Source organism: Marmota flaviventris, chromosome 2 (assembly GCF_047511675.1).
Source record: "Marmota flaviventris isolate mMarFla1 chromosome 2, mMarFla1.hap1, whole genome shotgun sequence".
Lineage (NCBI taxonomy): Eukaryota > Metazoa > Chordata > Mammalia > Rodentia > Sciuridae > Marmota > Marmota flaviventris.
The window spans coordinates 1,958,170-2,093,473 of NC_092499.1; the positions used below are offsets into that span (position 1 = coordinate 1,958,170).

Below are 135,304 nucleotides of genomic sequence, written 5' to 3' on the forward strand. Positions count from 1 at the left end.
GGAGAGTCTGACTGATTTAAGAGTTGACAGTTTAGGAACACGGAGACATTTTGCCAGCTTTTCCACAAAGAAAGGAAGGTCTGAGCTCTCGGCCCCCCTACTCCTGATCAGAAGTTGCTGGGTGGTGCTGGCTGCACCCGGCCAGAGCTGTCTGGGGGTGCAGGAGAAGCCAGGCCACGTTTCCTGGGAGCACACTTTCTTCTCCACCTAAGAGTCCATCTTCAGATGGACTCAGGAGGCAGCGCCTGAGAACCTGGTTCTCCTCGACCCCTGAATAGGCCATATTGAGGGAAGGGTCGGGGCTAGCTTCAAATACACCAGAGAGGCGTGTTTGAAACAGCAGCAGTGTGCTTCCGTATGAAGCTCTGTATGACTGGGGGTTGGTGAAGCCAGCCTGGGTAGGGAGCCCCGTCCAGAGCAAGGAGACGCTGGAGGAGCTCAGGTACCACTGACACATGGCCCCGCTGGGGTGCCAGAGGCAAGCCAGACCCTGCCACTCAGCAGGGGCCCTGAGGCCAGCGCCTGCACACAGCCACAGAGGCCAGGGAGAACCGGCCCCACCACTAGTCAGGATGGCTCTGGACGCCCATCTGCTTTTAGCAGGGGACTGTGGGTTTCCCTGTTTCACTGCTTAGGTGACTTGCCTAAAAAGCAAAGATTCTATCATCTGTCTTAAAATATCTTGTTTTATCACCTTGCTCTTATTTCATAATGATCCTATTTAGCTAAATGTTTTAGAGCTTTGAGATATGTAGAATATACATATATATTTTCCCCCACAATGGTGGTCAAACCCAGGGCCTTGCACACACTAGGCAAGTGCTCTACCACTGAGCCACACCCCCAGTCCTTTGATATGCTTGATAAACTCTAAAATGAAGTCTTTTTGGTCTAGACTCAATTTTGAGATTTCAAATTCAAAAGACGTGTGTTAGATCTATATTTACATAAGCACATTATTAATATATGTTCCACAGTTGAAGTCCTTAGATATTCGTTGTTTCACATGCTACCAGCCCTAATTCTGACATTTCATTACTGTCTGCTACAAAGATCCCAGCTCCTTGGGAGCTGAGAACAGCCCTCAGGGCTTTGACTTGGTTACTTTACATCTCCTGCCACCCACAGGTGTCTTTTTTTACCCTCTCTCTCTTAAGACAGTTTTCTGATAAAACTATACTCATTTTGCAAACAAATGGGCCTCTCTTTAAAGCTCTTTGGTAAAAATTGATAATAAAGTTTAGAAACTGTTTCTTGGTTCAAATCTACTTTGCCAACCCAGCTTGCTTCATTCTTGTTGGCTGTTGTAAAACTGTAACTGCTTCCTGTCGAAACTCTGCAGAAGTACAGCTCCAGACAGAATGGTCTGGCTTGGTGTTCTGAGACACTGTCATCTACAGAGCCACTTAACAGTGGCTCCAGGTAAGTGTGGCCGGAGACCCCCTCCCCCCGACTCTTTGCTGCTGTGGCAAAAAGCATTCTCACATTGACTTCAAGTGAGTGTCACTTCCCCTTTGGTGCAGGATCCAATCAGACCAGCAACCAGGACCAGCCCACCCCAACCCACCCATGGGATGGATGTGGGATACTCAAGGACAAGGAGGGAAATTGTCCAAATCCAAGGGAGTCACTTGTGTCAGCCCTACCAGAAGGTTAATCAAGGGCTGGGGATATGGCTCAAGCGGTAGCACGCTCGCCTGACATGCATGCGGCCCGGGTTCGATCCTCAGCACCACATACAAACAAAGATGTTGTGTCTGCCGAAAACTAAACAATAAATATTAAAAAAAAAGAAGGTTAATCAAGCTAGGAGGTTGCCAGGAAAGGGTTCTTATGCACAATCGCCTGGTACTAGGAGCAGAAGCCCTTCCATCTGGAGCCTCTGCACAGAAAGTGGAACTCATAGCTCTGACAAGGGCCCCTTCTCCCCAAACTCCTGCCCCACTCAGTCCCACAACCCTTAGTTCCCTAGACCCCCAACCCCAGGGCCCCAGGCCCTGGTAGAAAGAGCTGGGAGGGAACTTCCTTACTCCCGATACCAAGGGTGAGTAGGTGCAAAGGCCCTGGGGCTGGGCATGTTCTGGGTCTTTGAGAGGGATGGCTTAGGCAAGCTCCTGAGCCAGGAGATGAGGACAGAGGGTATGCAGGGACTGGATCCCATGGGAAGGAGGAGACTGGACATCCTTCACCCAACGAGGAGCCACTGGGTCGGGGGCTCAGCAAGAACCTTGGTGTCGTCCAGGTGCTCAGCCAGAAGCCGAGCACACTTGTGGCTTCACTTGCAGGAAACCAGCTGGGGGGAGCATCCAGACTTCCCGTCGTGCTCCTGTGAGACCAGGAGCCGCTGCAGGTGTGGCTGGATTCCTGACTGGGTTCAGAGGAGAGCCGCTTCCCTTCAGATCAGGGGAGCTGGTTCTAGAGTCACTAAGAACCCAGCAAGAAAGGAGCCAAGAAAACGGAGAAAGCAGGGCCAGCCGCCAGCCGCCAGCCGCCAGCCGCCAGCCCCGCCCAGCTCCGCGCCCAGCCAGGCCTGGCTGCAGGAGTGCATGGAGGGCGTGGAGGGACTGGCTCTGGTCAGCCGGTAGAGATGCACGTTCCATCAGGTGACGTGCTCATCCAAGTGACACCACCTCAGAGCCACACTGGACCCTCTGCCGCTGTTGACCAAAGGATCAAAGATGAGCATGTCAAATAAGGAAAACCACAAAGTGTCACAGAAGTCGGTGGATCTGTAAAGTCGGAGAGGAAAACCCAGCAGGAGAATGGGCAGAGGGCCCTGCGGAGTCACTGAGGAGAAGATATCGAGTCTCAGCATCAGAGAAGTGTCAATCGAAATGACACTCAGCTACTGTTTCTTGCCTAACGGGTTTTGAAAAAACTGTAAGTTTGGTAACATTGGCAAGTTGCAGGGGAGCAGGTGCCGGGGGAGTGGAGAGAGGGGGACCTGCCCTCCGGGGAATTAGAAGTGCCCTGTGGTCTGGCAGTCCTGCTCCGGGAGTCGCCCCACGCAGTGCACCTGCAGGGCCGCTCTCCACAGCTGCGCACAGTACGGTGGCAGTGGGGTGTCCGTCACCATGTGACCTGGAAGCACACATGGCACCCCTCACCCTGAAGCACGCCGTGCAGGGGTACAGAGAGGGAGGGCTGAGGAGGGCCTGCGGGCTGGGGGCGCAGCTGCTCTGAGGGAGACCGGCGAGGTTTGGAGACGCGTCAGCACACTACCTTTTAGGGGTGGCGATGGGGGATGATATTTGCTTTTATTCGCGAAAAGAAACATCAAAGTCTCCACAGAAAACCAATCACAGTGCCCCCCTGAAGGCAGGGGCGCAGAGAGGGTGGAGGTGGCGCCAGGGCCAGGAGACAAAGGGTTGGGCTGCGGCTCAGTGGTGGAGCACCTGCCTAGCAAGGGTGAGGCTCGAGGTCACATCCCCCGCCTAGAAACAACTTCTGGTCCCTTTCCAATGTGGCTGAGCCACCTGGAGACCCCCAGAGCAGGGGGCGCCCCAGCTCTATACTGCGCTGTTCCCTGCTGTCATCTTCCCCCCCGTCCCGGGGGCTGCATGCAGTGGTCGCTCCTTGGGGTCCTAATTTGCATTTCCTGGTGACCAGCCACCTGTACATTCCTCCGGGAGGTGTCTGTGGGACCCGAGCCACACACCTGCACCCCACTGGCCCTGCTCCCGTGGCAGGGCAGAGCCCTCTCCTGCCTGGCTCTTGCTGGGAGCTGGAGCTGGCCTTCTGTGGCCGACCTCGCCCTGCTGTGTTTGGAGGTGGGACCTGGAGAGGTGATCAAGGTAAAATGGGCTGCACTGATCCAATGTCATGGGGGTCCTTGTCAGAACAGGAGGCCAGGATGCCAAGGAACAAGCCTGGCAAGCCGGGCAAGGCCTCGGTGGGAGCCCTCCTGCCAACACTTGGACGGACTCCAGCCTCCAGGACCATGGGGCTGTCCAGGTCACCCTGCCTGTGGCCCCTTGTCAGGTGAGAAGTGGGCACATATTTCCCTCGCTCTAGGGTCTAGTTCAGAAAGGCAAGTCCTGGATGCCTAGGTCCACAGAGTCTCTCGGGGGTCACTTGGGGCCTGGGCCAGAGCTGGGTGCGTGGGCCTGCCTTGATGCCCCGTCACCATGACCTGGGGTCGCAGGTGGCCCTGGGCCCCTGGACCACCTCTTCTCACCCCAGCCAGCAGCCCCCGGCAGCTCCACAGGAGTGTGTTCTGCCACTGCCAGCCTGGAGCCTGGGACGGCCTCAGCTGCCCAGCCGGCTGCTGCCGCAGGCCACCCCCCATTGCCACAGCTGCAGGAGAGAGGGCGTGGGAGACATGAGCGAGCGGACTCCCTAAGGGGTGGGTCTATCCAGGCAGGCCAGCAGCAACAGCCCTCCAACAGCAGCCTCCACAAGCCCTGCAGAGCAGACCCGGGAGACCACCGCCCTGGGAGGGTCTTGCTGCTCATCTCCTCAGCCTGGGCCCCGCTCTGACCTGTGAGGGCCTGCAGGGCACTGGGCAGGGGCCATCCTTCATGCCCTGTGAGCTCACAGGCATTCCCCCTCCACTTGACCCCGCTTATAGGTGAGGACACTGAGGCGGGAAACAGGAAGTAGCATGGTGGCTGGACACACAGGTGGCCCTGCATGCCACGGGAGCTGCCACGATCAGCAGGCCCCTGCCAGGTGTGTGCCAGGAGGTGACAGTGGCCATCCACGAGGGGAGGCACAGGCCTGCTTCACGGGGCTGAGGACCTCCTTTGCTCAGTACGGGGTGGTGGGGTGCGAGGGACAGGTGCAGAGCTGCTGAACAGACTCCTGGAACTTGAAGGCAGAGGGAGTGCAAATCCTGTGGCCCCACAAGGTGAGGAGGGTGGAGGTCACTCCTCTCTTCAGCCGCTCCCCAGTTTGAAGATACACAAAACAACTTCCTTAGCTTGCAGGCTGGCCCAGAGTTGGGGACTCATCCACAGAGCTGGGGGCTATGGCCTGAGGTGGAGGTAGTGGTGGTGATAACGTTGGTCGTGGTGGTGATGATGGCAGTGGTGGTAATGATGGGTGGTGGTGGCAGCCATGGTGGTGGTGGTGATGGAGGTACGGTGATGAAGAGGTGGGTGGTGCTGGGGGTGGAGATGACGGCAGATGTACTGGCAGTGATGGAAGTAGTAATGGAGCTGGCAGAGGTGATGGAAGTGGTGGAGGTGGTGGTAGTGATGGTGATCGGGGTGGAGGTGATGGTGGTATTGATGGTGGAGGTGATGGAGGAAGAAGAAGTGATGGTGGTGAAAGTTATGGAAGTGAAGGTTGAGGTGGTGGTGGTGGTGGAGGTGTTGGAAGTAGTGGTGGAGATGGTGGTGGTAGAAATGTGAGTGAAGGTAGTGATGGTGGTGGTAGTGAAGATGATGGAGGTTGAGGTTGAGGTTGGGGTTGTGGAGGTGGAGGTGATGGAGGTATTGGTAGTGATGGAGATGATGGTGGTAGTGGTAAAGGCGATGGAGGTGGAGGTTGAAGTGGAGAAGGTGGAAGTGATGGTGGTGGTAGTGAAGATGGAAGTGAAGGTAGAGGTGGTGGTGGTGGTTACGGAGGTGAAGGTATGCATGATGGAGGTGATGGGGGTGGAGGTGATAGGATGGAGGTGGTGGTGGTGGTGATGGATGTGATGAAGGTATTGATGATGCTGGCGGAGCTGATGGTGGCAGGGGTAGAGGACATGGAAGTGGAGGTGATGGTCATACTGGTGACGAGAAGGTGGGACTGAGTGGGGAGGAGAGATGCTATGGAAGACCAGGGCAGAAGTCCAGAGGGCTTGGTGTCCACTGCACAGTGCTTCCGAGGGTCAGGTGTGGAACCATATCTGCACCCTGTGTATTTGCTCTAGGCTCCTTGGGTGTCTGTGGAACCACCCTGTGCCAGGGAAGGATTTGGTGCCGTTTATGAGTTGGAAAAGGCAGAGACCAGATGTACTTGGAGCACCCTTTAGCTCCATCCCAGGGCCGGGGGCTGAGGAAGCGGAGAAGGAAGGGTTGGCCCCCAGAGCTCCCTGCTTCACACCTGCCAGGCTTCCCAGGGCTGCAGCCATTGCTGTGCCATGTGCCACCCTGGTTCGCCCCAAAGCTGCGTCTGTTCAGTGACTCCTTACTCTGATGCACCTTGGCTCTGGTCCGGCCCCAGCCTGGTGCCTGTCTCTATGTGATCCCCACAGAGGCTCCTGACAGGCCACCTCTGCATTCCTCTGGCCTTGTTCCTGCTGCCCTGCAGAGCCAGTGTCTCAGTGGAGGCCCCAGGTCTTTGACAGCTTTGTGTCCCTGTACCCCCCACAAATGGCTCAGGATTCTGACATTTCTGGAAGAAAGGGAAGTCCTGAATTTGCCACCAGGTCACTGCTAGGCCCTTTCATTGCCTCAGTTTACATCCAGCCAACGGGTCAGGCTGCATGGCCTCCAGGGAGGGGCTAGGAGGCCCGCACTGCCCTGAAGTGGACAGCAGCTATGGAGGAGGCTCCAGTGGTGAGCTGGGTGTGAGCTCAGCTTAGCAGAGCTGAGCAGGCCAGAGGGGCCCTAGGAAGCCCCCACCCCAGGGGACAGAGGCTGCCTCCTCCCTGCCCAGTTTCATGGCAAATGCCTCCTCCACCCCCACTGGGAAGGCCTGGGCTGAGTCACGGCCCAACTGGGAACACGAGGGCCTCCCTGCAGGACAGTGGCTTGGGTCCAGACTGGGGGGTGTCGGGGGGTGCAGAGAGCAGGGCAGGCCACCTCCCAGGAGCAAGATTTGCATCTGGGGTCAGAACTGGGAACGCCATGAGAGTGGGCCCAAGAGCTGGTGGGCCCTTCTCGTGCCAGCTCAGCTGGCCCTCTGGGGATCCTTTAACAAGCCATGACCCCCACCCCGCCCAGAGCTTGGGCTCCATTCTGGCTTTTCCCAAACAGAGTGGGCTGCTCTGCAGAGCCAGTGTCTGGCCAGGCCACAGCTAGTACATATGGAGGCCGCCCTGCTCCACCTCCCCCTGGGCTTAGTAAGGGAGGCAAAGCCCATGGGGAAGACTCAGGGACTCTTGTAGGCAGCTTAACGCCTGGGGGGGTGGGAGGTGCTGGGACTGCCTATCGGGGTCACCAGCCCAGAGCCAGCCTGGCTCGAGGCTCCACATAGCTTGGTGCCTCCCAAGGGGCCAAGCAGCCCAGCCACCCCTGGGGGCCTGTCCTCTGAGGCAGTCCCACCCTGAGGAGGTGCAAATGAGTCAGGAGGCGGGAGGCAGGAGAGCAAAGGCTGGTTGGGGAAAGAGGGGGTCAGGGAGTTGGGAGAAGGACCTGGAGCCCAGAAGCAGGAGGTCTCAGATCCAAGGCTGAGGCCTGTCTGTAGCCACCTGCCAGCGTTTGCAGGTTTCCTCGGGGGGGCCTGGCTTCCCATCTGATGCCACCATCCCGGTCCCTCCCTGCCCAGCTCCGCCTTCCGTCCTCAGTCGGGAGCAAACCTGGGGAAAGACAGCAGGACACATGTCCCACCAGATAGGAGCACACGGTGGCATCTGGGACAGAGCCCCCAGAGTGCCCACCACCCATTGGCACCCAGCCCAGCTCACCAGTGCCCATCCCTCCTGCCCTTCTCATCCCCAGAAATGATCATGGCCATGTTCACCTGCATTGGGTTTTATTCCACTGTCACTGTGACACCATGATGTCATGAAAACAGCACTCATCTCCACGACAGGCACACGCTGGCCACAGCAGGGACCTGGAAACAAAACCTCCCAGCCAAGCGCCCAGCAGGAAGAGCCGTCCTGCAGGGGTGCCCTCCCATCCCTCTGGGGCAGAGCAGCAGGGAGCCCATGGCAGGTGGCTGGGCTGGCCCCGGGCCCCTCACCCAGTGCTCCATGTGCCTGGTCCACACTGTAGCACATGAGTAGGGTTCAGATGTGGGTATGCACACGTGCACATCACCTGACTGCCGGCTGCAGATCGAACCCACCCCTTCTCTTTACACCAGCTTCACAGTAACTGCACAGAGGACAAGGGCCCCAGTGTTGGTGACTCAGGGCAGCCTTCCCTGCCCCAGGAGAGCTCTCAGGGAAACCAGCAGGGCAGCCTTCCCTGCGCTGGTGGAGGAGCGGCTGGTTATCGGCAGGGCTGCTGGCTAGACCTAGCCCTGCCAGGTCCTGGACTTACCAAATGCACACACATGCCCATGCACACACATGCCCATGCACACGGCAACTCCAGGTCATGGGCACAGCACAGCACAAAGTCCCCCAGCCCTTCTAGAGGTTGGTGGTGGGAGCCAAGATCATCAGAAGCTGGTTCCTCGTCCCCCAGTTCTCTCCAGACTGCAGCCAGCCCACAGTGTGGAGTCTATGGCATGACTGAGAGGCACTGGCCTCCAGGCCAGCAGCGGACACACCAGGAGAGGCCAGACCCTGCAGGGAGGTGATCTATGATCTGTCCACCCTCTGAGAAGGCCAGCTGTCATTTCACTGTAGAGCAGGCAGACGAATAAATACAACATCAAGTGTTATCAGGAGAAGAAACAATAACTTAGACTCAGCTAGACTCCGTGCCACTTCCAATCCCAGCAGAAGCAGCCCAGTGGTCTGGGGAAAGCCAGATGTCCGGCAGCTCTGCCACCTGCTGGCCTGAGGCCAGAGTCACTGTGGCACTGCCCCACCCACTTGTTGCAACCCTTGAGGTTCTGGCAACAAGATTCGCTTGGTGAGTAGGTGGGTGACGCAGCTCGACCCTGAACACCTGCAAATGCAGGGGTAGGGCAGGGAGTAGGGCAGGGGTGGCCCTTCACATTCAAGGCCAGCAGCCTTGGGGGTGCCACGGCTCCAGCCCACAAGATGCCTGCCTCCCCTTCCATGTGTCGGCCGTTCCTGCCATGCCCCACGGGGAAAGGGGGCTCTGCAAACACTGTCCCTGCTGAAGCCGGGCAGCCGTCGACCATGTGCCCAGTGACCACAGCTCCGGGGAGACCCTTCCCTCGGAGGAAAGCGACCCTCGCAGTCCGGCCAGCCTTATCCCAGCAGCGCCTCCAACACAGAGCTTGGCTCCTGTAGTGACTGCCACTGTCAGCTCCCTCGTCACCCTAGGGCTGCAAGGAGGCACCCTGTGTGGTTCTCAGGCCTCCTTCCCTCTGGCAGACATCTGGTAGCCGTAGGAGGCTCTTTCTGGATCCAAAGAGGATCCATTTCAAAATTCCTACTTTCTCTGTCCAAAGTTACGGTGTGGTCAGCGCCACACGCTCTGAAATTCACTCTGTGACAATAACTGACAATAACACTCAGCTTTAGTAGGCTCTCTGGCTGCCCCAGGGTCCCTGTGGGGCTCACCACCTGGGTTACCAGCTCTACCCAGGCAGTCCCTGCTGGCACTCCCCAGGAGTGACCTGTCCTCTGAACGCCCTGCTGTGGACCCACTGACCTTTCTGATACACAAGTTATTCCCCTACCATGGCACCAGGCTCACGAGGACACCCCTGAGCATGCCACAGGGATGTCTCAAAGTACTAAGACACAGGACCCCTGAGCCGCCTCACACCAAGGAGCCCAGGCCCAAGCATGTGCCAGTCGACACCTCTGGGACGTGGCTGGAGGGGTCTGGTGGGGGCACAACTGCAGGGAACAACCACAGGGGCAGGGGAGTGGAGGCGGTGGGCGCCTGGAAGGAGGAAGGCTATGAGCCATCCGCCTGATCCAGAGCCGGCAGCCTTGGGCCTCATCTGTCCAGACTCTGACTCCATCCCCGTCCCACCTGGAAGGGCCCTGCCCCTTTTCTCCCACTGACCTCAGGGCCCCAGGGGATGCATCACACCAGCAGGGACTTGACAAGGCCACAGTGGAACTTGCGGACGTGGCGGTATAGGTCCCCAGACTGCGTGAAACGGCGCTCACACCAGCGGCAGGCGTGTGGCTTCTCGCGGGTGTGGACCACGGCATGCCGGCTCAGGTTGTGGGAGTACTGGAAGCTCTTGCCGCACTGCACACACGTGTAGGGCTTCTCCCCGGAGTGTGTCCGCTCATGCCTCTTCAGGGTGTACGTGCATGAGAAGGTCTTGCTGCAGAGCGTGCACGTGGGCACTGCGCTGTCGGGTGAGAACCGGGCCCGGGCACTATCCCGCTCACGGAAGTGAGCACTGAGATGCAGCTGGAGTGCATGGGCACTGGGGAACAGCTTGCAGCACAGTGGGCAGATGCAGAGATGCCCCCCAGGGCCCAGCTCCTCCATGCCCACCACCCGCTCAGCATCCTGCTGGAGCTCCTGGCTGCCTGCCCCAAGGATGGGCAGCGGCTCCAAGTCCACCGCCAGATCCCGGGCTGCAGGAACGCTGGCTGGCTGTGGCGGGATGCGGGGGTTCTGAAGGACACTTCTATCTTCCTGTTCAGGCAGTGAATTCTGCTCCTCCTTCACCAGTGGTTGGGCCCCTTGCTGCATCCGGCTGCGGAGGGGTGTCTGTAGGATGCAGGGTGGATGGACTGGCTCCTGTCTTGGGCCAGGCTTCAAGGACAGGTCCAGGGCCCCCTCTGACTGTCCTAGGGCCTGCCAAGGAGGAGGCCCAGTTGCAGCTTTGATCCCTACTCTAGGAAGCTTGGCCTTCTGGGCAGCTGGACAGACATCAGGGGTCCATGCAGACAGGGGACATGGTGGCCTGCCCGGAAGCTCTGCCCCAGGCGCAGGGGTCTGCAGGTCCAGTTCCCGGTCCTTGTCCTTGAGCCTGCCCTTGCAGACCTTTACAATGTCATACATGTGCAGGTAGCTGGCTGCGGCCAGCACGTCTTCCACAGGCAGGCTGCACAGGTCTAGGCGGCCTTCGTACATGAAGTCCAGCAGACGGCCAAAGGCGGGCGCCGTCACGATGTCGCCGTTGAGCCGCACCGTGTCGCGGCTGCCTGCCGGCAGGTCCCTGTAGAAAAGATGGAAGTAGACGCTGCAAGCTGCCAGCACCGCGCGGTGGGCAGGGAAGCGCGCGTCGCCCACCAGCACGGTGCAGTCGCACAGGAAGCCCAGTTCGCGCTGCTGCCTCAGGCGGCCCAGCAGCCGGCCGCCGTGCTCTGGGAACTCCATGCTGCAGCCGTCATCACCTGGGCACAAACGGGACGCCTGTCAGCGCGCCTGGCGACACCGCAGCCACCGGTCGCTCCCGGGCAGCCCGTCAAGATCTTCTTTCCCGGTGCAAGCGGCGCGGAAAGAGCCGCGCGGGAGTGACGCGCGCAACCGCCAGCCCGGAGCGTCTCTGGGCACCTGCCTCGAGCAGGAAAAACTCGATCGAAAGTAAATAGAAGCCACACCGCCGCGGGGGCGGGGCCCAGGGCGCGCTCTGAGGGGCCCCGGCGCGAACCGGCGTTAGTCCCCGGCCCTGAACTTCACTCTGGGGCGCCCGCCCGTCCGCCGGGTCCCTCGACGCCGGAGTCGCCGGGCCGCCCCCTCCGTCCCGCGCCTCCGCGCAGCTTCCAGCTGCCGCCCAGTCCTCCAGCTGCTGCCACCGCCGCCGGCCCCATTTATGGCAGCGCGGCAGGGCAGGCGGAGCCGGGAGCCCGTCCCCGAGCTCACCTCCACCGCCCGCGCAGCTCTCCGGTCGCCGCCCGCGCTGCGCGCCCTCCCGGTGCGGCCCGACGCGCAAGGAGCTACGGACAGCGTGCCTCGGCGGGGAGGGCGCGGGGACCGGGAGGGCGCCGGGCGGGGCGCTCTCCAACTTGGCCGGCCCGGCACCGCCCGCCGCTCGCCCCGCCCCGAGAGCGAAACTCTGGGCGGGGGCTGGAGGGGGCGGGCCGAGGCGACTTCCCGGAGCGGAGGAACCGCTGAGGTCACCTCGCCACCCTTCCCTGTCGGCCCCACCGGGCGGGTCCCGCGCGCAGCCAGCTAGGGCGCTGCGGTGGGAGGGGGTGCGGGACACCGCGGGGCGTGTGGGAGGGAGAATGGGGGGCTCTCTCGCGATACTTGCAGCCTTGGTCTCCGCGTTCCCCCTGGGGTCCCCCACTGCACCACTCTGCAAAGGGACCCTTTCGGGGTGCCCACTTTTTCTCTTGGCCCGCGCTTGGGCACTGAGGGCACAGCCGGGACCCGGGCCTCAGGCCACCTAGAGGAGGCACTGGCTTTGGAGCGGGCGAGGGGTGCAGGAGGAAGATCATAAATCCTGAAAAGATGACATCCCCTTCTTCCTTGGAAGCTTCCCTTTAAGTTAATTTCCCCCACTTCCAGGCGCTGAGCGGGATCTCGATCCCACTGGAACCCAGCTCAGGGGATTCCTTGCCCTTACCCTAGACTGGAGGCCGGGCGAGCCCAGCTATGTGTTGGATGCATAGAACCGGGTACCTCTGGGGAGACAGGGTGGGACACACAGGCCACAACGACAAGCAGAGCCAGGGTAGGCAGGAAAGTGCTCAAAGAGGAGAGACTTGGAGAGGGTGTTCTAGGGAAAGCAGGGTTGGAGGGTGAGAGGAGGCACCTGGTTCTTGTTGGAGAAGGTACAGCCGGCAGCAATGGAGTTGTGTGTGTGTGTGTGGGGGGGGGGCTTGAGTCCCTCTCCTGCAGAGGGCTGTACTTCTGGCTGGTCAATTTCTCTCAGGGACATGGTCTAAAGGGACTCTGGGCAGTGCCTAGTTCAGCTTCAGGGCCCCATTAATCAGATGCTCTTATTTGTCCTTCTTTTAGGTGAGGGAGGGCAGGAGCTGTGCCTAGGGACACACAGCAGGTGCTGCCGCTGAACCAGAGTCCAATCCAAGCAGACTCATTTGGAATTCCCAGCCTGTAATGCCCAGGCAGCCCAGGGGTGGAGGGCATGGAGCAAAGTGGGCACAGCCAGGGCTGGTGGAGGGTAGATGTGGAAGGGTGCCTTCAGTGGGGATGAGGTGGCACTGGGAGAGGGCCTGGAGTACAAAGATCAGGGTCTCCGCCAGTTATCCAAGCAGGATGGACAGAGGCTATCTGTGGGATAGGGGAAGTGGGGTGCCCCCAACTTTTCTCCTCAGGCATGGGGGGAGGGCATAGTGATGGAGTGTGAGATGGGAGAACTCCTGGCCGGCGGGGGTGGGCGGGAGCCCCAGAGTCTTGTTCAAATCTGGAAGATTGGGGGCTTGAGGGGATGCCACAGGCGCTGGAGTCCACTGAAGCCAGGATCTAGAGCATAAGAGAAGGAAAGTCCTACTGTTATACTAGAAAATTATTCCTTGTTTATTTGAACTTCAAATTTGACCAGATGTCCTGCATTTTTATTTCCTAAATCTGCAACTGCAGCTTGGAACCCTGGTATCACACTGCACCAAGCCACCAAGACCAGTTTAGGGGCAAGAGAGCCCTGCCCTCTCAGAAGACCCCTTCCTGAAGACAGCCACTCTCTCCCTCCATTTGCTTGAGTATTTCTACCACCACCCTGCCCAGCAGGAGCAGCTGAGCTTGGGGTGAGCCCAGGTCTGACCTTCTGCAGGACCACCTAAGTCAAAGCTCCCCCAGCCTGGCACAGGCCTTAACTGCATGACACTGAAGATCCTCATCTGCAAAGCAGGAAACAGAACACATGCAGGGGACTTCGCGAAAGCTAACTGCAGATCCTGGCCACAGCAAGGTCTCGGAGCCTCTGCAGTGCTGGTCACTCAGGTTCTGGAATGTTCTCCCCCAAAGAGCCCTTTACTGGCTCCTCTTCATTCCTGTCTCTGCTCAGAGATCACCTCCTTAGCGTGGTCTTCCCTGACCCTCCCGACTCTGAGGCCACTTTCCACTCCTGCTTGGCCTTCTCCAGTGTGCTCCCTGGGCAGTGTGGTCAGGTGCATCCCTTCCCGTGTCAGAGCCCAGGTTGCTGTGTCCACTGCCAGGTGCATGGATGGGCACAGAGGGGTGTTCAGTGTCAAGTAGCCATGCCCAGCTCCTCCATGGCAGCTATCTAGCAGTATCTCCTCAGACTGGACACTGCTCTGCTCTGCCTCCAGGACCAAGAGATAGCAATGCAGAGATGGTCAAAAGGAGGCTTGCAATACCAGGATGGCCTGCCCAACTAGGGATAGGCCAGAGAAGAGGAGGGGACAGTGGCAAGAAGGCCCTGCACCTCTTAGGTCAGAAGATCTAACTTCAAGTTCCCCCTGCTCGCCCTGTGCTGAAAGACAGGCTGGTCTAGGCAGCACTGAGTTGGTGCTGGGGACCATGCTGGGTCTCAGGTACAGAGATGACAGGATGCCACCACAGAGCCCTAGTTGGGGTGACAGTGGTGTGGGCAGTACCTCTCCAGACTCAGGCCAACCATCTGGTCTGGGAGCTGCCTCAGGGCCCCGCCCTGCAGCTGCTGCGGAGACCTTGCAGCCTGTGTCCTGCCCAATGGCCAGCCCAGCCTGCAGCTGCAGAAGGTGACAGGACTGGAGGTCCGTGCTCCAGGAGTGGCAGGTGGCTGCGCTCTCCAGGGGCCAGTGGCACAGTTTTTGTTGGAAACAGCTGGCTGTAGTGCACTTCAGTCAGAGCAGCAGCCAGGCTGAGCCATGGGGCTGGGTCCTCTCCTCAGCATTTGTGTTGATGGAGGAGAGAGGGATATTCCAAAGAGAGGGCTTTGCTTTCTTTCTGGGAGGTCAGAGAAGAAGGGTGGCCCTGCCACCGGGAGATCCAGGATTGGGAGGAGGGTGGACTCAGAGACAGAGGTAGGATTGGTTGCTGCATGGGTGCACAGCTCACAGCAGGCATGGGCTAACTGCCCACGCCAGACCAAGGGGCTAGAGAAGACAGGGAGGCCTTCTGGAGACCAGCCCCAGAGAGCAGAGGGAATCACAGGCTTCCACAAGAGGGCGCCCTGATGGCTCCTAGTGGCCATTTGGAGGTCAGCCTAGACAATCAGCCCTGGGGGACCTTGTGGCCAGGGTCAACATATATTGAGTAATGGACCGATATCTAAGGCCCAGGTTCTGGGGGCATCCAGTCTGAGCAGCAGACTGGGCCTCTCACTAGGCTCCCTCCAGGCAAGTCCACGTCTGGGGTTAGGCAGTCACTGGGTCAGCTGCGTTGGAGAGGGAGCAGAACAGCCTCAGGGAGGAGCCACTCCCTGGTGTGCAGGGGGAGTCCTTCCCTGGGGAGGGTCCTCTTGTGCAGCCCTAGGAGGCAGGGACAGCACCCACGAGTGTTAGTGGCAAAGTGGGCTGAATCTGCCTCCTCCAGCTGAATTCTGACCTTTGAATGAAAAGTGAAAATGACATCTCCCCAAAGACACCACTCAAGGACTAGCTCATTGGGTCCTCTGCCAAGGGTCATTATCTCCTTGGGCCTCAGGCAGGAGCAGGGTGGTGGACCCCCTGGCCAGGAGTAGGTTCTGTAACTCCCTCAGGAAACCGGATGGAACCCTTCTGCTGACTGGGTGCTGGGCCCTTCTGAGAAAGATCCTGGGCTGTCTCTGGCCCCACAACCCGGCAGCACACAGCTCCTCACCCAGGCATCTGAATCCAGCTTGCTTGGGACCCAGGCCAGGTGGACCCCCTTCTCCCTCTGTCACCTGCAAAGTCCTCCATCTGCTTTAGTGGCTGTCAGCGCAGAGAGAAATGACTGAGTCGCCCCTTCCTCCCTTTAGGACACTAGTGGCCACTCCCTCCCTGCCCCCAGTATAGGGACGTGCACACTTGGGGCACATTGTGAAAGTCAAATTAACCTCCCCCACCCCACCCAGGTCTGGATAGGGGCGCGTGGGAGCTGGACCGAGGAGAGCCGGGCTACTTTATAAACGAGGAAACGGAGGCCCAAAAGGATGTGGCCCCGGGACAGGCCGACGGTGGCCGGCCCACTCCCGCGGCGGGCCTCGGTTACTGCCCAGCTTTGGCCGCAGGCCACCCGAGGGCCGCGCCCGTCCGCCCGCCGCGCTCGCCGGGCGCGCTCCGCCCTGGCCGACGGCCGCGCGCTGGGGGCGCCCGGGGCGGCGGAGGCGGATGTGGGCGGCGGCTCGGGCGCGGGGCGGGCGCGGGGCGGGGAGAGGGCGGGCCGGCGGCGGCGGCGGCGGTGGCTCAGGACCTAGGCGGCGGGCGGCCGGCCCAGCGCAGCCAGCGCGCCCGGAGAACGGGAGCAGGCGGCCGCGAGCGAGCAGCGCGCACCGGCGGCACCGCGGCGCCTCGCGAGGCCCGGCCAGCAGCGCCCGCCCCGCCGCGGCCCCAGCCGGCCCCGCCCAGCGCCGGCCCGCGGGATGCGGAGCGGCGGGCGCCGGAGGCCGCGGCCCGGCTAGGCCCCGCTCGCCCGCACGCGGCGGCCCGGTGAGTGCCCGCGCCGCTCCCGATCTGCCCCGCGGCGGGGCCGCTTTGTTCCCGGCAGGGCCGCGGCGCGGGCGGGCCGCGGCGGCCGAGCAGGAAGTGGCCGAGCGGCGGCCTGGGCGTGGGGCGCGAGGCGCGGGGCGCAGGCCGGCCGCGCTGGAGGCCTGCGCGGGGCGCGGGGTGCCGTCCGCCCGCCAGGCCGCCCCTTGACCTTGGCAGCCGCGCCGCCGCGAGGGGCCCGCGCCGGGAGAGGAGCGCTTCGGGGCGCGGGGGCCCAGGAGGCGGCGGCAGAAAGGGTGGTTGGGGGCCGGGAGAAGGCTCGCCCGGGCGGCCTGCAAGCCTGGGGAGGACCTGGGAGGGAGACCTCGTTCCCCGTGGACAAAAAGTTGTCTGTGGGGGCAGGGTGCCCAGGTTAGCCCACAAAGGACTGCTGGCCCTCTGGGCCCGGAACTGCTTCCTGCCCTGGGTGGGTTCTGGAGGCCTGGAGCCACTGGGGCTTGCCCCGGGGATTTGGGCTCCTGGGCCAGCTGGTGGACTTGTCCCCTGGGACTGATTCCTGATTTGGGCCATGGTAAGCTGGGTGGACTAAGGCCTGTGCTCTGTGGCCAGATCCCCACGCCCTGTCCATTCCTGGGCCCCCATGGCCTGGTTGCAGAGGGCCAGTCTTGCCTGCAGAGCCCCTCACCCAAGTGAAGGGCGGGGCATGTTGATGGGGCCCCAGCCTAACATGCCACTCACAGACCTGTCCTGGGAGGGAGCTCTTCAGAGCCTTGTGTTTCTATAAATGCTGTGACTTCAGTAATAATAGCAACAATAGGCCCTCATGGTGAGGCGCGTGCCACAGAGCCCAGAGGCAGGGTCCCTGCGGAGGCCGTGCCTCTGATTTGGTGTGGACACTGCTGTGTGCATGGATATATTTTTACATACATCTCTGGACAGCTGTCTGACTGTCAGTAGCAGGCCTCAGGCCTGGCGCGTGGGGTGGGGGACATCGGAGTTTTCCAGTCCAGCTCTGCCTGCAGGCCACGCCCAGAGATCCCCCTGTGGGCCCTTGCTGGGCCTAGCCCTCTAGTCCTGCTTCCTGACACTCCCGCAGGACCTGCTGAGCACCTGGAGTTCCTCAGAGTTCCTCAGGGCCAGGCGTGGTCTTCCCTGTTGGGACATTTGACACAGGCAGCAGGGCCTTCCTGCTGTGTCAAGTTAGTTTAAGACAATTAAGGCAAAGTGACTCTCAGGGGGTGCCTATCCTGTACCTCAGGAGGCCAGAGAGGTGGCCTGTGGCAGTGTCTGGGCTGCTGTGTTGGGATCCATCGCACAGTGGTCCTCAGGGGCCTCTCCTGAGCCTGTCTTTAGAGTGCCCTCCTGGAAGGCTGCTGGCAGGCAGAGTGTCCGAGCACTCTTTTCCAGGATGCGCAGAGTTGGCGACGTGGGAACTGGGCTTTGAGGGATGCCTAGGAGTTCTTCCAGCTTGGGAGCTGTGGAGAGGGCCCTGTGGGATCAATGGGCAAAGTGTACTTTGGTGATGGCTGGCTGGTAGGCCACTGCAGGGCAGGGGCTTGTTCAATGTCCCTCCTCCCGGTCCCTGGCCTCCTGAATGCTGTAATTATGGGTCTGAAACCACCCTGCTCTGGGTGCTCCTTACTAACAGGACCATCTGAACATCTCTTTGTCCCCAAGCCCCAGTGCGGGGCCTGGCAAAACCAGAGATGCCTGGTACATGTTGGCTGAATGAATGAACCAGATTCAGAGTGGCAGGGGCTCTGTGGTTTAGGAGGGGCCTGGGGAGGTTTTCAGTCTCACCCTGGAGGGCTCAGCCTCTGCTCTCCTGGCCCTGCCTTCTTGTTTGAATTTCTGCTTTCCCAGTGGTGGGAGCAGGAGGGAGGAGCCCCGGGGCCCTGCCCTGGGGATCTCAACCTGTGACTGGAAATGACCTGGACAGGGAGAGCAGAGAGGGTCACCCTTTCATCAGGGTTGGTGAAAGGGCAGAGGGCTGCCTGGAGGAGGTGTTCTCTCAGCTGGTGCAGCAGGTAGAGGAGGCTGGGATACCCCAGAGGGCTTTCTGGGGTGGAAGTGGTTTGCACCTAGACCTGGGAGGTGAGCGTGGCAGCTGCTCTGAGCACATGGGTTTGGGGAGCAGTGTCCAGTGGCGTGGGCTTCTGCCTGGCCTGGTGTTGTGGGGTTTAGGCAGGCTGGCAGAGGAGGGTGGGTGAGGATGGGGGCTGGGAGCCGGGAGGGGCCACAGGGAAGGCAGACCCTGGCTGAGATGGCGAGGAGCGTGGCCACGGGGCTCTCTGAGAGCTTGGGGGGCGCCCCCAGCAGACGGCCCTCACACACTCTCTGTTGGCTTCTTCCAGAGGCTGCAGCTAGGCCGCCAGAGCCCAGAGGGAGCCTGCTGGAGGAGCGTGTCTGCACCCTTGGGCCGCCCCGGCCAGCGGGGGCCACGGACACCATGAACGACGTGGCCATCGTGAAAGAGGGGTGGCTACACAAACGAGGTCAGTGCCTGCCCTCAGGCTGGCCCTGGGGGGCAGGGCCAGGGAGTGAGCCCTGGTCCACCTGGGGTCCTGGAGCCAGTGGGGCCGCCGGCCTGTGGGCTTCCTTCAGGTGTGGGTGCTTGTGCCAGGCCAGCTGGGAGGAGGGGCCGCTTTCCTGAGGCTCCTGGGCCCAGCACCCCTCCACAGTGTGGAGGTCACAGCCTTGTGGGCCTCCTGAGTGGGGGGGGAGGCCCTGTGCAGGGCCTGCTGTTCGGGCCCCTGCCTGGCAGGGCCTGGTGGGCGGGGCACGCCAGGCCGCTGCAGCCTTCCTCCTGGCTTTCCTGGAAGGCAGCGAGGACCCAGCAGTTCCAGGCCTGGCACGCTGGCAGCCTGAGGCACTGCCCAAGGGCTCCTGAGGGCAGGGCAGGGCAGGCTGCTGGGCTTGGCCTGTTGCCCACCTGAGGCCTGGACTCCGGGGAGGGGGTTCTGCTCCACCCAGGGCCCTGGCCGACTGGGGCCTGTTTGTGTTGGAGCTGCAGAGCTGGCCGCCCCCCGCCTTCCCACTCCTGCGGCCCTGCAGCCCAGGGGAAGGGCGCTGCCCAAGGGGCCCAGCAAGGAGCAGGGGAACAGGACCTGAGTGCAGCCCTCGCCTTCCCGCTGTTCTCCCCTCTGTCCTGCTGGGGGTGGGCTTCACATCCAGGGGTCCTGGGCAAGCCACTCCCTATTGTACCAGGGCGGGCATTAGCCTGCCCCCTTCTGACTTCCTCTTCCTGCAAACCTGCTCCCCGGGAAGTTCTGGCGATCCGTGCCAGCAGCTCACCACTCCTCACACTCCACCTCCAGCAGATGAACCCCGTGTCTTGAGGGGAGGAGGCAGCCCCAGGCCCCCCAGACAGGGAGTCGTGGTGGAAGTGGGCATCGTGAGGCAGGGTTCTGGGGGACGTAGGGGAGCTCCCCAGCAGGGCAGGTCTGGGAGCTACTGGAGGAGGCTGCAGGGTGGCTGGGAGGTGCCAGGGCCCAGGGCTTGAGGTGGGGATTGAGGGTGTGGTCAGCTGTGTGCTGGAGCTCGGTTGGTCAGTGTTGCTGGGCCTGGGTCCATGGAGCCATTGCCTACTCTCCCAGGCCCTTCAGCCACATCTCACCCTTTGTCTCATCTCATAGCCCTGACCCCTGACCCTTTTCTGTGCCCCAAACAGTCTGCTTCCTTGGTGAATGCTTGTTGAGTGACTGTTAGATTTAGGGCCAACCCAGGAGGTGCCTGGCCCCAGTCACACAGGGCCTGTGGCAGCCAGCCAGACTTGGGTAGGAGCACTTCTGAGGCCTGGGCTCCTGGTGACCAGGTTACCACTCTGGTTGTACCTTCGGAAGGGGCCTGGGGGGGGGGCAAGCGGGCCTCAGGGGGCATCTGAGAGACCCCATGGGGCTGCTCTGTGCACTTCCAGCACCTCGGGCCTTGGCTTCCCCATTTACACAGTGGGAATGGGTGGGGTAGAGACCTGGTGCAGGGGGCTCGTGGTCTGTGGGGGTCCCCCTGCTTGTGACGCCCTGCCCTGGTGGGATGGAGGGGGGACCTTTTAAGTGGGGGTTGCCGTCCAGGCAGTCTCAGCAGCCTCCAGGCCCTGCTGCCTGGTGCCAGCCACACCAGGGGAGAGGGTCCTGTCCCCAGCCCCACTCGTCTTCCTCTAGCCCCAGCCCAGGGGCATGGGCTCTAGCAGGGTGGCCGGGCATGGGAGGTGGACTGCACACCTTCCTGCATGGTCCCTCTGAGTTCTGCTCTGGCCCAGGGCCCTTGCTTGGACTGCCCTGCAATGCCCTGGACCTCCCAGTGGGAGGGGGGGGCGACACAGATGTCCTCCAGGCCCTCCAGCCTCTGATGCCCTGGCCACTTGTCTTTGTACCTGGGAGTGACCTGTCCAGGGTGGGCCTGGGCCTGCCTCTCTGCTGGCCTCCCCTGCATCGGGGACCTGGAATACACTGGTTCTCAGCCCAAGTCCCAAGGCACAGCCCACCATGGCCACCTGGGCTGGCCCCATGTAGGGTGACCGTGCCTGCTGGGGCTGTGTAGGTGTGGGGATGAGAGTGGATGCGTGTCCTACCACAAATGAGGGGCCAGACGGCCATGTCTGCAGACCAGGCCCAGGCTCTTTCTCTTGCCACTGGGGTGGTGGGCACCTCTCTCTGTGGAGTGGCCCCAGGCGGCTTTCAGAACATGCCTGCCGGAATCACCCACACCAGAGCCAGAGCTGCTGACAGACTTGCAGCTGTCCAGGCACCCCTGGGCCTCCACGTCCCCATGTGTCTAACAGGGAGCCATCCCGGGATCATGGACGCAAGCTGCTGAGGGCCAGAGCTCGTGGGGAGGTGGCCCAACCAGGCAGCCCCAGGTGGGTTGTGGAGGAGGCTGGGGTGGCCAGGCCGATCAGTGCTGCCCGCTTCCCGTTTCCAGAGGTCTGCCTCAGGTGAGCTCCTGGGAGCAGGCATTTAGGAGCCACCCTGGGGCAGGTTGCAGGTGGCTGGGCTTGGCCCAGGGCACCCAGTTTTCAGCCTCCAAGTGGAGAGCTCTGTGCTGTGCAACAGGCCGGCTGCGCCACTGCTTTTGGAGTGTGGTCCCCTCAAAGCCTGGGCCACCTTGGTCCCCTTGCCCCAGTGCTGACAGGTCCCACTCCACCCTGCCCTGTGGACAGCCGCTCTGGTCAAGCCTCCAGCCAAAGACCCCACTGTCGTCCTCCTGGCCATGCTTGTCTTCAGTGTCCCTGACTCACGGCAGGTGGCCGGATGAGGAGAGGGAGGGGAGGGTGGCCAGGAGGCTGGGTCAGGATGAACTCTAGAAGTAGAAGTGTGTGCTGACCGGTGGGCACCTCCCAGTCTCCCAGGGGCCAGCAGGGCCCAGCAGAGGAAGCAGCCTGAGGCCATGGAGTAGAGGTGGAGGGAACCAGCCTGTCCCCTCTCCCAGACGTGGTCGCCTGAGTGGGTCTTCAAGGTGTGTGTGCCTGGGTGTGTGCAGGAGGCCTGCTGCGACCTCATTTGGACTTTCTGGGTTTCCCTCTTGTGTGTGTGGTCCTGAGCCTGCGCCCAGCAGTGCTTTACCTACCGCTAAGCTACATTCGCGACCCTTTTTTTTTTTTTTTGAGAGAGAGAGAGAGAATTTTTTTTCAATATTTATTTTTTAGTTTTCGGCGGACACAACATCTTTGTTTGTATGTGGTGCTGAGGATCGAACCCGGGCCGCACGCCTGCCAGCCGAGCGCGCTACCGCTTGAGCCACATCCCCAGCCCCTCGCAACCCTTTTTAATTTTTATTTTGAGACAGGGTCTTGCTGCTAAGTTGCCCAGGCTGGCCTGGGACTTGCCATCCTCCTGCCTCAGCCTCCTGCGTAGCTGGACTGCAGGCATGTACCTGGCCTCCGTTTAACTTAACACCTGGAAGCTGGGCCTCTGCCTGGGGCCAGGCTGCCCCATCCTGGAATGGACCTTCCCCCTGACCCAGACCCCTTCAGGCATAGTGGGGATACTGAGGCCTGGCTCTGGCCCTGAGGGCCTCCTGGGTATTGTCTCCCTCCTACCCACTCTGGTTCAGTCTTGAGGTCCTGGCACAGGCTGTCCCTGTGGGGGGCTCTGGGGTGCAGAGTGGTCCACTTCAGTGACACAGACCCCCGTGCATACCCAGCTGTGGCCCCGGCCATGCTGTCAGCTAGTTCCAGGGTCCTTGTGTGGGCAGGGGTCTGCACCCTGAGGATACAGCCCAGCTCCCTTTCTCCTGGGAGGCCGCAGCTTTGCTGAGCGGACATGAGTGGAAGGTAGCCTGTGGGGCCAGTTGACCCGTGTCAGCGTGCACAGCAAGGGTTGCAGGTCAACTGCTTGGTGCAGAGGTGGGGGTTGCTCTGCAGAACCACTGAGGGGAGCCCCCCAGAGGCCCCTGAACCTGGGAGCAGTGCTGCCAGCTTCCCTGGGGTCAGGTGTGGGTTGGCCATAGGTGCTCCCTGGGGGCCCTGCTAGGCCCTTGGCCTGACCAGTGAGCACCAAGTGTCCCCCTTAAGGAGGACATGTGCTGGCCATGGGGACAGCCTGGGAGAGATGTGTAGGTGTGCAGGGAGAGGGCGGGCCACGTGTGCCAGCCCTTGAGCCCAGGGGACGGGCCTGGTGACCTGGTGCTTGGCCGATGGCGGTAGCCTTGGCTTGGCTGGTGGGGGGCCGTTTCCTGCTTGGTGAATGTGTTGCGCTCACCCTTCAACACAAACAACAAAAGAGGAAGCTGGGCAGCCTCACGCTGGGGGCGTGGGGTCACTCACCAATGGCCCAGCCTGGCCCTGGGGCCGATGAGCCTGGTGGCTCTGAGTGGGGAGTGCTCTTGCTTCTGCTGCCCGGTTGCCTGTCCTCTTTGGGCAGGGGTGTCCTGTAGGGGGCCACACTCTATGGTGGGGGTCACAGGGAAGGATGGTGTGAGTAGGAGCAGGGCCCTGGGGCCACCTCCTGACCTGCTCTGCTGTCCACCCTGTAGGGCGGCATGGAGAGCACTGGCAGGAGGGACACTAGGCCTGCACAGGGGCAGAAGTGTGGTGGGACAGCCCCCAGGTGACTGGCCACCCCCTCTCATCAAGGCCTCAGTGGGGGCTCTTAGAAACGCCGCAGGGAGGGGCTTGGCAGGGCACTCACCCCTCCCCGGAACACCAGGCGAGGCCCAGGGCCAGTGCCCAGCTTTGGGCCCTCCTGCAACAGGAGTGGGACTGCTGCCCGCTGCCCAGGACTGCCCCACAGCCATAAGGCCACTGCTGTGCCCACTTGGCACACCCCACCCAGAGGCTCCCCCAGCCCAGAGCTGGCCCCAGGCCCCGGCCAGGATGACCCTGCCTACTGGAGCACTTGTCCCCACTCAGGCTTGTGTGGCCCCTCTGTCTCCCTGCCTTGGGGAACTTTAACCCTGGGAAGTAATAATAAGTCTGTGTCTTAGAGACATTGTCATTGAGGGGGGTGGGGCTTGGGGGTGACCTGCTGGTGAAGAGCTCTAGGGTCACGTCCCCTCCCCTTGCCTCCCCTGCAGGCCCAGCCCCTGCTCAGGCCTCCCATAGCTTTGTCAGGGTTGGGAGGAGGTGGCTCCCAGGCTTCCTCTCCACTCCTCCTCCTGAGCTCCCTGTCCCCCACAGGGTGGCTCTGCTTGCTCACCCCATCCTGGCTCCTTGTCCTCTGTCCTACTGGGAACCTCATTACCTCTCTTGCTTGGGCCCATCTGGGCTACGTGCGGGGCCTGCAGGCCCTGGACCGGAGCCCCTGGGCCTGGTGCTGTGTGGGGGTCCAGGCCGGGACTGGCTGGGGCAGGAGCCCCCTCCTGGAGCAGGACAGGAGCAGTCCCCTGTCCTCCCCGCCCCTCCAGAGCATATTCCTTCACGGGCCCCTTCGCGTGGGCTGAGTGAACTGCCCCTGCTGTGCCACCCTTAGGTGGGGAGGCAGGTAGAATGGGTGGCAGGAGGCCCCAGTGTGTGGGTTCTGACACAGACTGCAGGCAGGGATGGCTTGGCCAGAGCAGAGTGGGTGGCACCTGGTCAGTGGGCTGCAGCTGAGTAAGTAGGGTAGCCAGAGACAGGCAGGTGTTGGGCTGCCAGGTGGGGGTGACCTGAAGCCAGGTGGTGGGCATGGGGCAGGGCTGCCTGCTGAGTGCAGAGGCCGTGGACACTGCTGAGTGGGATGATCTGGGGGACAAGAACCAGCTGTGTCCTATAGGGGTCCAATATGGCCCCTTTCTGCCAAGGGGTGGGTGTTGTGCAGTGTCCTGGAGGATGTGGGGTCTGTGGGAGAAGGGCTGGGTGGGTGGGACCTGGTGTGCATTCTGCTGCAGCTCAGCCGGAGGTTTGGGGGCCGCAGTTTGGGGGATAGGGCCTGGAGGACAGGCCCCGCAGTGCTGCCCTGGAGTGGCCAGAGGAGCTGAGAGGCCCCGTGCTTCAGCCATACCTTGGCAAGAGTGGGTGATGGTGCCAGACCCGCCCTCCCCTCTCCCACCTGTGTGTGCATTGTTGCCAGCCTGCGTGAAGACCAGAGACCTGTGAGGAGCTCAGGGTGTGTCCCAGCAGGACCTGGGGCTTTGGTCATATCTGCCTTTTTTTTTTTTTTGGTACTAGGGATTGAACCCAGAGGCACTTAACCACTGAGCCCCATCCCCAGCTCTTGTTTTATATTTTATTTGGAGACGGGGACTCCCTGAGTTGCTTGGGGCCTTGCTAAGCTGCTGGCACTGGCTTTGAACACGTGATCTTCCTGCCCCATCCTCCTGAGCTGCTGGGATTGCAGGCGTGCACCACTGCACCTGGCTCATGTCTGTGACATTGAGGGTCCCTCTGAGTCTTGGTTTCTGTAGAGAGCTAGTGGACACAATGACCCCTGCCACCCAGCTGGGCTTTCTGGGAGAGTGGGGCAGGATCTCCGGCTGGAGAAAGGTGCAGCCAGGATCTGTGTAGCATCAGCCTCTGCTGGGCAGGGGCTGGACACCTCTTTGACCAAGGATGCTTGTGCCCCATCCCTATTCAGACCCCAAGTGCCGTCTTTAGAAGGGCTCATCCAGGGAGCAGCTCGTGTGCCCTTGGCTGGGCTGTACCAGGCCGAGTCTGTGGCCTTGATCACGTGGCCTCTTCCCTTCCTTCTCTGGCTCGTGGTCACAGGGTCCACCTGCCTGTGGACCCTGCTGGGATAAGGAGCAGTGGGACTCTGACCCAGGCAGGGGCCTGGTACATTGGGCCTTGGAGATGACCCGTGCTGCCCACTGCCCACCCAGCAGGCAGCGAGGGCTGGACACATAGCCCGTGGGCTGCTGTCGGCAGGGCCGTCTGCTCAGTGTGCTGGAGAAGGTAAATGGGCGCCTGGCAGCTGTCGGTGGGCGATGGATGTGTCTGCGGCAGGGGACCGTGCGGTCCCGCTGTCAGCTGGCGCCTGCTCCCCAGGCCTGCTGGGGCTCACTTTGCTGTGGAGAAACAGCTCGGTGCCGCCTGGCCCCCTGCCAGCTGCCGCCTGTCACCGCCGCTGTGGCAAAGTGTTTATCCAGCAGTTTCCCGAGAACTGGGGACTTTCAGAGGATGTTCATGGAGCTCAGGACCTGGCGGCCTGGTGGCGTGGCTTGGAGGGTCAAGAGTCACAGCAACTCAGGAGGGCCCAGGTGGGGCCTGGGCTGTGGGTGCCCCAGGACCCGTGGCCCAGCGTGGAGAGGGCAGGCCTTGGCCTGTCTTCTCCCCAAGCACTGGCCTTGTGGCCCTGATGGTAGCACTTGGGTTGTGGGAGGTTGGGTGAGGAGACTTCCTGGAGAGGCTGGCCTGCCAGAACCTCAGCCTTCAGCATAGAAGGGGCTGACCCTTAGGGATACTGAGGGACCTAGGGGCTGCAAGAGGATGGGGGACACTGCCTGCCCTGTATCCAACTCCTTGTGCCTGGATCCCCAAGTTGTACACGGGCCATGGCGGGTATGGACTTCTGCTGGCTATGTGTATTCTTTCTCTGGGCCTGACAGGACCCGGTCTTGGGGGTGGGCACAGCAGGGGTCCCCTCCCCTCCTTGGCTCTTCTGCCTCCAGGGAAGGCTCTAGGGAATCCTGGAGGCTGGTTGAGGTCTTGCCTCTGCCCTGCCCAGGAGTCCTAGCATTGGAGTGGGGATGGGCATGGGCCACCATGTCCTCACAGCAGGCATAGGGTCCTGACTGACTGCCCACGGGAAGTGGAACTGCTGCAGTGCTGGGCTGAGGCCCAGGCTGGGCTGCACCCGGCATGGACTGTGGGTCCCAGCTGAGCTCCGGGGTGTTGTTGGGGGTGCCCCGGGGCCTGGGGGTTTGCTGTGATTTGCCGTCCACCATGTGGAGAGCAGGAGAAGGCCCTGGTTGTGCAGAGCAGTAGGGACCCTGTCTAGGGGTGACAGCCTGAGGGGCAGTCTTGGCCTTGCAGCTTATCACTCCCTTACATCTGTCTGGAACATGGGCTCGCTGGGGGACCTTGTCCTTCTGCTGCCCTGTGGGCTGTTCAGGGAGAGGAGGACACTGGCTGGCACAGTCCCTCCAGGCTGGACTCCCACCCAAGTGCAAGACATTCAGCAGCTGTGATGGGGTCTGGAGCCTGGCAGCCAGGGTGAGTGCCCGTACCTCTGGTGACACTAAAGAAGAAGGGTGGCCCCTTTGAGTCAGTCTCTTCCTGTTGGTGTGTGGAGCTTGGTGAGACTGGTGGAGAGAGGCCTGGATCTGGCACTAGAGACCCAGGGGTGGGCAAGTGCTGCCCCACAGGCATCCTGTGACCACAGGGGACAGGGCAGCCATGTCCTCCACCTGTCCATCTTGTGCCACTCAGCCCTGGAGTGAGTGCTGTTGTCTGAGCCGGCTGCTGGCCTAGCCTTCTGTCTGGGCTGAACACATTAACATGCAGGCCGTGGCCCATGCTGCAGCTGGCTTGGTGGACACCCTGAGTGACGGCCCGGCTGGACATGAGGTGGGGTGAAGAAAGAGCTGTGTGTGTCCTGGAGCCTTGGCCCCAGGGCCCTGCTCCCCTCCGGAGGGTTTTCCTGCGTGCCAGGCTGCTGCAGGCAAAGGCCTGCTTAGGTCCTGTCCTTGTCCCTCTGCTCACCTGGGTCTCCTGGGCCCAGGGCCTTGAAAGCTGGGAAGGGGAGGATACCGAGTCCCTCCTGAGATCTCCCTAGGTCTGGCTCCTAGAACCTCCCGTCCTAGGGTGCTCAGGGGCCATGGGGGCTGGGACTGTAGAGCACGAACTGGGAGGAGACAGATCTGGGTCAGGGCTGGGAGCCAGGCGGGCGCACTGAGTGCCGGGTGGTGCTGGGGGCCGTGCGGGGCACACAGGGGGGCCGTGGTGGTGGGATCAAGATGGATTTCCGGGGCGAGCGGGTGCGGTGCTCATCAGCCTCTCTGCTCAGTTAGCGTCCTGGGGAGCGGCAGCTGGCGAGATGGAAGGCACTCCATCAGGGGCCGACAGCTCCAGACTGGCGCTGGCGGGTGGGCACACGTGGGGGGTGAGGGGGCAGGATGGGGTGGGCATGCAGCCCCCCAGCCAGCTCTGTCTGATCTCTGGAGTCTCTGCTGGCTGCTGCACCTCCCAGGCCCTGAGGCCACAGGGACGGTCTCCTGGAGGAGCTGCAGGTGGGGTGCGCTGACCTAGGCAGAGCTGGCCCGGGGTTTGTGCTGGGGGAGGCCAGTTGCTGGGGTTTCAGACCCCATTCTCCAGCGTTGGCATTGGCTATTAGGCAAGGCCCCAAGTGGCCATGGGATCCAGGGCCAGGGGTGTTGGAGCTGGGTTGGCAGTTGCCCTGCGGCCACGTGAGCTGTAGGCCAGCAAAAAGCGGGTGACATCTTTCCTTCCCTTGGAGGTACCTTCCCACACGTGAGCTCTGCACAGCATCTCGGAGAGCTCCTCCCTGCCCCTTCCTAAGTGCTGAGGACAGGTTCCTTGGGCTGGGGGTGTGGCCTGAGAGTGGGCTCTGGCCACTCTGGGGCTGGCGAGGGGCCACTCCCATGACAGGCACTCCCACTTCAGGCCATGCAGAATGAGGCCAGGCCTCTGCATTGCTTGTGGAGCGTCTGGCTGCAGTGTCTGCGTAGTGGGAGCCAGAGGGAGGGGGAGCCCAGGGGGTGCACTGTACCCAGAGTTCCTTCAGCCTGCACCTGGCAGGTGGGTGGCCTCAAGGGGGTACAGGCTTCTATGCAGGAAGGAAGTGGCTCTCAGAGGGTCCCAACCTACAGCACCAGGAGGACAGTGCTCCCACCTGGAACACCAGGATGCAGTGTGCCTTGGATAGAGAAGGCAGGCTGGCCAGGACCCTCAGGGATGTGGGGAGAGGGGCAGCACCTTTGCCTGGCCCTCTGTGACCCATACACCCCAGGAGATGATCTCCATGGGCTGGAGCCTGGTCCCCTGGGTGCCTGGCCATAGCAACTATGCCGTGCATTGGGGGCCTAAGCACCTAGGCCTCACCCTGCTGGACCCAGTGGTAGATGGCCTGGTGACAGAGCCATTGCTTGTCCCCCACGTCCCTCCAGGTGCCCTCGTCCAGAGCTCTGTGTGGCAGGAGGACCCTGCCCCACGGGCCGGCTCCTCTGCCCTCTGCCCAGTGTCCCTGCAGATGAAGAAGTCGCCTCATTAGTGAGCTCCCCGTTGCTCTTCAGACTCCTTGCTCGGCAAAATGTAAATGAAACATTTTTTCCGGGTGTCAGTATGAAAAATGACAGTCACTGTGAGCTCACAGAGGACATCTGCTCTGGTTCCTACGTGTGAACGCCTGCTTACGGCTGATGTTGCAAAACTTGAGGTGGATGTTCCTGTGCACCTGGTTGACCCAGGGCAGTCCCAGCCTGGGTCCTGATGCCCACGGTGTCCAGCTCTGGGTGCCTCCTGGGTCTGGTTCAATGGACGGTGCCGAGGTGCACTCCATGCCCCCAGTCGGCAGCTCTGTCCCTCTGGCTGACTCTGGCAGAGAGATCAACTTCTGCCAGGAGCGTGGTGCTCGTCCTCTCCCCTCCAGACACCAGGTTCTGGCTGTGGTAGGCAGCCACACATGCCATTGTCACCTGTGGCTGCCATCTGCCAGACCCTGCGTGCCCTCTGGCCCCTCCCCATTTCCCCATCAGTGCTACTCCCCGAGTCTGGGTGCCCTGGCCCTGAAACGCCAGCAAGCCTGCCTCCCCATGGACCCAGCACTGTCACCAGCAGCCCACCCCAGCCTGCTGCCCATGCACATGTCCTGTGGGGTGGGGCCAGGAGGGGGTTGACATAGCCCCTCACAGCCCTGTCCCACAGGGGAGTACATCAAGACTTGGCGGCCACGATACTTCCTCCTCAAGAATGACGGAACCTTCATCGGCTACAAGGAGCGGCCCCAGGATGTTGACCAGAGGGAGTCCCCCCTCAATAACTTCTCTGTGGCACGTAAGTGTCCCCCTGGCCACCTTGGGTTGGAATGAGGTGGCTGAGCAGGGCTAGAGCTTTCTGTGCCCACCAAACTCTCTGCCAAGGCCCTCTTTTGGCCTCTGTGTCGTCCCTGGGAAGAGGCCTAGCAGAGCTGGCTCCTGTCACCTCTGTAGGACTGCTGAGCGGCCAATGCTGACTGGGCCCGGGCCATCCAAACTACTTCCCAGCCCTGGTGCTCTTGCTTGGAAGGACGAGGGGTCTCACCTGTGGACAGAGCCTGGCCTCTGGGGAGACTGGGCCTTCCTCTGGTTGGGGCTTAACAGAGCAGCCAGGGGCACCCAGTGGGATACCCCCTGGTGGGGAGGGCACAGAGAGAGAGCACCACCTCCCTTACCCCCTGAGCCCTGGCCTGTGGGGCCTGTTGTGCCTTCCTAGCTTGTGTCCCACCCTCCTGATGGGTGAAGGTGGCAAGGCTGTTCCAGGCTGTCTGCTGGAGGCATCTGCAGGTTCCAGCCCACACGAGCCAGAGTGATTGAGATGCTGGGGCAGGTGTACCTCCAGGTCTGGTCTGCTTCCCATGGGGCCACCCTGTGGCCCAGTCTTCCCAGGGGCTGGCCCAGGGTGCTGGCCAGGCATGCAGGTGTGACTGTGTGGGTGGTGAGGGATCAGCTGTGGGACATCTGGAGCAGTGGGCTCAAGGCAGGCCTCTGGGATCCGTCTCGCGCTGCATCTGGATGTGCAGTGCGATGCCCCAGAGCTGGGTTCTACCCCTGGTCCCTTGCTCATGTCACCCTTCACACCAGGTGGCTCCGCTCACCCTCCTGGGATCCTGGGTCCTCTAACCCCTCCACCCTGCTTGTCCCCGGGGTTCTGGGGCCTTGGAGGAGGAGATGTACAGGTTGCCATCCCCAGGCTGGATGGGGAAGGACCCCCACCTGCTCCTCACCAGCCCCTCCTTGTGCCTGGCGCTGGGCTGAGGGGAGGACGTCAGCAGCCCTGCCATCAGATGAGGCTCCTCATCAGGGAGCAGAGGCCTTGCCCTGTGGGGCTCCTGGTCGAGGGGCCTCCTGTGGGGGCCTTTTCAGGATCAGATTTCTCTGAGCCCTGATTTCCTTTTTCCTGGTTCCTCAAGCTGCTGGCCCTGCAGTGGTGGGGGACATCCATACGGGAAGAGACCCAGGAAGCAGACCCCCCATCCCCTAGTAGGGTCCCCGCAAGCTCTCCCTGGTTCCCCTCTGTGGGGTGGGGAGGAGGCCATATTCCCTGGGTTCCCAAAGCACCCAAAGCAGGGCCTTGCTGTCGGGAGGCAGCCCTGGCTGAGGGCAGGGAAGAGGAGAGGGGCTCTGGAGGTGGCACACAGAGGACGGTGCCAGCCTCTGGGGCCTGCGAAGCAGCAGAGCATGGAGTGGGCGGCTGTGCTGTAGCCCCCGTCCAGGAGCTTCTCTGAGGATGGGATCTGGTGTGATGGGGCGAGACCCCAGCTCTGGGCACTGCCTCCCACTGACAGGCTTTCTGGGAATGAGCGGGAGACCATGTGCCCAGATGACAGGGCCCAGGCAGGTTTCCCACCGGGCTGATCAGGTCCTTCCCCAAGGCTGGGCCCCAAGCCCCTTCCCAGCCCCCAGGCCTGGCAGGCGGCCCCTTGCTCACTCAGTGGAGCCAGCCAGCCCCTTGCGTTGCCAGGGCCCAGACGATGGAATGCGGGAGGCCCCTGGGCTGGCCCCTCAGCCCCTCCTGCCCGCAGAGTCCTGCTGAGACACCCTCTCTGCTCATAGCACTCATACCCCTCAGGGCCTGGTGTGTCCCCCACAATCCAGCCATGGCAGGTGTGCATGCTCCAGGTGTGTGCGCACCAGGTGTGAACTGCTCCAGGTGTGTGTGCTGCAGATGAGCATATTCTGCAGGTGCTCTAGCTGTGGCTGGGAAAACAGCAAGAGATCCCTGCACCGGGTAGGAAGGGCGGCTGTGGCCCCCATCTCCATGCACCTCCATTGCCCTCCTCAGGGCTCTGGCACTAGTTGGGGCTCAGAGACCACAGGAAGCACTGGGGAGGGGCGATGGTGTGGGGCTGACTTCATAGCCCCGGACACCCTCTCAGGGTGCCTTGCAGCTCCAGAGTAGAGTGTCCCAGCTGGAATAGGGCCCTAGTCCCTGTGGCAGCACTGTAGGGAGGTCAAGTGCAGACAGATGCTCCCTGCCCACCCAGAATGCCAGTTGATGAAGACAGAGCGGCCCAGGCCCAACACCTTCATCATCCGCTGCCTGCAGTGGACTACGGTCATCGAACGCACCTTCCATGTGGAGACGCCTGAGGAGCGGTATGTAGGGTGCGGGCAAGGGCCTGGCTGCAGAAGGTGGCCTCCAGGGTTGGAGATGGATGCCTGGGTTGGCCCTCCTCAGAGGCCATTTTGCAAACTAGCCCAGGCCTGTAGGGTATGGGTGGGGAAACTGAGGCTGGAAATGAACACAGGGTGGGAGGGGATGCTATCCTGCTGGGGTTGGACCTCAGTGTCCTGGAATGTGTGCAGTCTAGGCCAGGTAGCCCCTCAGGGCTCTGCCTGGGGTCAGACAGCCGCCTGAACTGGAACTGCCAGCTGGCTGTGGGTGATGCATGGTGGAGTCCCTGCTGGTGCCCAGAGCCTCACTTGAGCCCCTGCAGGGAGGAGTGGACAACAGCCATCCAGACCGTGGCTGATGGACTCAAGAGGCAAGAGGAAGAGATGATGGACTTCCGTTCGGGCTCACCCAGTGATAACTCGGGAGCAGAGGAGATGGAGGTGTCCCTGGTCAAGCCCAAGCACCGCGTGGTGAGGCCCAGCTCCTGCCTCTGCTGACAGGAGGCCTTGCTCCCTCCCTGGACATCCCCTTGTGTTGGAAGTGAAGTCAGGACAGTGGCCAGAGGGCCTGGGGTGTTGCCCAGTTCTGCTGTGAGCACTGGCCTTCCACTTGTCCCACAGGCCCACAGGCCCACAGGTGTGAGGGTGGGGCCCCAATCCACACCTAGCCTGCCAGAGGTGATACAGACCCCACCACCTTGTACACTGTCCAGCAGATGGTTCTGCCCCCGGGGCTGGTGGTGCTGAGCAGGGTGCTGAGCAGGCTCTGCCCACTGCCACAGACCATGAATGAGTTTGAGTACCTGAAGCTACTGGGCAAGGGCACCTTTGGGAAGGTGATCCTGGTGAAGGAGAAGGCCACAGGCCGCTACTACGCTATGAAGATCCTGAAGAAGGAGGTCATCGTGGCCAAGGTATGGGGTGGGCAGCATATGGGGCAGGGACAGGGGACAGGGTGGCCTGGGTGCTCACCTGGCCTTGCCTTTCAGGACGAGGTGGCCCACACACTCACTGAGAACCGCGTCCTGCAGAACTCCAGGCACCCCTTCCTCACAGTGAGTGGGCGCCGTCCTGCCTAGGCAGGGAGGGGCAGGGCAGGAAGACACTAGCACGGGGCTGCTGTCCTGTCTTCCAGGCACACCCAAGGGCTTCACATGTGGCCAGCGGAAGGTTGGGTGAGAGGGCACCTGGTATGGGCCTGGGCAGTGCTTGCTGGCTCAGTGTCCACGGAAGGCAAAGCAGGTGACCTTGGTCTTCCACCCTGCTAAGGCCCTGGGCCCCAAGCACCCCACACCCTGCCTCTCTGCAGACCTCTGTTGAGGTGCAGGCTGGGTGTACCCCTGCCCTGGGGAGCTGGCCCAGGAGTGGCACATGACCAGGGGCCTGTAATATTTCTGAGGGAGGCTCAGCATTGGTCATTAGTGGGCCTTCCCTTTGGACGAGGCTGCTGTGGGCACAGATGGGAAGGTAGCCCTGGCAGCTGGGAGCCTAGGGCCAGAAGCCCCAAGCCAACGCTCAGCTTCTTACCTGATTCTGATGGCCCCAGAGCCTGGTGCACTATCCACTTGAGACCCTAATTTTCCCTTGGACTTGAACCCAGACCCCATATTGCTCGTCTTTAAAACAGGCCCTGTGCCTCTTGGCTGCCTGGGGCCAGCCTGGTGGCCTGTGTCAGGCCCTGGCTCCAGCTGTGCTCCATTGCAGGCCTTGAAGTATTCCTTCCAGACCCACGACCGCCTCTGCTTCGTCATGGAGTACGCCAATGGGGGAGAGGTAGGGCTGGGTGAAGTGCTGGGCAACGGGTGGGTGGACGGATGGCTTTGCTGCCTGAGGTGCCCAGCTTCACAGTGGGACAGCTTCGTGGGTGGCGCTTGTCCCTCTGGGGGCCTCAGCCGTCCTGCTCCAGCGCTGTGGTGTTTGGGGGTAGTAGCTGCCTGCTGAGGTGACCCCTCCCCTGCCGGGGTGGGGCGGAGCCTCCTGCCGCCCCTTAGGCTCCCCTCCCGCAGCTCTTCTTCCACCTGTCCCGCGAGCGTGTGTTCTCCGAGGACCGGGCTCGTTTCTACGGCGCAGAGATCGTGTCGGCCCTGGACTACCTGCACTCCGAGAAGAACGTCGTGTACCGCGACCTCAAGGTGCGCCGCGGGCTGGCGGGAGCCAGGGGTGGGGCTTGGCGTCAATGACCAGGGCCTCCCTGCACAGCTGGAGAACCTCATGCTGGACAAGGACGGGCACATCAAGATCACAGACTTCGGGCTGTGCAAGGAGGGCATTAAGGACGGCGCCACCATGAAGACCTTCTGTGGGACACCCGAGTACCTGGCCCCTGAGGTGGGTGTCCCCACACGTCATGTGTGTACCATGGCACTGAGCACCCCACCCTCTTGCCCCTCCTCTCCGGTGTCCCGGCACGCTGTGACACTGAGCCCCTGTTCAGGTGCTGGAGGACAATGACTATGGCCGGGCCGTGGACTGGTGGGGGCTGGGCGTGGTCATGTACGAGATGCTGTGCGGCCGCCTGCCCTTCTACAACCAGGACCACGAGAAGTTGTTTGAGCTCATACTGATGGAGGAGATCCGCTTCCCTCGCACGCTGGGCCCGGAGGCCAAGTCCCTGCTCTCCGGACTGCTGAAGAAGGACCCCAAGCAGAGGTGAGGGCGCCAGCCTGGCTACAGCTTTGCTTCTGGCCCCGCCCCAGGTGTGCCTAGAGCTGTGCCCAACAGTGTGGGACAGTGCTCATCTGTGGCCTGCGCTCAGCGTCCTCAGGGGGGGCAGGCCCGGGCAGAGGGGCGGGGCAGGCCCGGGCTGGGGGGCGGTCCTCAACCTGCTGCAGCTCTAACTGCGGGGCTTCCTACAGATGTTCAGAGGGGTCCCACCACAGAGGTGCTGCCCAGCTGAGCGTGGCCTGAGCCTCTTGCTTGTCTCCCTGCAGGCTCGGCGGGGGCTCCGAGGATGCCAAGGAGATCATGCAGCACCGCTTCTTTGCCAGCATCGTGTGGCAGGATGTGTATGAGAAGAAGGTGCCAAGCTCCCCATGCACCCAGTCACGACTGGCTCCTCCGCTGCGAGCATGCTCACTTCTGCACATGCGCACAGCCGCCTGGGCGCACACCCTTCCCTCACGCACAGGGTAGTGCGTGGCTGATTGGCACACTCGCCACTGGGCCTGCCGAGGCCCGGCGACCAGGAGCTTTGTCCATGCCCCTCTGTGGCCTGCACTCAGAGGGTCTGATACAGCAGCCGTCCTCCTGGAAGCTGGTCCAGCCCTTCCTCCTCCCCCAGAGGAGCTGCACACATCCTGTGCCTCGCCTGCACTGCGTCTGGTGCCAGTACCAGGACCCCTCCCCAGCACTGCACGGGTGGGGGCTGGCTGAGGTGGCACCCCCTGCTCGCTACCGGTTCCTCCAGGGTTCGACCTCAGGCCCTGCTGCTGCTAGGAGAGCTATGCCCCCTTGAGTGTGGGGAACAGCACCGGCTCTACCAGCAGTGTGGAGTCCACCAGCAGGCAGAAGGGCTGTACTACATGGGTCCTGTCACTGAGCACACCCTTGTTGAATGCCCATCACAGTTCACATGTGGCTGATGGGTTGGGCCCATGCCTCAGTCCTCCCTGCAACACAGGGTCCCTTGCTCTTGCCCAGCTTCCTGACACCTTCTGCCCAGCCCTGACCCAAAACCACACGAGTCCTCTAGGGGTAGTCCTGTCGTAAGGTGACTAAGGACAGTGCCTGCCTGTGACCCTGGGGCCACTGGAGGTCCTCTCCCAGCTGTGTTCTTGCCCAGCTGAATGCTGTGTGCTCCCTGGGCAGAAAGAGGCAGGCAGGCTCACCCGGTGCCCTGGCCCAGTCTGCTTTAGACCCTTTCCGTCCCCATTCTTAAGAAAACCTGAGTAAATGACAGCCAGGGAGGGAACAGGAGTGTCCCTCCCCTTACTGTTGGGGTTCCCGGAAGCACCCCTCCCAGAGCTGTGCCCTTCTCAGGATGGCAGTGCTGCCTGGGGGAGCTCAGGCGCTGGGAGGGTCCAGCTCCTCCTGAGGTGGGGTTTGCTGGGGAATGGAGGGAGGCCTCTAACCTGTCTTTCCTGTCCCCCACTGCAGCTCAGCCCACCCTTCAAGCCCCAGGTCACATCAGAGACGGATACCAGGTATTTTGATGAGGAGTTCACGGCGCAGATGATCACCATCACACCGCCTGACCAAGGTGAGGGAGAGCCGCTCTCTCCAGGGCAGACTGGGCACTGCCTCTGCCTGGGGCAGCAGTGTCTGGCTTTATTGGCTTCAGATGCTTTAAGATCCAGTTCCTCTTGAAGGCTGGTAGTGACCAGGGCAGGGAATTGGCATTCTGAGGGCCAGGCTCATGGCTTGTGGGTGGGGGCCCTGCTGCATGATGGGTAGCATTGGATCTGAGCCATCTTTGTGGCCCCGCAGATGACAACATGGAGTGCGTGGACAGCGAGCGCAGGCCACACTTCCCCCAGTTCTCCTACTCGGCCAGTGGCACAGCCTGAGGGCCGCCAGGAGGGCCTTGGCAGCCCTGTGCTGCGAGATGTCCTGGACCCAGGAGCCTCATGTGGACGATCTGTATCTGATGGTCTCATTTTCAGACGCATTGGGGAGGAGCTATGCCAGCCTCCACGGGTGGGAGGATATTCCTGCTGTGGATGGCATCCTGCCTCCCCGCCAGGTCAAAAGGAAAACTCTTCTGCAGTTTTTCTTAATTTATTTCATCCGATTTGTTCTCCAGATATGGCCTTGGCCCTCAGAACATTAAATTCCCTAGGAGAACGTTAAGGACTTCTGCAGCCCCCTGCAATGTGGGCCTGTGGGTCTGGCCACTGCCCTGTCTGCCGCCATCCCTCTCGGCTATCACCTGCCTTTAAGGACCAGGCCCCTGCCCCGGTCTGGGGGCACCGGGAGCACCTTCATTCCCTCAGGAAGGCACATGGCAGCCCCTAGCCCAAGGACTGTGCCTCTGAGGAGGTCCTTGGAGCTGGCCCCACACGGGGCTGGGGGGTGGGCCTGACAGGGCAGGGGAGCGAGTTTCAATTGTTGCTGTCTATTCTGCTGTGTGGAGGCACTCGGGGGTTCATCTTAGTGACAGGAAAGCCCCCTCCCCTCGGGTCATGGCCTCCACTCAGATGGTCTCTTAGCACTTGTCCTTCCAGATGCTTTACTCCAGGCCGTGTCCTGGCCCTCCTGCCCCTGGCCAGACGGCGCCCGCTGCTGTACCACGCCGTTTTTTACAACAGTCAACTTTAGCATTTTTACTATTATGATACTTTCCCTCCAAACTCTTCAATAAAAATTGCTTTTCAAGTTTGTGGCTGGCTCTGCTGGGGCTGGGTGGGGCTCGTGGCCTAGGGAAGCTGGCACTCCAGGCTCAGCAGGAGCCCTTTCCTCACAGCCCAGTGAGTTCAGGGGTGCAAGGACTTGGCTAGAGGCCCAGCGACTGTCCTGAGACTCCAAGGGAAGATGCTGCTGGGCACCAGCACTGTTCCTGCTCCCCTGTACCCAACCCTCTCCCCCAAAGGCTGTCCAGGCTGCCTGCCAGCTCCTGCTGCTGTTTGTCAGGCAGAGCAGCTAGAAAGAGCAGGACTCCCAGAGAGGATGGAGCAGGTTGCAGTGATGACCTGGGCCACAGTGCAAGAAGGCTCCAGGAAGCCCCTAAGAGCAGCCTGATAGAGGACAGAGCCAGGAAAGGCTGCAGGGGGAGGGGCACAGCTAGAGCACCAAGAACCAATGGAGTCCAAGCAGCTGGACCGATATGCTGTTGGTGCCACCTGCTGGACACCTGGCAGAACTGCACCCTCAACAAGGCCAGGAGTGGCTCTTAGGGACAGGCAGGGGCCCACAGGGCCCTGCAGCCTCAGCTTTTTCATGGCTAATGGCCTGGACTCCCTGCAGATGCGCACAAGCAGAGCCCAAGGCTGGTGGGTGTGCAGGGATGGCAGCTGGCCCCTCTCTGAGAAGGGCTGGCTGTTCCACCTTCACTGGGGGTGGGATGGGGGTGACAGTGTGGACCTCTGGTAGCCAAACAGAGCCATGTCTGGAGCAGCCCAAGTTCTCTGGGTGGTCCAGGGTCTGGTTCCACCAGGCTGAGTTTCAAGCCACACCAGTAAGAACTCAGCTACTCTGCGGGAGGACACTGCATCTGGAGGGCCGGGTTGCACATCTGCACATGAGCAGCAACGAAACCAAAGTACAGCAGCCACGTGCCACCCTCACACTGTGCAAAACCCAACCACCATGGCTCATGTGGTATGGAAAGGGGGCAGCTGCAGCCAGGGCTGCTCCTTCCACAAGAGCCCCTGGGGACACTGCTACTCAGAGTAGGCCTGTTTTGTGTCCCTGTCACAGGCAGGCAAAGCCCTAAAGGAACAAAGGCAGGGATTGAGCCCACCTGACCTTCCTTGCCGTCTGTGGCAGAGGAATGGGGGAAGCAGTGTGGGGGGGTTGCAAGGAGCTGAACGTTTTGGGAAATTCCTAGAAGGCACAGGTGGCCTCACAAGGGGCAGCGCAGACCTAGAGTGCAAGGCAGATGAGAGGGGCAGGGTTATGTGGCCCCACAGGAGGCTGCTGCACAGCAGGGTCCAGCCAGGGAGACTCAGATTCTGCCAGGAGGAAGCAGCTGTCCTCGCTGGGTTCCCTGTGCCCAGCACAAGGCAGGCTCAGAGGGACGGGAAGATAACAGGAGAGGTCTTAGCACCTGGGACTTCCATGTGTCAGCAGGTGTGGCTACCGGCTGGGCCCGCCCTGGTGACAGGATGTGCTGGGCGTGCTAAGGGCTGGGCGTGCACTTCCCTGGGATGCCACCACCATGAAATCTGCCCAACGGCAGATGCTCATCCCACCCTCTGGCTTCTAACTTGGTTCTTTGACACTCAAGCGGTTTTCTTCTAGACCATCAAGACAGCTCTGTGGGTTGAGCCCAGGCCTCACACAGGCGGGGAGAGCACTCCACCCCCTGTCTACATCCCCAGCCCTTTTAGTTTTGAGATAGGGTTTTGTTAAAAGACCCAGGCTGGCCTCAACCATGGTCCTCCTCCCTCAGCCTCTTGAGTATTTGGGATTACAGGTGTGTGCCACTGCTCCCAGCTTAGGTTTTTCTTTTTTGTTAAAAAACAACACAACAAAAAACAGGCCCAATGGCCTCTGCCCTGTATAGCTGAGGTTCTCATTTGGACTTTCACATTTAACGTGGGTGATGGTGAGCTCAAACATGCCACCCTGCTACTCCTGCACCATCTGTTCTCGGTCCCTTCTCTCCTTTTCTGCCTTTGGGATGACTTCCTTATCACCCCATTTTCTGGTCTTTACCGGCCTACTTCTCTGGGCTTTCTCAGCAACAGCATCTCACTCCAGGACACCGTGCTGCCGTAGAACACGGGTCTGCCCAACACCAAGAAAGCGCAGCTGCAGGCTGTGGGCGAGGCCGGGCCTGCTGTTCAAGGTGTCTGCCTGTGCCTGGGCCCTCACGCACAGCCCCTGGGAACCTCCAACAGGGCACTCCCACTTCTTTCTTGGCCTTAGTGCCTTAGTATTGTCATCATAAATGTTGTTTGCATTTATCATAAAATCCCAAATACATTTTTGTTTGAACAAATGCTTTTTGAAAAATTATTTTTGTTGTGCTAAAGATACAAATTTTACATTATAACCTGCAGTTAATGGCATCAAGTACAGGAAGCTGTTGAGCAGAAACTGCTGTCTCTTCTGGAAGCTTCTGTCTCCACCAATCGACACTGGGCCCTCAAGCAGCACCTCCCACTGCCCTGTCCCCGGCGTCTGCTTTCTGCTGCTGCTAGTCCCACTGCTCAGGGCCTCAAGGCGGGTCGTGCAGTTTCTGTCTGGCTGGCTTTACTAGACGCAGCAGAATTTTTCAGGTTCATGTGTGGCAGCGATATCAGAACTCCCTCATCAGGGCACGGGCTCCTCACTGGATGAAGGCCATACTGAAGGTGTGCAGTACAGGTGTGGCATTTCCTGGGGTCAGTAGGGCTGGACCCTCTGCTGACAGCCACTGGTGACTCTTCTACAGAGAAGGGTCTACTCAACTCCTTTGCCCATGTTCTCGTGTGGCCTTTGCGCTGGGTCTTTGGCATTCTCACCACATGGCTGGTTGTCCTTCCCAGAGATCTTAAAACAGCCTGGAAGCCTACCGTGTCCACCACCCTGACCGCCAGGCTCTTCACATAGGCCTGCTTTCCCCCTGGTACAATTTCCTCCTGTCTGAAAGCTTCTTTGACATTCCTGTCATTCTTCTACAGCCCCTGCCTGTCTGAAAAGCATTTCTCTTTCATTTTTGTCAAAAATTTTCAATGAGTTTGTCCATTTGTTGCTAGGGACAAAACCACAGTATGGGTAAGTCACAAAAGAAAGAGGTTCACTGGGCTGGTGGTTCTGGTCCTCGTCAGGCAGCTCTGTGGGGTGGCACAGGGAAGCCTGGGACCCACCCAAGGTGTCTTCAGTGCAGACTGGCTCTCCAGGTCCCCATGGTCTGCTCCTGGGGCACAGCACAGGGGACTTGAGGCTGCCTGAAGCGCGGTCACGGTGCTATCCTACTGTGTTGTCCCACTGTGCCTGCTTGGTCTCCAGCGATCCTCTGCTGCTGTTCTCATCTTTATCCTCCCAGCATAGAGTGTCTTTTTTCTCTGGCTGCTGAAGAGTTTCCTTTTCTGTTGGTTTCAGGGAATTGGCTCATGACGTGTGTAGCATTTTCCTCGGGGCCATGTCAGGCTTCTTGCATCAGTGGGTTTATGATTCTGTCAAATGGGGACATTTTATAGCCACTTTTTCTTCTAGCAGCTGTCCACTCCCACCCCAATTCCAGCCCCCAGGCTGACCCAGGACTCCACTCAGCCAAACCCTGCTCTTCTGAGGCTCTGCAGCACCCTGCAGGCTCGCAGTCTCTTCCGCGGTGTCCACCCTGTTCCCCACCTGTCGCCTAGTGAGGCACCTGGGCTGCGCTGCCCTCACCCGCCTCCGCGAGCCCCAGCTTCCTCTGCTTTCTGAATAGGAGGGCGCAATGAGCCGCCAGCACCCTTGTCTGGGGTGGAGTCCAGTGTCCCCCTGGCTGGCGATGGACCTATGGGTACTGCTGTCCTGCTTCTGGGCATGTTTTCTTCCATGGACACCAGGTACTAGACTTCATTCCACTGGAAGTTGGACTGAAACAAAGCCTCTTCACTCTGGAGTTCTGTTCTGGACGCAGTGGAGTATCACCCAGGTCTGGCCTGGTGAGATGGGTTCCACAGGGCAGTTGCTCCAGGTGAACATGGCCTTCCAACCTTGAGTTGGTGCCCCACGAGGATGAGGCTTCTCTCTCTTCCTGACTCTCTCATGTATGAAAAGGGCCTTGAGAGGATGCTCCAGGTGATCTCCACTTAAGTGTGCAAACTCCAGAGGCCCTGGCCGACCCTCAGCTGTCTCGATTCAGGCCGCTGAGTTCTCCATGTGCCATCCCAGGTGGCGGCCAGCTCTGTACATTTGTTCCCTGCTCTTTGGGGTCACTCTCCTGTGCTGGCTGCTGTGCCACATCTGGCATTTTGTCTTCTCTGTGAGTTGTCTGAAGGCCAATCCCTGTGGCTCCACCATAGCTGGACACCAGACAGACACTCACTACCAAGCTGCCAGGTGCCATTTCATGCAGGTCCTACCCCTTGCAGCAGGAAGAGTTGATAGGTATACACATGTCATGTCCAGCGGGGATAGCTGGGGGGCTGAGGGCATGATGGAAGGGAGCTGTGAACTAGACACTGGAGGCTTCTCTGAGCCCAAACCTGAGAGAAATGAGAGCAAGCCTTACAGGTGCCCACAGGAAGAGCCCCAGCAGAGGAAGTGAGGGTTCCAAGGGGGAACATTCGAGGCCCACTCCAGGGGCTGGGCGGAGGAGAGATGGGCCAGCTGCAGTCCTGGGACGGCCTGCAGTGGCGGGGCTGTGCAGCCATCCTGAGGGGAGATGGAGGCAGAATGGCTGCCATGGCATTCCTTGGGGCCCGGGTAGACAGGCTGGAGGATGCAGAAGGGAGAACCAACAAGGCCTGCAGAGGGCTGGGCCGTGGGGCGAGGCAGCAACAGAAGCCATGGCAGCAAGGCCCTGGGCCTCTGTGGCAGGAGGTCACCCTCAACAAGGACAGCCAGCACCTGGCTAACAGCCTCAGCGTGTTCCATGTCCAGGGAGAGGCTGCCAACCCTCTGTGGGCCCCTCTGCCACCTGGCACTGCCACAGCAGCCCGCTTGCTGCTCCAGCCCCAAGTCCCATTCCAGGCTCTAGCTGTCACCTGCTCACCACCAGCCTTCCTCAGTGTCACTTGCCCCTGAACCCTGGCCAGCACATCCCAGTGCCCATAGAAGTGAAGGGTCTCCCAGCACACAGTCCCACCCTGCCTCAGCCCAGCCCAGGGCTTCACAGTGTCACTGTGATCCACCTTACCAACTCAGGTCCTTGGATTCACAAGGACCAGCACCCATGGCCTTCCTGTACGACTCTAGCCCTGCTCCATCCTCCATGCCCAGCCCCACCTGGCCCTGTGCAACTATGCCTGCTCAAAACGGGGCAAGGACTGCCACCCCCAGCACTGCTAGGGATGCCTCCTCTGCTGGAGAGAGCTCCTGGAGGGCAGGGCCTGTCACACCGCCTGGGGCCCTGGCCATGCATGTGACAAGGTATTTCAGGGGGCAGTTTGGGAGGGACACCAGCATGAGGTGACACTGTACACTGGAAACCACTCAATCAGACTCTGGGCTCTGGGTCCCTGCGCCAGGTTGGTGATGAGTAGGAGCTTCTGATGCAAGGCTGTAGGAGGCAGCTGCTGCCCACCTGTCATGCCCCCAGCCTGGGCAGACCCCATGCTTCACCCTCAGATGGCTATGACAGGAGTCCTCACATGCAAATATAAAGGGGTTTATTTGATTCTGTCATCAGGGTACAAAATGCAACACACAAGCCACTCCTGCCCTCTTCAGCACGGATGTGTGTGCCGTCCACAGGAGCCTCAGGCTTCAAACATGGCGCAGCTGGTGCACAGGGCCTTCTCCCAGACGCCACTGCAGCTGCACCGCCACCGGGGCGGGGGGTAGGGGAGAGAGAAGAGCTGTGTTAGGGCCTGGGCTATGCCTCCCTGTCCCCCGCCGTCCTAACCCAGGACAGAAGCATAAGACCTTTGGAACAGGCTCATGTGGCAGTGACATTGCAGCGCCTGTTTGGGACACCCCCCACCCAGGGGTGGCCCAGCATGCAGGCACACTGTCTTCAGGAACTGGCTCACATCCTTCCCCTGTTCCCAGCTGCAGAGCAGATGCAATCAGTCAAAATGAGGTCCCCCCATAGGAGAGCAATGGGGGCCTTCAGAGAATGTAACACAAGGAGAAAGACACAGAAGAGGAGGACATCAAGGCACATGGAGATAGGCATCCATAAGGAAAGCCCAGTGCGGCCACGGCCACGGCCACCAGATGCCCCAAGGGGCCTGCAATGGATTCTCCCGACAGCCTCGGAAGGAGCCCACCTTGCAGGCACCCTGATCTTGGACTTCCAGCCTCTAGAATATGAGGGTAAGTCTGCCTAAGCCACAACCCAGCGCCAGCTGGAGTGACACAGGCTGAGAAGCCCAGCTGGGTTTCACACAGGACACGCTCTCCCCAGAACTCTGCCGACATCCTGTCAGAATTCACAAAACACAACGGCTCCCATCAGAAGCACATGGAACAGCGCTCTCTCCTAATGAACGAGACTTTTAAGGGGAGCCAGTCAGTCATAGGAGACACTGATTGGGAGGGACACGCAAAGGACACACAGGAACAATGTGCTAACCAAGATGCAAGTAAGGACATGCCGTCTAAAACGCGTCAGCAAAGCCAGCGCTGACGGCTACCTGGTGCTCAGACCATCTGCCAGTGGCGCCAGAGGCCAGCAGTCAACACAGCGCCAGCAGCCAGCCTGTAAGCCTGAGGCAACGGAGCAGGTAGGGGCCAAGCGGGGCCACCGGGTAGGTGGGTGACGGCCAGCTGAGCTGCATTTCAGTTACATCAGAACCACATTAGAGAAGCCCTTGTTTTCTGCCACTCTTGCAGCTGCTTGTCCTGAATGGGAATCCAGGGCCATGTTTGGCAGAAGCAGCAAGGGGTGGGGTAGGCCTGGCATCCAAGCCTGGGGACATGACTTCCAGGTAGTGACCTGGGGCGGGTCATTCACTGGTAACAGGGTGGAGAGCCCACCTCCTGCGGACCCGCAGGGAAGGGCTACGAAGACACTGCCCTTTTAGTTTACTGTCAGTAGCAAAAAGACCCAAATCAGGCTGGGAAACCACAGGAGGAGCACCCGCTTCAGGACTAGCCTAACACTAGTTCCCAAACTGAATGCTGCATGTCACTGGACTCCCACCTGGCCATGGGGCCTGGGACTTCTCCCTAGAGCACCCCTCCAGGGCCGTCCAGGTCTCCCCAACTGAAGAGCACCTCAAAGGAAAGATGCCCTCTGACATGTGGTTTTCAGTTTTACACAGCCTTAAACCGCTGGACCTGAGCTTGTTTGGATCTTCAGAGCCACTTGCATGTCTGGGGGAACTTGTCTTTTGAAGGGGCAGGACAAGTGGATAGGCATAGCTGCTGGGGTGGGAACAGCCTCCTGGCACCTTGTGGATACCAGAGCCAGCCAGCTGCAGCAGCATGCACTCACACACAGCGGACTAAGCCAACTTCCCATTTCCTGCTTAAAGAGCTAATAACCTGGCAAACACACATGCATCATGCACCTGCTGCCATGCATCAGGTGTTCCTCAAACATCAGCACACAACGCAGGAAGCAAATCTATGAGGAAGTGTGGAGCCGAGAAGACCAAGACACAAAGCTGTTGAAGAAAGGAGGCCACAGAGAGAACTGACCACTGGTGAATCTGGATTTCCTTGAGAAAGAACTACTAAGTGTTCAGAAAAAAAAAAATAAAGCTATACAAGGCATTTATTGTCATCATGTCCTGTCCTGCGAGGTGATGGTAGATGGCACCTACAGAGGACCTGTCCACTACCCTGTGGGCACACCCTGAGCATGGTGACCATGGTTCTAGCAGCACCATGGACCAAAGCACTTACTCCACAAGGCCACACAGGGCACAGGCCACTGCACCACAGCCCCAGCAAGTGCGCACACACTGCCCACACAGGGCCCGCTCGCACTGGCTGCAGACCACCTTCCCATCAGCAGCTCGCACACATGAGGAACAGGCGATGGCTGTGGCCCCCGACAGGTCTGTGAGGAAAAGAAACAGCATGCTGTCAGCCTGGAAGGGGAGTGGAAGAGCGCAGGGGCTGTGGGCTCACCTCTCTTCCCTGCAACTGACCCAGTCTGCCCCACTCTGGCACTGGATCCCTTAGAAACCCTCCAGCTGAGCACAGTGCCCAGATCCCATTCTACTAAAGATCCACAGTGCTCCCTGCACGAGACTGCAGGTCCGCCTACTGCTGCATCACCTGCTACTGAGCACAGGACTTCTTGCTGACTGCTTTATCAGAACCTGGTGTGTTCCTGTGTTGCAAGGTGTGGCCCGCTACTTAACCAAGGGTCCTGGACCCCTCTCTGACCCCCTGAACAGACTCCAGGTGGGCCTGGGACTCTGTCTGAGCACTGCACCCCGGACATTCCCACCTCCACAGAACAGAGAAGGGCACTGCCAAGCAGGCAGGAGGCCAGGTGACTCCTACTCCTTTCCTGGCCTGATAATCAGATCTCCCAGCAGAATCCTTCCGAACTTCTGCCACTTGCCCTGTGTATCAGACTCTGGGTCGGACTCCTGCTTGTGAGGCAGGAAAAACATCTGAGCTGACTATCTTGCACTGCCGACCTGCAGCACCACAGACAGGAAGTGCCACTGGCAGCCACTCACCAGCCTCAGGGGCCTGGGCTCGGCTCCTGATCAGTCGGCCATCTGGTCCAATCAGCATCTGCCCCCTTACAGCTCGAGGTGCACCTGTAGGGCCGGGCTTTGGGGACTCTGGCAGGTGGACGATGGCACAGCCTTCACCCCACACATAGTTCCTGCAGGCCTGGGCCCCGTGGAAAAGGAGTTGCTTGGTCTTCTCTGGGGAAGACAGACCATTCCTCAAATTTACACTGTGCAGCCATGAAGCCCTCAACAGCCATCTTATGACCTATCAGGATGGCACAGGGAGTTCTTTGTGCCTGTCCCCTGTTACCCTGGCTCACGCTGCTCCCTGGAAAGGCAAGGCCTCCTCTGTCTCAGCAGCCAGCATCACTACAGTTCCACCTGTGTCCCACACAGGTCCTCCTCCTATTGGTCTGCTCATTCTCAGCAACCACAGCTGGCCTCCTTCATGGGGCTTGTGTCCCTTTCCTCTCTCCTCCCCTGTACTCCCATCCTCAAGGTGGCCTGTTTCATGCAGAAGTTCTGCACCCTTGAACACTACTCTTCAAAAAGGTGCCCCCAAGGAGGTAAGGGGAAACCAGAGGCTCAGCTGAGCCTGCAAGCCTGGGCACATCCCCATCACCTCCAGAGAGGCCAGCAAAACAGGGCAGCATGGGCTGGGGTTGTGGCTCAGTGGTGGAGTGCTTGTCTCCCATGTCAAGGCCATGGGTTTGATCCGCAGCACTACATAAAAATAAATAAATAAAAATAAAGCTATATATCCATCTACAACTAAAAAAGACAGGACAGCAGACAACTCCTGATCAAGGGACCCCAGAACCTTCTACAGGTCTTGAATACCTACTCATGCCTAAGAGCTGGAGTGACTTCTCAGTGTACAGGGCAGTGGCTTTCCACTGCTACACAAAGGTATCCAGGCAGCCTTACAAAATCAAATGCCAACCTGCCAGTCCCCAGAAAAATTTGCCCAGCGTGGCCCCGGTGGAGATGCCAGATGCAAATAATGGCTGTGGAAACTCAAATGGAGTGGCTAATGCCAGCCCAACTGGGTGCTTCCGCCTATATTTGTGTGAGAATGTGGGAAGGGGGGGGGGGGGGTCACATGCTGAGGACAGGGTTCCTGGTCCATCTGAAGTGGAGGTTAAGGTGCTTGATGTGGCCTGGAACTCATCCCATGTGACTTCGATCTGCATGTCAGTCCTGCCCACACTACAGAGCACAGCACCCCTCCTGACCCAGCGAGGAGGAACAAGCTCCTGCCAACAGGCCAAAATAGGAATCTCAAGAGAGGATGTAGAGAGGGAGATGACTTAGCTTCTAATTCTTCTGTTTCTAGTTGTTAAGGGCACATGCTTTAAGTCCAGCCACAGTCTCTGGCTTCATTGGTTTCATCACCTGTGTGGCCTCAAAAGCATTTCAGGTGGCAGCCCTGACCAGGGAGAGGGCACAGAACTGCAGACATAGGAGGAGAACCAGGGCCTTGAAAGGGATCTTTGTTTTTTTCCAAGCACAGGCTTCTTCTCCACACCCTAAAGGCACAAGCAGCAACCCTCAAACTCACGCCAAGATGTTTTCTGACTGCCAATGTGAGTATAAACTTTGTGTCTACAACCACCAGGGTAAAGTAAATTCCACTCTGCATCTGCCCCAGAAGTCAGGCTCGCCAAAGTGATGCTCAGTAACACGAACCTGCCTGGCATTCTCTCGCCTCCACTGCCCTCACATACCCAGAACGCCTGCCGCGCTGTTTCCAGGGCCCTGGCCTCTTCCCCTCCTGGCTAGCTCACCCTCCAGGACTCGGCCTCGACTCTGAGCCTCCCGAGACCATCCCTGCTCCCCGTGCCCGTGCTCGTGCATCGGTGCCACCTCCATCCCTCCCGGCCCTCGCGTCCTCGAGGGACAGACATGTCCCGGCTTGGCTTGGCGCTGAACGGGGCGGGGGCAGGCTGGGGGAAGGAGGGCGTGCACTGGGTCACTCGCGTGTCCGCTGCCCCCTACCGGCGCTGCCCGCCCGCTCCGGCTCCCTCTGCTCTGGGCGGGAGGGTCCCGGGACCGCTGCCCGGGCCAGGCCAATGGGAAGCCGCGGCCGCCCGCACTCACCGAAAATCTCCCGAGAGTAGCGCTCGGCGCACACGCCGTGGCTCAGCTCCTTTCGGCCCACGCGGACTTTGAGCTGCAGCGGGGCGGCGTCCGCGAAGGGGCAGCCCCGCTTGGGCATGGCCGCGGGGCCACAGGACGCCGACCGCCGCGCGCGCCACGCGCTGACCCCGACGTCACAGCCGCGCGCCAACCGCCAGGCGAGGGCGTGGCGTGGCTAGGGCACGGCGCGGCGCGGGATAGGCTAGTAAGGGATTGGGGGCGGGGCTCGTGAGAGGCACGGAGCGGGATAGGTCGAGGGCCGAGCCGGGGGCGGAGCTCGGCGGCGCGGGAAAGGCCAAGGTGGAGGCCGAGGGTACTCCGGGATCTCAGGGGCGGAACTTGGGAGGCCCGTGGGTTGTGTTAAGTCAGAGGCGAGGCAGGGCGGGGCTCCTGGGCGATAGGGCGCGGATAGGCCGACTCTCGCTCGGGGGCGTGGCTCCGGCGTGGCGCTGCGTGGGAAGGTCGGGGGCGGTAGCGGCGGGCGCGGCGAGCTGGCCCCGGAAGCCCTGGGGAGGCAGGTGGCAGTTCTGTTTCCAGCCCCGAGTGTGAGGGCGTAGTGCCTGCTCCGAGTTCTCCATCGGAAGGATAAAGGCTCCGCAGGCTGGCCGCCGGGAAGGGCGGTTGAAACTGCCTTAGGACTTATTTATTTTCTTCTTTGAAAAAAATTTTTTTTAATTGTTGTCCGGGGTTGAACCCAGGACCTCGCTCGTTCTAGGCAAGTCTTCATCACCAAGGAACATCCCTTTATTTTATTTTATTTTGGGTACCTGGGATTGAACTCGGGACACTGACCACTGAGCCACATCCCCAGTCCTATTTTGTATTTTATTTAGAGACAGGGTGTCACTGAGTTGCTTAGCGTCTCGCTTTTGCAGAGGCTGGCTTTGAACTCGTGATCCTCCTGCCTCAGCCTCCTGAGCCACTGGGGTTACAGGCATATGCCACCACAACCAGCCCCTTTATTTTGAGATAGGATCTTGCTAAGTTATTCTTTATCATCCCTAAAGCAAAGGGGGACAGTAAAACACCTGGGCTGGTGAGTTCAGATGCACTGGAGGACGCTGGCTTTCTCTCCTGCACCCTGGGCACCAGGGCAGAGGGGGTTATCTGTAGAAAGCCACTTTCCTGCATGGAGGCCAGGGCGCTGCTCCTTGACGTCCTAGCAAGCTCAGCAAGCTCGTGCTGATGATGTCACTGCTTCTGCAGCCGAACGTGAGACCCTCTCTGAGTGGCCATGGGTGCAGAAGGGGGCACTGGGGAAAAGCTCGTGTCCCTCATCCAGCCTGACACCACTGGACTAAATGCCCTGGGGAGAAGGTGCAGTGATGGGTGGAGGAGTTGCTGACCTAGCCTGTGGCCATGGACTCTCCCTAGAGCAGACTAGTCTCCTCAGCTTTCCCCAGCGATCACGGCTCCCAGGCTGTTTCTGGGTACTTTATTCGGCTTTCCCAAAACCTTTCACTGGCACAGCTGGGCTGTGGATGTGACGGTTTCCCAGGCTAGCCTCAAACTTGCAATCTTCTTGCCTCAACCTCCAGATTCTGGGGCTATAGGAATGCTCCACTGCAAAACTGCCATAGAATCTTTAACATAGTAAATACACGCAAAGCAGTGACAGAGAATCTTCTTAGCTCTTCCATTTCAGTCGAGTCTGGATTCAAGAACCACTCATTGAGGGTGCATTAAGTGTTGGATGTATCTGCTCAACCTGAGTTTGGGACAAAACTCACTTCTCTGCTTCTGCTGGGGGGTGAGGTCTGCATAAACTGCAGTCCTCTGCAGTTGAGAAAGTCCATTTTAGCCTTAGAGCTAATACAGCAGGGGATGCTTCAAGGGTCTCAGCTGGCAAAACCAGATTCTTCTCCACTACTGTGGAGTGGTATGTTGCAGCTCTTAATGGCAAACCCTAGAAGCTCACTGCCAATTTCTTTCTTGGTCCTTGTCTTTTGAATTCAAAGAATGAAATTCACAGATGAAGAGGAGTGAGCATAAAAGAATAGGATTTATTTAAGTGAGAACAAAAGACACAGAATTCCCACAAGCTGAGAGAGGACCTCAGCAGATTGCCACTTTCATGTACTAGTCTAGGGGCTTCTATGGCTTCTGGGTAGAGGCAATGGTCAAAATCCATGCTACACAGACATTGGAAAAGGCTGTCGGTTAGCTCTTGAGGCTGTAGCCTTAACTCAGGTCTGACCTGCCTCCTATTCCCATCTCCCCAGGATGAAGGAGTTGGCTGGAATGTTTCTACAAGTTAACTTTATGGAGTGGCCTTTACATTAAAATAAAAGAACTGGAATCCCGTAACTATCCTATCTTATTCAATAGCAAATACCACAGGGTGGCTAAAATAAGAGATGTTCATTCCCTCACAGGTTGAGGCTGGAAGTCTAAAACCAAGGTGCCAGCAGTATGGGTTTCTCCTGAGGTCCCTCTCCTTGGTTTGTAATGGACATCTTCTCCTTGTGTCATCACAGGGTCATCCCTATGTTTCCTGATGTCCTCCTCTTAGAAGGACACCAATCACGTTGGTTAGGGTCTCCCCTAAGGACCCATTTTAACTTAATCACCACTTTAAAGACTGTCTTCAAGTAGTTCCATCTGAGTCCTGTGGGTTAAGGCTTCAACATGAATAGGATTCAGCACAGAAGTGGCAAGGAAGTGTGCAGGTGGAGCCTGAGTGGCCAGCACCCTCCTTCCTCACCCTGAGCAGTGATTCTGCTCTGTGTCCCATCCCTAAGGGTGGCACTGCTGCTCTGAAGCTCTGTGTCCGGCTGCTTCTCAGCACTCCAACTTTGCCCCCACCTTCTTGCACCTGTGGGCAGCTGGTTCCTTTTGGCACCAAGTGTCCCACTGTCTAGCAGAACCTTGGTTTGCTTGCCCACCCCACTGGGCCCTGGGCTGATGCCAGGCTTTGGCTGTAATGGCTGAGCTGCTCTGGACGGCCTGTACATGGAAGGCCTTTTCTGGACACCCAGATTCACCTATCATGGACCAGGATGGGGGACGGATGCCCAGGTGCCGGTAGATATAGTTTAACTTCTAAACCAGCCGCAGCTTTCAGAAGTGCTAGGGAATGCACTTATTAAAGAACATGGCCGTCACGAGTTTCCCCTGGTTTGGTTCTGAGGGGGCATCTGGACAGTGGCCATGATCTCTAGCCCTTCCTTGACCAGGCTCCTGACCTGGGCATGAACATTTATTGGGAGCCTTTCGTAGGGTATTTCCTTGTCCTGGTGACACCGGATGCCGGAGTCTCCAACCCATGACTGTGTCCCTCTCACAGGAAACTTGTTCAGTGTCCTTGTAGCTCTGTCTCTGACCTGTGTCCAGTTTATGCTTGCCAAGGTAGCCCTCTCTGGGACAGCCCTGATGGGAGGTCAGCTTTGGGAGGGACACAGGGGAGGCAGCTCAACAAAACAGAGAGAAGGATAGAAGAGCTCAGTCCTCCCAGATCCAAGAGAGGAGAGCAGGGTGCCTGGCGAGCACCCGTGGGAGCTATCCAGCACATGCCCAGGCAGCACATGGGCAAGAGCCTGAGAGCAAGACCTGTGGGGGAGTCTACTGGGGTCCAGGGTGTTACCTAAGCAGGGTCTCTCAGGGAGCTCTAAGTAGAGGAACTGGCAGGCGCCAGGTCCCAGGCACCTGCTGGGACTGAAGGTGGGCACCACAGCAGTGTGGGTCAGTGGGTGGGCCAGGCTGTTTTTCTCCACCGTTCCACCGAGGGGGGGGGGTGTCAGGGAGGCATTTTCAGGGAAAGCTCTGTGGACGGACACCCTGAGGACCACCCTGGGAGGATGTAGGGACCCACAGACTCAGGGTGCCTGAGCCCTGCCTCTGGTGTTAGGTGCAGCTTGCACTCAAGGTGGGTGCCCAGGCAACAGGAAATTGCAAGCTTCATGTGGCCATCGAGTCACTGATTTTTCTTTTACCCCTGCGTTGAACAGAGACCTAGCCTACACTGTCTGCCCTAGGGCTGTGTTGTCTATATAAAGTTCAAAAATCCCAAACCCTCCAAATATCTGCTGCTGGAAAACTCTTTCCTTTTGCCTTTCCTGCTGTATTGTGGAAGGAAAAAAATTCCCAGAAAACCCAAGGAACTGTGTTTGCTTCTGTCTTCTCCCGTGGCTGTGTGCTGAGCACCAGGAAGGCACAGGAAGGCCACCAAGTGGCCAAGAGGTGGGGAGGTAGCCACACTGGCATTTCCCATTTCCTTTCAAACCCTGAAGGTCCTTCTTGGTACCATTTGGGAGTTTGCTGGTGAGCCTGGGGTCATAGGGGTTTTTGCCCTGAGCCCACTGTCATGTGAGTTGGTATCTTCTGGGAGTGAGCCAGACAGGCCAAGCCTGTAGGACTTCTTGGACCGTTGAAGTCTGTTGGAAAGCAAACCCAGGTGGCCTTCAGCAGGGGGACCATCTGACTTGGTGCCAACTAGTCTGGAGTCACCTGGGAGACTCTGGGTCCCTCCATGCAATCCTTGGCCTCGGGAAGGATATCAGAGGGCAGTTATTTTTCTAAATGTACCCCAAACTCTGAAACGTTATCGAAGGAGGCCACTTGGTGCCCCTGTGGGTAGAGACCATGGTCAGCACTGGAAGGCTCAGACCAGTCAAGAAGTGTTTGAGCCATTGGATGCAGCTTGGAAGAACTGTGCCCAAGCTTGCCCAGCTGGAATGGAGAGGGGCTGCCCCTGGGCTCCCCTGCCTCTCGGGCGGGTGTGATTATCTTTCTTGGATTATCCAGTGGGTCCTAGCTGGGTAGCAGCCCTAGAGTGTAATTCATTTAGGTAGTTAGTTTTGAAATTTTGTCTTTCTTGTTTTTTTTTTTTTTTTTTTTTTTTGCAGTGCTGAGGAAGGAACCTAGGCCTTGTGCACTCTGGGCAAATGCTCTACCCCTGAACTTCATCCCCAGCGTAGTTGGTTAGTTTTGAAAAACATATTTAATACACTTGGTCCATCCTACATGAGCTTGCTCCATTTTGTTTTCTGAGCATATACCTGGCTTAGCTTTTTGATACCCGACTGCAGGGTTCCATTTTGCCCACCAGTTACCCTGGCCCCACCCCAAACCCTGTGGGATGACGTCCTTCAGATAGCCAGCCCAGTGTGACATGTGGGCCCCTGACATCCACACTGTTAACTGATGCTGGACATGTTAACAGGTTTTGAGAAAAGCTACATTTCAGGTGACCATGGCCTGGCATGGTCTAGCTTAGCAAGTAAACTCCAGCTTGTTGCCTTAGGATGTGGGATTTCCCTGACTTGCTGCCAGAGTCTCTAAGTCCCCAGTGAATTGTGTGTTGTGTAACCCTGGGCCCATTTGCCTCTTCCTGGGGTCTCAGAGCGCCTGCTGGTAGTGGCAGCCATTCTCAGCTACTGACTGAGCCTTTCTCTTAGGAGGCTGCATCATCTGGACGCTGGTCATGGGGAGTAGGTGCCTTTCAGTGTTGAAAAGCAACAAGGACAAGGTCAAGGCAAGCACACAGTGACCACTGCTCAGTGGCTCTGGGGTGTGTTTATTGCAACACGGCTCCAGCTGGACACACCATGTGACATCAGTGTGCTGGGGGCCCTGTTTGAAGCACTTAGGCTCATTTTAAACAGCAGAATCTTAAAAACTGTACATGGAGCTCACTTGCAGATGATTAAGACCATCGCAGAATTCAGTGGGTTGAGCTGAAGGCTTAAATAGAAAAATCAAAGTGCAGAAACCCATTTTCCTATTTCCGTGGATGGTGTAGCTGTGACACCTACAGCGGCTCACACGGGGACAGGGGCTGCTGTGGCCTGCCCAGGTCGGCTCATCTAAAACAGCTGGATCATGGACTCTCTGGACTTGCCAACGCCAACCCATTTGACTGGAAGGACAGCAGAGTGGTCACAACACACACATGTCAGTCATCTGACAGTGGGGCAATTTTTCTCCAAATGGAGATATTCCAAAGTTGGAAATTTAAGTGGAAATGTTTGACTGAAAGCGTCAATGGTAGCACACAGTGGGCGGTTTGGTCAGCCTGCGCCTGTTCCCAGGGCTTGCCACGTGGCGAGAACCCCCTGGACAGGGCTAACACATGCCTAGTGGCCATCTGCATCTGGGGCAGCTGTTCCTGGCAGGGTCACGAGGGCTGCCCCTGGCCACTGCTGCTGAAGTGAGCTGTCCCAGGAGCCACCCCAGCTCCGGCCCCTCCCCTCTTGCCATCTGATACACCCTCCTGGTCACTGCACCTGGCAGGAGTCTTATAGCCTCCAGGCCCTGCACTGGGACACAGGCCCCTGGGGCACCTGAGGTCCAGGGTGCAGGGAGGGGTGGCCATGGGGGCTCAGGCACCCACCTGCCACACCCACGTGATTCTCCACAAACCGCACGTAGCTCTGGGCCTGGGGGGGCAGGTCCTCCCACTTCCTGGCACCCGTGGTGTCTGCTTTCCAGCCGGGCAGTGTTTCGTACTCCACCTCAACCTTCTGAAGTATTTCCTGGTTAGCTGGGGACACACGGGCAGAGTGGTCCCTCGGACACTGACGACTGCAGGGCAATGTCAGTGAGGGCAGGCGGCCCTGTGGCTTTCCCAGCATGGGAAGAGCAGGGGGCAGACACTGGCTGTGCCCTCCAGGCCAGGGCACACCCACTGGGGACACGCACTCAGCACTGCTCTTCAAGGAGGCCCCACCTGGAAATCTGAATTCTGAGGCAGGAGGCACCCTGAGGGACATGTGCCCCTGCCCAGGAGCATCAAGCCTCAGGCACAGAGACACCTGCTCTGTGCTGGGACACCATGGCCCAAGGTGGTACCATCCCTGACTCGGGGAAGATACTGGAGTGAGTGCCCACCAAGGGTTCCTGGGTCCTGGTGCTCACTGTGCACAGAGCCCTGAGCACCAGGAGGAGACTCAGCCTCCCAGCCACATGCTCTCAAAGGTCAGGGGTCAACATGGCCAGGAGGGCCCTGAGGACACACGTGGCTCCTGTAGCCAAGGGGCACTTCCATGCATACCCAGGTCTGCTCAGAGGTTGTAAGCCAGGGGCAGTTACCCCGGCCACTGCAGAGGAGGCTAAGGAAGAGCAGGTCAGCATGGCCCTGGGTGTGAGGCTGAGGGGAGCCTTCCAGACCATGGGCACTGGAACCCAGGAAAGCAGCACCCCTTATGCTTTCCAAAGGAAGGGATGCCCAGTGGCCAGAGCCCAGGAGATCTTCAGACTCCAGCCAGGACCAGGGGCCTGGTGGTGGAGCGCGTTCCCCCAGCCTGGGTTCCCCCAGCACCGAAATGCAAGGTCAGTACAGCTAGCCACAAGGCATGCTCGCTGAGGGGAGGGCCAGCTCCATGTCCCAGTTTTCCAGAGCAGTTCACGTCCACTAACTCATGGGGCATTGCCCTTCCTGGAGGAGGTCCTCCTCTGCTGAAGTGACTGAGGGTCCCCAGGGTCCCCAGGCAATGACTGTAGGTAGTCAGAAACAGTCCTGTCCCCTGAGCTATTCTCAGGCCACCAGAAGGCACTGCAGTCAAGACCCACCTCCTTCCTGGCTCCGAGACCTGGTCAGGCTTCCCCAAGAACCCGTGAAAGACCAAAGCCAGGAAGGACGTGGGTCTTTGGGGAGCAGCAGCCCGCCCTCTGCCCGCTGAGCCGGGAAACCCCTCGGTCTCAGGAACCTCGGGTCGCCTCCATCAAAGCCAAACAGATGTCCCAGTGAACAGAAAAACAGTGGCTCATTCCAGTACCTGGGAAGTAGGGGATCCTCTTTCCATTGAGCTTGTACGAGACGCCGACTTTGATCTCACCCAGGACGTCCAGGATGTCCAGCTTGGTCAAGGCTAGCCTGTCCAAAAACCAAGAGACATCAGCAGACTGTCAATTGAGAATAAACACGGGTGATCCCCAAAGAAATGTGATTGATGAACAGGCCAGGGGGCAGGAAGCCCACCTCAGGGCTGTACCCTGCCTTGGCCGTTCAAGGACGCTCCCCTTCCTTGAGTGTCCCCACGGGGAGCCCCTTTCCCCTCATCTCAGCTTTCTCTGACGGTCAGAGCTCCCTCTGCCTGTGCCTCCTGCCCCGTGGGGCCCGCAGCATGGCTTGTGTGGGGTCCCAGCCCTGTGAGCACAGTCCCCACCCAGGACGACTCTGGTTAAGTCTTGAACCCAACAGGGACCTTTCCACCTGGTTGGAGGTCGCTCACGACCCTGGCCTGTGTTGCCAAACTGGAGATGAAGCAGTGAACCCTTGGTCCAGCAAGCCTCTGTTCCCAGGAGACGGTCCTGAGCAGCTGGACCTCAGGGTCCTTACAGAGAACCACTGGAGGCTGCCCTGCCCGACCGCTGCACCCCTGGGAAAATGCCCGCAGCCGTTCCAGCTGGCAGCAGGGGCCCCTCGGGCTTCTCCCCCAGGGCCAGAGAGGCTTTTCCCAAGGGCTGTGCGGCTGGGGCTGCAGCGCTCTGGGTCCTAACCTCAGGTCCCACTCAGGTCCCCTCTGTGGGATCCACCCACGTGGGGGAGAGGTATCTGGCGCTTCCCAGGTGGCCTTCCCATGGATCAGGGGTTTGCGCCCTTCCTAGGAGTCAGCTCTGGCGAGCTGAGGAGGGGCTGCTTACGCCGTGAACCCGTTGACCATGTGGGCGTATCTGAGGATCACCAGGTCGAGCCAGCCGCAGCGCCGCTTCCTGCCCGTGGTCACGCCCCATTCGTGGCCGCGGTTCTGCAGCAGGTCTCCGATTTCCTGCACGAGGACAGAGAAGACGGTCCACGGGAGCCACGATGGGAACCGTGACAGGAGCCGTGTGTCCTCTCCTCCCCGCCGGCTCCTCCTCTGCCCTCCTCCTCCTCCTGACCCGGCAGTCCTTGAAGGTGCCTCCGAGGCAGCCGACGCGCCCCACGCCTCCACGTTCCTGGCAGCCACATCCCCACCTGGGAGCGCAGTGGCCGGGCCTTGCTGCCCAGTGTGGTTCTGGGCTGGCAGAACCTTGTCCCCAGAAGGCCAGGAGCCGGCCATCTTCCCTCCTGCTTGGGCGAGGACAGGTATGCGTGGGGCCTGGTCCTGCAGCTGGACTTTGCGGGCAGGGGGTGTGCTTATCTCCTCCTCCATGCCCCTGCCCAGCCGGGAGCTGCTTGCCTCTGCATGTGAGCCACAGCTCCCCAACTCTGGCTCTCGTGGGCACCTGCTCCTCCCCCCTGCTCTGGGACGAGGCCCGTGGTCATCCCACCCTGCCAAGGTGGCTGAGACTGGGCAAGGAAGGCCAGTGGCTCCTGCAGATTCGGAGCCACCGTGGCTTCCAGAAGTGCTCTGAGGTGGGGAGAGGGCTGTGCGTTCAGCCCTGATTCCTGTGCTTGGTGGACAGACACCCTAGTTGGATGAGGCCCAGAAAAGGACAAAGACAACCCAAACCCCGGAGAGGCCCAGAGGACATGGGTGTCCCTCTGAGCTGGGTGGCTAACCGACATGAGGGTGCTCTGAGGGGTTTGAGGTGCCCCCACTTGCCCGTGGGCCTCACGAGTTTCCCGGGGTAGTGGTGGGCGCACACATGTGCACACACACGCACACACGCACACACACACACACACACTCTGGCCACAGTGCTGTTGCCGTTGAAATGGTGCAGGAGCCCTGCCTGTGCCACAGGAGGGCCCCACTGGGGGGTCGGGCATGGCCAAGCAAGGTCCCTGCGGCTTCCCACACAGTTCCACCGCCTGGTGCTGGGGCTGGCACTCACATTGATCTGCTCGGTGGGGAAGGCCCCGATGCCCACGCGGGTGGTGTAGGCCTTCACCACTCCGTACACGTCGCCTATGTTCTGCGGGGGGATGCCCAGGCCCGTACACACGCCGCCCACCGTGCAGTTGGAAGAAGTCACAAAAGGGTAGGTCCCTGTAAGACAGAGGACTGGGGCTGCCCTCCACCCTGCGGGCCTGGGGCCCAAGACCTTCTCCACAAAGAGGGTCAACAGGGCCAGGGGTCTGAGGGGCTGTCCTGGGGCAGTGCCCTGCATGGGCACTGGGTGCTGGGCCATGTGGCTCACATGGGAGTCTGGGTGAGACTGAGGCGGCCTGGCTGCCCGACAGTGCGGCAGACTGTGCCCCGTGGAGCAGTGACAGAAAGGACCCAGACTTGCTGGGCCCCTGGTCCCCCTCCTGGCCTCTCTGGCTGCCAATTCCTTCATCTCTAGCTCAGCCCTTCCCTCTTTCCTCTCCCAGCTGAAATTAGGAGGACGGGGGATGAGGGATCTCACTCATGCAGCCTGAGGGTGTGACTGCTTCACCCCCCACCTGCTTCCGCACACAAGGCCTGTCAGGAAGCATGGCCCCTGGGTGGCGGCTTGGAGGGGGACGCACCGAAGTCAATGTCCAGGAGGGCTGCATTGGCGCCTTCTACCAGGATCCTCTTGGGGGGGCCGTGGAGCGCCTCGTACATGAAGTACACACCGTCGCGCACCATGGGTCTGATCCGCTCAGCAAAGCCCTGCGGGTGCGGAGGGTGAGGCCAGCCTCCCAGGCAGCAATGGCATGGGACGGGGCCTCCCACCAGGCGCCTTGCCCAGGCCCCAGGGTCACCTTGAGCCTCTTGAGCTGCCCTTCCACGTCTACTTCCAAGGTGGGGAACATGGACTGGTGCTGCTGGGCCAGGTTCTTGAATCTGCACGAGTGACCTCGCTGTGACCCCTGACGGTCCACACGGGGAGCCGCACCCCTGCCTGGATCCGTGTGCCCCCCAACCTCCCTGCCGGCCCGGGGCGTGGACGTGCAGGCACCTGGTGGAGAACTCCTCGAAGTCCGACAGGAGGTCACAGATGCGGAGGCCCGTCCGGGCGGCTTTGGAGGAGTAGGTTGGTCCGATTCCCTTCTTGGTGGTGCCGATGCTGAAAGACGGGGATCCCATGCTTCTGAGGCCCCCGCTGACCCTCGCTGCCGCCTGCAGAGCCAGCTGGGGCTGGTGGGCAGTGTGCTGAGCCCAGGCTCGCCCCCTCACCCCAGCAGTGCCCTCTGCCCTGGCCGCCCCACCTGCGCCCCACCTTGGCTTCCTGAATGGGGGGCACTGCATGGGCCGCCTGTGTCCATGCCTCACACAGGCCAGTCGGAGCCCCGGGAGCCAGCGCACGAGTGAGACCATCATCTCCCAGGGCAGGATGCGGGTGCTTCACCCCGGTCGCCCCGTGCGTCCACGGCTCTGATGGACATCTCTGAGTGGATGAGTGTGTGGCCATTGGGTGTGCAGGGACAGGGTTCTGGTGTCACAGTGGTGCTGGCTGGGCAGATGGCCGGCTCTTTTCAGCTCCCTGTGGCCAGGCCACCGAGGGGAGGGAGGGTGTGGCCCGAGAGGTGGGTGGCCTAATGTTCTGGAGGGTGCTGTTCTGTAGTGGCTTTGAGTCGGTTGGCATCCTGCCCCTGGGACTGGATGCCCCCCAAGGCCGCCAGCTGGGGGATGGGGGCCGCAGCAGTTGCGCCTGGGTACTTACTTCTTGCCCTCCTGTGCCTGGCGCTGCACCTCCTGAAGCCCGTCCACGGCCTGGTGGAAGTCGAACACTGCGGGCCGCAGGGACAGCAGAGGACAGAGCTCAGCGGGGCCCGCCTGCGGCAGGTGGCCACTGGGAGGGCGTGGGAGGGCTTGGGTGTGACGGTCACCCTGGCCAGGAGTAGACGCCAGAGTCCCTGAGTCCCAGGCTGCCTGTGCCCTAGTCCCCTGTCTGCAGATGGGTTGGTCCCGGCTCCCGCTCAAGCGCTTTGAGAAAGGCAGGGGCCAGGGAGGGAGAGGGGGCCTCCCGGGGTGAGGGGGTGGGGGGGGGCTGTGTGAACCTCACCCAGGTGGGCCCGGTCAGAGATGATGAGCCTCTTCTCCCAGTCCTTCAGTCCTGTGGGGACAGGGCACACAGGCTGGCTGTGCTCACAGGGGCACCGTACTCAGGTGAGAGGTGCCAAAGTCGGCCAGCACACCGGCCATCCATGGATGAGCACGTGGCCAAGAGGCCAAGAGGGTCCCCTACACCGTGCAGCAGGTGACCACTCTGACCCCTGCCTCTCCCCTGCTGAGCTCTGGGAGGACAACCCTGCAGGCCCAGGGCTCTTCCTGCTCCAGCCGCCCTTCCTGGACTTCCTGAGCCTGAGGCTCCAGCGTCCACCTGCCTGTGACGCTGAGGCAGTGGCCTGAAGCAGGCCTCTAGGCTGCCCAGCTGCTGCCCACTGGGCGAGGACCCTGCCTTCTGCATGGGCAGAGACGGGGCCCAGCTGGAGAGGCTGCCCCGCCGGCTGGCCCAGTGCGCGCGGGCGGGCAGGCCTCAGGGACCCAGCCTACCTTTCTTCTCGTTCTTCTCTGCCTCTTCAAACAAGCCGGGCAAGTGGATGACCACGCCATTGCCTGCAACACACCGACAGGGTGGGTCGCGTCGCAGACCCTGAGACACGCTGCCCACAGCCACTCTGCTCCAGCAGGCAGGGGCCAAAGCTGCCCGGGTGTCTGTCCAGGGATGGGCAGATGAGCCACATGGTCCAGCCCCACACCGACTGTAATTCAGCCCTGAAAAGAAGCCTCTCACCGCACGGTGGCCGTGGGTGTGATGCTCAGTGCAATCAGCTGCATGGATGCTGTTGTGCGGAAACCAGAGGCTCCCATTCCAGGAGGTCCCTGCACTGACCAGCGCAGGGACAGAGGCAGAGGGCGTCTCCCAGGGGTGGGGGAAAGGCGGGCAGGTTTCAGGTCTCAGAGCTTCAGTTTGGGGCTATGGGAGGCCCTGCGGGTGGATGACGTGGTGCTCACAGGGTCGTGCTCCTTGGGACCTGAAACCCACCCACACAGAGCCTGCCTGGGGCGCTCACGGCAGCTGTGCTCAGGCTGCCAAAGCCTGGAGGTTACTGGGTGTCCTTCAGTGGGCGAGTGGAGGACGAACTGCACATTCAGGCCACGGGACGTCACTCAGCACCACAAAGAAAGGAGCCAGGAAGCCACAGAGGGCACGGGGACCCTGAAATGCAGACTGCACAGGAGCAGAGCCCGAGCCGCACTGCCCGGTGCTGCTCCCGGGGCAGGTGAAGGCACTTACACCCCAAAGCTCAACTTAACGAACCCCATCTTCAGTCACCAGGAAAGGCAAAGGCATGAGGTGCACACTGGCAGAGCCAGGGTCGGGCAAAGGGGTGCTGAGCAGGGCGCCAGGGTTGGGCGAAGGCGTGCTGAGCAGGGCACAGGGGCTTGGTCCATGGCCCTGTCTGGTGCTGTGCTGGTAAGTCCTGCACACATCCTAGCCCACAGAATCCAGCAGAAGCCGCCCTCAGGCAGCCAGCGCGTCCCCCTCCCCCTGACCCCCAGCAATGGGCACACACCAGTCTGCACGAGCGCAGGGCATCAGGAAACCCGTCCCCGCCTCTCAAGTCTGCTGTGACCCTCCAACGGCTCGGAGACACAGAGTCATTCAGAACCACTAATAGTGACCACCGTGTCTGAGCGCAGTGGAAGCAGCCCCCGGGCCAGGTGAGCACACTGCAGTCAGGCTGCCTGCGTGGGTGGGCGGCACTGTCCCCGTGGCTCCTGGGGCATGAGGGTGGTCTGCCGTTGAGGTGGGGGGTGTGGCACAGCTGTGCTTTATGATGTGCCAATCACTCCTCAGTCTGGCTGTTATTTTACTGAAATGGCATGAAAATGGGGAGCAGAGCCTGGGAGGGACGCAGCACCAGCGTGCCCCAGGAGCAGAGCGGCACCTCCCCCGGAGACATGCTCTTCCCAACGTGTAAAACAGAGATGTCCCACATAGGCAAGCAGAGGCCCAGAGAGGGAGGGTGACTTGCCCAAGGCCACACAGCACACTGGTAGAGTGTGGGCTGGGGGTGCTGAACTGGAGCCCTCTTCTCCAAGGCCGGAGGAGGCACAGTGGAGACCGAGGCTGCCTTCCCGGGGGCTCCCCTCCCTCTGCTGGTGATATGGGGCTGACGGCGGCACGGGGTTTGGCCAAGGGAGGCTGACTGACCCCAGTCCAGATGGGAGTGACTGGCCACAGGGAGCACAGAAGGTCACCTAAATGCCACTATCTCAAAATAGCCATGTGAGAGGCAGGAGTGTCACCAGTGAAGGGCTTTGTGCAGGCCTTTGCGTCTGCCCCTCGTGCGACGAGCCTCTGCAGGGGGCCGTCCTTCCTCTGCACTGACCACAGAGCCCGCTCTCCAGGTGTTCCCAGTGACCACCCGGCCTGTCCTCAGAGGCTGGGCAGCATGCCATCCCGGGCCGGCCGTGGCTCCTTGGCCTCGTTTCCGGCCCGGCACGGCCCGGGGCCCAGCAGAGCAGGGCTGGCAGCCAGTCCCCTGCACTATGCCCAGGCAGCAGGTTGGTACCACGTCACAGCTGCCTGGGAGCGGGGGACAGGGGCTTGGGACACAGAAAGGCGGTCACCTCACTGGGCTCTGGGTTCTTTGGTGTGAAATGTGGATCGTCACTGCAGCAAGGGATGAGGGCTGCACTGGGGGAGAGGCCCCGAGCCTCTGAGGTCTGGCGGGGCTCTGACCGTTCACGGCCGCCTTGGCCAGGTCTTCCTTCCCCAGCTGGTCTACAGTGGCAGGCCCCTGTGCCACCAACTGGGCACAGACACAGCACTTCCTGACCTGGCTGGCGGTCAGTTGAGTCCCAAGTGTGCCAGGCAGAGCCGGGAGGAAAGGGAGAAGCAGGGGCTGAGAGCAGAGGGCAGGACTGCTGGGCGCCTCTGACTGGCCAGGGGGCAGGAAGGAAGAGAGGCAGAGCCACAAAGTCGTGGAGACTCAGGTGGCACTGGAAGGTCCTGGGTGGCTGCAGCAAGGTCAACAGGAGGAGGCAGTGCTGAGGTCAGTCAGCGGCGGGAGCAGCAGCCCCTCGGGCAGGGCCAGTGAAGCACAGCCGTCCACACAGCCCACACCTCACACAGCGGGGCCCCTGCATACACACAGGCAGCGCCCACACTTGCCCCGCGTGTGCCAGGGACGGGAGCTCACAGGGGTCCCTGCTTAGTGACCCCCTGCAGCCCCGCCCCAGGGCAGGCCCAGCCTGTGCCAGGATTCTGGCCGCAGGGCCCTGGGGACAGGCCAGGCCAGGCCCCTCTCAGGGCCCCCCCGCATTGACTACCTCCCAGTTCGGTTTGTGCTGGGGGCAGGTGGCCTCCACCCTCCCTGCAGGCTGAGTTCCTGGGCCCCATGCTCACAGCCTCCGAAAGGCAGGTGTGGGCTGGTCCTGGGGACACTCACCAATGAAGGACACGGCCTTGGTGTTGATGATGCCGCTGGGCAGCAGGTGGAAGTCGTACTCCTTGCCGTCCACCACCACCGTGTGGCCAGCATTGTTGCCCCCCTGGGAATAGAGACACGGCTGAGCAGGAGTTGAGGACTGACCCTGGGGGCTGCTCAGCTCCCCACCTCACTCCAGGGCCAGCGCCATCCCCGTGGGGTGAGGAGACTCCCGGGCGGTGGGACTGGGGCAGCCTAGCACAGCAGCCACTCTGACATGTGGGGAGGGGCCTGGGCTGGGTTGGTGGCCCTGTTCCTGGGACAGTCAGGCCTTTGCGTCTGCCCCTCGTGGGATGAGCCTCTGCAGGGGGCCGTCCTTCCTCTGCACTGACCACAGAGCCCACTCTCCAGGTGTTCCCAGTGACCACCCGGCCTGTCCTCAGAGGCTGGGCAGCATGCCATCCCAGGTGGGAGAGGCTCTGGCCCAGGCTGGCCCCAGTGGCTCCAGGAGGTGGCTCAGCACAGGCCTCAGCTTCTAGGCCACCCCACGTGCTGCCTCCTCTGGTGAGGACCAAGGCCCAGCCCTCTCAAAACAGGCCCAACCTGTCCCCTTCAGCAGCGGCCCTCCCCCTGGCCGGCATCTCCCACCTGAGAATACAAGGGAAGCAACTCAGAGGAGCCCTGTCCTGGAAAGTACCCGGTGTCAGGCCGATGGGCTGGGGTGGGCACCAGGTGGGGGGAGGCAGGACCAGACAGCAGGTTCCAGCCCCTGTCCTGCCACTGACCAGCCACTGGAGCACAGCACAGCACAGGTTCCGCCCTGACCCCATGTCCCAGGTCCTCATGAGGTAGGCCTTTGGTGCTACAGATGCAAAGAGGCCCCATTGGGATGGGGTGCTATCAAAGTTCTGCCATGTCTGGGCAGACTGTCACCCACACTGGGTGGCTTGGCAGGGCCCTGTCCAACAGGGGTATGTCTGAACCCCGGGCAGGAGGCCCACCCTGCATGGACATATTTGCCGACAGGCAGAATACTCTCCTGAGACGGTGTGCTGCCCCCAAATCAGGTCCCCTGCACAGGCACTTGAGAACCTTTTGGTGCCTCTTGAGAACCTGCTCAGACCTGCAGGCGCCTGGTGAGCATCAGCTGGGAGGGAGGCTCCGGGCTCGTCCTGCTTCCTGCCACCAAGTGGCACTGCAGCCCCGAGGGGCGGGACCCTGATTACCTCCCAGCTGCACCCCATCTTCTGTGCCTTCTAGGGGGCAACCAGCTGATGGGACTGCGGGGCATCACGTCCTCCCCCCCACAACCCAGCTGAGCAGACTCCCAGGCGAGACCTGCAGGGAGACTGGCCCTCACCTCTCCCCACGAGCACCATGGCCACGGTTCCTCCTGATGCACCGGGCGGATCCGCAGCTCCAGCCCAGGCCAGGGAGAGGACAGATGCCCGAGGCCCCAGGTGAGAGCTACACACCTAAGCCACCTCCCCATCCCAGGGCCTCCTCGAAGCCCCACCTGGACCAGAACCTTCAGCAGTTGTCTGACACCCACCTGCCAGAAGCCAGTCCCCCACACGGTCCCCTGACACCAGTTAGGTTTTCCGATGCATGTGTGAGGCTCCATCAGGTCTGCCCCGATGCCCATGAACAGACATTGGCACTGCCGCCCATGCCCACAGGGCAGGACCATCAGGAGCCTCCCAGCCACGTCCGACCTGGCCAAGGCACTGCTGGCACCCCAGTCCAGGGCTGGCTCTGGCCACATGACCATACCTGCCCTCCCCAGTGTCCCTGGCCAGCAGAGCACTGGGAGATGTGGGGCGGGCAGTCTGACCTGACCAGGGCTCTGTGAGCAGATGACCATGGCCCCAGGGTGCCCATGGGGAAAGGGCAAGAGGGACAAAGAGGGACTCAGGCATGGGTGCTGGAGGTGGTCTGCGTGGGCCTCCACAGAGAGGGCACAGGGAGGGACCTAGAGGGGCTGCCTGCAGGCAGGGGATGAGAGGCCGGGTGGCAGGGTGGGGAGGAAGGGGCAGTTGGAGTCTGCAGCTTGGGGACCTCAGGAGGCCCGTGTCCTGTCCCAGGCCTGTGGGGCGAGTCCATCGGGACGGGGCCAGCCTACCTTCTCTGCCCCTCAATGGCATGCACAGTGTCCCCCACCTTCACACTTGGGTGCTTGCCACTTGGGGGCAGGCAGGGAGGTCCCTGTGACAGCTGGGGAAGCCAAGGTCCCCAGAGAAGGCAAGTCTGTGGCGCAGTCAGGACTGGCAAGTTCTGCCACACATGGCCTCCCCCCAGGGCTGGCAGGCCTCCAGGGACATGAGATGGCCAAGGGCTGCAGGCCACCAGGGCTAGAGGCCAGGGAGCCCAGACACCCTGGGCGGTGCCCTGTCTCCCTGGCCTTCTTCAGCTGGTCCGAGGACATGGAGATGATGTGTGCCCGCCTGTGTTGGGGGTAAACACAGGTTCCCAGGAATAGCACAGGCGTCATGGGCCAGCTGGCATCAGATGACCCAGGGCAGTGGCCACTGCAGGGCCCAGGCGTGAGGCACAGGCACTCCTGAGGGGCACAAGCCAGCCCAGTACACCAAGTGCCAGGCCTCTGCACATGGGGGCTCCCAGCATGTGGAGCCCAGTGTAGTGGGACAGTGTCCCCTCCCCTCACCAGGCAGGGTCTCATCTGGGGCACTTGGTGGGGTTGGGAACAAGAGGACCCACCTCTGGCTTGGGCTTCCCAGAACAAAAGGCACCCCAGGACAGCCGGGCCTAAGGGGCCAGGGAGGGTGGAGCACAGTGGGCTCACCAGTCCCGAGGCGGGTCGGGGCATCCAGGCCTACCCTGCACAGGCCACTCTGGGCTGCAGCCCAGTTTGGCAGCCATGTGGTTTGCTGTGAGGAGGTGGGACAATGAGCACGGTGGCCCCGGTGAGCCTAGCTGCCAAGCAGGCATTGCCCTGGGCTCAGCGTTCCCACTCCAGGGGAGCGAATGCCATCTCAAGGGGCCCACGCTCCAGCCCTGGGGGAGGACTGGGCCTGGCCGTGGGCAGCTCTGGGCATCAGAGATGGGCAGGACTGTCTTGCTGACACCTCCCTCAGTCAGGCTGGGGCTGGGCAGAGGCAGGGCCCTCGTGTGCAGGACAGGGAACGCAGCTCGCAGCCCTGACTTGGCTTTGACCTGCCCAGGGAGCTGGGGCAGTTGGTGGAATTGAGAAGGGACTGAGACACTAGGGCCAGCCCTGGGTGGGCCCCTTGCCCAGTCCCCCTCCTTGGGGGTCCACTGGGATCTTGATGTCAGCTGGACACCAGGCCCCTGGACATGGTGTTGTGGGCACCATCTGCATGGAGCATGTGTCTCTACTCCTAGCCCCTCCCAGTGCTGGGCCCCAGGGGCAAGCCCTCATTCGGACCCTCCTTCTACTCAGGAGTAACTGATGGACACAAGAGCCAGGCTGAGCGTCTCAGAACATTGCCTGTAGCCTGGGTTGCCATCCAGCCAGCTGGTCCCTTTCTGCAGATGCCCAGTGGCTGCCCTGCTCTGTCTGCTGCTGGGAGCAGGAGGCAGCTGTGGCCTGTTGGAACCAAGGTACCTGAGTCTCAGGTGCAGGGTCCTCCAGGAGGCTCTGGAGAGCCCTCTGTTTACCTAAGATACTCCCTGCATCTCCTGCGGGCAGATCAGAAGCCCAGGCCCACTGGCCCTGGGAGAGGAGCAATTTGCATGGCCAATGGGCTGGATCATGCTGTGGGTGGCCAGAGAGGGCCCCATATGATGCGCACTGCACAACTGCAGGGGTACTGTCACATGGCTATGGCATGAACGATGCTCCCAGAGGTGTGGCAGTCTCCAGCACCCCATGTGCCTCCCACCGTCTGCCAGGTGAGGAGGCAGTCCCTGCTCTCAGGAGCATGCGGATGGTGGCCCAGAGCACCTGCCTGTAGTGATCTACACTCGAGACCAGGCCAGGGGCCCAGGGTCAGGGGTGCTGAGGAGTCGACTGGACATCATAGAATGGTCAGTCCCTCTAGACCCTTCCCAAGGCCTTCTCCCTCTATCGTGGAGCCTCAGTTCTGAAGCCCCTGTGAACACTGATGTCCACCTACTGTCCCCTGCCCAGCTGGACAGTCACTCAAAGTGTGGTGGTCAGGAGTTTAAGACGGGATTCTCTCCCTCCTGGACAGATAGAGGGACTGAGGCCTGATCCCACTTCAGAATGGCCTTGCTGACTGCTGCTCCTCCTGCAGTGCCAGGGGTCACTCTCCAGGTAGGGCTGGTGGGCTGGGGAGGTGTGGAGAGGTTAGGTCCAGGCCCTGCAGGCCCTATGTGTGGAGGCTGTGGCCCTGCAACATGGACACCCAACTCTGCCCCTACCCATCCTGTAGCCGAGGGCTGCACGGCCCCTGCCAGCTGCCCTGGAGCCCAAGGCTTGGTCAGCCCGAGACCCAACCCTGGCGCCTGCGTGCTCTCCCCTTCCAGGTGCTCTCTGGGCCATGCACTCACGATCTCCTGCTGCGTGGGGCTGCCACCTGCAGCACCCCACACCAGCGAAGCCTGGGGCTGGACATGGCCCAACTTCCCCAGCTTTGCTCCTGCTGCCCCCTTTCCTGGTGCTGACCTTCCCTTGAAGCCCTCCAGCCTTCATACCTGTATCACCACCTGTGGCACCTCTCTGGGGCCCCTCTCCTAGGCCACCCGGCTCTTACCTTCCCAGCTCTGGGTCACCCCCGCTCTGTTCCGACGTCTGCAGACCCTGGGAACACTGACACCCCTCTGTGGCCAGCACCTCCTCCTTGGAGGCAGCAGGGGAGGCTCTGTGGGTACGGGTGGGCATGTGTGGGTGTGTGCTGAGGGCAGTGCTGAGGTGGGGTGCCAGCTCCCAGGGCCTCTGCCGCAGCTCAGTGACCACAGGTGGTGGGAGAGACCTGCTTCTGAAAGCAACCCCTGGTGTTCCCTGCTCAAGGCTGTGGCCCTTGTTCTCCCAGGACACCCAGGAGCAGCCTGGGGACCAAAGCAAACTGTTTCCAATAACCCCCTTGGGAAAAGCTCCAGAGTACCCTCAAACCACAGGACAGTGCCTGGGATGTCTGCTCTGACCAGCACTGCTGCACCTCAGGACTCACGGGGGAGACCCTGGGGTCCCACGGCCCAACACACACAGCCAGCTCTCCACACTGCCCCAGCCCGCCAGCCCTACCTGGAGAGTGACCCCAGCAGGAGCCAGGGCAAAGCGGCCTGAGTTCACAGTGCTAACCAGGACCAAGCCCCCACAGCGTCCTTGTCCCCCACAGCCAGACAATCAGCGTCCCAGTGCCTTTGCTCACTGCAGGAGGGACGTTGTGCAGCAGTCCTGGGCAGGGAGCCCCCGCACCCACAGGAAGGCTCTGTGGGATGGAGGGAGGATCCAGAGAGCAAGGGCAGGCCAGCGCTGGGGTGCAGCCAGGAGACCTCTCAGTGAGCCCGCCCGAGGGGGCAGCTGGGCTGGGAGGCTGGTCAAGCAACGGAGAAGGAAACGCAGGGACATGGAAAGAGGGAGGCAGGTGGAGGTGCCGAGGGGCTCCTGGGACGCCCTGCATGTCCCTGCCCGGGGAAGAGAGCAGGAGCCCCAGAACCAGAGGTAGCTGGTGCCCCAGGCTGTGACAGAGCAGGACAGGCTGGCTCAGAAAGACCTGGCCTGGAGGGAGCGAGAGGCAGTGAGCAGAGGGTGCCACGGTCCCCAGAGGACCAGAGCCATGCAGCAGAGGTGGGGCTGCTCATGGTGAACGCGGGGGCTGTGAGTGGGTTGGGGACCAGCAGCCCAGCAGAGAGCAGGACCTGCAAGGCAAAGATACATGGTGGGTGTGACCTAAGGCCAGGGGCGCTGGGTGCCACGGGTGTCCCTGGTCCACCAGGACACTCTCTGACTGCAGGCCCCAAACAACTGAGCAGGGAAGCAGGACAGCTGCGGGGCCTGGGGCAGTCCCAGGCCACCACTGGGCAGGCGGAGAGTCAGATCTTGGGGTGAGGTGGGCACACAGTAATGTGTGGGAGCTGGACCTGAAGACCGGACTGTTGGGCAGTGTTGGCAGAGGCTGAGCCAGCACCTGCACCCTCCAGAGGCCAGGGCCACCCTGGGGACAAAGCAGCCACCTAGGGTGAACTGGGCTTCAGGCCAGGTGACCCCCTGGAGCCTAAGGAACCAGCAGCCTGGCCAACTCACTGCAGGGACACAGGCTGGTCCTCTGCCCACCACATATGCGTTCACTGCCCAGTTCCCTTGGCCCCTTCCTGCGTAACCCCGGGGTCCATGGCAAGGTCTGGCCTCAGGCATCCCCTTCTGGCTCTTGCACTCTCTAAGCACAGGGTGGCCTCTGTGGGCCTCTGGCCTGGCCTTCACTCTGCCAGCCTGTGACCCCACAGGGGTGGTCCTCCGGGGCAGAGAAACATGGAGACGTTGGGGAGCCTGGTAAAGGCAAAGAGCCCCATTAAGGGGAGAGGCAAATGCAGGAAGCCAGGTCACTGCACACCTGCAACGAACGAGCTGGGTGCCAGAACCCCATGGGAAAGGGTTCCGGGCCTTGCCTAGAGGAGGGGCCTGGAGTGAAACTCCCAGGTCCAATACCTCCTCCATGGGGGTGAGGCAGGAGAGCAGGCCCTGTCACCAGGAGGGCCTGTGGCAAGAGCTGCGCGAGGCTCCAAAGAGGTGTTACTGTCACTCTTCACTTCTCTGGGCCTCGGTTCCCCGCCTGTAAAGGAGCTCAGAGCGAGGGCTCTGTCTCACAGGCCTGTTAGGAGCCGGAAGAGACAGGGTCCTGGCTCCACTGTTTGCTCCCACTCAGCTAGAGTCCAGGACTCCTCAGCGGGGGAGGCCCAGCTAGGGGAGAGGGCACCTACTGACCCCAAATTCAGGGGATAGGGTCCAGCCTGCTCTGGACTCTGCTCATCCTGTCAAGTGATGGGAGTGGGCAGGACCTGGTCTGCTGACCCAGGTGGCAGGGCAGAGGGACCTGCTCTCAGAACTGTCTCCACAGCCAAGAGCAGAGCCTGCAGCCACGCAGACAGACACTATGTTGAGATTGGCAGGGTCTTCGCACCACTGCAGCATGCAGGGCTGACCAGGGCTGGCGAGTTATATGGAGGGGCCCTGGGTACCACTGGAGCAAAGACAGGCGGGGCCCTGGGACTGGGGTCCCCCGGAGCCATGGACCACTTTATACCCGGGCTGCAGGGGGACAAGGGTCTGTGGCACATGCCCAGGGGCAGAATGTGCAGTGCAGAGGGAGTGGGGATCTGAGGGCCGCTCTGCCCCTAAGGCCCGCAGGGGGAAGGGATGGGCTTGGTTGGCATGGCCTGGGGCAGAGAGGTAGAGGTCTCCCCGACCCTGGGAAGAACTTCCCAGGAGCTTCCCATCCCCTGACAGGCAGCTATGGCCAGAGAGCTCGGGCCCACAGGCTGTGGGGAGGCCGTCCAGCTCAGGCCTGGAGCTCAGCAAGGAGTCAACAGAACGGGGGAGGAGCTCCAGCAGGTGCCCTCCTCCCCACCTGGTCAGCAGCACCCTCATGTGCACCACAGCTGACCCCTCTGTGCTGGACACAGCCCACAGGCAACATGGCTCCAAAGCCCCAGCACAGCACCAGGCAGGGACCCACAGAGACCAGGGTGGTGGCCCCAAGAGTGCACTCCCTGCGTCCAGAACTGTCAGAACAGACTCAGGCAGAGCAGCCCGCAGCTGGCTGAGGCCCCGCCCAGGCCCTCAGGGGACAAAGCCTGTGTCTGGCCTCTGTGGCACCACCAGCCACTGGGTCACCTTGGCCAGAAGGCTGTGGCCCCTCCCTCCAGGGCAAGCAGGACCCTCCAGAACTCTCCTTCAGATCAGTACTGGTGGCCACTCCACAGGACAGTGGCTCAGTCTGTGTCCTGCCTCTGCCTGGCTGAGTCACCAGGGTCACTCCCTGCCAGACAGGCAGCTCTCTCTCCCAGCCATGCACTGACCCTGTGTGGTCAGCCAGCTCTGTCCCAGATGTCAGTGGGCCCCAGGTGATGGCTCCTTCCAGAATGAGGAAAGGGGTGTCCTAGGGAGGGACCCTGGATTTCGTGGGGCCCTGGAATCACCCTGAGCTGGGTCGTCCCCTCTAGGGAGGGACCGTCACTCCTATGGTATGCCCCACCCCCTGAGGATCAGGTGTGTCCAACTCAGCGACTTGTATTTATAGCTCTGGCTCTGGCCACCTGGGCGGGGGGAGTGGGCAGGGTGTCAGGTGGAAGAGGGGGCTGATTGTGTGCGCAAGGGTGCGTGTGTGCGTGCGTGCCTGGGTGGGGGCCGCTCCTGGAGCAGGTGCTCCTGGAGGGAAGGAATCCAAGAAGTTGACCCAGCCAGAGCACAGGACGACAGGGTCCGTCTGGGTCCCGGGGAGGGGGAGGGGCTCGCTGGGCGCGATGGGGAGGGACCCGGCGCCCGGCCCGCACCTGGCAGCGGCTGACGATGTCGGCGTCCGTGGCCAGCAGGTCCACCACCTTGCCTTTGCCCTCGTCCCCCCACTGCGCGCCCAGCACCACGGTCACGCGGGAGCCGGTCGCCGCCGCCTCCTGTTGCATCCGCCCCCGCTTGACGCCGCCCGCGCCGGGGGGCCGGTCGTTGGAGGCTCGGGTCCCCGACATGCTGGCTCGGCTCGTCCGCTGCGCTGGGCTGCCCGGGAGCCCGCCGCGGCCCGCGTGCCCGCGCCATTAAATGCCGCCGCCCGGGGCTGGGGGCGGGCCGGGGGCGGGTCCGGGCGCTCGCGGTGACGCGCCTCGGTGACCTGCGGCTGCAACTACCGCCCCTTGGTCGCCGCTGCCCGGGAGCGCGACGGGTGGTGGGTATGGCGGAGGCGCACCGACACACAGCAGTGGAAACCGGTGTCCCGCGCGCGACCCCCGCAGGTGAGCCTGTCCTGCCTGCAACCGGGATCGCTGTGCTTCGTCCCCGCCCCGCCGGACTTGCCGGGCCCAGGACTTCAGGGTTCGAAACTGCGGTGGTGGCTCTCCCCTACTGGGCGCGAGTGTGGTTTGCAACCGGGGCTGCGTCTTCGCGCGCACCTGGAGGGTCCTCTCTCCCTGCCTCACTTGCCCGCCGTAAACCCCGGAATCCTCGGACGGGCGCGCGCCCCCTAGCGGTCCTGGAGAGACGCGCATGGCGCCCTCTCTCAGGTCAGTGTCGTCCTCTATGCACTGTACCGGCCCGGGGCACTGTTGCGCTGGGTCTGGCTGTAGCGTGCAGGTGGGCTGCAGCACCCAGCCCTCAGTAGCCAAATTTGGGGTAGAGGGACCACGCTGTCAGGGTCACCTGATGTGCACCACGTCAAGGTAGGGCCTAGGTTTCCAAGAGCCTCCAGACCAGACCTCCCTCCTTTCCCAGAGGAGGGACTGAGGGCCCAGAGCGTTGGCCACGTTCTGCTGGCGCCTGTGCGCCCGGTTGGGTGCACTGCTCACACCCCTCAGGTGGACCTAGCTTGGAGGGCTAGCCTGTGACTGTAGGCCTGGAGGAGGCTAGCCCAGAGCTGGAGAGGGGGCCTCGAAAGGGCCCAGGCCTGGGAGACACTGCCTTCCTTCTCTCCCTGGGGGCTCCCTGTGCAAAAGGGCCCGAAGCTGACTGGCTCACTTGTGGATGTGGCTCACAGAGCTGCCAGGGCCCTTGGGCTCCTGAGGTGGCTCTCAGGTCCATGGTAAGGAGTCCAGGGTGACTGGACAGTGTCCATGAGGAAGGATGTGGACCCTTGGCTTGTCCCAGAATAGGAGAGTGCTGCAGCCCCTGCCCTCCCCCTCCTGTGGCCTCTTCACTCTCTTCTTCCCCCTCCCCCCTGGAGACCTAGCCCCGTCCCCTCAGCCTGTTCCAGCCACATAGTCTGCACCAGCTGCCCTTGCCCTGCTCCTGCTGGGGCAGGTCCCTCTGGACACTCCCTGTCCCTGGGTTGCTGTGGTGTGAGAATGCCTCCTGGGGTTGCAGCAGTCCGGGGGCCTGGAACTGGGAGACCACACTCCCAGGAGAGAGCTGCAGCCTTTCCACATAGACCGCATGACCTGGCCTTGCTCCAGGGCAGTGGTGAGGCAGGGCAGAGGGCCCCTCCAGGGAGGCAGAGCAGGCTGAGGTGCAGCTGGGGGTGCAGCACACAGGAAGGACAGGGCCTTATCAGGGGAAACCGGGGTGGCGTGCCAGGGCTTCGTGTCCAGGAGAGAGGAATTGGGCCTGTGAATGCCCAATTTAAATGCACATCAGACAAAGGGTGCTTGCCCTTGTCCCACTGGGCACTAGCTCTCCTCACTGGGGAGAGCCTGGGCTCAGGGTCAGTAGGTGTGAGTCAAGATTTGGAGGAACCAGGAGCCACCTTGATGGCCCTACCATGGGGGCTTAAACAGGCAGTTCAGGGCCAAAAGCTGGCCTGGGGCACTGATTCCCCCAGGCCTGAGACTATAAATAGCCATGGGCCCAAATGGGGGGGCAGGGCTTTTCTAAAAACAGCCCTGTCCAGGCCCCACAGCTGAGGCCCAGACAGTCACATGGCCCTTCCCAAATTAGAACACCCCCCCCCCCCAGCAGGCCTGTCACCACAGTGGGCACCACAGCAATCCCAAAGCCGGGGACTCCCAGCCTTGAAGCTGTGCACTCAGACAAGTGGCCTCAACACCACATTGTGGGCCCAAGGGCCACCATGGAACGATGTCACAGATGGTGGCCAGGACACACACAGATGCTTGCACCTACGCAGCATCCATGAACCGGCTCTGAGGCAGGGACCCAGCTCCCGCTGGGTTGGTGTTTGCCCTGGTTGTAACCTGCTCAGCTGATGTGGGGGGAGCGCAGTGAGGACAGGGCCCTGGAGGCGCCTCACTGTGGGCCGCCTCCCCACCCCTGTAGGGAGGAGGGTGGGGGCCCCACAGGGCACACAGTCCAAGCTGCGTCCTTCACAAAAGTGACGGATGGGTGGAGACCAGGCACGCGGTCTGGAGCCTGGAACAAGGCAGCCAGGGACTGCGACGTGCCCGCAACATGGCAGAGCGAACCTCGGAAACAGGCAACAGGCCAGCCACAGAAGGTCATGTCCAACCTCCCTCACACGAATGTCCAGCAGAGGCAAACCCATGGGCACAGGAAGCCGGTGGGGCCTGCTCATGGGAACACTGGGCTCTCCGGAAGCACCCCAGGCCTGCTGGTGGTGGCTTCATGGTCCTGTAGACAGCCAGGGCTCACAGTGGGCACAGTTTGCAGGATGCAAGTCATGCCTGGCCCATGCTGTGGTCAGGGACTGCCCACCACCTGGGGGCCTTGTCCTGTGCCATGGGGGAGCAGGCAGGCCTGCTTTCCCACTTCCCCAGGGCCCCCAGGCCCTCACAGCTGCTCTGGAGTGAACACCTCAATGCACGTTTCCATGAAGCAGAGAGGGCTGCTGCTGGCCATCGACAAGGACCACCGTGTGCCCTCAAGGAAAGCAGAAGTCTAGCACCAATCTCAAGGTAGTGGTGGCCTGCCCGTGTTGGACAGGCTCTCTGGACAGTGCCCAGGGAAGTCCTGGGAGAAACTGGCTAAACCCAGGTGGCTGGGCAAAGGGCAGATGGACAACAGCTGCTTTGAGAGGCAGGGAGGGCTGAGTCCGGCTCAGCAGGCTTCCAAGTGTGGGCCCGGGCAGTGGCTTGGGAGGCACCGTGCCTTGTTCCCTTCTGGGTGGGCGCGGCCCAGCTTGAAGGAGCCTTGCAACAGGGCACCCTGCCTGCCTCCCTTCACCAGGAGACCTGAGGGGCCTGGGTGCAGGTGCTCGGGCCCGATGGCTGCTCAAGTGTGCAGCTGGCTCTGCAGGCCCCGGCCCAGCAAACCTGACAACCGGGGCAGCTCACAGCCAGGCCTGCTTGTTTTTTTTGGGAATTGAACCCAGAGGCACTTTACCACTGAGCTACCTCCCCAACACCTTTTAGTTTTTATTTTGAGATAGGGTCTTGCTAAGTTGCTCAGGCTGGTCTCAAACATGCAGTCCTCCTGCCTTAGCCTCTTGAGTCACTGGGATTGTAGGTGTGGGCCACCATGGCTGGCTGCAGCACTGATATATTTTTAAGCTGTAGATGGACACAATGTCTGTATTTTATTTATTTTTATGCGATGCTGAGGATCGAACCCAGGGCCTCACTGCTGTGGTCAGGGACTGCCCACCATAGTTATTTACATGTGCTAGGTAAGTGCTCTGACACTGACCAACAGCCCGGCCCCTAATTTTTAAAAAATTTAATCTAGAAGGTGTTTGCTTCAAACCCCTGCACTGTCTCAACCTGCCACCCCTCCCTCTGTCCCTCCGCCCACTCTCCACAGGAAGAGTGCTGAGGGGGTGCCTGCCCTCGGCCCCAAATTCCCTCTGGTATAAGTGGGCGAGGCACCTGAGGGAGGCTCTGGAGATGCAGCAGACTCCAGTCTGGACCAGGGAGAGCCCTGTCCCCCTCTGCTCCACCTCCTGCTCCCCTTTCCACAGGGCAGAGACCTTGCTCACCATCTCCTGCCCCGCCTGCTATCCCACCCACTCCTCCATCTGCCTGCCCCTCTCTTCCCTCCGCCATCCCCCCAGCTGTTGGGAAGGCACCGTAAGTACCCCTCCACCCAGCCCACGGCTTGGAACACATGGTCACAGCTGACCAGGCTTGGTTTTTATTGGTCAAGAGTCCCTGCTGGCCTCCAGCCTCCTCAGCACACACCTGGGGGTGGGAGGAGGCAGGGCCGGGCTGCCCCTCACAGGGCAGATACTGAGGAGACCCCAGCAGCTGCTGAGAGCCACCATGTGGCTGCGCAGGTGGACCCTCCCCATCCCTTGGGGCCAGCCCAGCGCAGGGTTGGCAGGCCTGGCTGTGTCCAGAGGCAGACCCCTCCCTACCTCCAGGGGCCAGAAACGGAGGGGACCTTGGCCTGCCCACAGCAGGGCCCGCCTCACCCTAGGCCTGGAGCCCCCTCACCGTCCCCAAGCCAGCTGCCTCGGAACAGCAAGGCCTCAGGGGACAGCATTCCAGTTAAAAAGCGGCTGAGCAGTGGGAAGCTGGGCAGGGGCGCTGTGCCCACTACAGGGCCAGCTCCCGAGGGCCGGGGAGGCGATGCAGGCAGATGGGAGGAGCCCACTGTGGCACATGCAGGTGCAGGGCTGGGTGGTGGCTGAAGAGCAGACCACCAGGTGGGCGTGCAAGGCCCAGGGGGGGAGGGCGGGCCCAGGGCATGGGTGCCTGCGGGGTTCCAGCCAGGACGACCCAGGGAGGCTTCCGGAGGCCCTGGCTGGGCAAGGCACGGAGGTTTGGTTCTCAGGGGCTCAGTCCCAGCCTGGCCCTGGAAAGCTTCATTCATTTCTAACATTACATCCAGCTGCCCGCTGCTGTGCCCAGGCTGCCCAGGACTCTCACTTGGCTTTGGGCTTGGGTCTGAGGCCTGTGGAAAGGAAGAGAAAATGACATCATAAGAAACTATCTTGCTGGGGATGACTCTGGGTGCCCTCTTCAGGGTCCTAGGCCCCTACACTCCTCTACAACCATTGGCAGGACTGAGTTATGTATCCCAGGTCCACTCTGACCCCAGGGTCTTTCCCTGGGGCAGCAAAATTTATCCAGGTGGAAGGTACCTACATGATGTGAGCAGGAGGCACCTGTGGAGGGCCCGTTTCCACAAGGCTTGGTGCCCTGAGCTGTGTCCTCTGCTGAGATGGGACCACGTGGCTCAGCTCCCCCATGTCCACACTCACTGATCCTACCTGGAGCTCCCTCCATGCCTGCCCCTCCTGGCCCCTCTGCTGGACTCTGTCCTGCCTGTTCTCCATTGCATGCTGAGAGCCCCAGGGCTCAGTGCCCGCAGTCCCCTCAGCTGGATCGCCTCCCTGCTGACCCCACAGGTGCCCTGTCCCCAGCACCCTGGGCTCCTGTCTGTGGCCTTTACTCAGCTATCCCAAGAGCCCTCCCTTACTGCCACCCTGGTACAGGGGACAGGCAGTATCCTGGCCTCCCCAGGGGGACCTGGGTTTGAAAACCCAATGTTCAAAAGAGACAGTGAGCAGGAGCAAAGGTAAAATCACTCAGGGGGACTTCAGGACCCTCCCACCCCAGGGAACCAGACAGGAGGGCACTGCAGGCTGGGCCCAGAGTAGGGGTGCTCAGAGAACGGGGGGCTGCTGACCCAGAGGCACAGGAAAGGGCCGGGCTTGGTGGAGCACCCTGCACTGAAGACAGAGGCAGCAAAGGAAGGGGAGGAGACCTAGAAGAGACGATGGGCACCCTGCTGCAGGATGGCAAGGGGGGTGTGGCTCTGGTGGCACCCCAGCTGTAGCCTTGCATCCTGGGAGGTCTGTGGCCACCACCGCCTCAGCCACAAGTCAGCGTCACGTCAGCACAGAGCCCAGGCCCTCCCGGCGCCCTCTGCTGGGGTTCCTGTCCCCACCGGGGGAGGCCACCCAGACACACCAGAGCCACGGGATCTCCCAAAACATCAGAGGAGACAGAGGCAGGACCTGCGGAGCGGAGGGCACTGAGTAGTGACTCCAAATACCCTGGCTCCGGACAGAACCTCGCCTCCAGAGACACCAGGCACCCCCTCTGGGAGGTGCTGTGGGACACGGGCCGTGTCTGCCTAGCTGCTCTGGTGTCTGGGGTGCACCGTGGGCCTCCGTGCTTGGCAGATGTCACTGTGCTAGGGTTTGGAGTGAGGTGTCCCCCAAGGGTCCACGTGAGACAACACAGGAAGGTCAGAGGAGACACGACCGGGCTGCGGGAGCCTCAGCCAGAGAGTCAACCCCCTGGTGGGGTTAACTGAGTGGTGACTAAGTGGTGGCTGTGGCTGGGAGGTGGCCCTGGGCGTGGCCTTGGGTCTCCATTTTGTATCTGGAGAGAGGAGTCTCTGCCTCCTGGTCACGTGTCAGCTGCTTCCCTGGGCCACACTCTTCGGCCATGATGTCCTGCCTCATCTTGAGCCCCGAGGAGTGGGGCCTGCTGTCTCTGGTCTGAGGCCTCTGAAACCGTGAGTCCCCAAATCAACTTCTCCTCTACAGTTGTGCTGGTCGAGTCCCTTTAGTCACAGCAGCAAAAAAGCTGACTAACACACCCTGGGTGACGAGGGGCAGCCTCACGCCACCCACACTCTCCCATGGCCCTCCAGCCTGGCGGGGGGCAGCACAGGGCTGGCGAGGCTAGGCGTTGCCGTCTCTGCACTTCTGGGCACTGTCGTCCTGATCTTGTCAATGTCCTGTCGGGGCCACATTTTCCCAGAGAGCTGGGACACTAGAAGGGCAGGACTTCTTCCTGGGGCCCCAGTCACCCAGGTGGTGGTTCTCTGGGGACGACAGAAGTGCAGCAGGTGCAGACTGAGCCAGGGTGGCACTGGACCGGGGCCACGTGTCACTGCTAGCCCTCCAAGCCCACAGACTACATGTTCCCACTGTCCCCTAGGCCAGGGCAGCGGCTGGGAGAAGAGCTGTGAGGACACAAGCTAGCTTCTGAGGGGAACTGGGTGACCTGAGAGCCCAGCTCAGAGAGTAGCCCCAGGCAGCAAAGGCTCGGGCCAAGCGTAGGTGGGCCGCGCAGCGAGGGCCGACTGACTGTAAAGAGAAGCACACCTTCTGGTCTCCACTGGTCTGGCCACCGCACAGCAGACCCCACCCAGAGCCTAAATCCCGAGCATCAGGCCTGGCCATGTGCAGCGTGGCCAGATGTGGCCACCCGAGCGGTGCTGTGGGTGCTGGGCCCCTCAGCTGAGCTCACGGAGTTCGTGGCTAGCCGGGCTCTCTGCCCTCCCTCAGACATGGGCCAGGCACCCGCGGGGCCAGGCTGCTCTAGCTGCATCTCAGCCTCCTGGGCACATCCACTGCCCTGGCTGTCCTGTCCGTATGCGAGCCCTGGAGACCAGCTGACACACACTGCACCTAAACAGCCTGCAGTCTCAGGGACCTGGCCACAGCGCAGAGGGGGCCTGCCACCCTTGTCCCTAGCAAGGACAGCATCTGCCCCTGGCACTATCCCGGTCTCCTTAGAGTCTCCCTGGGAGTGTGCTTGGCCAGCACCTGGGCCACAGCAGGACTGCAGTGGACCTGGGAGGCCCAGCCTTGGGTGCCGACTTGGAGTGAAGGTGTGGGCTCAGCAAAGCTGCAGGTTAGCGGGCAGCAGTTAGGGCTTAGACGTGGGGTAGGAGCAACCTCAGCCTGTCCTGCTGGCCAGGAGATGAGGCCACCCCCAAAGACCTGGCACTGTGTCCACGGGGGCCCAGAGTCCTGGAGGGAGCCCGGCTTGGTGCTGTCCACCCGCCCTCTGGAGGCCGCGTGCCTGGGCCAGCTCTGAGGTTGCATCCTGTGCTAGCAGAGGAGGCGGCAGGAAAGCGAGGCTAGGCAGCCTGGCCCTCCCCGGCAGGGAGGGCGGGAAGGAGCCCGCCACCAAGGCCTGGGCATTTACGCCCAGGAGGCTGGAGGGAGGCCAGGGTTAGCATCCTGCAGGCTGAGGCCCAGCGCCCGCTGCCACCGTTAGTCCACAGGCGCCAGCGTGTACATACCTCACTGGACGGCACACAGTCTTTTTGTTACATTAGCGTCAGAACCAGGGGCAACTTCTGCTTTCAAATAAGAGAAACTACTCTCAGCACTTGTCACAGGGGAGAAGCCCTGAATGAGGCACCTGGGGGCCGCAGGACCAGGCCAGCCTCACCAACGTCCCCAGGACGATGTGCCACTGGGGTCCAGTGCCCCAGTTCTCTGGCCACTGAGCCCAATGCATCTCATGCCAGTCCACCCTGCACAGCCTCTGGCTGCAGCCGCCCTGCCCCCAGGCCCTGTGGGAGTGGGAGTGGGGCAGGGACAGTGGGTCAGGGGAGCAGCAACCTGTCAGCGGAGGCCCCCATAGCTGCCCGCCTGTGTGCGGCTTGCTTCCCTGGGCGGTGCGCCCAAGACTATTCAACCCTCTCCAGGGTGGGGTGGCGCCTGCAGCACCCCTGGAGAGGACAGGAGAGGGGCCGCTGGCAGCAGGGAGAGGCCGGGGCCCGTGTGGGGCGCAGAGCTTGACCACAGGCCGGCAGCCCTACCTGCGCTGGCCTGGCCCCAAGTTACCTTCCTGGCTCCTTGAGGGACGCTTCTTCCTTCGCTTGCTTGTCCCCTTTGAGGCCCGGCCTCGGGACCTGGGGAGGGTGCCAGACCCCGAGGAGTCTGTCACTGCGTCCTCGGAGAAGGACTTGTCCAAGGATGTGTCCAGTGCAGACTCAGGGGCTGTGTCTTCCTCATCCTCGTCCCCACCAGGGCCTGTGGCAGGGAGGCCAGCACTTTGGCCCTGGATAGCTGTGTCCTCTGGTCCTTGGCCTGTGCCGTGTGCCTTGGCCTGGTGGACGCCCTGTAAGCCTCCAAGCTCCTCCGGGTCCTGGCTTGAACTCTCGGCCCCGGGGGGCTTGTCTCCAGAGAACTGGAGGGGCTTCAGGGCCCGGCTGTCTCCCAGAGTCACTGGCCAGGCCCCCTCGGGAGGCGGGGGATTCAGCGTGTCCTCGGGGGCCAGGAAGTCGCTGGCATCCACGTACCAGGAGGAGCGCCTCTCCAAGGGCCGCGGACTGCCCTCCTCCCCAGGGGGCCCTGGGCTGGGAGTCACGGCATCCACAAGGTCCCAGCCCTGTGACCTCCCAGCTGAGGCAGCATCAAGGCCCAGCTCAGGGGCGGGGTGGCTGGCATCCCCACGGGGGCTCTGTGCAGGGTCACTGGCGGCTGCTGTAGATGGAGGGACGCGTCAGTGAAGGGCCAGCCCAGCCCCTCCCTGGACAGCCCTCCTGACCCCCAGGCGCATCTGACTCCTTAAACTCCACTGTTTCAGGGGTCCCCATGTGTGGCTTCCCTCAGGCTGGACAGGGTCCTGCATCCTCACTCTGCCCACAACATGGACAACAGAGGGCACCCAAGGGGCCACATGAGCCACCCCTGTCCCCAGATCCTGAGGTGGCCACCTGGGAATGGGGGCCTCTCCCCGAGGCCTGTCTGTCCCACCACCTCAGGTCCCCGAGCCCCAGGGACGCAGTGGGCACCATCCCCCATGTCTCCTGGCTGCTCAGAGGCTGGACAGACGCACCCACCCAGGGCCGCCCCCTTGCCGCACGGTCAGAGCTGCCCCCTGCTGTCCCCTCCCTCCAGTGCCCCCAGGGAACCCAAAGAGAGGAGGAGGGCCAGGGTCTCACCTGGCACTGTGGCCCGCGGGAGTTCTGCTGAGGCCTTGCTGCCCACCTCGCTGTCCCCCCGGCCTCGGGCCGTCTTGCGCAGCTGGAAGCCCTTCCTGATGTCGGCCAGCAGGGCATCGATGACACACACCTCCTCCTGCCTCCCAGGGCCCTTCCTGACTGAGGAGCCAGAGACGGGCAGAGAGCTGCTCTCAGCCGCAGGAGAGGCTTGGGGCGGTGCTCTGGGGGGAGGCACCCCACCTGGCCCTGCCCCCCAGGCCTCACCAGGCTTCCCATCCTCGCCCCGCGGCCTCCGTGCCTCCTCCTCTGCCAGCTGCTGCTTCCTCCTCTCCGCCTTTGCCACCTGCTCCTTCCTGTCCTTGTTCTCCTGTGCAGGCAGACAGGAGCCCCGTTGCCCAGCTCTCCAGCCCCCAGTCACCCTGTGAGCCTTCGGTGGGCATGTCCCCCTCCCTGGGCTGCAGGGGCACCAGGGAGAGGCCAGGCTGGCTCACGTGGCTGGACCCACCCACACGCCCTAGACTGAGGGCAACTCTGCCCGGGGCCTTTCCTGGCTCACCTTCAGGGCACGGGTGAAGAGGTCCCGGAAGGTCTTCATGGTGCTGAAGGTGTCCTCCAGGGACAGCTGCTGGGGGTCCTCACACAGGTAGTCGGCCAGCTCCAGCTTCTTCTGCTCGATGGTCTCAAACACGTCGTCCAAAGCCTGGGAGGCCGCGATGCTGTCCTGATGGCAGGGGCTTGGTCACCACCCAGGGCTCCCAGGCTGGGCCCAAGGGTAGGGTGGGACCCCCCTGCATCAGGAGGTGGCAGCCACAGCCTCCAGGCACAGGGGTCAGCCCAGGACCCATGTGGGGGAGCCCAGCCGGCAGGCTGGCTGCCAGCCCCAGGGCCCCTGCTGCTTGCCTGGAGGCGCTGGGCATACTGCTCCTGCACCTCAGGGTCAGAGGTGGACACCTTCCGCTCCGTCCCCAGAAGCTTCTTCATGTTGGTGCTGGCTTCGGAGCGGATAACCTCCAGGTTGATTCTGAAAGGCGTCAAAGGGTTGGGCCTGGTCAGCGGGTAGCTGAGATCCAGCCACACTGCGACTGTGGGGCCCTGCCCACACCCTACTGGGGCCTTAGGCTTCGTACACTCCAGGTGCCAGAGACCCGGCCCGCCGGTGCCTCGTGGTGGGGACCAGAGCTCAGGGCTGAGGTCTGGCCTGGGCTGCAGGGGTCAGGCTGGGGAGAGCTGCCTACCCTGCGGCCTGGGAGGGCTGTGCCAGGTCCTGGGGCAGCTGCAGGAGGTCAGGGTGGCTCTGTTCCACTTCCTGCAATGGGATGCATCTATGAGACCCTACTTGGGCCCCCCACGTACCTGGGGATGCCCCTGCCCCGGCTCAAACTCGGAGCAATGAGGCCCAGGAAGTCCTCAGCCCTGGGGCCCTCCTGGGTCCTCTGGACCCTTCCCTGTGGCCTGGCTATGATCTTGAGGAGGTGTGATTTGCCTTGGGGCTGCCTCACTCCCAACAGGGGTGGGTGTCCTGGGGCGGGATGGAGGACCGTCATGGCACGGGGACTGCAGGAGGGAGGCGTGCTGGGGAGGGGCCGTGGCGTGGCTCCTGCAGGCTGGAGGGAGTCCGGGGAGGCTGGGGTGGGGGCTTGGGCAGCCTGCCCGTCCTGCTGGGCCCACCTCCAGCACGTGGTGCAACAGCGTCACCCGGTTCTGCTGCGACTTGGTCTCTGTGAGCTTCAGCAAGGTGCTCATCTTGAAGCCATCAGCGTCCCCGGTGTGGCTGCCCTGGGAGGGACCGGGAGTGAGTCTCCCTGTCACTCCGGGGCCTAGAGGGCGGAGGGGCAGGTCCCTGACTTACATAGTTGAGGAAGTTCCCGATTTTCAGGATCAGTTGGCAGAAGACAGGCAGCCGGTGACTGGTGAGCAGGCCTGCGGGCGGGCAGGGCTGAAGGCGGGCACAGAGGCCCCAGGGCCCAGGTGCCCTGGCGTGGGGTCTGTTCCTCCCTCCCCACCCTCAAGCCCCTTGCCCCAACTCAGCCCAACATGGGAGAGAACACGGGGCAGGGGCTCAGTGGGCATGAGCCCTTCATCACCAAGCTCAGAGGCTCTGGGGCGGAGGTCTTCTGGACCCTCACAACCCCTGGGACAGATGACCACCACCTGTTCTTCCACTAGGGCCACCAGGGTACTGGGAGGAACCTTCTGGAACCCTCAATGCCCTCGTTCTCAGCTAAGCACCCCTCTGGGCAGCAGGGAGCCCTCCTGGCTCAGTGGCTGAGATGGGAGGGGACGTCCACTGGGCCTTGGTCATCGGGTCCCACCTGTGTCCCTGTTCTGTGGTTTGGCAGACCCCTGCCCATTCCTCACAGGTGGCAGTCTGCATGTGCACCTGTGTCTGCGTGTGTGTCTGACAGGTGTGTGCATGTGCGTGTGTGTGTGTGAGGTGTGTATGTGTCTGAGGTGTGTGTGTCTCACACGTGTGTGTCTGACAGGTGCATGTGTGTGTATGTGTGTCTGAGGTGTGTGTGTGGGTCTGACAGGTGTGTGTGTGTGGTATGCATCTGAGGTGTGTGCATGTGTGTGTCTGACAGGCGTGTGCCTGTGCGTGTGTGAGGTGTGTGTATGTGTCTGAGGTGTGTGCGTGTGTCTCACACGTGTGTCCATGTGTGTGTCTGACAGGTGCACATGTGTGTGTATGTGTGGGTCTGACAGGTGTGTGCATGTATGTGTATGTGTCTGAGGTGTGTGTGTGTGTGTGTGTGTGCGTGCGCGTCTGACAGGTATGTGCACGCATTAGTCTGCCCTCGCTTGTGCCTGTGTGTGCAGGACACTGCGTGTGCATGTGTGTCTGATGCATTTGTGTCTCTGGCGGGGGCAGCAGTGGAGACAAGGTGGTCTCTGTGAGGTGGGGGTGGGCACCCCATGGGCCCTCTGCAGCTACCACAACTCGGCCTAGAGCAGGAGCCCCCGCCCCTCCTGCTGGTGGGCCCGTCCCCAGGCTCCCAGCCCCACTCACTCTCACAGGCGGCGAGCACCAGCTGGGCCTTGGGTCGCACCATGTCCAGCACAATGGCCGTGCCCTCACACAGCAGCATGCACTCCAGCCGCAGCTGGTAGCTGTCCGGGCAGAGCAGGGGTCAGGGCTGGGGGCTCCCAAAGCCTGCCTGACTCTGCAGTGTAGGGGCTCTAAGAGTCCACTGGGCACAGAGTTGGTGGGCAGGGCAGAGGAGGGGTCCCACAGCCTGGACCCTTCCACATGCTCTTTAGGGTCTGCCCCAGGATGAGGTGGGCCCAGGCAGGGGCCTAGGGAAAGACCCCATTCCCCTAGAGCCAGGGCAGCCTGGGCTGGAGAGGCCTTCTCAGGAAGACCCTGGTCTTCTTGGGAGCCCCAGAGCCCCCTCTTTGAGGGAATGGGTGGGGGATGTGGGGCAGGAGCGATGTTGGCAGCCAGACAGCTGTCCAGGGCCCCTCTGCCCTCTCCCTCCCTGGGTTCTGGGCAGGCTACTCACCAAGGAATGTCCAGCAGGAGGACGTAGAACTGGTCGGCGTTGGCCAGCTTGGCTCGCTCCTCTGTGAATGTCCTCAGGTTTTCGATCTGCCAGAGGAGACCGCGTGTGGGCCGGTGTGCGCGCCAGCCCTCCTCCTCAGGAAGGCCTCCGGGGCTGCTCCCAGCCTCCACCACCTGCAGCTGTACCGCCTGGGGTGGACAGGTGCTGGGACCCTCCCTGCTGCCTGCTCGGGGGCCAGCGTCCCAGCTCACCTCGTGCTTCTCTGGAAGTAGTTTCAGGAGCTGTTTGAGAACCTCCACGTCAAACTTGGTGGTGTCCCCAGCCCGGATCATGGCGGTGACCTCCTCGTTGGAGCTGAAGGGGTGAGGGGAGGGGGTCACGTGACGATGAGGGGAGGGTCCAACGGCTCACTCCCTGTCAGTATCCCCCTTCCAGAGGGCTGCTTAGGAGACGGGGTGGGTGGACACAGCTCAGGGTCACCCAGTGAGCTCCTGCAGGGGCCAGTGCCTGAGCTGCAGCATGGCAGAACCTGGGCTGGGAGGGGGACCATGTGACTGACTGGCCACCGCTTGTCCATAACCTGGGGGGAAGTCCTGGATGCTCTGGGCCTTTTTCCTCAAGAGCCAGGACTGGCGGCCTCTAGGGTCTCCTGCCCTGGGGAAGGAGCATGCACTGCCCCAGAGTAGCCCGCAGAGGGCGCTGCCGGCCGGGCTGGCCGGAGAGGCTCACCACTTAAACTGCTTCAGGAAGATGTTGAGGTTCAGGCTCTTCTTGGAGTCAAGAAAAGTGACCTGGAAAACCGCCACATGAATGGGTCCCAGGGGGTGACATGGGGGGACCCTGATGATCCTTGCCCCATGCCTACCTCCTTGGGCTCCTTCCTGGCTGGGGCAGCTGTGGGCTCCTTGGGCTTGGCCACGGGGAAGGAGAAGAGCCGCTCAATGCTGGAGAAGTCAGGCTCCACCGCGTCTGTGCCAGGGCTGCTGAGTGTCGCCCACATGGAGTTGCGCTCTGCAGGCGAGGGGCAGGAGAGGGGCACCACCATCAAGCTCACACCCCCTCCCAGGTCTGGGGGGCCGGGGCCAGGTGGGCCAGGCCTCTGAGGGCTGTCAAGGGTACCTTGCCTGGACGCCGTCCTAGGCCAAGCATACAGCAGGCGTTTAATAAGTGCCTGGCAAAGGCAGACCCCTGGCTGCTATTCTACTCTGTGCATGTATGTGGACATGCACTCATGTATCCACATGGTAGGTGACCTGCCCTGTCTGGCCTTGGCTTTCTCTGAGCATCAGCACCCCAGGACCCAGGGTGCCAGGCACAGGGTTGGGCAGGGGCTGTAGTATCAGAGATGCACATTGCCCACAGGACCAGAGGGACCTCAAAGGAAGCCTCTGCCTTGCTCCGGCCCTGCCTGACACCAAACCACATGAAACTGAGCCCGGGCAGGACCCAGGCTGCCCTGGCCATGCAAGAGTGGGCAAATGCAGGTGCACCACCCCTCCCCAGCACCTCTCGTGTGGCACCAGCCTTCGGGCTCCGCAGCCTCACCTCGGGCCACGTTGGACGGAAGTTTCTGCCAGTTCAGTTTCTTCATGCGCAGTGTGGGTGGGTTCACCCTGCGGTGGCTGGGGACCCAGGCCGAGCCCAGGCTGTGGTCCACGTGGGCCACAATGAGCTCTTCCACGCCACCCGCAGGCAGGGTTGGAGGTGGAGGGGGGCCCCAGCCCCCTCCAGGCGGTGGGGGGGGGAGTGGAGGAGGTGGTGGGGGCAAGATCCCGCAGGAGCCAGGCAGGGGAGGTGGCAGAGGGGGTGCTGGGGGAGACATGGCCCCCAGGCCTGGCAAGGGAGGTGGGGGTGGGGGCAGTACTGGGGGAGGCGTGGTCCCCAGGTCTGGCAAGGGAGGTGGAGGGGGTACTGGGGAAGGAGTGGTCCCCAGGTCAGGCAAAGGAGGTGGGGGTGGAGGGGGTGCTGGGGGAGGAGACATGGATCCTAGGCCTGGCAATGGAGGTGGAGGGGGTACTGGGGGAGACACAGCTTCCAGGCTTGGCAGGGAAGGTGGGGGTGAAAGGGGCCCAGGGCTGGAACTGGGGAGGGGTGGTGCGGGTGGGGGTGGGGGGTGTGCTGGCTGCTGGGGGGCTGTCTCCCCACTGGGACTCTGGAGGCCAACTGGGTGCTGGTGGGCAGGAGCTGCGGCCTGCTGCTGGCCCTCCATGCCAGCCATGGGAGCAGTAGTGTTTGGGGGGGACCTGTCCCTTGGACTCTGGCCTAGGTTGGCCTGGATGCTCTTGTGGGCCTTGTCCAGGGAGGTGGGTCGGGGCCTCCCTCTGCTGAACAGCAGACGCTCAGCCACCTCCTCCAGGGTGCATTCCTGGGCTGCAGCAGGGGAGATGTCCAGGGTTAAGAGAGAGGGCTGGGGACAGAGACAGAAGGAGGCCACCTCCCTCAGACAAGAGGATGGGTTAGGGGTCAGGGTGGGCCTCCCCACATGGTCTAAGACCTGCTTCTTCCCACCAGGTTGACCCCTCTGCCTGCCTGGCTCACCCTGCTGCTCACCGTCACTGGCCAGGAGCACGGCCCGGTTCACCAGGCTCTCCAGGGCCTCCCAGAGCAGCTGTCCTGAGCGGCTGGTGGGCTCCAGGTGCAGGAGGCCTTGTAGCACTGACAGCAGCTGGGCTGACACCGGAGAGCAGCTCACCTGAGCGGGGCAGGCCGACCAAGGGCAGGTCAGTGGCAGTGCCCTCCTCTGCCTGTCTGCCAAGGGCGTCCGTCCCCACTGACCCCTTCACATAGCTGAAGGCCTGGTGACGAGCAACTCAGAGACAGGGTTCTTTGTGTTACTGGTGACTCTGGGGACTGTTTGGTGCATTATGGGATATTAAATGGCATCCATGGTTTTCACCCATTTGATGCCAGGAGCATGCCCTGCCTAGTAGTGACCAAACAAAAATGTCTCCGATGTTTCTGGGTGGTGCAGAGTCAGTGAGCTAGAGGGAGGGCCTGGGTGCTCTCAAACTCAGTCTCCTAGACTCTCAACTGGCCCTGTAGTTCCCTAAAGTCCTCTGACAGTGACCAGCGAGCCAGGGCCCAGGATGGCATGGTCAACTCAGGGCAACTCAGGGCAGCCCTGGCCCTTGGAACCGATCCTTCTGGATCTTGCAGCCCCCACCCTATTCCCAGGCTGCCTGCTCTGGGCTCTGCCTCACCTCTGCGCCCTCATCCCTTGCTGCCCCCTGGAGTGTGACCCTCGTTCTGCTGCCCAGGTCACAGGAGGGTCTGACCCATGCGCAGCCCAAACACACCTTGTGGAACAGGGCTGCAAAGACTTCTTGGTGGCTGTTCATGTTGAGGCCATCGCACACACGCTGCAGCTCCTCCTCGTCCTCTGCCTTGGCCTCCTCAAAGGCCTCCAGCTGGATCAGCAGGTCAGCGTCCTCCAGGTCTCTGGGGCAGGAGGGACCGGGGCCAGCTGACCTGCTGCTCCCATCAGCCCTGCTTCCCCAGGAACGCGAGACAGGGTGGCCCAGGGCCCCGCTGCACATCTGTTCCTGCTCTGCTGACCCGAGGACACTGAGCAAGTCTCCTGGACATCCCTGTGTCTGACATGTGGCCACGGCAGCCAGGGGTAGCAGGTTGAGAGGTGGGCTCAGGTTTGAGCCTCGCCACCTGCTGGGCTGCCCACCTGGGCATCTCCACACCCCTCATAAACGAAGCTCACGTTCTCCTGAGGGCTAAGTGCAGGGTAGAGCCAGGACTTCCTCCGGAGGATGGGAGGGTGTGGTCAAGAGCACACCTGAGGCAGGTCCACCAGGCCTACCTGGGAGCAGGGGGCGGGGCTTCTGGCCCCAGCAGGAGGGCCTGAGTGTTCATTGGGCTCAGGCATTGCCAGTCAGCTCAGCCTGGCCCATGAGCAAAGCCCTCAGCAGGCAAGGCCAGCCCCTACCCCCACCCCCAAATTGGCCTGCCATCCACTCAGCAGACCTTTGCCCAAGGCTAGCTTGACAGAACCAGGCCCTGCTGAGTCCCTCAGGCTGGCTTCCCGGGTGGGAGTCCACCCTAAGTATAGTCCTGAGGTTGAGATGGGGGTTCTCGGCCAGGTGGGTCTGGCAGGGTAGGATTCCGAGTCAGCAACTAGAACACACTTGATCCAGAGGAGGGACGAAAGGCTGCCAGCGTGACTCCTGGGGACCCCTGGGCTCGGTCTGAACCACCCGAACGTCTCGCACTGTGTCTGGCTACTCAAGCACTGGGCGCCAGCCTGAGACCCAGCCTCGGGGCAGGCCACTGGGGCTTCTCCTGGAAGCTACCTCTGCCATCTAAGGTCTGTTAGGGCCAGGCTAGGACACCAGGGAAGGTGGGCTCGGTCTGGGGAGCAGAGGGGTGGCCAGCAGGACCAGCCACAGCAGGGACTCACCGCAGTCGGGTCAGAATGTCCAGGAGCTGCAGCCCTGGAAAGGGATGGGGGGGGGCAGAGGGTTCAGAGGCTGCCTCTGTCCCCCGGGTCTCCTGCCTCGTATCTGAGTCTTTTACCATCACGGCCCATTCAGCCCACTGCACACGTCACCCGGCTCACAGGACATCAGGGTCCTGAGGCTCCAGAGGTGGGTAACATGTTGGCTACACCATGGTACTCCTTCAGTGGTCACTGCCAGAGTGGGCAGGACTGCAATTAGGGACCAGACTACCCTTCTCCTTCTGCTGCCCAACCAGCCTCTAAACGGAGACGGATGTCCAGTTCTGAGGCCTGTGGCCACTAAAGGCACAGTGGTGGCAGGAGACTCCCCTACCCTGGAACAGTGCCCTTGCCCAGCTCCTGGGGGTTGGGGCAGGTCTTGCTGTAATCCCACCTCCCCAAGGGGTGGCCCGGGCTGGGCTGGCCCAGGGGACTCTTGGGAAGAACTGCCAGGTGCCCGGCTAGGAGGAGGGCAGTCAGGAGTCCTGGGCAGCAGAGGGTACCAGGCTGGGTGGCAGTTACCGATGAACTCGCTCCGCAGCTGGGTGCGGGTACGGAGGTCCTCGGGGCCAAGGATGACAGCGTTGACCACGCTGAGCAGGGTGACCACGTAGGGCACATTGTCACTGTCAGAGAGCTCGTTCATGATGACACTGAAGCGGTACTGCTGGCTGCACACCGTCTGCAGGGAGGGTGGGGTCAGTGTGCTCTGGGGCGGTCCTGCGCCCAGCCACAGCCTGGCACTCACCTTGTAGTGGTCCAGGGCATCCAGGGTCAGTGCGTGGCCCTCGGGCGAGTAGATGCACAGGGCGGCCAGCAGCTCAAACACCTGCTTCTTGACCATCACATTGGATGTGTCCAGGGCTGCAGATGGGGGTGTCTCATGGGTCCCCTATCCACCCTCCCTGGCCAGCCTTGCTCAGGGCACTGCCTGCCAGGGGGAATTCCCTCCAGGCCTGGCACATAGACACCAGGGGGCGCTGTGTGCTCACCCGTGCCCACAGTAGGTGCTGGCACAGGGCCCTGCCTGCCAAGCTGAGCCTGCCTCCCAGACCACCTGGAGGAAGGGGAAGGTGACCCCAGCACTCCCAGGGTCAGATGAGGCTGGACTGGGATGGCCCCTGCCGCTGGCTCTGGGCTCTTTTCCCCGAGCTCAGTACCAGCTGCGTTCCCAGCCGACAGCCTGATGTCTCTTCCCCTGAACCTCTGCCTTCCACCCCATCTCCCGAGCTGGGAAAGCTCCGGAGGGGTCTCTCCTCCGTCCTGCTGAGAACAGGCCACAGGGCTTGACAGGGGCTAGCCGGGCCCAGCCTAGAAGGGGCTGAGGTTGGTGTGGGCCTACGTTGGACAAGCGATGGGTGGCCTCTGGCTTCCTCACCACACAGGCCCCTGCTGTTCCCACTGTCCCTGGAGCCTGAGTGCCACCCTGGAGCAGCACAGCTGGGGGACAGAGGACACAGAGACTGCCATGTGTCTCACAGAGGCCGCAATGAACTCTGGCCACAGCCTGCGGAGACCCCCTGGGGCCAGAACATAAAGCCCTTGGGGCCACAAGGCAGGAAGCAGTAGGCACAAGAGGCCAAGGCCAGGGTCTGCCTGCCAGGAAGGACAAGCCCTCTAGGGGCAGGAGGGGGGACAGCAGGGTGGAGAGCTGTGGAGGGTGCTGAGCGGTGGACAGCAATAGCAGGAGTGGGCCAGACATGGGGCTGCGATGGCTAAGGTCCAAGGGCTTGGAGCCAGGTGGAGCATATGTGGGGGCCACTCAGGTGGACATTGTGAGAACCAGGGCCTGAAGCCAGGGGTGGAGCCAGCACAGGGCTGATGGAGTCACAGGGCGGAGGGAGAACGGGGACAACCCCGCACGAGTGGTGGAGGGAGAGAGGCGGCCTGCAGGCCCAACTTCCTACTGCCCCAGGGCCCCAGGCCTGCCCTGTGCTTGGCAGCCAGGGGCTGCGCCCACGTCACCTGGGCAGGACTGGCTCACCCTGGGACAGCTGGCGCACGTAGCCCTGGTTGCTGAGGATGTACTCGATGCCCTGCTGCGAGTTCATGACGGCACGCACGCAGCTGACGCAGGTGAGCTGCAGCAGGGCGTCCGAGATGCGAGCCACGCCACGGCCCGACAGCCGGGCCAGCGCCTCCAGCAGCAGGTCCAGGCCGCTCTGCTCCAGGAACTGCACCATCCAGCCGCCATCGCTGCTCTCCAGGCGCTTGCGCAGGCCTGAGTAGTTGACCACGGAGGGCATCTGGAGCAGCCGGATGCAGAGCTCAGGGTCGGCACTCTCCAGGTTGGCCTCCGTGGGGTCCGAGTCCTGCGGCCCCAGCTTCTCCTTCAGCGCTGCCCACTTGCGCTGTGCTCCCTCCTTCACCGACATCTTGCCAAACTGCAGGGTCCAAGAGGGATAGGGCCGTCAGCTCAGCCAGAGGGGAGGCCAGGGCCCAGCTGTCACCATGGCATGGGGATGCCACTTTCCGCTGCCTCAGTTTCCCCTCATGCTTCCAGCTCCAGCCCTGCGGAGCTGGGAAGGCCTCAGCGAGGGCTCCCCTGGGCCTGCACCGGCAGCGAGTCCCCCCGTTCCCACGAGGACCTGAGGCTCAGAGCAGGGTCAGAGGACCTGCCGTCCCTGCAGAACTTGGATCCTGATGGGCTGCAGTGGCCACGCTGGCTGGAACAGCACTGGGCAGTGGCATTGACACAACAAAGCGCCCTCTTCTTTCTGGGTGCTTCCCAGGCCGCCCACAGGTTTGGCAGCAGGGCTGGGAGGAGGGGCGGGTCACGGGGCTCCAGTTGCCCCCAGCGGGCAGCAGCCCCGCCAGGCCAGTCTCCCCGGGCCTGGCTGCCTCTGGTGGGTGGAGGGCGCACCAGTGAGGAGCGGACGCTGGGCACATGGGGTGCACCTGGTCAGGGGCGACACGCTGACTGCAGCCCAGACCTGTCCCCAAAGCAGAACCCCCTGCTCTCACCTCCACCCACCCATGGCCCTGCCTGGGTCCAGCTGGCTGTGATGCCGTCCCCACCGTAGTCCCCAGAGACGGGCCTCAAAGGTCAGGGGCATCCCAGGCCCTCATGCAACCATGTATGGCTGGATCTTATATTTAGCCCCTGAGAACCAGAGTGTGGTGCAGGGAGTGGGGGGCAGGGTTTGGTGGAACACGGCCCCAGGGCTTCAGACCCCTCCAAAGTCCCAGGCTCTCCCCGCACCCTCCACCTGAGCCCAGCTGTGCCCACTCCCATGGCAGGCATTTACCCTGGACAGGTTTGGGTGGGGAAAACAAGGCAGCCCCTGGGAGGCAGGGTCACATGCCCACGGCCCCACACCTGGTGACCCTGGAGTCTGCTAAATGTCCAGTGCAGCCTCGCATCAAGTACTCCCTCACCCAGGAAACTAGAGGGGAGACCCCAGGCCAGAAGGACCACCCAGGAGACCGTGGCCACACTGGAGGAGTAAGCCGAGGGAGGCTCTGGGTCTCAGTGCCTGCCCTCACCCTGGGGCCCTGCTGGGCTTTGCCCTGGTGAGCATCTTGGAGCACTCAGCCTGCCTAGTCCCTATCTCTTGCTTATCCACCTGCCCTGCAGGGCCCATGGGCCCCCTCTGGCAGGAACCTGGTGTGGACAAGAGGGCTGTCTTATGCATGTGGACCCAGCGCGGGCCATCAGCAGGCCTCCGCTCAGTCATTCTTACCAAAGCCTCAGTTTCCTCATCTGTGTCTTGGACATCGGCTGGCTGGAGCATCCTAGGGGGCTGTGGGTGTGGACACCCCTGGCCTACAGGCAGTGAGGGGGCCGTCTGGGTGGATACCAGCCCCCTCCCCCCCGCCTGGCCCTCAGGCTGTCCTCCCTCCGTCTGTCCACTTACCCAAATGCGCAAAACCTTGCGGCTGCCTCTGCCCACCCATTCCTGTCTCAGGCTTCTCATCACCGTAGACCCCTAAGCTGCAGGATCCCCTCTTCAGGTGGCCTCGGCCCTCGGCCCTCCGGGGCAGCCTCAGGTTCCCAGATCCCTCTGGGTGGCGAGGTGGCCAGGGCTGCAGAGCCAGGAGGAGCAAGACTGCCGGCCTCTGCACATCTCCCTCCACCCTGAGGAGGCTCCCAGAACTGACCCTCCCTTCCCACCCATCCTCTGCTCCATTGGCCAGAGCTGCCGTCCCCTTGGCACAGACTGGGTGGGGCAGAGTGTGAACCCTCCCAGGCCAGGCCTCTGACATCCAGGGTGCCTTCTCCAGCCAGTAGCCCCAGGGGCCCTTGGTGCAGGGGAACTTGATCTTTCAGAGATAGCAGTCACCTAGAACTGACCCACCAGGCTCCAGGCTGTCAGACCAAAGGTCAGGGTGCTCGGGATCCCCCCGGCCCTGGGCACCCACCATCCTCAGGACTACAGGCTCTCTCCCTATAGACCCCAACTGACAGGAGCCCTCAGGCTGTGGGGCAGCACCTGGGCAGGAGGTTGTGTCCTGGCCCCATGCCCTGTCCTGGGGCTGAGCTGCACGCTGCCCCACTTGGCCCTGTGTGGGGCAGCAGGTTGGGGCAGGGGTCTGCTGGGTGTGGGTCCGCTGGGACAGGGAACTCAGCCAGACACCCAGAGGCAAGGTGAGGGCACTCCTCCCTCTGACACTGGCCAAGCTGCCAAATCTCATGGGGGATGGGCCCATTCATAGGGTCAGGCCCTGACCAGGGATGTCCTCCTGGAAACATCCCAGCTCTGCAGGATGCAGCTGGGTACACAAAGGGACCATGGTGACTGATGGACAGAACTCCGACCCACGATTTGTAGCAACCAGCCCAAATGTCAAACAAAACCTGGCAGCAATTGGCCCCAACAGCTGGGACTTGATTAATGATTGACAGTTTCCATAATTTTTGCACCTGCTTCCAACTTAGAACCAACCAGAGGAAGGCAGACCCCTAAGCTGCAGGATCCCCTCTTCAGGTGGCCTCCACCAGCGCATCCCCGAGGCGTCCCTCTTTTCTACAGACAAATCTATAAAGCTCTCTCCCTCCCCTGCCTGCCTTCAGGTCCCTGCCAGGCACAAGAGGTGGCGGCTGACCCCCCACAGATGGTTCCAAATAAGCAGCCTTCACAGGCCCCCACGGGCTGCGCGTGGGCACCGGGGCAGGGGAATCCAGTTTACAGATGTCACGAGGCCATGTGGAACACTCGGGAAGCCTCCAGAGCTCCTCTTGGGCTTACCAGCCATGTTCCACGTTACCCTGGGCAAGTGACTCTGCCCCTCTGTTCTCCATCTGCAAAGTGGGACGCAGTGGGGTCCGCACAGAGGAACTGGGGTGGGGGCAAAGTGAGAGCTCGGGATTGCTCACGGATGTTGACACAGTCCGCACACACCTGGCCCTTCCCCTCCACCCCTACATGTCCTCAGGCTGAGAGTCAGGGTCCCAGATGGGCCTGGCACAAGCCAGAACCCAGGACTATCTTCAGCTCAGACTCCCCTGGGGTGGCAGCGTGGCCTCCCCCGGGGCATAGGAATCTGCATTCCCACAGCTTCCGCAGGGTCCCAGCTCTGCGGGCCTGAACACCTAGGCTCAGCCCCTTGGGACGCTGAAGGTCAGGGCACTGAGAAAGGTCCCCTCTGCCCCCAAAGTCCCCCTCCAGTCAGTGAAACCGCAGTGGGCAGAGCCTCAGGTGCAGTGCTTGAAGCCCTGGGGACTCCAGCTCCACACTGCTGGGGTCACTGTGGTTTTTTCTACCCACAAGGGTTTCCACTGGGATAGGCCAGGCACAGCACAGACTGTGGATGCCAAAGGCCTGGTCTCCCTCCCTGTGAGGGCCATCCCAGATTTGAGGGCCCACCCTGCCCTCTGGAGGAGAGGTCCAAGAGGCCCCTGGGCCACCTCCCGGGTATGACTCCTGTCTGCCTCCTCTGCCTAGGCCTGGCCAGTCCGGAATGGAGACGCCTGCCTGCCTCCCTCATGCCTGGCCACTGTGCTACTCACGGAAGCCAGGCGGCCACTGCCCCTGCCTGGTAGTCACCTGTCAGGCTGAGCTGGGGCATGCAGAGCAGGACCAATGCTGCCCCCAAGGTCAGACACCACTTACCCAGCCCCTGCTGAGTGGATGGAGAAACAGGCCAGAGAGGGGTGGCTGCCCAGGTGGGCACCAAGCTTTGCACAGTGGCCGGGAGGCCTGCATATTACCCTGGCCTCCAGCAGGCCACCGTGGGGATCTTGGCTGTCTGGGGGATCTGGTGAGCCCTTTAGCCTCTGGGCCTCAGCTCCCTCACCCATGCAGCAGGGAAAACTGCAGCCCCGGCCTCCAAGGAGTCAACCACAGGCTGCTGCATACGGCACAGGGCAGGGTCCCTGGGTCCCCAGCCCCACCAGGCCTGGAGATCCGTGACAAGTTCCGGTCAGCTCCCCATGAGCAGGCTGGCCCTTGAGCCTGGACACTGGGGAGGTGGGTGCTGCCATCTGTGGCCCATCCCTGCAAGGACTGCCAATCCAAGGGGCTCTGGGGACCTCAATGCAGGGGGTCACGTGAGGCCTGGGAGGGGGGCCTGGGGTGGGGTGGCAGGCCTGAGGGGGCCTGCTGGCACCAGCGTGGGGGCTGGCATGCTTCTGGGCCTGGACCCAGCAGAGGCATGGGGAGGGTGAAGGAGGGAGCCTGTCTTCCAGGGGTGGGCGGAGAACATGGCAGGAGCGGGATTCCGGAACTGCAGCAGGGGCTGCCACACTGTATTTTTAGCTCCTCCAAAAGCCCAAATTTTTCCACTGCCTGGCAACCCTCAGCTCTCCATAGCTGCTCGCGTTCCTGGCAGCTCCCTGGAGTTCAGGGGCAGCCCCCAGAGCTGAGTCTGTCCTGCTACGACCCCGACAACTTCCCTCTTAACCATAATCTGGGCTCCCTTGAGCCTGACCCAGCAAGTATAGCACCTTCCCATCAGGCTGCAGGCCCTTGGGGACAGGGCTGACTTGTGGGGTCACCTGCCTTGTGGGTTCAGCCCATGTGGGAGTCCTGTGCACAGCAGGTCTCAGGAAAGGGTGGAGGAGTGTCCACCACTGTCTGCATGTCCACGGCCGTGGATCATATAGGGCCGGAGGTGGCGGTGGCCAGGGAGCAGGCTGGGGCAGTAGGGCCCTGCGGAGCACTGAGGTGCGCAGCCCAGAAGAGGGGGTCCGAGGAGGGGGCGGGCAGAAGGCACTCCTGGCAGTGTTGAATCCAAAGCTAGAATCACAGGAGCAAGAAGCCCTGGGTAGGATTTCACCCACATGCCTGTGACGTGTCCCTGGGACAACTGCTGAATGCCAACAGAAACAGTAAACAGGAAATGCTTGCTGGGGCTCGGTGGGCGATGCCTGGCCTGGGCCCGGGCAGGAGGGTCTGGCACAGGGCTGCCTGTGCTGAGCACTGTGTCTGGGACTCTATTAAGGGGCTGGGGTGGTCTCAGAGTCCCCTCCTCCTGAGCTCAGCTCACTAAGCTCGCCTTAGGAGGACAGGAAGGGCGGAGGCCTCCACGCCAGGAAGCTGGGCTTCCATTTCCACCTGCTCTGACATAAAGCAGGGCTAGGGTGCCCTAGACTTGCACTGACACCAGAGGGGTCCCTCTGGGCCTCAGTCTCCCCAGCTGCACAGAGTAGGGCCACTGGGTGTTGGCTTAGGGCCTGGCCCCCTCCAACATTCTGGGAGTTTTGGTATAGAGTCTGGGGCCAGAGAGAGGCGTGGGGTAATGACAAAGACTGTGGCCACCAGTCAGGGACTCTTGGAGTCCAAGGTCCTCACCCTCAGCAGCGCCTTCTGTGCTGGGCCCCATCAGCAATGTGGAGTGCAGGGGCGTGGTTCTTGGGCTCAGATGAGGAAGCCAAGGGACTTGCCAGGCCCTGCAGGCGGCAGTGCTGGGATGACCTTGGGCTGATGTGCCGCAGGCCTGTCCACCTACAGGCGCTGAATGGGTGATGGGGCAGGCAGCCTGAAGGCCCCCGCCTCATCCCAGGATGCCTGCCGGGTCCTCTCCCAAGACTGGTCACTTGTCCCTCCCGGTCTCCCTGATGCTCCCCAGGGAGGGACGGCCGGCTTCAGGACTGGGGTTCTGACTGCTGAGTGCTCCTCTGCGCCTCGCAATGTCCGGTCCTGAGCCTGTGCTCCACAAGCCCCCACAGATGCCCCAGAACCAGGCCACCCCCCAGGAGCAGGGAGAACAAAGGCAGCCTGGGAGCGGGAGGGGCCCGGCCTACAGCCCCCAGCATGAGGGCAGCTGCCAGGGAAGGCACTCAGCTCCGATTCCAGGCGCAAAGGGGCCTACAGCTGGGCACAGGAGCCTTGGACGGCCCACTGGACTCCCGTTCCCGTCTTCCACATAGGAGCATGTCAGCCACTTCTGGACTGGAGCTGCAGCAAAGGGCTGTGCTCCCACTGCCCACACCCAAAGACCTGGCCAGCTCGACAACCAGGAGTCAGCTGGGACAGTGCTTTAGTCCCCCAGGCTCCTGCCCCTCCACAGCCAGCACCAGGGGACCTGTCGGAACTGACTGGGTGAGTGAGATCCTTGGCATGGGTGTGGCATGCCTGTTGGCATCCTGGGGAAGTGTCAGTGCCAGGACCTTCAGGAAAGCCAGCCAATTCTGTACTCAGTTTTCTCGTCTGTAAAATGGGCAGGGTGTTCTCCAGGGGCCTGTGGCTCCTGTCCTCAGCTGGCTCGGCCAGCACTGCCCGCAGTGCCCACCCCTCACCCCTCAGAGGCAACCTCCTGGGCCCCAGCAGCCCCTGCTCTCCTGCCTGGGCCCTTTGAGCTTGGGGTCCCCCAGGAATCTTGCTCTCAAGCCACTCACATCTGTGCACACAGGAGGCAGATAGGCGGGGACAGGCAGCGCCTGGGCCAGTGAAGAGCAGCCTGCCCCCTGCTGCTGGGCGCAGGCGGCAGTGCCAAGCTGTACTTGGAGCAGAACGGGGACAACAGGCACGTGGAAGGTGGGGGAGGCAGGCTGCACGCGGAGGCCACAGCCCAGGGCCAGGCACAGACGGGGAGACTGAGGCCATGAAGATGTTCTCATGCAGCCGGAGGCTGACTTCCAGGCCATGTCCAGCACTGGACAAGGACCAAGATCAAGCTCAACATGGAGAAGCCCCTGCTGCACATGCCAGACTGTCTGGGGGAAGCTGTCACCGGGCATGCCCAGCTAGGACACCTGCCAGCTCTCTGACCCACTGTGCTTGGGACCGGTCTCCACACTAGCTCTGATGTTGGGGCTCAGTGGCACCAACTGCGAAATGGAAAGCAGACCCTGCCTCCGGCTCCCCAAGTGTCTTCTGGCTGCCTTCCGTCCATCAAGGGCTCCCTGTTGGGCCCTGGTCAGATCGGCCTCCTGGCAGCCCAGGCCACACACCCTGCCTGGGGAGATGTCTGCCTCCACTGTGAGGCTGGCCAGGGCACCTCCCCAGGGGAGGGGGGCAGCTCTCCAGGCCACCGTCCCCTCCCTTCTCGTGCTGGACCTGGAGTACTCAGAGCAGCTCCGGCTCAGGGAAGGGGCAGTGGAGAGAGCTGTGGTCACGTGCTGGCAGGAGGCCTGCTGCTCAGGATACCTGCCCCAGGACTCTGCAGAGGCCTCTATTACTGGCCAGGGCCCAGCCTGGCCTCCTGGGTGCCAGCACACCAGGGGAGCAAGAAGAAGGGCATAGAGGCTGGCAGAGCCCTGCCTGGCTGTCCACTCCAGACTCTCCCAGTCCCATTCTACCCGCTCTGCTATCCTGCCCACCCCTGCTTCCTGTAGCAGGGTGCAGCTGGGAGAAGCCACAGGGGTTGGGAAGATAGAACAGGAAAGAGGCCATGGCCATTCTGTCCTCAGATAGTGCTGGAGAGGGGCCTTGGCTTCAGTCTTCCCACCAGACCATGACCCCAATGCCTGATAAAGCAGGAGCTCCAGGGCCTGGGGCAGCTGGCACAAGGGCAGATGCCCACAGGGCTTTGTAAGTGTCTCCTGCCAGAAAGGATGCCCCCAAGTCTGTAACCCAGTGGTTCCGCCTCAGTGTTCTCACCCGTGAAATGGGCAGCATTTGAAGTACTTGCACCTCATGGGATAGGCACGAGGGCCAGATGGAGCAGTGGGAATACGGCCTGCCGGTCCACTTCCCTCCACTCTCTCAGCTCACAGACACCGCTCAGGAACCATGAGTGGTCAGAAGACAGGCCAGGCTTGGGCCAGCTCTTCAGGGCTGAGGCAGAGGGGAGACCTGGGCAGCACCCAGCCCTGTTCTTTACTTAATCACTTGAGAAAGGGGCTGTAAGAAAGTTCTTGCAACAGCCCCCGTGGGGGACAGGCCAAGTTGCCCCTGCTTTCCTTGCCTGGCTCATGCACAGCTGGTGGTCAGCTGGAGGTCGCAGGTGCTGGGCAGACGAAGCTGTGAGCGGGTTGGGACTCAGGCTGTCTGAGTACCTGGGGGAAGGAGTCTCCTCACTAAAGTGAGCTGGCAGGGTAGAGGCCTCTAGCAGGAGGCCACATGTTTTGGGCCTGCTTTCACACCAACAGTGACTGGCACTCACCCCGGATACCTCCTTGTCCTTGACACTGGGTATTCCTGAGGGACAGCCCCTCAGAGACTAGCTGTGCTGGCCTCTGCCACCCAGCTCTCCTGGCCTTGTCCACAGAAGTGGGCATGCCCTCCTCAATGCACTGTGTCCACTGGGCCATGTCCACTGTGTCCACTGGGTCCACCTGTTCGACTCCTGCTGTATGCAAGACCAAAGCAGGGGAGGGGTCAGGCAGCAGAGTCAGGCCCTATCCCTCCCACCATGGGGTCCTTGACAAGGCACTTCAAAAAGCTGGGGCTTGAGCCTGCTTCAGACAGCACCCACTGCCCACCCAGGGCTGGTGAGCTCCACCTTGCCCAAGCTGCAGAGGATCCCATGTCCTCCTGTGGCCTTCACGACCCTGAAACTTTCCCAACCTGGAAACAACTGCACTTGATGGCAGGCGGAGTCTACTTCAGGTAGGAGGCTCAGTCCCAGAGCACACAGCCTGTGCAATTAGCTGACAGGCGTCAGCACCCCCACAAAGTGGGGGGGTGACGAGGGTTAACTCTTTGCCCTACCAGTTACCAGGTCCTGGAGAGCAGAGCCCTCCACAGCAGCCTGCTGGGCCGGTTCACGGAGGGAGGGCAGCCCCTCCTGCCCCTCAGTCCTCCTGGAGACTCGCCCTTTGCTTGCCAGGGGGCCTCTGATGGTCTGGAGCTCCAGATCTAGGGGAGGCTGGGAGGCAGACCAGGCAATGGTGTCTGCAGCTCTGGGGGCCAAACTGACTTTTTTAACAGAAAGTTGCTGATGACCTGAGGGGACAAGGGCAGGGTGAAGCCTCAGACTCCATCCCTGCCACCAAAGGCCACAGTGTTCACTTCCTGAAGGCCCTGCCCTGGGCAGCTCCCTGAGCGAGGTTTGCAGGGCAGCAGGGAGGACATCTGTGCCTCAGCTACCGATCCCACTCTTCAGTGTAGATGGGAACTGAGACCCAGAGAGGCAGGGTCCCACCCATGGCATTGCCAGAGCCAGGGACAAGGATGGCAGAAGGGAACTTCCCCACTCCAGCCTGGGTGCAGGCACCCGTGCCACTCCGACTCTGGGTTTGACCAGCTGGGGTGTGGTGCTGCCACTGCGCAGCCTGGAGTCCTGGGTGGCTGGAGGATCAGAAAGACCTGGCTGTGGGACTGTGCTCCCCAGGGTCAGCTGTGGGCTGGGTTGGGGCAGTGCACAGGCCTCACTCCCAAAGTCATGGTCACTCCTGGGGTCCCTGCCTAGGAAGAGGAGCATAAAAACACTCCCACCCCCAACAATCTCAACTGTGAAGCGGCACACTCCCCAAGGCCAGGCCCTGGTGTGCTCGGGCCGGGCAGCACCCACCAGCGCAAGCACCGGCAGCTAGAAACCTAGCAGTCAGGGCGCGGCCGCGGACCCGCCCACGCCTGGGGTGCCACCGGGGCAGGGGACCGGAGTTAAAGTTTATTCTCTCAACTGTGGCTGATTCACGGTCAGGATGTGGCAGCCGCGAGGCGGGAACTGCTTGCCCCAGGGAGGCCCAGCGGATCGTGGCCCGCCACCCGCCGGTGGTTTGCGCTCTGGCCGCACTTCTGCGCCGGCCGCAGACCAGGGCGGGGCGCGCGGAAGAGCGAGGCCAGGGGCGCCAAGTCCCCACCCCGGGAACTGGTCCCCCGCCGCCCCGCGGGCCCGCGCCATCACTCGGGGCGCACCCGCCGGGGCTCGGAGTCCCCTTCCAAGCGTGCAGCGCCCCCGCCTCCTCCCGGACTCAGTTTACCCTGGGGTCCTGGCCGGCCCGGGGGCTGCGGACTTACCGGGTGGGGGGGCGCCGGCGGGGCGGTGGCGCGGCCAGCGCTGGGTCCCGGCGGGTCGGGGGCCGCGGGCAGTCGGCCCCACTGCGGAGCTCCGCACAGTCAGACCCGGCTAGCGAGGGCTCGGGCGGGGCCCGACGGAGGAAAGGGAGGCGCCGCCCCGCCCGCCAGCGGCCACGTGGGGGGCGGGCTGGGGTGGGGTCGCCGGGGAGGCCCCGCCCGCTGCGACCGAGGAGGGAGCTTGCAGGGGTCTCCCCGCGCGCCCAAGAGAACGCCCTAGTGGGGCCGCTTTTCCACCCTGCCAGCCTAGCCTGGGTGGGCGCAGACCCGGGTAGGAGACCGCGGGAATTCGTCCCTCCAGTCGGAGCTCACTGTCAGCTGCCTGCCCCTTCCCCCGCGACTCCCCCGCCCTCCTAGGATCCTCAAGGTCCACTCCCACGGATAGCCCTAACTCTGGCGAGCCCACCCCACGGAGGCAGAGGGACGGGATTCCTTGGCGCTCTCCCTCTGGGTAAAGGAGAGCCTTGTCAAACCTGCGTCCAGAGGTAGCTCCCCTCTGGGAATGGACAGCATACCCCCCCCCCCCAGTTCTGTGAGAACCTCCTCGGGTACTCCAGGTGACCTCAGACTGGGCTGTGACTCTGCTGAGCCTCAGTTTTCCCAGCTGTAAAGTGGTACCTCCACAGTAGCATGAGGGTGGATGGGGACCGTGGTTGAAGGTTACCCCTCACCTGGCCTTGACTCTCCACTGTGAGCCGACTGCGCAGCCCAGGGGCAGAGAAGGCTCTTCAGACTTGGGTCCAGCTGGCTTCCCAACCTTGCAGCCGATGGCATGCCCTCTGGGTGCTCCCCATACTCCCCCATCCTTCCTGGTCTCTGAATGTCTACTCCTGGAGCAGATTCACTCCCCGTCCCAGCAGCCTCAGCCCTGAAAATCTCCCTGGCTCAGCCCCAGTACAGAAGCAGCCTGTCTGCCAGCCACTGCCCAAGGAGAGCCCTGAGTGCCCCGTGAGCCCAGGGGAGCCACCAGGGCCAGCACTGACTGGCTCATCTCTGTGCAGGGACTCAGCCATTCTTGGAATGCATGAGTCCTTGCGGAGGCCTTAGCTTCTGCCCACCACCCCCCAGCTAGAGTTCTGGCCTCCATGTCTCCTGGGCCCCAGCAGTGTCCTGGTGTGGTCCCACCTGGGGGCAGGGAGGCTAGGACCTCGGCGGTGGCCTGGCCTTGGACCAGCGGGGGGAGGGGCAGGCTAGTTGACTCATGTCCAGTGCTGGCGCCAGGCTGCAGTGCTCTGTCAGTGGGTGTGTTTGTTGACCCGGAGGAGGAATGTGGCCTTTAGCCACAGTCCAGGCGTAGGAGAGAAACTGGCCACCTTTCCAGGATCTTCTGTAGCAGGCTCAGTGTGAGGACCCTACCCTGGTGGGGAAGGATTGGGCCCACTTCCCCAGGGCAGCTCTGCCAAGGGCTTGCTTCCCTGATCCTGCCTGCGGGTGGCTAGGCCCAGGGACCCAGGGTTGGGCCAGGCCCCCCTAGGCCAGAGCAGGGTGAAGAAGGCAGGGTGAGTTGGGGTCAACAGGGGAGACTGAGGAAGTTCCTAGGGTTGGCTGAGCAGGAAGTCCCTGTGTGGTATCTGTATATTGTGAGTAGTGGGCAGCTGGGGTCAGGGGTCAGAGACCTTGGCAGAGTGTGGGTAAGGACTGTGGAACCAGAGGATCCTTTTTCTTGGACTTTGGGCCTGGACTGACATGTCCAGGGCTGTGGAGTCAGCTTCTGGGGCTCTACCTACCTTGATCACTGATTTTCTGAGACATTCAAGGGCCTTCCCATTTCTTCCAGTGGCTCAACTGTAACCTCTGCACCTTGGGTACCTCCCAGCCCCATCCTGAGCTGCTCCCTATCCCTGAGGTTGACACGAGGACCAGTGTGGACTCAGAAGTTTTACCCGGGTGAGGTAGTGCACGCCTATAATCCCAGCTACTTGGGAGGCTGAGGCAGGAGGATTCCAAGTTTGAGGCCTGTGTACCCTAACAAGACCCTGTATCGAAATAAAAACAATTCAAAAAAGGGCTGGGGCTATAACTTGGTGTCAGAGCACGCTGGGTCCAATCCCCAGGAAAGAGAGAGAGAGAGAGAGAGGGGAGGAGGAGGGAGGGAGACATTTGCTCCTGCAGCCACTGCCCAGCATATTGGGCTCCACCTGACTTCAGGAAGTTCCTTCTGAAAGCCATGTCTATGAGCAGCTCCCCCACCTGGGGCCTGGTGCCGTCCTCAGAGCTGGAAGTATACACATGCCTGCCCACAGCTCTGGACATCAGATCCCAAAGATGTGCGGGTAGACACAGCCCAACACCCAGGAGCTGCCCATACCCCAGCAAGGCCACATGCCTGCCCACGCAGAGGACATGGGGGTGGTCCTGCCACTGCGCCTGCAGGCAGCTTCCCCCGCCTCTTGCTGGGAAGCAGAATCTGAGACAGGGACGAGGGGGAGAGGCCCGAGGGCTGCAGATTGAGCCACCAGAAAGAGGCAGGCAGGCGTGGGCACTCCCCGAGAGGAACCTTCCTCCCGAGTGCCACCTGTGCAAAGCTGGAAGACCCGAGTGCTGCAGGTGGCTGTCCACAGGCCAGAGCGCCACCGGGACCACTCGGACCCCAGCAACAGCCTGGCGGGGGTTTCGTTTCCTTTGTCAGCTTGGCTCCCTGATGCTTTCCTCAGTCTTCCTTTTCAAATCTCTCGTTCTGCCTGGCGCCGGTGCCCTGAGATGACCTCTGGTTTGGTACACAACGAGGTCACTAAAAACACCTCCACCCACCCCTCATCACCCAAGCCCACCTCCCCATCTACTTGTCCCCCATCCACCCACGGCACCTTGGTGGCCTGCTGGCATGGACAGGACCAGAGAGGTGACTGCAGGCTCTGCCTGGGCTTCCCTGCACCTCCCCTCCCCTCTGCACCCCACCTCCCTCTGCATCCCACCTCCCTCTGCATCCTGCCCAGGGGCTCAGCAGCCAAGGCAGCTTCTCAGTACCTCCCCCTTTCTCCTGTACTCCATTGACCCACAGAGCAGCTGAGTGTCCGGCTGCAGGAGGCTGATCTCAGGTGGACCTTGCTCAGGGTCATCCATGGTCTGGGGAAGGGGAGGCAGAAGCTGGACCACGCAGCTGCTCTTAGAAGGAACAGTCAGTCCCTTAGCTGTCAGTCAAGGCTCGGCTCAGTCAGGAGCCTCTGTACTCCTCGTTTGAATGTCACCCACACAGAGAGCAGCATCTCATACCTGCAAGTTCTGTATTTGTGAATTTGCCTACCTAATTTATCTGTAACCCTAAGATCAAGTACCTGAGTTTTGCCATCATCCGTGGAGGCTAGAGCCCCCGCTGCGCAGGTGCTCCTGGGGCCCAGCCAGGCCGCTCTCTGCTCTGCCCTGCACTCACCCTGTATGAAGGGCCCTCTCTTGGTCTAGTTAGTGCCTTTAAAAACAAACAAACATATATATATATATATATATACATATATGTATATATGTATATGTATATATGTATATATCTGTGCTTTTTCTTGGTGACTTTGCTTTTCAAGTGGCCCCAGGCACAGTGCGGAGGTGCTGCCTGGCGTTCCCAAGCACAGACAGGCTGTGCTGTGACTCATGGAGAACACGCGTGTGCTGGGCTAGGTCGGGGCATGAGCTCGGTTTTTATGGTGATGACACACATGTGCGTTAGGCGTCTGCAGCTGGGACACATAAAACAAGGGGACTGTGCTTGATTGGAGGAGGAACCTCATAATCAGAGGCTCCCAGAAGCCTACCCTGGGAGCAATGGCTCCATCGGTGCCGAGTCAGGGACTCTAGGGACCACAACTGCAGTGAGGACGAGAGTCGCTGGGCATGTGTTTATTGATGGGCAACTGAGTCTGGGCGCACAGCACAGGAGTTTTCCCTCCTTGTGCACCCGTGGCACTGCCCCAGACGGAGCCATGGCACGCTGCCGGGTGTTTTCCTCACTGTTGGCACCCCAGGGCCACTTCTCCTCTCCCCTGTGCACCGCCCGGCCCCTTCCTGGCTGTGGAAGCGTGCCTGTGGCTGGCCTCTGCTCCATGCGGGGCCGAGAGCCATCCTGCTGCGCTGCGTGCAGCTCATCCTTTCCCATGGCTGCTGCTGCCCATGGAGCACACTGGACTGCTGCTGGCCGTGTGGGCGGGTGCAGTCCAGCCGTAGGGCCTGTGCATCTGGATGTGTCCCGCAGGGAGACTCTGGTTCTCCCTCTGAAACAACCAACAGGGCTCCAGGGCTGGGCAGGGCCAGGTGTGGCCACCATCTCCTAGCTGCTTCCCCACGTTAGGCCCATGGCTCCTAGGTCTGCAGGCTGGACAGGCAGCAAGGCCTCCCTGCTGAGGAGGTGCAAAGAGAGCAGGGAGCTGGCAGAGCTGGCGGTGTCCCAAGCTCCGGGCCCTCTGTCCAAGGCAGTTAGTGATTGGCCAGGGAGGCAGCCTGCTGACCCCAACCCACCTCTCATGACCCCTGGGTGCCCCTCCCTTTCTGTGGTGGCTTCAGTTGGCTCCTTGAGAGTCTCGGTTCTGCATTGATGGCTTGGTGGGAAGGGGTGAGGATCTGCTTGGCTATGACTGTCCAGGCCAGTCCCTGTCATCTTTTGCCCTAAGGGCTTCCGCCAGTGAGGAGTGGGGAGCTGCTGTGCCCGCACCCTGTGCTGGGAATTGGGGGTGGCGCTCGGGTGCATAAGTGGAATGTGTGCTCCTTGGGGACATTGAGCAGAGAGAGGTGCCTGAGTCCCCCAGCCCCAAGGCCTGGTTTCTGCAGGAATGTAGACCTGCTCCTAACCGCCCTGCCAGGTGACTCAGCAGGGTCAGCTGGGAAGCAGGAGCAGAGAGGCTTGGGCAGGACAACCGCAGGGCATTTGGGCTGAGGCACTGGAACCTGCCTGGGGTCCCCCGCGAGGGGTGGAGGACCCGGTTTCATTGCTGGTGATCTTGGCCCCTGGACTGTTTTGTCGACACAGCCAAGGCCAGGCACCAGGCCTCGGAGGGTTCTGGGGAGGCGGTTGCAGTGCTGACGGGGAATGGACGCTCCTGCATCTGCTGCTCGCGGCTGTCAGCGGGCTCCTGACTGCCCGGCAGGTCCTGGCCTTTCCTGCGGCACCCCCCATCCCAGGTTTCCCCACTCCAGCTCTCCTCAGCCCCCCTCAGTGCCCCTTCCCACAGGCCACCCTGGTCTGCTGGTCCCCCTCCCTGCCTGGCCCTCTCTGCCCGGCCACGCCCAGGCACCCTGAGAAGCCAGGGCCTGGGTTTCCAGCCTCAGTCTGTTAAGGCGACGCTTTCCACGCCACCCTTCCAACACTGGCCCTGGCGTCTATTTTACCATCTTACTGTTCTGCTGTGAATCCAGTAAGTTCCGAGAGAGACTTTCAGCGTGGCTCCTCTTCCGTTTCCAGTGTGTTCATGAGGGTAAGGTATGTGATTTGCGTCATTAACACTTCAGACAGTGGAATTAATGGAACGAACCTTTAAATATGACGATTCTCAAGTTCTTTCAAGAAGAACTTTGTATTACCTACAAAGAGGGCTAAATTAGTTTATTCTTTTTACTTAAAATCACGAAATCTATTACTCGGTTACCTGTAACTGAGCTGGACCAGGAGCGCTGATACCGAGGAGAACACCCTGAAGTCTGCTCTCAGCCCATGAGGCGGGCCCCGCGACCCCGCCCTGTGGAGCATCCTGGGACCCATGGGCAGCAGGGGCCCTCCTGGCCCAGCCCTGAGTGCCATTCCAACTGGGCTGTGGGACACCGAACCACTCATGGACACACTGTGTTTCTCTAGCATTGAGAAGGCGTCAATGATCTGGGCACCTGCCAGTGTGCGCGGTGACCTCAGTTCAGGCAGGACGAGTTAATCCCGGGCTCAGCTGTCTTTCTCTCCACATCCGCACTAGACTGTCCAGGAGGGAAGCGGGAGTTCTGTGATGGCTACCCATGTCCTGGGCTGGGGGCTGGTCAATCTGCCACCTAGGCCATCCCTTAGGATCTAGGTGGTTGCACAATGGGCGCCTGAATTAGGTTGAGTAACACCTGCTTCTTACAGTTCTTACGCAACCTCAGCTTTACTGCTAGATTGGGGGTAGATAAGACCGCCCTCCTCCAGCTTGCTCCCGGCCCCATGGACCCTCCTCCTTTAACGGCTGAGTCCTGATCTGCACTCTTCCCTTACCTGGATAGGCAGGCCCTGTAGCCCTCAAGGACACCCTGAGACTCCAGGGGTTGCTGCCCATCAGCTGGTGGGCCTCACTTGGTCCGGGTAACCCAGCTCAGGTCCCCAGGCCCCAAAGCCCCCTGCTCACCTCGGGTGACCCAGCTCAGGCCCCACAGCCCCCTGCTGACCCCCGGTGACCCAGCTCAGGCTCCTAGGCCCCACAGCCCCCTGCTGACCCCTGGTGACCCAGCTCGGGCCCCCAGCTGCCCTGTTCACCCAGCAGGGTGAGCCCTGCTTTGTGCTCAGCCACCTGTGCTCCTTCACCTTCGCGGAAGGCCCTTGCACCTGCGCTCTCAGGGGAGGCCGTGTGCAGAGGCGAGGCAGGAGGTGGAGGGTCTCCTCATGCAGCAGCCTGTGTGGCTCTCTCCCCTCCCACCCCAGGCCCAGCTCCATGCCCTGCATGGTGCCATCCCACCCTGGTGTCCAGGGCTGGGGCCCCTCTCCTCAGACCCTGCACACGTGTGGCTCTCCGCATTCGCTCCATGTCCTCTGCAGCCCCCCAGCTGGCATTCACCTCCTCTCATCCAGCGCCGCCCCAGCCTTGGCTACATTTGCAAAATGGAATGCCAGTCAGGCCCGAGAGGGGCCTGGCCAGCCTGCCGGGATGCTCTTGGTCAGTAACTGGCCATGGGCATCTGTGCACTGTTGGTGGCTGGGGATTCCCATGCATAGCCCGTGGGTTTGACGAGGGGGTCTGAGCCAAACTGAGCCTCTACAGTGAGTCCTCCCTGCACGCCCCCACCAGCTCTGAGCCCAGATGGGATACAGCATCCCCACACATCCCACGTGGAGTGTCTGGGAGGTGAGGGAGAAGGCTGCCAGGCTTCCTGTGGCTGGCTGTCTCCGGAACATTCTTTATTTCTTTTTGCACATTTTATGTCGTCTTTATCTGCAGGACACAGAGGCATCTGTCCGCCCATGTTACAGTGGGGTGTGGAGAGGACCCTTTGGTCTGCAGGGGCAGGAACGCTTATCCCCAGGGCTCTTTCCTCCTGCACCCCTGTCCCCGCCCAGCTCCAGGGCCTGCCTGGAGCGGATGGTGGCTGAGAGTGACTCAGTGGCTGCTGGGTGTCCTTGGCCTGCCTGGAGTTTCCAGTGGGGGTTTGTGGGTGGCCTGCCACGTGGGGGGCCCACGGGGCGAACTCTTTGAGCGGTGACCCTGCTTCACTGACTCTAGCTTCTCTTCCCCTGGCTGGTGTCGGTCCAGCCCCACCCACCTCCCTGAGTGTCCAGGGCTCCAGCCAGGGCTCCCATGGCCCTGCAGGCGGAGCCTGGCCTTCCTGGGGCCGCTTGTGTGGCTGCCTCCCTGTGAGGCTCTGACTGGGGCCTGACTCATCCCCTCTCCCTGGAGCTGCAGCTGGAGTTCGGGAGAGCTGGCCGTGGGGGCTGGGGAGGGGTGCTGACCACTGCCCAGCTCTGCCTGTGCTATGGGAGCTCTGCCCACCGGCAGTGGCCAGAGGCTGAGAGGATGAGGGTGGGGAGGTGGGGAGGCCGTGGTGGGGGCTGAGCTAAGGAGGTAGGATGAGGCTGCGGAGGAATCTCTGCACAGGGAGTCTGCTTAGTGGACGTCCAGGGACACTGGCCGTGCTGAGCTGCTGGTTTGGGCAAGGATGAGTCAGATGGCAATTTCCAAAGAGTTGGGCACCCTGGGGGTCAGTCTTATCCACTTGTTGCCCTCCCCTGCGGCCTCAGTCCCCCATTCAGCTCATGACCCCTGGAGAATAGCCACAGCTGCTGGGGTCCCTCCAGGGATGGCTGGCTCTTCTGTTGCCCTTTCGCGGCCAAGGCCAGAAATGACCAGAGCCACAGGTCACTGGGAGCTTTGCCTCTGGTCCTCCGTGGGCAGCGCAGTCAGACCCTCACTTTGCCCTTCACACTCACCCATGTGGCCGGGGCCAGCTGCTCACAGCCCCATGAACTGCATTGGGCAAGAGACAGCAGAGAGCCAGGCCCTGCAAAGATTTCACTCAAGGCCTGGAGATGGCGCCTCAGTTGTGACTTGGTCTGGGCTTTGGCCGGCACAAGGCAGCACCTTGGAGTGGCAATTCAACCCCTAGAGGAGGTGGGTGCCCTGCACCCCACCCCTTCCCCACAACTCTGCAGGTCTCCAGGGGCAATTGGCAGGGTTCTCATCGTCCCCATGTACAGATGCAGAAGCCCAAGCTGACAGTTGGAGCAGTTGCTGTCAGAGGCCAGGGAGGAGCCTGGTCATGGCTGGACATCAGCCCTTGGCATAGCTCTTGGGGGACCTCTGTGGGGCACAGAGGTCCACCTGGGCCTGCAGGCATGGTGTCTTGTTCAGTCAACCATGGAGCCTACTTGGCAGGAGGCCAGCAGCCAAGGGTCCTGGACCCCTGCACGGGCCTGACTCTAGTGGGCTGTCAAGTGGAAAGAGAGCCTCAGAGACCCTAGTCACTCCCAGCTTCACCACGTAGCTGCTGTGGCCCTGGGTGAAGGAACTTGACCTTGATTCTGTTTCAGTGGCTGTTGTCTGGGGACGTGGGAGGGCAGGAGTCCAGAGGCAGGAGGTGGGGACAACAGAGGGGTCTCATCTTCTAGGACTGGAAGTGGGGCCTTGACCACAGCCCAAGCTCACAAAGGTGCTTAGTAGCAGCCTGGGGTGCCTGTCCCCCGTGAGGCAGAGCAAAGAGAAAGAGGAGGAGGTGACTGAGGTGGGTCCCAGAAGAGAGTAGCTGGGGTGGGGGCCCCCGGGGAGGGTCTGAGCAGGAGGGGAGCCGTCCCTGGCTCAGGGACTGCTGTCCGTCCCCAGGGGCATTCCAGGGCGGGGTGGAGGCTGCCCTGCCCTGCCCCGTTCCCACAGCCTTCCGCCCTGGCTGGCCGCCTGCTCTAGGAACTTCTGTGCTTCCCAACCTCCCATGTTGTCTGGTGCTGTCCCCTGGGCTTCCCCTGCAGCCCTCTTCCCCCTACTACGGAGCGTGGAAGCAGCAGGTCCACTGTGCCCCTTGGAAGAAGCTGCAGCCCAGTCCAGAGCCTCCCTGCCCTGAAGGTACTCTCCTCTGCACTGCCCTCCAGGGCATGAGGGGAACAGGCCCTAAGGGGTCCCCCAGGAGCTCAGCCACCAGGGTTGGGGGGTGTGCTCAGGCTCCCTTTTCCACCCAGGCCTGGGGAGGTCCTGGTGGGGACCCTCAGCTGTGCGGCCCTGCACTCCCCAGATGGAGTTGCTGGGGGATCTGGACAGACCCTGGTGTGGGCAGAAGCTAGGAGACTCTGGCCAGCAGGCCCCTGCTGGGGGACATACTGCCTGTGGGGGTGAGCAGCTGTGGACTGAGTCATGCTCCGGAAGAAGGAAGACGGAGGAAGCAGGTTCCACGCCCGCTGCCTCCTTGGGAAAGCAGGAAGGGGGAGGAGGGAAAGGAGGAGGAGACAGGGGGAAGGGAGGGCCCACTCAGGCCAGTTCCCTGGGGCCTGGGGGGTGGCTTTCTTCAAAGCAGCTCTGGGCTTGGCCCCCTGACGGGCCCCATGAGACCATGGGAGGGGCCTCCCATGCTCCTCAGGACCAGGAAGGAAGGCACTTCTTCTAGGGACAAGCCCCCGGCCGGCCTCCCTCCTGCTCACTTCAGGAGCCCAAGAACCCCCAGGGCTTCCCTGAGGCAGTACAGCTCAGGATGCCAGCCTGCACCCCACAGCGCTGGGTGCAGCCCAGGTGTCCCCTGTCCTGAGAGCCCTCCTGGCCACAGAGCCTCTTGTCCCTGGAGCCCCAGGCTGAAGCCCCGGGAGCGGCGGTCAGGGAGCGGCCTGACTGCGGGTCTGTGATCTCCTTTGGGGCCAAGTCTGCTACCTAGGCCGACCACAGGAAGCGCAGCTCTGCCTATTCACGCCTTCTTCCCTCTCTAGGCACTTAGAAACTAAGAATAGAATTCTAATGATGATTTATTTATTTAAACATTTATTTTTTTAGTTTTAGGTGGACAGAATATCTTCATTTTATTTATTTTTAAAAGGTTTGTTTTTTAAATACCTTTATTTTTATGTGGTGCTGAGGATCGAACCCAGTGCCTCATGCATGCTAGGCGAGCGCTCTACCGCTGAGCCACAACCCCAGCCCACTAATAATTTAAATTGAAGTTTAATAATTGAATTTAATCCTCATGAAAATCCTGTGAATTTGGTATTAGTATCTGCATTTTACGTTTGTAGATATCAAGGCTCAGAGAGGCTAATAGACTTGCCCAACGATATGCAGTCAGTGGCAGCTAGATCAGCAGCACAGAAAAATAGCTTTCTTATTTTGGAAAACAAAACAAAAACAAACTAACAAAACAAGATGTATCAGGATTCGTGAGGCTGTTTTCTGGTTTTGAGATCAGGAAGCTTATCCTAGTGAGACCTAATTTGCTCCTCACCAACTCGGGTCTCCTGAATACCTGGCCACCCTGCAGCAAAACCAGACCTTACGGTAACATCAGGACCCTGTTATCCGCCTCTTAACATTATTTTTATTTTATTTTACCCAGCAATCAACCCAATGAACTTCAACTGTAGACACTGCCCACATGGCAGGCAGGTGCAATCCCGGCCCAGTGACCCGGGTTGCTTGGACTCTGTCCCAGGCCAGCTCAGCTCCAGGGTCAGCCAGAGGTTTCAGCGGTTTGCAGTGCAGGATTTGGAGATCCCTCCCCGTGGCTTTTTTTGAGGGGACAGGTACTAGAGATTGAACTCAGGGACACTTAACCACTGAGCCATATCCCCAGCCCTATTTTGTATTTTTAATTTAGAGGCAGGGTCTCACTGAGTTGCTTAGCACCTCGTTCTTGCTGAAGCTGGCTTTGAACATGCGATCCTCCTGCCTCAGCCTCCTGAGCTGCTGGGACTACAGGCATGTGCCACTGCACCTTTTTTATGGATGTCCCCCTCACTTCCAGGCTGCTGTGGTCACCCAAACTCTGCCCTCTGGTTCTACCCGTCAGGAATCCCATGGGTTGTCAGGGGTTGGCACCAAGGGAGCTGCCCCTGGTATCCTTCCTCCCGAGTGTTGTCCCCACAGTCTGGGTCTGGCTTCAGGCCCCCTCCAGGCCCCTTGGCGAGCGTCTCCTGTGTTTGGTCAGCAACTGTGGCTGTGATTTGCACAGGAGATGGTCTCATGGGAGTCATTTCTGTACCCAAACCTCAGAAGTAGCTGGGTGGACAGGGCAGGACTGGATCCCAGCTGGCCTGGGGGCAGGAGAGGACTGGGTCAGAGTTTGGTGAGACAGGTCTTCCTCCTCTGGCTTGCCTACTTCAGGGACTGGCCTCTTCGAAGCTCGTCTGGAAGCCGGGCAGGTCTGAGCTGGGCAGCCCCGAGGCGTTCAGACTGGAGCCTTCACCTTCCCAAAATGCAGTGTCAAGATTTCACCCTGGTTTGGAGGGGGATGGGGGTCCGCTCAGCACCCGAGTCCCCTGGAGTCTCCAAGTTTGCCTCTTTACCTCCACGCCTTGGGAAGCATGGCTGATCTCCTCTCCCTAGAGCTGCAGCTCCTGTCTGCGCCAAGTCCAGTCCTCAGCCCGCACCCCAAGAGGCAAACGTCCCCGCAAAAGACGGGCAGTGGGCCGCCAGCTCCGGGACAGTTCTCCACCTGCCCTGTGGCTCCCCACTTCTGAAGCTAGCTTGGTGGGAAGGTTTCTGCAGTGGGCCTGGCTCCTCCAGTTGGGGCTGGGGGAGCAGCCGCCTCGGGGAGCCACCCTTTCCCATATGAAGCCGAAGCCTGGGCACTGGTTTTAGTGGTAGAGGCTCATTCACCTGCCTTCTGGTCCGCACCCAAGAGTTGCACCTTGTTGCCCAGGTAGAATGGAAAAGCTCCGGCAGCCCAACACTGCCAGTCTCTGGGTGGGACCTGGGACTGCACCGCACAATGAACCCCACACCACGAAGCCCGCATCACCAACCCCACAAATGAGCCCTGGGCCTCAATCTCAAGACAGCTGAGAAGGCGCTCGAATGTTAAGGCGGCAGGATGTTAAGGCACTGCTGTTTGGACAGTTGGAAGAAAAACCCTAGAAAGAAAATTTCCAACTGTAAGTAGTTTGTTGGATGAAAAAGAGGGGGGCTTATGCACCCTCTAATGTGGGGTACCTGTTAGGGAAGCTGCCCTCGTGGTTATTCAAGGTTTGGCTGCTTGGCCTATATTTTCTGGTGTTTTCTATCGACGACTGCATCTTTGTGACCAGGCGTCTTTGAGGTACTATTTCCCTGCACTAAAGCCCGCAGGCCTCAGGCGTGTGAGTGTTAGCACGTCTCGACCTCTGTAACCCGGATGTGGATTGTTCCTGGCCGGAGGCCCCAGTGCCTCTGCCTGCTCACCGAAGCCCCAGAGGCACTTTCTCTTCGCAGCTCGGCCCTCCAGGTGGCTCTAAGCACAAGCTCTGAGCCAGGCACATGCTGGGGAGATGGCAAAGGCCCTGCTGCCGGCCTCCGTGAGCTGGGGACACTGCCCCTCCTGCAGCTCCACCTGGCTCAGGGTCACAAAAGCCCTTTGTGCCTCTTTGTTCCAAGGACACCCTCTGCCCTGTAACAAGGAGTGGGCAGCGGGCCACATTCAGAGGTTGGCTCACAAGGACACAAGGCCTTTCTTTCTGAGATGCTGGCTGAATGCTGGCCAGTTCTCAGGACCATGCTGGGCCTCTAAGCTGCTGGGCAGCACCTCTAACCAGCAGTGGCAGCTGGCCAGGTGGGGGTGGGGCACAGTCCTGCTCCAGGGCTGGAGAGGGCATCAGTCTGGGGCCGTAGAGGTGCCGGGACTCAGCCACCTGGGCAGTTAGGTGGGACCCAGCCCTGGGGTTGGGTGCACATGGCCTGCGGAGCGTCAGCAACACCCCGGGGAGGGCTCCCTTACTTCTCAGGCTCCCTACTGTGGCCCTCTCCTCCCTCCCCAGGTCTCCCCAGGTCCAGCAGGCTCCCTCTGGCTCTGCAGGGCTCACATTTCAGGCATTAACAGCCATGGCGTCTCCTCACAGGCAGGAAATAGGGGAGGACATCCATCTGGGCTGGGGCAGCAGGCAACGGGCCACGGGAGAACCTGCGAGCAAACGGACCTGCCAGGAGGGAATTAGTTTCTGGTCAGGGTGAAAATTTAGATGCCTTTTGTTATTGTCACTTTAGCTCGCTGTGAACATTTACCTAGTTAATGAGTACGCGGGCTTGCTTTTAAGCTGGACAGACAGCATCTCCCCACTGCCCGGGTTCTCTCTCAGGTCTTGCTGTGTGCAGTGGATCAGGGAAAATACCAGGAGGCCTGAGAAGGCTGTGCAGGCCTTGCACATGTGTGTGCTTGTGTGTATGTGTGTGCGTTTTTGTGTGTGCTTTGGGAGGACAATGGTCCTGGTGCTCATATTGGTGTTTGGTGCTGTGTTCGTCAGGATTTTGTGGCTGTGACCACCTGACATGATCAACTAAGAGGAGGAAAAGTTTACTTTGGCTCATGGTTTCAGAGGTTCAGTCCACCATGGGCTGACTCCATTGCTCTGGGCCCAGGTGAGGCAGAACTTCATGGCAGAAGGATGTGGAGGAAGGAGGCTACCCAGCTCAGGGCAGATGGGAGGCAGAGAGAGAGCAGGGAAGAGGCCAGGGGAGATTCACCCCCGGGGCAGCCGCCTCCAGCCACACCCCACCTGCCTGTAGTATCACCCAGTCAGTCCACTCAAACTAGGATGGACTGACCACGTTACAGCTCATAATCTAATCATTTCACCTCTGAATATTCCTGCATTAACTTAAGCTTTTTGGAGGATGCCTCATATCCAAATTATAACATTCCACCTCTGGTCCCCCCAAAGCCATTACCATCGCACAGTGCAAAATACATTTAGTCCATCTTCAGGAGTTCTATTAATATTTCCAGTACTCCTCGGAAGACTAAGTCCTAAATCTCCTGGGACACTCAACACAAACTGTGGCTATGATCTCCTGTAACGATGCAAAAACTAGTCACCTACACTCAATACACAGTGGCACAGGGTAAAAGGTACCATCCCAAAGGGAGAATAAGGCATAGGGTGAAGGGATGGGACCAATGCAAACCAAAGCCCAGCTGGGCAAACAGGTCCTGGGATGCCTGCACAGCCCCTGGACACTGGGCAGATGTGCGCCCTCCCAGGGCTTGGCAGCCCTGCCCCTTGGCCTCGCTGGTCGTAGCGTACTCGGGCTTTCCTGTAGCCTGGCTTTCCCCACGGCCGGCAGCTTCTCCTGGCAGACAGGCACATGACTGGTAATTCTCAATTCCTGGGCCTCCCTTCCAGCTTCAGCCTCACCTCCACAGCTTCCCACGTCACCCTCTCGGGGGCAGCCTGCAGGGGCTCTCACCCACTACATTTTGGTTGACCTCCCGGACCTTCCACTGCAACCTGGTAGGAGCCTCCCAAGAGCCCTTAACTGCAGCATTTTGCATTCCTGAAGAAGCAGCATCAAGCAGACGGCTCCAAGGTCTGCTGCAGCTCGAGCAGAGCTGGGCTCCCTGTCACATGCCTAGAGGGCCTCTGAGTGTCTGGACAGCCATGCACAGTGAGAGGATTCTGCTCGCACAGGGTGCCTCCAGGATCTCTTCTCAAAGGACTTTTCCTTGTTATATCCTTGGCCCTACAATGGGTATGGTCTTATAAATTCCTGAGATGTCCTCAAGCCATCTTTCCTAGTGTCTCTGGGCAAAGTACTCAGCATCTCCTTAGGGGCTATATCTCTTTAACAACTACACCCTCTTGTCCCCATGTTTACACACACTTTTCTGATCAAATTGCAAGCTGTCAAAAATCCTTCAGTTCTGCTTTCTGCTCCCAGTTCTCATAGTAAACCTGGCTAAAAGCTGCCAGCCGCTGACTGAATGCTGGGCTGCCTTGAAATTTCCTCTGCCCGATTAATTAGTCCTTCACTTTGAAATGTAGCCTCACAAGTCTTAGGACATGGGCAAAATGTAGAAATGTAGATGAGTTTCTTTCTTTCTTTTTTTTTTTCCAGAATAGAACAAGAGTGGTCTCTATTCCAGTTCCAAATACGATCCTTGTTCCCCTGTGCCACCTCACGAGCACAGTCTTCACTGTCTGGTCTTCTGAGCTCCCACCAGAATCACCCATTCAACTCCACTTATAACACTCTACGCTTCCCCAGCTTGCATTTCTAAGCTTTCCAAACTCTTCTGGCAAATCCGTTCCCAAGGCTCTGAACCACATGGTCAGATTAGTCACAGCAAAGACCCCACTTCTCAGGACTGACTTCTGTTTTAGTCAGCTTCTTGTTGCTATGACCAAAACACCTGACAAGAACCATTTCTGTGTTAGTTGGCTTCTCACCACTGTGATCAGAGTACACAACAAGACCGATTGAGAGGATGAAAAGTATTTTTGCTTGGGGGTTCAGAGGTTTAAGTCCACAGTGGTCGATTCTATCGCTCTGGGCTGCAGGTGAGACAGAACCTACAGTGAAGGGTGAGTACTGCTCACCTCATGGTGACCAGACAGACAGGGGAAGGGGCTTCAGGGAGGGTACACCAGGGCAAACCTCCAGTGACCCCCTCTTTCAGCTGTGGCCCACCTGCCTGCAGGGACCACAGTCAGTCCGTTCAAACTAGGATGAACTAAGTTACAGCTCTCGTCATCCAATAACTTCACCCCTGAATATTCCTGAATCAACACAGGAGATTGGGAGGAACACCTCGTTTCCAAACCCTAACAGGTCCTTCCAGGGGCCCTTCTCTGTGTCTCTCTCCATGCCTTCTCGGTATCCTGTGGGATGGTGGCAATGACCCCATGCACTGTCCAGGAGGGTCTCCTAGAGCACCCTGCCCACTAAGCAGGCCTTGGTGCCCACTCCCCTTCCCGCTCCTGCAGGAAGGTTCTGCAGATACAGTTTGGCACCTCCTTCCTCCCTCCTCTATCCCCAAGCCCCCGGCATGGGGAGTACATGGGGAGCCCTTCCTGGCTAAAGGGGAGGCGCTGAGGGGGTTGGCTGGAGTCAGCATCCTGGGGCACACCCCCCCCCCCTTGCCCTCCCCGTGGTCTCAGGCCACGAAAGACAGGAGCTGAAAGTTCCCCTGGATGAGGCATGGCTGCTGGAGAAGATGGACCAGGAACTTGAAATACGCACGGAAAAAATAAAGCCCAGGGGTAGGTGTGCCTAGGAGAAGGAGGAGGAGCGTGGTCAGGAAGGGACCAGTCGCAGGACAGAGCCTGCAGCAAAGCCAGTGAGGGAGAAGTGAGAGAGGCCAGAGGGAGACCAAGGCCCAACAAGACCCCGCCCAGGGGTCCCCGTGCTGTCCAGGCCTGCCGCTCCCCAGCAGTCCCTGCAGGCCGCTCCTCCCGAATGCCTGGAATCTGTGCGTCTACCTGCGCACGGTTAACCAACACCTGAAATTTTTATTATTAAAGAGATACAGTATTTGAAGACACCTGTAAATCAGGGGACTGCCCAGTGCTTTCTACTGATGCAGTGACGAAGACCACCCAGCCTAAGCATGCTAGGAGGGACGAGAGCACCAGATCCCATCTTGAGATCACCAGACAGAGATCCTCCCTCCACGTCTCTCCCTGCCCACCCCTCACCAGGTTTCCTTAAAAAAAAAAAAAAAAAAAAGAAAGAAAGAAAAGAAAATCTGGGAGTTCCACAGATGCATCTCACACCCTTGAGATGGCCTGCTTCTCCCTCGAATGCATATTCACCTCCTAAATAAACCTCTGTTTGGGCCTTTGACTGAGGTCAGAGGGAGACTTACTGGACAGGTGAGACCCTGGCCAGTGGGAGCTCAACTTGGGAGAATGATCATTAAAATCATGGGGGACCTTGTAGACGTGGACAAGCTTCAGGAACACAAGGCTGGTGCGTCTGAACCTCCCAGTGCGTCTGAACCTTATAATCCCTAAGGGAATGACAGGCTCCAGACCATGTCACCACAGTCTCTTGTGACCAGATCACCAGGACCTCCCTTATTGCCAACATCATGCAACAACTACCCCTTGTGACTGGGTCATCATGGCCCTCACATAGGAAACTTGCTCAAGGCTACCCCAAGGGATCATCAGCCACTTACGGGGTCCAAGAGAACAGAACAAGATCAAAGAAGCCCAAATCTCTTCAAGCCCCCAAATCTCCAAGGGCCGTTCCCTTCAGAGATGGTCCAGGCCAGTTGGCACCTGTTCTACGTGCTGATTTCTCTTATGCTCACTTTCCCAAAATCCTGCTGCCACGTGCAACTTATCTGCAATCCTTCCTGCGAGATTTTAAGAACCCTCTGCAACACCAAGACACGCAAGACCTGGCTTGAGTAGTGCTAGAAAGAAAGTTATAACATGCAACAGATTCAGCCAGGGGTGGAGGGACATGCCTCTATCCCAGTGACTCATGAGAACAAGGCAGGGGGATTGCAGGTTTGAGACCAGTGTGGCAACTTTGTGAGATTCTGTCACAAAATACATGGAAATTGAAAGGGCCAGGGATGTAACTCCAAGGAAGAGCACTTTCCTAGCATGTGTGAGGCTCTGGGTTCCATCCACAGTACCATGAATACAGACAAAGAAAAGATTAAAAAACTATAGAGGTGTACTGTGAATAATGTGTTTATTTAAAATTATAAACCCCCAAACCTAGATGAAATAGATAAATTCCTTGAAAAATATTAACACTCAAACTGGGGGCTACGGTTTGGTCATGGATTTGGATTTGAATTTGGATATGGATCGAGCAGCAGGGAAGGCAGGTCCACGTGGCCCTTTGGTCCCATCCGTCTTTCCAAGCCCTTATTCTTGTGGAATGGGACTGTCTACTCTGGGCCGCCTTCTATTGGTGACACTTAGTCACCCTGTCTCCTCTGGATTACCCAGAAGACAGTTTCTCAGATGTTCCCCCCTTGACATGTGTTCGGGGAGTCCTCGTCAGGGCCTGTGAGATGCCCCTCCTCTGGGATGGGCCTGCTTCTCTCCTGGTGAGCCGGGGGCACAGGTCTTTGGAGGAAGGCAATGGGCAGAGTGGTATGCTCACCACACCATGTCAAGGGGGCAGCCTACCAACAGGACAATTGCCGTCTACTGGGGGCCTGGCAGAGGTGTCTCCCCTGGGAAGCCACGCCCTGCCCTCCCCACACTGCTCTGTGGAAGCCCACACTCACGGGCTGCGCCGGGGAGCCCTTCCTGGAGGCATGCACAGATTCACTTGGAGTTCTACCCGGACACTTGCCTCCTGCCACGTGCTCATCTATTTATGTTAGCGTGGACTCGTGGGTATCCATTCTCCACTGGAGCTAAATCTAGTACTCTGTTATTTATTTTGTGGTACCATCTGTGCCAGCTCTGGCCGCTGGGAGCTCCTGTCTCACTGGCACCCGCGTCCTCTGACACACCCCCTCCCTGGGTGCTGGAGCTGCTCTTAACTTCCTGGCTCTGAAGAAGCTGCAGGCTCATCCTGTGCACTTCCTGGCCCAGCCCTGGCCCCAGCCGTCCCCCCGGGGAGCCCTGGCTCCTGGCACTGGAGGACCTTGTTAGACACCCAGATCTGGATGCAGGTGTGGTTGTTGTTGCTGGGGTGCTGCACCTTCTGGGACCTCAGGGGACCGACCGAGTGAGGAAGTGTGTGTGTTGGGTTCAGATGTGGTTTGAGTGTGTCCCCTACAGGCTCACACACTGGGAGCCTGAGAGGTGGTGGTGGCCAGAGCTGGCACCCCTCAGAGGTGGGTTCTAGTGGGAGGTGAGTAGGTCACAGGGGCAACACCTTTGCAAGGTGCTGATGTGGTTCTTAGAGACCCCCTGTTTGTTCTCATGAGAGCAAGAGGTCATAAAGCAAGGCCACCCCATGTGCTTGATGTGGCTCACCATGGTGGCCCAATCTTGGACTTTCAGACTCCAAAACCATGAGCTAAATAAGTCTCTTTTCTTTATAAAGATCCCTGCTTTGAATATTTGGTTACAGCAACAGAAAACGGAGTAAGACAGTGTGTTCATACTAAGCTCTGCGTAAACACATGTCTATATGTAGTTCTGTGTGACCATCTGTCTATTTAGACTAAATATGAATTGGCGCCAATGTCTCGGGCTCTAGTCCATCCCACGTGGACCCTGCTGGCCCCTACCTTGGTCATCTGCATCTCCCTCTCCATGGAGGGGCCCGAGCCCTCCATCCACCTGTTGCTGAGTTCCAGTGCAGCGGTGGCCCACCCTGCAGGAGGCAACAGTGCTAGCCCGCATGCCTCACTTTCAGTTTTCAATTTCTACTCGTTCCTGAAAAGACTTGGGGCAGCTCCTCCCTGGTGCCCCTGGGAGTCTGTTCCCTGCACTTGTGAGATTCTCTGGCCACAGCCTGCCCTCTTCCTGGGACCCCCACCTCTTACTAGGTCTTTAAACTTGCTGTAAGTAAGGCTCAGCTTTTGCTATAAGGCTATGTTGACAGGCATAGTGTCACTGTCCCCATTCCAATGACATGCGGAACAGTTTCACTGTCCCCCAAGTCCCCTGTGCTCCACCTGTCTTAATACCCACTCCCTCTCTGTCCCCAAGCCCCTGGCTATCACCAATTTGTTTTCATTTCATTTTATTTTAATTTTTTTAGCAGTGCTCGGATGGAACCCAGGACCTCAAACCTGTTAGACAAGCACCACTTCTACACCTACCGCCCCCAAATGTACTTTTGTGGTGGGTTTTTGGTGAACAATTCACCTGTGAGGGAGGCTTCATCTGCCCCTATCTGCCAGATTTTTAAAAAGTCACAAATGTATCACTTGGAAAAAACAATACTTTTTGTCCTGTGATCTATCCATATGGGATGTGCCTTGACTGATTTGCTGAACTCTCAGAAGACCCCTTAGATCTACAGGGAGCCAGCAGGAAGCGTAAAAAGGGCTCCTTATAAAGGGTGTGCAGGAAGTGCCTGTCTCTGGCGGGGGCCCCCTGATGGGGAGAGAAGTTTCCCAGAGGCCCAGGAGTGCTGAGGAGAGAGGCACACCCCGAGGAGCCATGCCATTTGAGGGTGGCCCCCTGCACCCATTCTATAATTCCAGGGGAGTGGACAGGAAGAATACTCAATGTGATTCGGGCTCCTATTTTTTTTCCCCCTCTTTTAAAGAAAATGATGAATGTCATCTAGATTTTACGTCCAGGAAGACAGGTCAAAAAGCATGTAAGACGACTTGGAAAATGACCCAGGCCAGGGGCTTGCTGCCCCCCCATCATGGTAGGATGCACAGACCTGGGCACAGGTGTGGCAGGCCTGGGGTGGGGGCGAGGACCCCGGCGGGAACGGGGTCAGGGCCAGCGGGGTCTGCGTTCCACCCCAGGTGGCTGCAGCCAGTGCAAGCCCAGGGTGAGCGGCTGGGCCTCCGCCTCCACTCGCCACCCCAGCTCCCCCGCCAGGGGAGTCCCCTCAGCGACAGCCGGACACTCCTAGGTGCTCCCCTGGCGACCCCGCCGCTCCAGTGACCCCGGCTGGGGCCCTTCTTCCTCCTGGTGAGGGCAGCCGAGGATCTGCCAGGCGGCTGCTCCCCAAGCGCCGCAGGGGCGGGTTTGAACCCGCGGCCAGTCGGTGTGGGGACCCGCCGGACTCCGCCCACAGGCGACGGGTCACTGCCCCCTAGGAAGTCCCAGCACCGCCGTGGGCCGGGCAGAGTCTTGCCCGAAGGAGGGCAGCGAGGCGGGCCTTTCCGTCGCACGAGACTGGCTGGCGTCTGGGTGGTATCGCCGTGAGCCCTTCCTGCCCGGGAAACTGAGGCCCAGGGACGCAGCCAGTGGTGGCTTCGCAGCAGCCTGTAAAGCCCGGTGCAAAGAGAGAGAGACTGAGGCTGGGGACCCGCGAGGATGCCCATGACCTCTGCCTCAGTTTACCCATCTCTACCACCTCCTTTCCTGCTCCACTGGTCAGCAGAGGATTCTGTTCCCAGAACAGACTGGGAGGCGGGGTTGGAGGAGGCTGAGGGGGGCTGGGGGTGGGCTGGGCCAGGAGGACTTGGAGGGGAGGCAGCTTGGGGCTGTGGAGTTCCTGTGGTGCGGCTCAGAGTGCTGCAAAAGGGCCCCTACCACCTCGGCAGGACCCTGGCTTCCAGGGCTGACCTCCTGCTGTGTAAGTGGGGTGCCCCGTCTGCCAGGCGTGGTGGGAAGGCCCCAGCTCCTAGCCTGAAGCTTCCAGTGCAGGCCTGAGTGCTGCAAGACGAAGGGTCCCGAGGAGGAGCCAGGTGGGGGCTGGCGGGGCCTCTCTGCAAGGCTCACTCACTTGTGCTGGGGTTAGGGCCTTGCTCCTGTCTCTGCAGGCTCCAGGGACTGCTTGGCTTCCCTGCAGTGTGGCAGCTGGGGTGCCAGAGTGAGTGTCCAGAGGCGTGAGACGAATGAGTGTGGCATCCTCAGAATCCAGCCCAGCAGCTGGGCGCAGAGGCACACACCTGTAATCCCAGCGGCTTGGGAGGCTGAGACAGGAGGATCGTGAGTTCAAAGCCAGCTTCAGCAACTGTGAGGCACTAAGCAACTCAGTGAGACCCTGTCTCTAAATAAAATATAAAATAGGGCTGGGATGTGGCTCAGTGGTTGAGTGTCCCTGAGTTCAATCCCCTGTACGGGGGGGAAAAAAAAAAGAATCCATCCTAGCAGGTCGCTCAGCCCACTTCCATGCAAAGTCCTGCTTGGGTCCAGGAGAAGTGTGGGGGCAGTGTGGCAGCCACAGGTGGGCACCTCTGAGGCCCGGGGGCAGCTGTCTGGGCGGTGCATGTGTGCATTAGGAAAATGCTTGTTTGCTGATACACGGGTTTGTGCCGTGCCCTTGTCTCGCGGTTCTCCGCAGGCTGCAGTTCTGTTCCTTTCTGCCCTCGGGGTGTCGCGGCCCCCACACTCTCGGTTCCCCCTTGCCAGTCAGCCCCGCTGCCGTGACACCGCCACAGACAGGCGGCAGCTAAACCACAGGCATTGCCTCACAGGTCCCGAGAAGGCTACTGTACTGCAGGATTGGGACCCACCCTCGTGCCCTGCTGTGACTATCATTGCCTCTTGAAGACCCTGTCCCCAAATATGGCCACATGGGGGCTTGAGCTCTGTAGGGGCAGAAAGGGAGCTGGCCCTGTGCTGTCCATCACACAGGGTCACGCCAACACCTCTGTGACGAAAGGCGGCTCGCTGAAAGCCAAGGCCAGGAGCACTGGGGACCTGAGGACCTGAAGGCCAGGGGCTGGCCACTTCGCCCTCAGGCTCAGCGGGCCTGACCAGCTGGTGTGCTCAGGGTCCTCTGTGCCCCTCTTCCCTTGGGTGGCGGGCAGGAGGCTCCCTTTCTGGAGACAGCTCTTGTGACCTACACAGAAGGGCAGGGAAAGTTAGAGCAGTCATTTTGTGTTTTGTGGCTGGTTTGGGGGAAGCAGGTTCTGCTTTCCAGGGCCCATCTTGGGGAGAATCATTCTAGTTTCCACGGCTTGCCTTGGGGAAGTGGCAGGTGAGCGACAGTAGGGGGACAGAGCAGGAGGAACCTTGCTTCTGAGGCCCCAGCAGCTTCCAGATGTGGATTTCGGGGACACAATGCCCCCCACCTCCCTGGAAGCACACCCAGCTCCCAGGCCCCACCGCCGCCTCTGCCCCCCTTTGCAGTGTCCACCTGCCCTGGCCTCAGCGCTGCCTGCTGCAGACCCCAGCCCAGCCTCACCCAGGTCCTCCAGGACGTCTGCCTGGCCCTCGCCTCCAGTCGGTTCTGCAGGAGCAAGTGAGACCGGACCAGAGGCACACAGCTGGAGAGGCCAGTGGACAGTGGCACCCCCTGCCCTGGGGGGCTTCCACCCCAGCTGACGACCCTGCCGCTCAGCTCAGCCAGCCGGGCCTTGCTCCTGGCCTCCCCCGCGCCCAGGGGTGGTGATCCTTCCTGAACCTTCCCTCCCCTGCCCTGCCCTGTGCCAAGGGCCTGAAGGTCTGCTCTCTTTCCTTCACCTGGCCCACCAGCTCCACTTCAGTCCCCTCCTGTCTCCCCTCCCTGCAGGTGAAGCCTGCAGTTGCTCTTGCTTGTGGGGAAGCTGGACCTTGGTCCCCAGAGCCTGCCCCTGCCTTCTGGGCCAGCCGCCTGAGCTGCATCTTGCACGTCTCCTTTGCCCCCAGGATGCTGACATCAGCCCACTGTGCCTCTCTGGCCCCAGGGCCTTTGCAGGGCTGCTCTCTCCTGGGTGTGCTTTCTTGGCTCTAACCAGTCTGAGTGTTTTTTTCCCCTCAAAATGTGAAGTGGAGGTTGGTTCTGTGCTCTTTCTTAGCAAGGTCACTGTGTTTGGAATCTGAGGATAGCCGGTGTCTGATGCCACAGCGGCGGTGGGGGAGCTGGCTGGCCATGCCCCCTGTCCTGTGGGTCGCTGCTCGCCAGCAGCTGGACCTATCTCACCCCAGAGCCCTCAAGTTACTGATGCGGAGTTTCGTGCTGGCGACCTGCACACTGCCTCCGGTTTTCTTTCCCCGAGTCCCTTCCCAGGCCGTGGCAGGTGGTGCCTCGGGCGTGTCTGCCGCAGGCCTGACTTCCTCAGTCCTACCCTCCCCCCAGCACTAGGAGGTGCACACGTCCACCGTGGCTTGGCGTCTGTGCTTTGGGACCGTCCATTTGCCTAGCCCCTGGCAACCACATCCTGTCTCTGCCTGTGGCCCTGGCTGCTCCAGGAACTCCCCGTGGGTAAAGTCCCGTGTCCACTTGTCCTGCATTCCTCAAGGCTCACCATGCTGGGTCACGTGACAGGGCTTCCCTCTGCAGGGGTGAGTAATATTCCACTGTGTGGCTGGGCCGCTCACTGTTCATCCACCCTGACTCTTCTACACACGAGGTGGCGGCCACCTTTTGGCTGCCGTGAGCAGTGCTGCTGTGAACCTGGGTGTGAGCGCCTGCCCACGCCCCTGCTCCCAGGTCTTTTGGGTGTGTCTCCAGAGTGGGACTGCGGCTCGCAGGGAGTCCTGGCTGAGTGGAAACGGGGGTGCCGCCCCGTGATGCTTCCCATGGTGGCCTGGGTTCCAGTTCTTCCACATCCTCACCACCGTGTGTCAGGTTCTGGATTTTTTTTTTTTTTTTTGATACTCGGTGATGACGAATGAGTTTTCAATTTCAATGAGAATGTGTATTTTTTAATGTCTAGAAGTTCTGTTTTTTAATCTGTCTGAAAATTTCTGGTAGCCTCCTGTTTCTCGCTTATGTTTTCGATTCCCTTTTCTATTTTAAGTTTCAGTTTTTACCAAACTTACGCACCCACGTAGATGAAGAGCCAGTCTGCGGCGGCCTCCCCGCGGGGCTGCGGCGGCCTCCCCCTGGAGGCTGCCTGCCCCCACGTGAAGGCTCCCTCTGTGCCAAGCCCAGGCAGCCAACTCCAGGGCACCTTCCACCTCTGCCAGCCATGCCAGTCAGCCAGGGCACTGTGAGCAGGCACCGGACAGTCGGGTACTGAGGTCCCTGGGCTCAGCCACTGCCCAGACCCAAACAAAGCCCAGCCCCTCAAACCAGGTCCAGGCCCTGAAGACTGGTGTGGGTTCAGCCCGACCTGACTTCGGGGTCTGAGCCGTCACCGTCATGAGCGCTGACTGCGGGGTTGTGAGTCGCCGCCCTGAGCGCTCGCTGGATTTCCCTGCCTCGTTTCCCAGCGGCCCGTCAACAGAGGCGTAGCTGGAGTCACAGGGCAGGCTCACAGCCAGACCGGCCCAGGGCTGCACCTGACGTGGCCTGAGGTAAACCAGGTTCAGGCAGCCCAGGAGAGTCCCCGCTGTGCTTGCCCGAAAACATGCCCCTCTTTCTGGTCCTGGCACGCCTCCCTGCGGGGATGGGGGTTCCCTGACCTGCGCTCTGCTCTCCCGGCAGCACCTGCTCTGGTCCTCAGGGTCCAGGCCCAGGTGGTCTGGAACAACAGTGGTGGAGCAGATGAAGAACTAACGTAAGACAGAATCAAACTTGGGGAAGAAGAATCAACAAGACACTAAACTAGAGGGACACAGCGAGTAAACAGTGGGAGATGTTTCAGGATGTGGATGAGCAGCTGGTCTTGGGCCCTTGCCCACCATCCTGGCCACGCCGAGGCTGAGGCAGGAGGATGGCAAGGTTAGAGGACTTTCCTGCAGGTATGGGAACAAGCGCTGGGCAACAGCTCAGTGCAGGCACTGCCCGGCGCTGGGGGCTCTCGGGGAAATCCGGGGAGCAGACGCGTTATGGATGGGTGTGGATAATCTGGATTGTCAACTTGATCACTTAAGGGATGCCTAAGATTAAGAGGCTTCTGGGTGTGTCAGTGAGGGTGTGTCCCCCACACTTTTGTTTTGGTACTGGAGAGGGAACCCAGGGGTGCTCAGCCACTGAGCCACACCCCCAGCCCTTTTTATATTTTATTTTGAGACAGGGTCTCGGTAAGTTGTTCAGGGCCTCGCTAAGTTGCTGCAGCTGGCCTCGAACTTGAGAACCCAGGGAGGTGTTTCTGGGGACAGCTGGCTTGCAGGACTGCAAACTGAGGCGGAGCCTTGCCCTAAGTGTGGGCAGCACAGTCCAGTGGGGTGGGGTCCTGGTGGGAAGGAGGTGGGAGAGGAGGAAGCAGTCCAGACGCAAGCTCACTGCTTCCTGAGTGGGTGCTTGATTGCTGCTGTGACCGGGGAGGACGTGGGACTCCAGCTCCCTCACTCTTCCCAAGTGGACCCTGGTCCCCGATTCTCCAAGACGTCCCTAGGCCTCTGGTTCTGGACTGGGCTGCATCTTGGTCCATCTGGGGCCCCAGCTCCGGGCTCCTCCAGCTCTCCAGCCGTCGTGGGGTGTAAGACAGTCTAATCAATCTGCCTTCTACAGCCACACCTACAGATGCCTTCTCTGGGTCTCTTCCTCTGGAGGACACTGACTGACACAGTCCCAAGTACTGGACGCAGGTGCAGGAGGTAAAATGGGGCTCCAAATGCACTGGACAGTGGTCATTCACCTTAGCATGCGGAGTGGTTTCACGTTGCCTGAAGATGCTGACCAACCCAGGAGCCCAGGTATCCTTGGGGCCCAGATTGCTCTTAAAGTGTATGTTCCACTAACTGCAGCCAGCGCCTCCCGGAGCGTGGGCAGAGGTGAGCCCATGGTCAGGGCATGGCACGGCACGTCCTGCTGCTCTGGACAGTCAGGAAGCTCCTGTGCCAGTGGCCACCTGGGCCTTGGCTCTCCTGACACCCGTTGCCTGGCTGCCCCTCGCCTCTGCATCTAGGATGTTGTCCTGCCGTCCCGATGCTCTGCCGTCCTCCCAGGCGTGGCTGAAGAGTGGCTCTTGCTCCTCATTCCTCCCCTGCCTGGGTCCTACTCCCCTCAGCATGCAGCCTCCCTGTGACGTGGCTGGCCCCAATTGTCCCCCACTCCTGGGCCACTAGAGACCTTCCTCTTACTTGACCTCCCCCTTGGTGTCAGCCTCCCGTCTGGCCCACAGCTGCCTGCCAGGAGTCCCCAGAGCCCCCACTTGACAAGGTTGGCTGTCCAGGCCACGGTCCTGGCTCAGCCGGGTAAGGCCCTGCAGACCCCTGGCTGTGGCGTATCTTGCACATGAGCAGGGACCAGCAGATGCCCCTCACCTTCTGTGTTGGGCTCTGTGGCCTTTATTTCCACAGTGACCTGGGATGTCAGCACAGGCAGGAGGCCCAGGGGGAGCACGGAGCTCAGCAGGCCTGCGAGGTGCACCTCTTTTCTGTGGTGCAGACAGGTGGATGGGCTAGGAGGGGTGGGGCTGGGAGCCCAGGTCCTGCCTCCCAGCCAGGGAACTTTCTGTCCACTCCTGATTCTGGGATTCCCCTTCTCATTGTCCTGGGAGGGCTGGGGGCCTCTGGCAAATCCTGCCCTCTGGCTTCTCACACCCACCTTCTGCTGCTGGACCTCTCCCCAGGTCTCTGACTCGACCATGAACAAGAGGGCCAGAGCTCTGTGGAGAAGCTGTGCTCACCCTGCCACTCCCTGAGGGGTTGTCTGCCCTTTCCAGCTGTGCCCAGAGAAGCCAGCAGACAGGCAGCTACAAGCCAGGTGTTGGCTAGAGCTAAGGCAGTAGACAGCCCTGCATTCCTGGGTGTGCTCTGGGCGCTGCCAAATCCAATCTGAGTGATGCTCTGGGTGGGCCTGGTGGTCAGGGCTCTGGAGCCACCCAAGACTGGCAGTGGTCAGCTGACTTACAAGGCCATCTGCTCCTGTGCCTGTTGGATACAAAGCTTCCTCTGGAGTGGAAGGGGCTCTGGCTGCTCAGGGTACCCTTCTCTGAGGTGCAGCCCTGCAGAAACCTCACAGCTGGCCCAGCCTCTGCCCACTTGCCCCAGGGGTGTCCTTCCTCCTGAGCCTGGGCCTTGGGGAGCTCTTCCCTGCACAGTGAGCTCTGCCTTGTCTCCTTCACTTGGGCACAGGCTAGCCCAGCCTCTCCTGACCCTGACAGTGCCCTGAAGCCTGCTGGTCCCCAAGCCAGGTGCGATGTCTGTGCCAAGACTTTCCTCACAGCAGTAGCCCATGGCAGTCCCGAGAGACTGCTTCCTTGCCAGTTCTCCAGCCGGACAGCAGGAAGGGCACTGGGCCTATTTGGCGGCCTGAACAGGCCCTGGGGCTGGAGGAAGGGCCAGCAAGGCTTCCATCCCTATCCTCAGGTTGAGGCCAGCAATGCCTCGGGCTTGCTCCCTGCCCAGGAGCTGAAGCTGGGGCTGTGTGGGGCCCAGCCTGGTCAGAGGGCGGTCACAGGTTGGGAGTGACATCACTGAGGGAGAGCAAGAAGCGCTGGTGGCCCCCGGGGTGTCCTGGGCCAGAAAGGACGTGCAGGTGAAGTGCCGTGCTCTGATGGCCTGCTCGGGCCGGCTCCGCAGGTCCAGTCTTCCAGCTGGAAGCCGTGCACACCCTTGCCCTGCAGAGGGGGAAGCTGGGGCCCGGGAGGTGAGTTCCAGGAAGAGCTGGGCCGAGATGGAGGGTGCCGCAGTCTGGCTGGGCACAAATGCCGCAGTCTGGCTGGGCACACAATCACGAGCCACCACACAGCTTGTAGATTCAAACAGCAACTCTTTATTCCCGAACTCACACCAGCCGTCTACAATCACGTTCTGGGGAAATCCACGTTCTCTGCCCAAATCCACGTTCTCTGCCCAAATTTACCTCCACTGGGCTTCTTTCTCCAAAATATATTGTCTGAATCCCGTGAGAACTCAAGGGGAACTCAGGCAGCAGGATACGCCCTATTCCCAGGAGGAAATAATCTTAAACCTTAAACCTGGAACCTAAACTGGGAACACCCTAAACACGATTATCTTAAAACCGAGAACACCCTAATCTGCCTTGGTCCTTGAGCAAGGTCACCTACATTCAATGTCGCTGCACCATGTCAGCAACATGGGGTACGCTGGCAAGGAAATTGTCATACCTACTTGGCTAATGGCTCCCAGCATCTCCCCCCTTCTGATTAATTAAACAACAAGCAATGTGGCTTAAGGACCGTGCCTGGTAGGTTGTCCAATTCAACATATGGTTCTTACCCGTCATCGGAAAACTGACCTTTAGGCGTCAGCCTCCTGTCTTAGGTTGATACCACTGCAATTGGATCATACCCGTCACTGACTACCGGTCCAGCATAAGCCATTGGCCCCCAAATTTTAGACCATCACTAGCAGAAGGGAGGAGGATACAGAAATGCCACGACACCAAGCCAATTGACGGCTCCTTGGGAAAAAATTGCATCACTGGTGACACCATCAGCAAAGATATGTCAGCACTACCACAATTAACATGGGGTGGGCTGGCAAGGAAATAAAAATTGCATCACTAGTTAATCACTGTCGCAGATGTAAGAATGGCCAAGCTGGAGCTCTGGATATCAGCTGTTATGGATTTGAGTCAAATCATCTTCTTTTCGATCTGTAGAAATTGTTTTAGTTAATCTCTCTGGAATCCAAATCGGCTGCTGTTCTCCCTGTGGAAAAACACAAACAAAACCCCGACTCCAGACAATCACTGGGTCAGGACCTTTCCATTGTCCTGTTAGAATATCTTTCCAAAGTACCTTAGGCTTATGTACATTTTTTGGATACATATGTCTTTCCGCAGCACTAAGTCCTGATGAATCCAAATTTAAAAAGTTTAGAGTAAAAAGGGTTATTTTAAGTTTATCTATGGGGGATATATACCCCTTTCCAATTCCCTCTTTTTGCTTTAATAAGTATATGTCTGTATCTAATAGTTGTCTTAGCTTCTTGCATTTTCTATCTGAAATACCTTTACTTGACATTTTCAATCTTATTTCTATCTTCTAGTTTTTTTTTTCCTAAGGTTTGTATATTTACCCTTAGTTGCCTTTTTTCCTCCTATTTTTTTTTCCTATTTTGTGGGTTTAAAATTATTGTCTCCCTACATCTTTTTTATCTTTCTACATCTTCTTTATCTTTTCTCTTTTTAACTTTCTATACTTCAGTCTTTAAAGTTTTTCACTTTAAATTTTTAATCTTCTTCATCTAAATATCTTTTATCCTATTATCTTCCCATTTTTTTTTAAGTAATGCCTTTACGATTAACTAGGCTTCGAATGATGCAATAAAGCAATCTTTTTTCCGCCATGAAGGTATCTTGACCACCTTCAATTTAACCTTTTAAAGCCTTTTAATTATCATCTATACTGTACTTTTAAATGTACTTTTTCACCATCTACAACTTCACTCTTTTAAACGAGGCTTAGATTTTGTTTAAATCGCTTCAATGTTAGTTTACATGGCTGCCCTTCAACCAAAGGCTTTTTTTTTTTTTAACTCCATTGAGAAGCTTTGTCTCAATCTGCCATGTACAAATACCTTTTTTCTTCTTTTTTCCTTTCTCAAGCTTATAAAGTAAGTCTAGTTTCCTCAAAATCTCTTTAAATGACATTTTACAACTTTTTACTTTACCACACAGAGATTATCTCATCTAGAAACATTTCTTTCTCCTTTAACCTTTTATATTAAAATATATTTCCACATCTTGAATCTTTTTCTATCTCTTTTTTAACTGTTAACCCTTTTTATAAATTTACATTCTGAAACAACTCTTATAAAATTTCTGATTTAGACAAATTACTCCACTTTAATAAGATGAAAGACTTTCATGTTTTTTATGATACTATAATACTATAATTGAAACCCAACTGAAAAATTTTCTACTCTTTGTATATAAATTACACATGATAGAATCTTAACACTTAGTAACCTTGTTTTAGCAAAGACACAGACACAAAGCAATATTAAACATTTTTCCATTTACCAATTTATGAAAACACACATAATGTTTAAATATATTACCTTATGGAACTTAATAAGTAAAGAGTGGTTGCTGTTTCAACATTTTAGCTTTGTAAATTAATCAGAACTTTGTAGAAACCAAGATCATAGACAAGTGTAGCAAACAGAACTAGCCCTCTCTTTCTTGTTGAAGAAAAATCTTTCTACAGGATACCATGATGGTCCCATTGATATATTTAATAACTCGTCTTTAAAAAGCCATGGGCTACATTTTTGTATTGTATCAACATATGCCCTAATTGTTCTTGGTCTCACTGGGGCGCCTCCTTCCTCTAACAATTTATCTTGCTCGGAGGCGAACAACTTCAAACCTTGAGTCAACCATTTTCCCCAGTTTGCCTGAGAAAGTTCTAGGAACAGGCAACTTGAAATAAAAACAAAATAAATCAAAACAATAACACATTGTTTTTTGAAATGTTCACCCATTTTTTTTTCTCTTCCTCAAGGGTGAGAAATTTCACTTACCTCTAAGCTTCAGAAGTTCCCCGTACGGGCCACCAAATGCCGCAGTCTGGCTGGGCACAAATGCCGCAGTCTGGCTGGGCACACAATCACAAGCCACCACACAGCTTGTAGATTCAAACAGCAACTCTTTATTCCCGAACTCACACCAGCCGTCTACAATCACGTTCTGGGGAAATCCACGTTCTCTGCCCAAATCCATGTTCTCTGCCCAAATTTACCTCCACTGGGCTTCTTTCTCCAAAATATATTGTCTGAATCCCGTGAGAACTCAAGGGGAACTCAGGCAGCAGGATACGCCCTATTCCCAGGAGGAAATAATCTTAAACCTTAAACCTGGAACCTAAACTGGGAACACCCTAAACACGATTATCTTAAAACCGAGAACACCCTAATCTGCCTTGGTCCTTGAGCAAGGTCACCTACATTCAATGTCGCTGCAACATGTCAGCAACATGGGGTACGCTGGCAAGGAAATTGTCATACCTACTTGGCTAATGGCTCCCAGCAGGAGGGGAGGGGAGGGCAGGGCAGCCAGGGCCACCTGCACCTTGGGGCCTCCTCTTTCTGGGCATCATGCTGAGCCCTTGTGTCACAGGTGGGTTGGCAGGGGACGTAGGGCACTCCCAGTGTGCCTGGGCATTGGCTGGGGGCAAGCCTGACTTGCAGCAGGCCACACAGCTCCTACCTGGCCAAGTCAGGGCTTGCTTTGGGTGTGGCCCTCCCCAGGGGAAGGTCCTGAGCCATCAGGCTATTCCCTGTGAGGGCCCAGGACCTCGTCCCCTGGAGCAGGGGTAGGTGCTCAGCCGCCTTCAGAAGGGAGAAAGGGTGTCCATGATGCCCAGCCCACCCCTGGCTCTTCTCCACAGACTTGGTTCCAGGCCCAGAACCTAGGCTGGGGGTGCTGGCTGGTTTTCCCCACCCTGGGGGCAGAGTGGCTGGGTATGGGGGCGCCCAGTCACATCAGGATGCCTCCAAGTTCTGGTCTGGTTTGGGGGCTCACCATAGGTAGGAGTCCCCCACGCCTACACAGGCAGGAGGGTTTCCTGTTGGAACCCAAGATGCAGGCGGCAGCACTGCCCTCTGTCCCCGCGCCAGCCTGGGCAGAGGAGCCGGTCTGCGCGGCCCCAGTTCGTTTGGCGGCATGGCGGGCCCTCTGCTGGTGAGAGGCGGTGCCGCTCCTCTTTGTCCCAGGGCAGCTGGGCCGGGTCTCCCTGGGCCGGGTCTCTGCAGGCCGGACAGTGGAAGGGTGTCCAGACTGCCCACAGGCCCCTCGGCCTGGGGCATCGCGCCCTTGGGGGCCCAACAAAGCCCCCTGTGGACAGTGGGAGACGCAGGTGCCTGGCAGATGGCCCTGCACATCAGCTGACCACTGCCGTAATTTCTGATAATGGATCTCTGTGGTTTTTGGAATTTCTGTGACAAAGCTCCTTTTGTCCCTTTGTGCTCATTTATGTGAACCAGTTGCTTGGTGCTAACATCTTTGAAAACCCCAAAGTAGGAGTAAATTGGATGCTGAGCAGTGTCTTTTTAACAATAAGTAATTTTCATCCGTGGAAACGTGAGCTACACCCCACCCACCCCATCGGCAGCCGGAGGGCCACGGTCGTGCTTTTGTACATAATACCTGTTTGTCAGAACGTATGACATAGATCATTCACATCCAAATTGTGGTTTGGACGAGTTGTGAGCTAATAATTGTAAAAATAGCCAAATCTGGCAGAGAAATGTGGACTAACAAAGAGCTGAAGGAGGTAAAGAATCCAAGTGCCAGGCAGGGTGGGCTGGGGGGCGTCGTGGAGAGCACTTGCCCCCATCAAGAGCTCTGGATTCAGTCCCAGCCCTGGGATCAGAAAGCGGGGAAGTGGCATTTCCACTTGTAGTTTGATGTTTTATAGCTCTATTTTCTGTGGCCAATTACACAATGATTGGGTGAACTCCCCCCTTTTAGTGCGGGGTGAGGACTGAACCAGGACTTTGCACAAGCCGGCAGCACTCCCGCTGAGCTTCACCCCCGCCCGACAGTGGGCACGTCTGAAGGGAAAGATCCAGGACTCCACGTGCCAGGTGGGGAGGGCCAGGCTGAGGGGCAGTCTCGCTGACAGGCTCCGGCAGGTGGTGCAGGGCCTCACCCCGCAAGCGAAGGGGAGAGTGTGTGCGGGCTCGTTTCTCTCTGTCCCCTCTTCCTAAGCCTGCAGGTTCAGTCGTGGGGCCCCACCCCGTTCCTTTATCCGTCTGAATTGCCCCGCGGCCCCACCTCTGAACTCCACTCCATAGTCGGGTTCTTTCTGCCCCCCCACTACCTCAGGTGGGGGCTGAATTTCAACACAGGACCCCCGGGGACCCTCAATGGTCCCAACGATAGCTGTTTGAGGAGTAGTCAGTGAATATTTTTCAGGTGTAAGACATAGACATTGGTTCAGAACTCTGTGGGCCAAGTGGAATGGACGTAGGAGGTAAAAGAAACGTCGGTGCCTGTTCAGGATCGTCTTTTACAGTGGGCACCCCGGGCCTGCGGTTTAGATCTTCTTAAAAGACAGATCCGACGGTGGTTGAAAGCAGGTCAGTGTTTGCTGATGATACAGAGGCAACACCGATGAATCTCAAAGACATCTCTCGAAGTAAGAGACATCTCATGCCAGAGAGACCCCGCGGAGCGCTGTGATGTGGAATTCCAGAATGGCCAAAATCAGCCCTTGAGCAGAAGTCACAGGGCCAAAGTCACCCCATAGCTGCCTCAGGGGCGGGGGGATTGACTAGGAGATGGTGGGAGGGATGTTCTGGGGTGAAGGGTGTGGGCTGCCAGGGTGGGCTGGTTTTCCTTAGGGACATTCAGGAGAGCTCTTGGCCCCGCCCCTGAGTCCCCCAGCCCTGGACGACCCAGATCCACGTTCTGTCCCTGTGCTGGACTTTTCACGAGTGGACTTGCTGTCTGCTCTTGTGATGGCTCCTCTCCCTCGGCACCCTGTCCTCAAGCTGCTGTGGCCCAATGACATTGGCTG

At 60.3% G+C, this 135,304-nt stretch overlaps 6 protein-coding genes and 1 long non-coding RNA gene across 12 annotated transcripts; 2 read left to right on the forward strand and 5 right to left on the reverse strand.

Annotated features, from left to right (window-relative positions):
- Positions 1-4,948: 4,948 nt before the first annotated feature.
- On the reverse strand, positions 4,949-5,584 carry LOC139704816 (uncharacterized). Its single transcript, XM_071609119.1, has one exon. The coding sequence runs from the start codon at positions 5,582-5,584 to the stop codon at positions 4,949-4,951; it is 636 nt and encodes a 211-aa protein (XP_071465220.1).
- A 2,085-nt stretch (positions 5,585-7,669) lies between these two features.
- Positions 7,670-11,625, reverse strand: Zbtb42 (zinc finger and BTB domain containing 42). Its single transcript, XM_027946710.2, has one exon. It carries the CDS (start codon positions 11,034-11,036, stop codon positions 9,780-9,782), a length of 1,257 nt encoding a protein of 418 aa, XP_027802511.1. The 5' UTR covers positions 11,037-11,625; the 3' UTR covers positions 7,670-9,779.
- A 4,460-nt stretch (positions 11,626-16,085) lies between these two features.
- On the forward strand, positions 16,086-37,171 carry Akt1 (AKT serine/threonine kinase 1). 2 transcript variants are annotated; one of them, XM_071607468.1, is made up of 14 exons: positions 16,086-16,177; positions 18,529-18,669; positions 29,412-29,540; positions 31,729-31,840; positions 32,182-32,329; positions 32,641-32,772; positions 32,848-32,913; positions 33,563-33,631; positions 33,865-33,990; positions 34,058-34,186; positions 34,293-34,507; positions 34,789-34,876; positions 35,954-36,056; positions 36,284-37,171. In XM_071607468.1, exons 2-14 carry the CDS (start codon positions 18,624-18,626, stop codon positions 36,361-36,363), a joined length of 1,443 nt encoding a protein of 480 aa, XP_071463569.1. In that variant the 5' UTR covers positions 16,086-16,177; positions 18,529-18,623; the 3' UTR covers positions 36,364-37,171. The 2 variants fall into 2 exon arrangements, with proteins under 2 accessions (XP_071463569.1, XP_027802379.1); XM_027946578.2 differs by lacking the exons at positions 16,086-16,177; positions 18,529-18,669 and adding an exon at positions 28,698-28,799.
- Positions 37,172-42,742: 5,571 nt separating this feature from the next.
- On the reverse strand, positions 42,743-48,006 carry Siva1 (SIVA1 apoptosis inducing factor). The gene is made up of 4 exons (XM_027946694.2): positions 47,836-48,006; positions 45,736-45,930; positions 44,945-45,101; positions 42,743-42,907 (listed from the first exon to the last, which is right to left on the reverse strand). Exons 1-4 carry the CDS (start codon positions 47,951-47,953, stop codon positions 42,850-42,852), a joined length of 528 nt encoding a protein of 175 aa, XP_027802495.1. The 5' UTR covers positions 47,954-48,006; the 3' UTR covers positions 42,743-42,849.
- Positions 48,007-53,369: 5,363 nt separating this feature from the next.
- Adss1 (adenylosuccinate synthase 1) lies at positions 53,370-71,744 on the reverse strand. Of its 2 annotated transcripts, XM_027946677.2 has the most exons (13): positions 71,468-71,744; positions 63,053-63,155; positions 60,147-60,209; positions 59,656-59,706; positions 59,314-59,380; positions 58,609-58,716; positions 58,412-58,493; positions 58,193-58,319; positions 57,574-57,728; positions 56,458-56,582; positions 55,590-55,687; positions 54,206-54,355; positions 53,370-53,731 (listed from the first exon to the last, which is right to left on the reverse strand). In XM_027946677.2, the coding sequence occupies exons 1-13, from the start codon at positions 71,657-71,659 to the stop codon at positions 53,679-53,681; spliced, it is 1,374 nt and encodes a 457-aa protein (XP_027802478.1). In that variant the 5' UTR covers positions 71,660-71,744; the 3' UTR covers positions 53,370-53,678. The 2 variants fall into 2 exon arrangements, with proteins under 2 accessions (XP_027802478.1, XP_071463573.1); XM_071607472.1 differs by lacking the exons at positions 59,314-59,380; positions 59,656-59,706; positions 60,147-60,209; positions 63,053-63,155; positions 71,468-71,744 and adding an exon at positions 58,870-58,979.
- Positions 71,468-87,572, forward strand: LOC139704651 (uncharacterized). Its single transcript, XR_011706495.1, has 2 exons — positions 71,468-71,920; positions 87,185-87,572. It is a non-coding gene; the product is annotated as an uncharacterized lncRNA (long non-coding RNA).
- On the reverse strand, positions 75,640-101,531 carry Inf2 (inverted formin 2). Of its 4 annotated transcripts, XM_027946641.2 has the most exons (23): positions 101,408-101,531; positions 91,105-91,504; positions 89,869-89,984; positions 89,643-89,802; positions 89,082-89,115; positions 87,970-88,111; positions 87,224-87,365; positions 86,219-87,043; positions 85,539-85,684; positions 85,403-85,464; positions 84,925-85,027; positions 84,674-84,759; positions 84,181-84,281; positions 83,023-83,093; positions 82,842-82,949; positions 82,409-82,479; positions 82,074-82,194; positions 81,730-81,894; positions 81,438-81,540; positions 81,174-81,332; positions 80,071-80,712; positions 79,521-79,577; positions 75,640-76,424 (listed from the first exon to the last, which is right to left on the reverse strand). In XM_027946641.2, exons 2-22 carry the CDS (start codon positions 91,493-91,495, stop codon positions 79,522-79,524), a joined length of 3,804 nt encoding a protein of 1,267 aa, XP_027802442.2. In that variant the 5' UTR covers positions 91,496-91,504; positions 101,408-101,531; the 3' UTR covers positions 75,640-76,424; position 79,521. The 4 variants fall into 4 exon arrangements, with proteins under 4 accessions (XP_027802442.2, XP_071463570.1, XP_071463571.1 ...); XM_071607469.1 differs by lacking the exon at positions 101,408-101,531 and having other exon boundaries at positions 75,640-78,311; XM_071607470.1 differs by lacking the exons at positions 79,521-79,577; positions 101,408-101,531.
- Between the last annotated feature and the right edge of the window lie 33,773 nt (positions 101,532-135,304).

What these genes read in the sequence shown, in the direction of transcription:
- LOC139704816 (XM_071609119.1), bottom strand. Translation starts at nt 5,584, where the DNA reads ATGCATACCTTCACCTCCGTAACCACCACCACCACCTCTACCTTCACT.
- Zbtb42 (XM_027946710.2), bottom strand. Translation starts at nt 11,036, where the DNA reads ATGGAGTTCCCAGAGCACGGCGGCCGGCTGCTGGGCCGCCTGAGGCAG.
- Akt1 (XM_071607468.1), top strand. Translation starts at nt 18,624, where the DNA reads ATGAACGACGTGGCCATCGTGAAAGAGGGGTGGCTACACAAACGAG. An exon ending in CAATAACTTCTCTGTGGCAC is followed by an intron (nt 29,541 to 31,728) that starts GTAAGTGTCCCC and finishes CTGCCCACCCAG; the next exon opens with AATGCCAGTTGATGAAGACA. An exon ending in AGTACGCCAATGGGGGAGAG is followed by an intron (nt 33,632 to 33,864) that starts GTAGGGCTGGGT and finishes CCCCTCCCGCAG; the next exon opens with CTCTTCTTCCACCTGTCCCG.
- Siva1 (XM_027946694.2), bottom strand. Translation starts at nt 47,953, where the DNA reads ATGCCCAAGCGGGGCTGCCCCTTCGCGGACGCCGCCCCGCTGCAGCTC. An exon ending in CTACTCTCGGGAGATTTTCG is followed by an intron (nt 45,931 to 47,835) that starts GTGAGTGCGGGC and finishes TGTCTTCCCCAG; the next exon opens with AGAAGACCAAGCAACTCCTT. An exon ending in GCCCTGTGTGGCCTTGTGGA is followed by an intron (nt 42,908 to 44,944) that starts GTAAGTGCTTTG and finishes GTGGCGGTGCAG; the next exon opens with CTGCAGTGGCGTCTGGGAGA.
- Adss1 (XM_027946677.2), bottom strand. Translation starts at nt 71,659, where the DNA reads ATGTCGGGGACCCGAGCCTCCAACGACCGGCCCCCCGGCGCGGGCGGC. An exon ending in ACATCGTCAGCCGCTGCCAG is followed by an intron (nt 63,156 to 71,467) that starts GTGCGGGCCGGG and finishes CTCTATTCCCAG; the next exon opens with GGGGGCAACAATGCTGGCCA. An exon ending in CTCTGACCGGGCCCACCTGG is followed by an intron (nt 59,381 to 59,655) that starts GTGAGGTTCACA and finishes TGCGGCCCGCAG; the next exon opens with TGTTCGACTTCCACCAGGCC.
- Inf2 (XM_027946641.2), bottom strand. Translation starts at nt 91,495, where the DNA reads ATGTCGGTGAAGGAGGGAGCACAGCGCAAGTGGGCAGCGCTGAAGGAG. An exon ending in TTGCAGCCCTGTTCCACAAG is followed by an intron (nt 87,366 to 87,969) that starts GTGTGTTTGGGC and finishes TGCCCCGCTCAG; the next exon opens with GTGAGCTGCTCTCCGGTGTC. An exon ending in CCAGGAAGGAGCCCAAGGAG is followed by an intron (nt 85,465 to 85,538) that starts GTAGGCATGGGG and finishes GCGGTTTTCCAG; the next exon opens with GTCACTTTTCTTGACTCCAA.